The following is a 124,476-nucleotide window of genomic DNA, read 5'->3' on the forward strand; positions in this document are numbered from 1 at the left end:
TTCTTATGATCAATAAACTGCCAGAAATTCAAGTTAAAGCTGCTAAAAACAACTTTATTTGTGACTGCAGTTCTACATTTGTTATTTATGCCTTAATTCGTTTGTGGTTTTGCCATTAAATAAAGTAAAAACTGCAATAAATTTGTCTTTTCCTGCTTATTTAAGGGATTAACATCTTCAAACAAAAACTTTTAAGTAAGACATGAATTCTTAAAATGCTGGAAGAGACACAAACTGCCACGTTAGCTAAAGAAAAGTGTTCAGTTTTTTATAAAATGCCAGCAAAAACGAAAAAAAACATGTTTTCCTCAATAAAAATGTAAAAGAAGGACTAAAAATACTTTTAAAAAGCTCAGATTTCAGCCTGTGAATCTTCTTGTAATCAAACTGCCAGAAATTCAAGTAAAAGCTGCTAAAAACTACTTTATCTAATGCTAATGCTAGGCTATGCTAGGCTATGCTAGACTACGATGCTAATATCAAGTAAAATTCCAATCTTCAAATCATTTTGGATCATTCTTAAGTAATTTCTAGACAAATTTTGACTCATGGTGGACAGTTTGAAATTAAATTTCTGAAATTAGGAAAAATTCATCATCTTTCTGAACAATTTTAGGTCATTTTCAGCAAATTTTGAGTAATTTTAGACAAATTTTGAGTCATAGGAACGTTTTTGTCATTTTGGTTAATATTTTTCCAAATAATTCTGCAACACTGGGTTAGCTAGCTAAGCTAGGGGGTTGGAATGCTAATACCAAGTAAAGTCATGACCTTCAAATCATTTGGGATCATTCATGCTAATTGGTGACAAATTTTGACTCATTTTGGTTTGTTTAAAGTCAAACTTCTGAGATTTTGAGAAATATTGAATCTTTTTGCTAATTTCTGGCAAATTTCAAGTTTTTTTGGACAGCATTTACCAATAACTATGAGGCTTTTCAGGTAGTTTTTGACAAGATTATAACTTTGCAAACTATAAAATCACATTTTTCCATTTATAAAAAGGCTAAACACACTTTTTATCCACTTTATCAATAAAGTTTTTGACTTTAACTGGCGAAAAATCAAAAATTCAGTGATTAATTTTTCAACCAACAAACTAAAACTGAATAAAATGATGCAATTATATAAAGAAAGAACAGTTTTTTACTATTAAACCAACCATTTGTGAAGAACATTACAAAAAAACAAGGTAAAGCTACAGCTACCAACACATAGGATGCTTTTTAGTTGATTTTTAAATGCATAAGCTAAGTGAAATATCAAATATGTCCAGTTATAAAAAGAATAAGCAGACTTTCTAATTATCAATCAAGTTTTTGACTTTAACTGGCGACAAACCAAGAATTGAGTCATTAATCTTCAAAGAACAACTAAATAAAAAGTTAAAAAAATCTCCAGTGCTATGAAATAAAAGCTCAGTGAAAGTGCAGCTGATTGATTCTGGTCTGATCAGGAGACCAGCAGGTGAATTCACTTGACTGATTTTCTATTAAAAACACTGAAATTAAGCAGTTTTACAGACACTTTACTGAAAGCAGCTCTGAGTGGTTGCATTATAGTTCATTTTGGTTGATCTTTTCAACAGAAATCGACCTAAAAACACCAACCAGAAGCTTGTTTTCACCTTTTTTCTGACACAAAGCAGAGAATAAAGCAGGTCAAACCTGGACGCACCCAGAAGAGGAAGTTGAAGGCAAACATCAGGTATTTGATGCACTGGAGGCCTCCCATGACTGTGTTTGTGTAGAAAACGTCCTGTGGAGCTGCAGCAGTAAAAGTGTGGAGGAAAACCAAAGGAGGATCTTTAAAAGCGACCACACCCAACAGAGAATCACCTGGAGGGGAGGAGCTGCAGGAAGCTACGAGCAGCTGGACGTCATTTACTGCTGCTGGCTTATAATCACAGCAAAACGTGGAAATTATCGAGCTGCAGCCGTAAAAAAGCAAATATTCTGATCAATAGTTCATTGGTTTCAGTGGTTTTAATATAAAAAGTGCAAATTCTCTGATTTTAGCATCTTAACTGTGAATATTTTGTTTTTTTTCCATTTATTCATCATTTTCTGACCAAATCTCTCTGTAATGAATCCATTTGAGTCATTTTATTGAAAGAAATGTAAATTCTCTGATGTGTAAATTCTCAAATATGAATATTTTCTGGTTTCTTTCCTCCTCTATGACAGTAAACTGAATATCTCTGGACAAAACAAGACGTTGAAAGAAACACTGATTAGCAGTTTTGACCATTTTTTCACCAGTACCTGACATCTTTTTTGATTTTGAACTATTTTCACTAAGTGATAAAGTGATGAATAGATTCATCGCTTTGAGTGTTTTTAACATAAAAGGTGCAATTTTTGTGATTGTGGCAATATAAATGTGAATAATTTCTGTTTTCTTCCTGGTTTTTCGTCATTTTCTGACCAAATATCTCTTGAATTTTTTAAAAAAGAAAATTCCTTTAAAAGAAGAAAATAAATTCTCTGATTTTAGCTTCTTAACTGTGAATATATTCTGGTTTATATATTCTGGTTTATATATACTAAGTGATGAAGTGATTAATATTTGGTTATATTCTGATATCGGTTCACCAATTTGAATTTTTTTTAGTACAAAAAGAGCAAAATTCTGTGATTTTAGCTTCTGAAATGTGAATATTTTCTGATTTCTTCCTGGTTTTTCATAATTTTCTGACCAAATATCTATTGAATTAATCAGTTAAAGTAATGAGTCATTTAAGTAATAGAAGTGAGTGTAAAATCTCTGATCTTTGCTTCTTGAATGTGAATATTTTCTGGTTTATTTCCTCCTTTATGACATAAAAACTGAGTATGTTTGGGTTGAGCACAAAACAAGACATTTGAGGAAACTGATCAACATTTTTCAACATTTTTTCACCATTTACTGACATTTTTTTGATGTTGAACTATTTTTACTAAGTGATAGAGTGATAAATAGATTAACAGATTGATCAGTCTGAGTATTTTTCATATAAAAGGTGCAATTTTTGTGATTTTGGCTTCTTAAATGTGAATAATTTCTGTTTTCTTTGTGGTTTTTCATTATTTTCTGACCCAGTATGTCTTTAATTAATCCATTTGAGAAGAAGAGGGGATTTAAAAGGAAGAATAACGGAATAAGAAGGAGAAATGAAGCAGAACGACAGAACAAATGAAGCCTCTCAGGTGTTTCCATCCACTTGGGAGCTGCTGTTTGCTGAAGCAACTGGAGCTGTTTGGGTTCCCAGAGGAACCACAGAAACCAACAACACCAGCTTAGTTTCAGGCTGCTGAAGCCTCGACATGAAAGTCTCTCAGTCTGACTTCCTTTTCTGTTTGTTTTGTCGAAAAAATAACCTGTCCTGACCCCATAGTTAATCTATAATCAACAGATCTTCAACTCAATGTGGGAAAAAAACACCAAAAAGTTGAATTAATTTCATGTAACCCTGAAAACCCTTAAAACTGAACGTGCAAAACTTCCACATTTTATAGATTTTCTCATTTTCAATCTGAAATTTGTGGATTTTCTACACTGATGCAGGACTTTAACATGGGAATGAGTGAACTTGAATTGTTTTGCACTAATTTCCTACAGTAGTTGAGAGAGAATAGAGATTTCTGGTTGGTTGAACCTTTGAATTCTGACCACACAATCATTCAGACTAAATGGACATTTTTATCCCAAACAGGAAGAGGAAGCACTGATTGCACAGCATTTAATGTCCTTTAATGATGCTCAAATGACCAACAAATGCACACATTAGGCTAGTTGTTTTGCTTTTAGCTAACAATTTCATTTTGTTTATATACTATAATCCAGCTATGTGAGCTGGTTAGCCACTTTTCCCTTTTGGTTTTAATACTGTTAGCGAACAATTTCAACTGCTAGACATGTTGTTAGCTAATAATTTCCATCGGTTTATTCCTAAATTTAGCCATATTATGTTTAGATACCAATTCCAACTGTCTATTCATACTTTCAACTAACAAGTTCAACTTTTTTGTCAATTTTTAGGTTATTTCCTTATCCATACTGCTAGCTAACAATTTAAAATGTTTATGCATACTTTTAGTCAGGAATTTTACTTTTAGCTTACAATTTCTACTATAAACCCATACTTTTACATAGCTATTCTACTTTTAGCTAACAATTTCAACTGTTAATTCAAACTTTTAGCTAGCTTTTTTTGTTAGCTTTTCCCTTGCTGGTTTTGTTTCCAAACACCTTTTGAACGTTTACTTTAGAACTCATTGTTTGAAATCCACTTAAAGTGAACGCATGATTACTTCTATATTTATGTATATTCACAACATGGTGTATAGACTGTACATAGGGGAGATAAACAACAGCTTCACAAGTGCAACATCAGTTATAAGATATTTATGATTCAGTTCCAGGAAACTTCACCACATAGAGTTTCACCACAGTTATCACACTTCAGTCATGTTTCAACAGACAGTTTCACAACTTTTGGTGGGTGAAATATGTGAGAAGTCTTCATGATAAGAGGTGAAATGTTTTCAAGAACCAGAAAAAAAAATCCAGTTGCCTCTTACTGAAGCACATTGGAGAAAACAAGTGTAGAGGTGTGTAATAAACAAAACTGCAATAAAAGACTGTCAGGTTTTGGTGTATACCGTGATTTAGAAATAAGCTCCTTGAGATATTTATTGCTTTTTGAACAGCTTGTGTCACTTCCACAAAAAAAAAAAATGACCTCAGACGTGACAACATCCTTAGATTGCTGAGGAGATCAGAATTCTTCAAAAAAAATTAACCGTCATGCGGTCTGAAAATGTCTTGATAAATATCTTGTAATGTTCTGAAAAGTTCTCGAAAGCTAGTGCAGAAATGTATTAAATTCGTTTATAACAAGTCAAAGTGCATACTAAAATAATAATAAATAATAGTAAATATTTCTGTGCATCTAAATGTCTAAAATAAACACCATGAACTGCTTGTGTTGCATTTCTATGCAGAAAAAGTTTGAATCTAATCTTTATTTCTTGGTGAGTTTTCCATTTAAGGCGTTCTAACAGCATGATTGATCTATAATCTATAATTAATCAGAGGCAATGGAGAAAAGCTTATCAGTTTTTTTCAATTTAAACAGCAATATTTAATGTAATACTTCAAATTCAAGGTGTAAAAGTGTTAATTAGTTCTAAAGTTTGTATTTTGGCTCTCAGTTTCAATCTAAAATTTGTGGGTTTTCTATAATAATGCATGAAATCGACATTTAAATGCAGGATTTTAATGTGTAAAGTCCCACAGTTCAGAAAAGCAGCAGAAGTTTACAGATGTGGGATGTAACTTTTGACCTTTACTGTCTGTCAGACCTCTGAATTAATCATGCAGATGAGGAAACATCCTTCAGACCGACTCATTTATTTCGTAACACAAACTTTCCACCCATTAGTAATAAGTTGGGCTCATTGCTGCCCCTTGTAGGAGGGTTTGTGAACTACCGTCAGACCAACAAATGCTCCATTATGAAGCCAGTCTGGAAATAAACACATAAGAAAGCTTTAACCTAAGAAAAAACAGCCACAAACAACTAGTTTTCTATTGGTTAATCTACTGTCTATTTTACCCAAAAAAAAGCTATTTTAAAAGTTAATTTCATTTTGACAGACTGCATAATGCAGCACAGTACAACATGAAACCAAAAGCTTAAAAACTGTAAATCTAACATGATTGTGTTTGTACTAAACTTCTACTAACAATTAGATAAACTCCCAGCTTTACAAGAAAATAAGAATTCAACTAAAATGCTGAGAAAAACTGACGAACCAATAGTTGTCTAACTGTGTATAGCCCCGCCCCCTCGCTGCTTCCAGTTGAACCAATCAGAATGAGCCGCTGCCTCAACTTCCACCAGGTTTATTTACTTTCTAGAGCTACTCCTTTTAACTTTATACTGCCAACGTGACCAGAATGTGATGAAAAACAGCCCCAGATGGACCACAGAGTAACACAAAACAACCACAAATGGAAGCAAAATGACCACAACAACAAAAACAATGCACATAAAATAATAAAACAACCAGAGAATTACACAAATTCACCAAAAAGTGATTAAAAATGGCCATCAATTAGCACCAAATAATTGGCAAGAGACACAAAATACTGCTTCTGCTAATCTCAAAATGTCAAAACAACCAGAATGATGAGAAAACATCTCATAAAAACAGGCACTAATGGGAGCAAAACGATGATTAAGTGACAAAAAAAACACACAAAAAAAAACCCCAGATAATTATACAAATTAACCAAGAAATGATTATAAATGACCATTAAGTATCACAAAATAACCACAATGTGACACAAAATGTTCTGTTGGCTGTAAGAGTGAACACGAGTCTTCATGCAAACTCAGCATCTTCTCTGTTAAAAATGACCACTTACTGCAAAAAATGTACAAATTTAACAAAACGTGAGACAAAATTACCATTAGGTCATACATAATTAACAAAATGACCACAAAGTGAAAATAAATGCTGATTCTGCTAAACCTTAAAATGTCAAAATAACCAGAATGTGATGAAAAACAGTCCCAGAATGACCATAAAATGACAGACAAAAACCCCAAAAAATGACCATAAAATGCTAAAACAACCAGAAAACTATAGAAATTAACGAAATGACCATTAAGTAGCACAAAATGCTGCTTCTGCTAACTCTAAAACGTCTCTAAAAGTTGATCAAATGTTCGGCTGTTGGCTGTTAGAGTGAACACAAGAGTATTCATGCACTGCCAGCATTTAAAGGAACTGAACACTCTGGATTAGTGTTATTATTGATGGGAATGTCTCGACAACAGTAACCACATTAGCCGCACAACCTGCTAATGCTAAGGATTTTCCCAACATTAGCTTTGACGGTCTGCCAACATGAGGGACATTTAGAGATGATGGAAACTTTAATACCAATAAACAAGGCCTGGGTGGTGCAAAAATAACCAGAATATGAAGAAAAACAGCCATAGAATGACCAGAAAGTGACATAAAACAACCAAAAAATGCCCATATAATGAAAAAACAACCAGACAATTATACAAATTAAAAAAGTGATTAAAAATGACCAAGAAGTAGCACAAAAGGACGACGAAGCGATAGAAAATGCTTCTTCTGCTAACTCTAAAATGGCTCTAAAAGTTCACCAAATTTTCTGCTGTTGGCTGTTAGAGTGAACCCAAGAGTCTTCATGCACTGACAGCATCTGAGGAACTGAAAACCCAGTGGATTATTTCTATTGTTGATGGTAATATCCCAGCTAATGTGGCTAATGCTAGCTCTAATGGTTTGTCCACAACTTTAAACCAGTAAATCAAGGCTCCGTGTGTTTTCCTGTTAGCATCTGTTAGCTTCTCTCCTCCTCTCTGTGCTCATTAATTGGTATTTAATAACAGCTGAACTCAAAATAAAATTGTTCTCATTTACAGATTTCACATTTCTGTTGTCTGACAGCAAAACGAGGATGAAAGAGTAACTGAAACTCAGAAATTCAGAGCTAAAATATTGCTTTTATAACATCGTCTAAGTTAAAAACAACAGTGTTAAGAATTTTGAGATATTAACATGTAAAATGATCCTCAGATAGAAAATTTGTTTTTTAAAAAAAAAAAAAAGTTAATTTACATTCATGTCAGCTGTCGTGGTTTTTCTCTGCGCTCTCAATCACAGATGCAGAGAGAGTCTTCTTCCTGAAGTGGGCGGGGCCAGTAGCAGCTCAATGATATATAATGCTACAGACACTCAAACAGCTTGTTTAGAACAAAACTAATTAAACAGTCATGAAGAAATGAATCACATTTGGAGTATTTCGAGCTGAAAAATAGAAAAACATGTTCTGGGGTAAAGTGTTTGTTGAATGTTTACTCGCTTGGACAATTATTATAGACAGATTTATTCTTTTATAAAATATTCTCTCAGTTTTAGGAGTCTGTTCTGTATTTTTTAAAGCAATTTTGTACCAAAGTTACAATAAATCAACACTAAATTTGATTTTACGGCTTAATTTAACACGTATTAGATGAAAAATATAAGTTTCCAACATGTATGTGCTCCTAAAACTACAAAAAAAAACTCTCAGCAATGCATGATGGGAAGTCTGCTAAATGTTAATTTCTTTACAAAAAAACTTAATTTATTAAGGTAAGTGAATTCTCAGCAGAATGTCATTTAAGTTTTAGCATGATCTGAGAGTAAAATCGACGCATTTTAAGTAGAATTAACTTGAAATTAGCAAAAATTCAACAGTTATGATAATTAATTTTTTTTACTCATCTAATAAATGTCACACAGCTTATTTACATTCCTGCATATATTTGCGCTACTTATTAGAATTTTTATATTTCTGTATATTTTTCATACACTTTCTGTACATTTTCCTTGTTTTGAATATATAGTTATGCCCAGTATGTTATTTGTATATAATGAGCGATTTCATTTTACATTGTATAATGACAATAAAACCGATTCTGAGAAAAAGATGAGTTGATTTCACTAAATTCCTGCAACTTTTTTTTTTACAGTGTATCAACAGAAAATCCACCAAACTAGAAAAAAAAAAAACACCTGTTAGTTCATGACGTATACAATAATTCTACTTAGAAATAAGTACTGAGTGAATTATTTACATTTCTATATTATATAAAGGAGCAAATACTGCATGGGTTAGCAAACTGCACATTATTTGATAAAATAAAGAAATAAAACCCTCTTTTTAAAACGTTCTGATAAATATATTTCAACATTTCCTTCAACTAAACCAGTTTTTGTAGGCAACCAATGAAGGGCTTCACGAACCAAACTCCATGCGAAAATCTTCAAATTTAACATTTCTTTCATTTGTAGCCGCAGTATATTAAATTAAAAAATGATTTGAGTATATATTTAAATAAAAGCACATTTGGTCTTAAATTCGGCGCATATTTAAAGGGTTTTGTTCAATCTTAACAGAGACAACTATTTTTCTTAAAAGTTAAAATTGTAGGATATTGAAGGAAATAAATTGTTATTTCTATCTTACTTTTAATTTTATTGTTAAACATACAGATTATATATAAAAGACACAAACATTAGCACATATTTATACGTAAGTATTAAATTCTCAGACTCACCCAGAAGACGAAATTGAAGATGAACAGGGCGTATTTGACGCAGAGCTCCCAGCTGGTTAGAGCCGTCATCCCTGCCGAGTGTTTTTAGCCTGTTAGTGGGAATAAAAGTGTGAAATTATTCCGTTTGATTCAGCTGAAAGACGCTGGTTCGGCTCGGACCTGTCGCCGCTGTTCGGTTCTGTTCGGCTTTGTTCGGTCGGTTCCGTCAGAGTTCGGAGGACGAGGAGCGTCAGTGAGCTGCTACTGGGAGGAAACAGAGCAACGACACCCACAGAAAGACAGATTTATACCCTTCATCCACTCTTTTTGCTTTCTGTCCCGTTTCTTTGTCTTTTGTTTGGACTTTTGTTCTTTTTTTACAGTTAAACACGCAGCAATTGATTAAGATAAATGTCTAAATTATTGACTGCTAATGTGCAAAACTACAGAACCAGAAAAATCTAATTAGATAAACTAAAAAACAAACAAAAAAAAACTATTTCTTCTGTGTTCTAGATGCATATTAATTAAAAAACTGAATGTGGTAAGAAAGAATATCCATACATGTACACTTGCATTCTAAATTTTATATAAAATCACCCAAAATATCGGTACTCATTATGCAGAAATAATTAATTATTACATCTTGATCATTTTAATGTTGCAGCTAGTAAATGTACAGCAAATTTAATTTACTTTATATGCTGCTGAATAGTTTGTGAGTTTTCCCCAGGAATCTTATTTTATCCTATAATTAAGCATTACAGTTAATTAACACACTCTTCTTGGAGCTACTTGCTAAGGAATGCTAACTGCTAGTGTGGTAATGCTAGTAACAAACCTACAAAGGTTAGCTGCTAGCCTAGCAAGTTTTTTTTTTTTTGCTAGTGTGGCGATGCTTGTCCCTAACCTAAGAACACTAGTAGCCATGGGATACCAGTTGCTAGCCTTAGAGTGCTAGTCAGTACCCAAAAGAGGCTACTTGCTAGTCTAGGGATGCTAGTATGTTACCTAGGGACACTACTAGCCAAGGGATACCAGTTGCTAGCCTTACAGTGCTAGTCAGTGGCCAAAAGAGGCTACTTGCTAATGTGGTGGTGCTTGTAACTAACCTACAAATGTTAGCTGCTTGCCAAGGAAGGTTTTTTTGGTATTGTGGTGATGCTAGTAAGTAACCTAGGGATACTACTAGCCAAGGCATAGCAATTGCTAGCCTTAGAGTGCAAGTCAGTAGCCTAGAAAGGTTACGTGCTAATGTGGTGATGTTAGTAAGTAACCTAGGAATGCTAGTCACTGGCCTAGGGATGCTTTTTGCTAGTCTGGGGATATGCTAGTAACTAACTGAGGGACACTACTAGACGAGGAATACCAGTTGCTACCCTTACAGTGCTAGTCAGTAGCCTAGAGAGGCTAGTTGCTAATATGGTGGTCCTAGGAAGCAGCGTAGTAATGCTAGTCACCAAATTTAATTACATGAAAAACACATTATTTATAAATTAGTTTAGTTGGAGGCTGTTTACATTTTTAGATGTTGTAGTTTAATTATCAGCCTTCAAAATGCCACGAAGGTTGACACCAACCGATGCCAGTTTGAGTGTCATGAGGCCATAATCTCCATCTCTCTGCTGGAAATGTGACTGTTTTCTTCTTCTTCTGTAGAACAAAGACGGCAGTGTAAGCCGTCAGCCCACCGCTGATGTTTGCAGCTGCACACAAACACACTGATGATGATGATGATGATGAAGGAGTACAGTTGACCCAGCTGACCACAGCCACAGAAATAAAACACCATCAGCCTGAGTAAAAACTGTGATTTATTACTCATTTTTACTCCATTAACAGCTTTAATTCATTCACAAACTGACATTTTGTATTAAAAACACAGAAAAACTGAATAAATTATGATGTTTTGTAATAAATTAGTCAATTAATCTACATAAATGCCAAATATCTCATAGTTTGAGCCTCCTAAATAAAATAATTTGCTGCTTTTCCGGTGAAATATTGCCATAATTATAATCGTTTTCAGAATTTTAAGGTTGAAGTAGGTATTTCTGATGACAGTTGTCACAGTTTTCTCGCTAAGTACTTCACAAATAGAGATTTTGCATTAAAACACACACAAAAAGCTTATAAAATCTGCTTTTGGTCAGATAAGTCAATTATCTACTAGTTAATTAAGAACATAATTGATTGCCATAAAAATTGCCATTTCCTTTGAATTATTGCAATAATTTAAATTATTTTTAGTAATTTTGAGGTAGGTAATTCTGACTGAATTTCAGACACTCTTTTAAACTTTTAAAAATAAAAAAATAATTAAACAAGGAATTCTTCATAATAATATGAAAAATAAGCTTTAGTTTCAATCCAAAACAGCACTAATATGCTAATAGTGTATTTTTTTCACAAAAAAGTACATTTTTCCTGAATTTAACTACATTCTTTTAGTTAAATTACATTTATATTCATGTTATTTGTCACCAAAAAGTCACTTTTTACCATTTCAGTTATTGGAAACCACCAGTGTTTAATGGTGTAAAAGTAAATAAGTAAATAAAAATGTTGTTAGAGGTTAAAAATACCAGGCGTGGAGGTGGACACAGCTTCATTAGACCTGAAAGACGTTATTAACTGCCTTAATGGGAGTGAAAGCATCAATATTAGAGCTTAAAACACCGTTATTGGAGCTGAAAACACCATAATTACAGCTGAAAACAGCACAGTTAGGGCATAAAACACCATAGTTAGGGTTTAAGACACTGTTAATAGAACTTAAAACACTATTATTGGAGCTGAAAACATCCGTGAAAGAACTAAATACACCATTTTAGAGCCTACAACACCATTATGAGAGCTGAAAACAGCCTTAATAGGACTGGAAACAAGATCATTTAGAGCTGAAAAGACCAATATTAGGGCTTTAAACAGTATTATCAGAGCTAAAGCACCTTTATTAGAGTTGGAAATACCAATAGTAGAGATTAAAACACCAGTGTTAAAGCTTAATACACCATTACTGGAGCTGAAAGCTGAAAGTAGAGCTTTAAACATCAATATTAGAGCTGAAAACACTATTATTAGAGCTTTAAACACCATCATTGGACCTGTAAACCCCATCATTACAGCTGAAAACACCAGTATTAGAGCTTTAAACACCAATAGCAGAGCTAAAAACACACTAGTTAAAGCTACAATCTTTAGTTAAATTTCATGTATATTCATGTTATTTGCTCTTAAAAATATGTCTGCATTAACTGTAGCGTGTCATTTCATGTGTGATCTGTAATTATGTCATTTTTATTATAATTTTTTTCTTTAAAACAAGTCAAGTAGTCCTTTTCAAACCCCAGTTTAAGGGACAGGTTGAAGCATTTCACCTCAGATACGATGAATGTCGTCGACTGTACTCAGATAAATATTTATTTCTTGTTCTTTACTAGTTTTTTTCCAAACCTAAAATTAACAACCAGCAGCTTCAGATTCGTTGGCTCGTCCTCAGTGTTCCTTCAGTGTCTCGGTTTTCTGCTAACCGCCGCATAAAAGACTGAGTTTGTTTGTCTAAAAACCACAGAAACAAAACTGCCTTCATGTCCGTCGCGGCCACAAAGATCCCGTTCAAAGCTGCAAACGCCTCGACTCCAGTTTCAGGAAGGTCAGAGAAGGATGGAGGACACAGAAAGTCACATTTTCTGCATTTTTCTTGGTTTAACTCCAGGATTACTCCAGAATATGAGCAAAAATTATACAAATTATACATAAATCTGGAGTTAAACCAAGAAAAATATGAGCAAATATTCATAATTTTGTTCTTAGAAGTGTGTGAATATCTTCAGTGAGGTGGAAAAACTGCAGGTAAAATGTATTTATGTGATAAATTTACTGAGAACTGAATTTATATTAAGATAGTCTGAAGTCTACTGACACCTACTGGTCAGATTGATGAACTACAACAACACTCAGAAATCTCAGTTAACCACAAAAACATTTAGTTATCTATTAAAACTGGACTCTCACACATGTGCATTGATTTTAATTTTTAATTTTTACAATTTTACTATAATTATAATTATTATCTACATCAATATAAAGGGATATCCACTACAGGAGGCCTGTAATACTGGATTAAGTGCATTAAATGTCAAAAAAATGTGAAATATTTGCACAATTTTTCGATAATGTCTCACAATTTCCATTTTTTATGATCAGCAGACAAAAAACACACATTTTTAATTTACTACTCCACTAAACTAGCAAATATTTATATTTAGGAGGCTGAAAAAGTTGAATTTTTGCATTTTTTTCCTTTAAAAAGTAAAGTGAAATGAATAATTATAAGAATTGATATTTTTTAAATCAAATTTTTAACTAACTTTAAAGTTATTTCTCTACTGGAAACCACTTTGATTTCATGGTTGTTGTTTTAAATGTGCCAGATAAATGACAGGGACTTGACTTATTATTTATATATTGATAATAATAAAAGTTTTATCAGGTTTATTGCTACATTTTTAGCATTTTTATTTTTTTGCATGCAGTAATGTCAAATTATTTTACTGTTTACATATGAACTGTCTTGTTACCAGCTCTGTAAATGAAGTTTACTCATTTATAGTAATTAATTATTATTATTATTATTAGAGCAAGAGTAAACTAACTATTAGTAATTATTTGATCTTTATTATAGTTTTATAGGATATATTTTTTAGTTTTCAATGACATTTATTTTCTGGGTTAATAATGGAGGTCAAAGGTGAGGAAAACAAAACAACAAAACAAACCAACAGTTAATTAATTAGTAGTAAATTGCACATTTTTGTTTTTGATTTTAACTTCTTATAACACACATTTAACTGAGTTTAATAATTAGCAGTAGCAATAACTGTATTCAGCAGAGCCAAGTTGTTTTATAATTAAACCGCGTTGTTTTAGCTGTATTTACATGTACAAACCCTGCTGTAAAAATGAATTTTGATTAATAATAATATTAAGAAAATTAAATAATAATTGAGGTTGGAGGTGAGGAAACAACAATCAACTAATTAGCAGTAAATAGCTAAATTCTATTAATAATATTAATTTCATATGGTTTATTATTGCTTTTTGTCTTCTTATCAGCTTGTAAAGCACTTTTAATTGAGTCTACTAATTAGCAGTAAATATTATATTATTATATTCTTATTTTCATTGGGTTTATTATTAGTTTTTTCATTGTCTATTTACTTTTCAGTCGTGTGAAGTTGTTTATAATTAAGCTGTCATATTTTAACTAGATTTACGTGTACAAAACCTGCTGTAAAACTAAAGTTTGATTAATAACAATTTAACTAAAATTACATTAGAATAATGGAGGTCAAAGGGGACCAATAAAAACTTTGTAGGAAACTAATCCGCCCATGCGCAGTGGGCATTAGCTGTTTTTTAAATTATGAAATAACGGTTTATCTTCCAGCCAATCAGCGGCATCCTGCTCCACTCCGCGGTCCAATCAGAGAGCAGTATTCTCGAACGGAGCCCGGCAGCGTCACTTCACCTGCTTCAGTCTCCGGGACGGTACCAGAACCCCTCACCTGTCCGCTACTCTCTCAGCGTCACCTGTAACGGATGGACACCGGCAGCGGGTCGGCCGGTTCTGCTCAGACCGGAGGTTAACGGCCCCGGAGGTTCAGACCGGCTCTCCATCATGGCTCGGACCGGCGCCGGGACGCTGCTCTGCCGCCGGAACGTCCGGCTGGACTCGTTCCTGAAGCGGAACACGGAGCGGGCCGTGTACGAGCGGATCCGGGCCTACGAACCGTGCGTGGTTCGGTCCGACACCGTCAACAAGGTGTACATGCACGTGGTGCTGAGCGACGAGCGCGTCTACCTGACCGAATACCCTCCGCGCGCGCTCACTGCCGCCGTGAGCTTCGGGCGCGTGCGCGACATCGATCTGGTGAGTTTAAAGTCACTTTTAACCGTTTCTGTGATTGGATTCCACCAGAGTTTAACGGTGTTTTTAAAATAATATTAAAAAGAAACCGTTATTAGAGGTTAAAAATACCAGGAGTGGAGATGGAAACAGCTTCATTAGACCTGAAAGACGTTATTAGAGCTGAAAACTGACTTAATAGGAGTGAAAACACTAATATTAGAGCTGAAAACACCAATATTAGAGCTGAAAACACCATAGAGCTTAAAACACCAATATTAGAGCTTAAAACACCATAGTTCGAGCTTAAAACACCATCATTAGAACTTAAAACGCCAATATTAGAGCTTAAAACACCAATATTAGAGCTTAAAACACCAATATTAGAGCTTAGAGCACCATCATTAGAGCTTAAAACGCCAATATTAGAGATTAAAATGCCAATATTAGAGCTTAAAACACCATAGTTCGAGCTTAAAACACCATCATTAGAACTTAAAACGCCAATATTAGAGCTTAAAACGCCAATATTAGAGCTTAAAACACCAATATTAGAGCTTAGAGCACCGTCATTAGAGCTTAAAACGCCAATATTAGAGATTAAAATGCCAATATTAGAGCTTAAAACACCATCAATAGAGCTTAAAATGCCAATATTAGAGCTTAAAACACCAATATTAGAGCTTAAAACACCATAGAGCTTAAAACACCATCATTAGAGCTTAAAACACCATAGTTCGAGCTTAAAACACCAATATTAGATCTTAAAACACCATCATTAGAGCTGAAAACACCAATATTAGAGCTGAAAACACCATCATTAGAGCTTAAAACACCAATATCAGCTGAAAACGCCAATATTAGAGCTGAAAACACGAATATTAGAGCTTAAAACACCATCATTAGAGGTTAAAACACCATAGTTAGAGCTTAAAACACTATAGTTCGAGCTTAAAACACCAATATTAGAGCTTAAAACACCATATTTAGAACGTAAAACACCATAGTTAGAGCGTAAAACACAGTTGAGAGAGCTAAAAACAGTTATTGGAGCTGAAAAAATCATTAGTAGAGCTAAAAATACCATTTTAGAGCCAAGAATACCATTGTTAGAGCTTAAAACAGCATTAATAGGAGTGAAAACACTATTACAAGTGGTGAAAACACCAATAGTAGGGCTGTAAACACTATAGTAGGGGCTTAAGACACTGTCGAAAGACGTAAAAACAGTTATCGGAGCTGGAAATATCCTCGGTAGATATAAATGCACCATTTTAGAGCCTAGAACACCATAAAACACAGATAGTAGATCTATAAACACAAATGGTAGAAATTATAACACCATTATTAGAGCTTGAAACACCACCATTAGAGCTTAGAACACCACCATTCGAGCTTAAAACACCATCATTACAACTGAAAACACCAGTAGTAGAGCTAAAACACTGTTATCAGAGTTTATAACAACATAGTTAGGGCTTAAGACAATGTTAATAGAGCTTGAAACACTGTTATTGGAGCTGAAAACAATTTTTAAGCCTAAAACACCATTATTAGAGCTGAAATCACGAATAGTTGAGCTTTAAACACCATTATTAGAGCTAAAAACACTTAACTGAGGTGAAAACACCATTATTAAAGCTGAAAAACAATATTAGAGGTGAAAAAAAAACATTAGTAGACCTGAAGAATTGCTATTTGAGCCAAAAACATCATTATTCGAGCTGAAAACACTGGTGTTAGAGTTGAATACACCATTATTAGAGATTAAAACTGTATTGTTAGAGCTCAAAATGCAACTAAGATCTGAAAACACTATTATTAGAGCTGAAAACACTGTCATTACATTTAAAAACAGCATCATAAGATCTGAAAACACTGTCATTAGAGGAGATATTACTGTTATTAGAGCATTTTCTGTTAAAGTTTGTTTTGAAACAAGTTATAAAGACTTTTATTTTTGAGTATTTTAGTAAATTAATCTATATGCTGACTGTAAATAAACAGGACAAAACTGTTAATAAGATGTGGGCATAATAATTCATAGTCAGTTAGCATTTTGGGGATTTTTCAAAACGCATTTTGTTTTAATGAATTAAACACAGAGTTCAACTATTTACTGTTTACTTCACTGATCTGCTTAATGTCAACAGTCAACCTGCCAAAGCTCAACACTGCAGAGAAATTAAAAGCTGGTCAGCTGATTAGTAAGCCGTTATCCTCAGATTATATTTAACTGGACGACCCAGTGTGGTGCAGCGAAGGCTTAAAAAAGCCTCAGAGCTAAATAATACAGTTCAGCACCACATAACCTGCAGTATCCAAACAGAAGAGCCTCCAACTGGTGTTACGTCTCGTTATGTCACAGGTTTAACTGTAATCCTGCATTAAACTGCTGACCTCCCCAGCAGGTAAATTCTGCTGGATTCTCCCTCGATGAAACAGAAACCGACTCACTGATTAAATAACGACAGGACGGAAACATCAGGGACACAGGAGCCGACAGAAATGCTGTATTTCCACCTGGTTGTTCATCAGTTAAGCTTTGGATTAAAGGAGAAAATTTGTGCTCTTAATATTCACATAATGATAGCAGCAGAAAACATGCATTCATTCGGATTTGCTTTGGAAGATTTCATGAAAATTGGGTTAAAATTTGAGCCACATTTAAATGGAACCTTGTTTAAGCCATGCCGTTATTCCTCAAATACAGAATTAATTGTATAAGAAACGAGATGAAGTGTAAATTAACCGTAGAGTGAAAAACTGTTGAACTTTAATTCAAAAGAAATCAGAAAGTGTCTCAGTATATATATACACATAAAAAATACTTCATATATTAGGTATATATTATTAAGGTAGATATTTAACAGTAGTGCACACCTCATGAAAATAGGAATATTCTTAGTAAGTTTCTTCATGTTAGCGGTGAAAACATCATAATTAGAGCTCAAAATACCATTAATGGATCTGAAAACACCATTATTAGAGCTTAAAACACCATTATGAGAGGTGAAAATCCCACTATTAGAGCTTAAAACTGTAATATTAGAGCTCAAAATACCATTAATAGATCTGTAAACACCATTATTAGAGCTTAAAACACCATTATTAGAGGTGGAAATCCCACTATTAGAGCTTAAAACTGTAATATTAGAGCTCAAAATACATTTAATAGATCTGTAAACACCATTATTAGAGCTTAAAACACCATTATGAGAGGTGAAAATCCCACTATTAGAGCTTAAAACTGTAATATTAGAGCTCAAAATACATTTAATAGATCTGTAAACACCATTATTAGAGCTTAAAACACCATTATTAGAGGTGGAAATCCCACTATTAGAGCTTAAAACTGTAATATTAGAGCTCAAAATACCATTAATAGATCTGTAAACACCATTATTAGAGCTTAAAACACCATTATTAGAGGTGGAAATCCCACTATTAGAGCTTAAAACTGTAATATTAGAGCTCAAAATACCATTAATAGATCTGTAAACACCATTATTAGAGCTTAAAACACCATTATGAGAGGTGAAAATCCCACTATTAGAGCTTAAAACTGTAATATTAGAGCTCAAAATACATTTAATAGATCTGTAAACACCATTATTAGAGCTTAAAACACCATTATTAGAGGTGGAAATCCCACTATTAGAGCTTAAAACTGTAATATTAGAGCTCAAAATACCATTAACAGATCAGAAAACACCACTAGTGGAGCGTAAAACACCACTGTTACAGGTGAAAACAGCATTCCTAAAGTTGAAAATACGTTATTAGTAGGGCTGGGGCTTTAATGCATTAATTTTGATTACAATGACATATTACAATGTCAAAAAATATTGCAAATAAAATGTTGTGAAGCTGAAAGTAACATCTTCAAATGTGTGTGTTGAAAGTGAATTTCTCTTTTTGGTATGAGAACCAAACTGTAGCTCTACGGATCTTCAGATGTCTTCTTTTTTCACCAAAATGTATTAAAAAGCAAAAGTATTTAATGAAGTATGGCAAAAACACAGCAAATCTGCAGACATTTGTATATTTTTCACAATTTTTTCTTGGAAAAATACTGAATGAATTTCAAAATACTTGATTTGTTGAATAGCTCATTACTTTTCTGTTAATCAGCTAGTCGTATTTTATAATAATAAAAATACTTGTGTAGTGCTTTTCAAACTAGGCAAAAATGCAAGATAGATAAAATGGGAAAAGGAGCATAGAGAAAAAGGTTGTATATAGTGTTGAAAAAATGTGTCTTCATTGATTTCTTGAAAATGTAAACAATTCTCTGATGCATTTATTTACTTTTAATATTTATTTTTGCATTATTAATGTTCTTCTTTAACCAGAATCAGTCTCATCTCCTTTTTCTCTCTCTGAAAGGTAAACGACCTCCCAGATTTCCTCACTGGTAAAGATCGTGAACGTTGTCAACATATACGAATCGTCTACGTCGCTGAAAAGCCGGCAGCGAAGGTACGCGATTGGCTAAGGAAAGGCAAGGGGGAGGGGCTTCCTCCCGTGGCCCCGCCCTCTCGCAGAGCCAGCTACTGCCCGACGACAAACACCTTAGAAGGTAAAATGTTTTTACGCGTGGGTTTAACTTACTTAAAGCAGATGCAAAAGAAAAGTTAGCGTAAAAGTTAGCATAAAAATTTGTGTGAAAGTTAGTGTAAAAGTTAGCTTAAAAATTAGCATGAAAGTTAGTGTAAAAATTAGAGTGAAAATGTAAAAGTTAGTGTGAAAGTTAGTGTAAAAGTTAGTGTAAAAATTACTGTGAAAGTTAGTGTAAAAGTTACCGTAAAAATTAGCGTTAAAGTTAGTGTAAAAGTTAGTGTAAAAATTAGCATGAAAGTTAGCACAATAGTTAGTGTGTAAGTTAGCGTAAAAATTAGCGCAAAAGTTAGCTCGATAGTTAGTGTAAAAATTAGCATAAAAGTTAGTGCGAAAATTAGCATAAAAATTAGTGTAACAGTTAGTTTAAAAGTTAGCGCAAAAATTAGTGCAAAAGTTGGCATAAAAGTTAGCGTTTGATGTCAAGAAGATGCAGTTTTTCTTTCTACAATAATGAAAAAAAAATCTAATTAAAATGTGAAAAGGGAAACAGAAATATCATATATGATATATTAGTGTAAAAGTTAGCGCGAAAGTTAGTGTAAAACTTAGTGCAAAACTTAGCACAAACGTTAGCGTAAAAGTTAGCGTCTGATGCCAATAAGATGCAGTTTTTCTTTCTATAGAAATGAAAAAAATGAAATTACAAAGTGAAAAGTGAAACAGAAATATCAGCTAAATGTGCAGCCCATTTCAGTTTACTGTTGTTTTGCTCTCGTAGCGTCGTTCAGCACCTGTTTTCAGAATCAGTTTGTCAGAAACTAGGGGAATACAGGCTAATACTTTTGTAATATCTGTGCTATTGTGTGTTTTTTTAATATAAAATCTGAATCTGGGAGGTTTGCTGTGATTCCATGAAAGAATACAGCATTCAAAAAATAATCAGTTAACTTATTTCACCTGCTGAGTTTAGTCAGGATATAAATCGGTGATCTGATCCTGGTTAAAGACAACAGAGATCTTGTATTTCCTTAATTATTTTTCCTAATATCTTTACCTGTAATTCTAACCATCATGTGTTTCTGCTTCCCCCTCAGGAATTCCAGCAGAAAGGTAAGAACATGTAAACCAATGCTTCTATCGCTTACCTGAACCTAAACTTAATCTAAAGCTAAATCTGAACCAAACTCAACCTTATTCTAACCTGAAACCGAGTCTTCACCCTAAACTTTAATAATTTACGTCGTGGAAACCTGATGTTTGAGTGTGAACAGCTTCACTCCGGCGTCTGTTAGATGATCTACCTGTGTAGAAGCTGAGACGAGCCGTGGTTGGTCTCACTTTAAAGGAATAAGCCACCAAAAATCTCAGCTTGTTTCTGCACAAAACACAAAGAACAAAGACCTACGTTTGTATTTGTACCTGGGATGCTCACAGCGACTAACTTACCTGTCAGTTAACGTTTAAAAGGTCAATTTAGACGAAGAAGTCAGAAAATGCTGGTTGTGCTTCTCCCCTTAGTTGAGATAATAATGAGCTCCACTACTTGTGTTGATCTGTAGCCTTTTTATTGATGTGTAGCTGCTGGTATTAGTCGGTCCTCCAGGTTTAAAAGGAGGTTTTCAGTCGAATGAAACTTTATGTGTCTGAGTTTGTTGGAGAGCGTCAGGGAGACAGACAAACTGTAAAACCTTTACAAGCTTCAGCAGAGTTAAAGTTCAGCAGCTGAGAGTTTCTGTGTGTGGAGGACTTTTAGATGACTGACAGATTAATCTCACTGTCTGTTGTTGATACGTGTTAAAAGAAAGCTGCTGCCTGAGTGTATAATGACCCTGATCAGTGTCTCAGGTAGCTAATTATTTATTTAGCTGCTGCTCTTGAACACTGAGTGGCGCCGATGTAGCTTTAAACCAATATCTTCACTGCAGAAATTAACTCCTAAGGCAGATGTATGCACAGAATACACTGAAAATATGTTTAATTATGGTTTAATTTAATCTATCTGTTGTTTTTTCTGCAAAATGGTAGAAAATGTTGTCCAGAAAGCACACTTCTGACTTGTTTTGTTTGGATTTATTCAGTTTACAATCATAAATGGGAAAAAAACTGAATATTTTAATATTTACAAAACTGGAAACAAAACATTTCTGGTTGTTTTGCTCGATTAGCAGAATTGTTTATCCGTTAATGAGCAGCTAGTCCACATTTTTTTCTAGCTCTACTTGTAATCATGGTTTGATTTAATTTACACTGATGTAAAAAATGTTTACATCATTCTCTAAATTAGTTTAACCAATGTACATATATCTGCATGAACCATTTATTATAAACATTTTAATGTCAATGTGCATCTTATTTTTCTGGATTTCAGTTTATATATAGATTTAATTTTTTTTTTATATATATTTTTGTATATACTTCCATAAAATGATATATTAATATTATTTTCCACTTTCACAGAGTTAGATGTTTGACCAACATCAGTCCTGAGCATAATTACTACATATCCATTCATTTTCAGGATTTTAACTCTTTAAATTCCAGTTTGTTTACATCAGGGGTGCCAAACATGCGGCCCATGGGCCAAAACCGGCCCTCCAGAGGGTCCAATCCGGCCCTCAAAGTGTAAAAATTACAGAGAAGACATTAATTGCAAATTGTAAATTTATAAAACTATAAATTCAAAATAATTTCTAGACCATGACAAGTTGTTTTGGTCATAAAGTAAAATACTAGATTACTCATTGTTTTGTCATACTGTGTCTCATTTTTGTAATAATTTGTCTTGTTTTTGTTTTTTGTCTGACCTTTGTTGTTTGTCTTGTGTTTTTGTTATTTTGTTTATTGTTTTTGTCGGTTTGTGTTTCCTTTTTGTCCCCCTTGAATTTTTTTTTCTTATTTTTGCCATTTTCTGTTTTGCCTTTGTCATTTTTGGTCTCATTTGTGCCATTTGTCTAATTTTTTGTCTCTTTTTTGTCTTGTTTTGTCTCATTTTTTGTCATTTTGTTTCTTGTTTTTGTCATTTTGCATCTCATTTTTGTAATATTGTGTCTTGTTTTTTGTCTTCTTTTGTCTTTTGCCATTTTGATCATAAAGTAAAATACTATAATATTCAATTCCAGACACCTGTGACTAAATGTTTTGTTCCTTTTTAATATTGTAATGTGTTGTAATGTGTAAATGTAAACTGAGGCATAATGTTGTTGAAATTGAACTTATTTTTCTTAAGAAGTTTCAGGTTGCTTGTGATGTTTTGTAAAAATATACTTCATTAAATGTGAACATTTTCAGAACTTACTTTTTTGCTCTAAAACAAAGGAAACATTTGGAGTTGTGGTTATTGATTATAGGTTATTATGCTCTGATTTTGGTCCTGGTCCTGATTGTTTCCCCTGAACTAAAATGAGTTTGACACCCCTGGTTTACATGACGCCACAACAAAATATTTATTTTCTATATAATAAGTGCTAAGTTAAAAATTCTTTATTGACAAACAGTGTGGAATATATCAATGATGAGCAACAACACTGAGTCTGACGCATTATTACTTTTTGCGCAGCGTCATATTTACAAAAAAAATAAAAACTCACTCTTGAAGCTCTGAAGGATAACAATACATTTTAAAAAACTGCCATAAAAATATTCTTCATTAACATAAAATTTTTATGTTCACAGATTTAAAAAAAAAAATCCAGATCATAAGAACTTAATATTAATTTATGTTCAGGATTTGAAGCCTTTAAATGCCAAATTGTTCACATGATGTCAAAAATAAGAATTATTTTCCATATAATAGGCGATAAGAGATTTTTTTTTTGAATAATCGCAGTCAGAGATATGTGAAATATTAGCCAGAATGAAGAGTGACTCAAGGTGTTCTAATGTCAGAATGACCTGAAACCAGGTGATTTTATCTACTTGGAACCAGAGACACACTGACAAACACGTCCTAACTTAAATTACAGAGAAGAACAGTGAACATTTCATTTATTCCTCCTGTGGTGCTAATCCAGCTCACACGGGGCTTTTTATGTCACACAAACTTGGATATAAATGACATTTGCAGGTGAAATGTACAGATATTCATGTTTTGGTTTGTTGACAGCATCTTTCATTCTTTTCTGTGTCAGACAGTGTGTTGACTGAACAGATTTACCGTCGCCTGGTTATGACAGCGTGCCGTAAAAACCGATGTGTGTGATGTAAACAGCAGAAACTGTAAACGTCGTCTCACGCTTATCAGCTTTCACCGCCGGGACATCATTAAACACACATTTCTACCCCTGCAAAAAACAAAACAAAAAAAACAGCAAGCACTGCATGTTGCTGTGCATAAACGACCAGCCGCTGGTTCTATTTATAGGCGGCAACGTTTGTGATAAATGGAGCAAAAAGAAGGAGGAAAAAGTTCACCATTTGGTTGAGATGGTGGATGGAAAGATTGTCCTTTCCAAACCAGCTTTCTACACCTGTGATGAGTATTTGTCTGATTGCAGATTTGTAAGTTTTAATGTCCCCAATGAAGTTATTTAATCCCAAGTCATTTAATATTTAATGTCTGCTGATATCGAGCCCCTACTATTCTCCTCGATAACACACATTTAAAGTAAATTAAAGTTATTACATTCAATCCAAGTATATTATTGACAACTGAGCAGCTCTACAATGCATCAAGAAAAAAAAAACTTTTCTGCATCCAAGTTGGTCCTTAATGTTCTGTAGGTGGTCAGGAACCAGGTAGAATACTGTCTGAAAAGTAGTATTAGAGGGTAAATGTAGCGTTAGAGGGTAAATGTAGCGTTACAGGGTAAATGTAGCATTAGAGGGTAAATGTAGCGTTAGAGGGTAAACGTAGCGTTAGAGGGTAAACATAGCATTAGAGGGTAAATGTAGCGTTAGAGGGTAAATGTAGCGTTAGAGGGTAAACGTAGCGTTAGAGGGTAAACATAGCATTAGAGGGTAAACGTAGCGTTAGAGGGTAAACATAGCATTAGAGGGTAAATATAGCGTTAGAGGGTAAATGTAGTGTTAGAGGGTAAATGTAGCGTTAGAGGGTAAATGTAGGGTTAGAGGGTAAATGTAGGGTTAGAGGGTAAATGTAGCGTTAGAGGGTAAACGTAGCGTTAGAGGGTAAACGTAGCATTAGAGGGTAAACGTAGTGTTAGAGGGTAAACGTAGCATTAGAGGGTAAATATAGCGTTAGAGGGTAAATGTAGTGTTAGAGGGTAAATGTAGTGTTAGATGGTAGGATGAACTGAGGCTCCAACAGATGTAGAAAACTTGTTTTCTCTACATGATGTCAGTAATGTGTTGTAGATCAGCTGTAGTACCTGGTTGTTCCACCAGGTGGAGCCTCTTACTGTTTAATACTGTAGAGACCAGAGGAGGTGTCACTCGGACTACAGGAAGTTCATGTTGGCAAGCAGAGAGCATTGTGGGGGGATTAGCGAACAACGGGCACCATGACAAAGACTTACGTAACACCTAATGACTTCAAATAGTTTATGTCTTGTGGTCCAACAGGTCAGTGTTCCGTCAACCTGGTAACCTATAAAACTGTAGGCATCACTCAGACGTCAGGTAGTTTATGCTGGCTAGCAGAGACCATTATGGGAGTTTAACTGGCAACCGGCACCATGACAAAGACTTCTGTAACACCTAATGACCTCCAACCAGAGCTTACGTATATGTGTTGTAATCCAACAGGTCAACGTTCCTACAATCTTGTGACATATTTAACCGGAGGAAGTCAGAGCATTGTGGGGCTTAAGCTAGCAATGGGCACCATGGCAAAGATTTCTGTGGCGCTTAATGACCTCCGACCAGAGCTTATGAGTGTAACACAAACTAGGATCCACTGGTACAGCATTTCTATAACCTTTATAGATAGTGCCATGTGTCACATTGCTCATTTTGTGTTATTGATTGCTCTATTATTAATTGATATGCTGAAAAATTTGCATCCTTACCATTGTGCCGCATACCCTTCCTTTATGACACTTGCGTGACAACAAACAAAGAGCCGGGTTCAGGGTTGTGCCAATACCAAAATTTAAAAATGCCTTGATTGGTCCCGATCCTGATCTCAGAGTTCGGGTCAGGACTTTCCTAGTTGGTGTTAGTTTTTCTATTATCATTAACGGAAAGGAAACACAGCTGTTCCCTCATCAAACAGTAAAACTTGATATCTCCATCTCTTTTTGTTGTTTCCATCAGGACCAACAGTCAGTGGAAAGAAGATCTGTTCCCCCAAATAAAGCCGAGCCGTTCTGCTTCCTGTCCGGACCCAGAGACTCTGGGCCTCCCGAGGCTTCCTCACCCTCCCAGCCAGCCTCCCCCCAACTCATCCACATCACCCCCGTCACCTTCAGAGCAAAACCTGAAGACCGTCACCAATGGTCAGGTATGGACGGGTAGTATCAAGGGTGCTGTTTAACTACTCCGAGTAGCTGAAATACCTCAAAAGTACCAACATCACAGTGAGTTTTTTATGAAACTTTCAGCAAATTCTAGCTATGAGTAATTGATAAATAGTTTTACTGATTCAAGGCTCTGAAATGTGAGAATATTGGATTTTCTTGGACCTGAAAGACGTTAAATGTGATATTTTGGAATTCTGGATTTGACTGAGATTTTGTTTGCCATTTTCTAAAGTTTCTGGATCAAATCTTTAACTGAAGTTGCTTTAAAAAGTGACATTAGTCAGTTCTAGTTGCAGAGAAATGCCATGAAAGCACCAAAAACTTCAGGTTTAAAGAAGCAGATGCAGTTTTGTCTCATTATATATGCGCACGTTTGCATGAATGTACAACAGCCTAAGCTAGAAAGCCAAGCCAAGGATTTTTATGACTTTCTTTTTGCACATGTAGGTCCAAATGAACGTATTTGTTGTTTTCTTGTTGAATACAGAATGGATGTTATCCTTCACAATAAATTCGAGATCAAGAATCAAACTGTCAGTGCAGGTACAGGGGGTCCTCGGTTTACAGTGTCCTCGACCTACAGAGTTTCGTCATCACGTCGGAACTGGTTATGTGGAACTAGTTGGCGAGCGGAGCAGACAATGTCATCACGAGGCACTATAAGACAGCTTTGTTTACATTCGCCAGTTGTACGACTCCTTGGACCTGATACACAGGGGACGCGTGGAAGAGCTTGAGTTCCGACTTAGGGCGAAAATCAACTTACATCACGCCGTAGGAATGAAATTCCGACTCGAGTACCCCCTGTATTTTTATCTGGTTGTCTGACTAAGTCAATGTCAAACTAAAGCTTGTTGGGTTTATTTTTGCTGCTCTTTGCAGCAACAGATTGTTTCCAAAGGAAGATTGGATGTTTGGATCATGTTGTATTTAGTAGCTACAGATGTTTAGATCCTACCCGGTCCAGAGGATGCTGACCCGTCCTGTGCTGCTCCAGGTGTCCAGGAGGTTCGGTTCGGTTATGTCCAGACTTCTGAGGCGAGACTGTGTGAGCAGCGACGAGGAGAAGGAGGCGGAGCTTCACCTGTATGCCGTGTCGCAGACATCCAGACTTTACCTTCACCTGCAGAGCGCCTGGAACAGCTTCCTCATCGTGAGTCATGGCAACGGTTCTCGACCTAAAACTGGTTCTGAGGTTCTTTTAGCTCAAGCAGCTGCTGCTTCAGTCAAAACAGACGTTAAAATGTTTCAGTAATTTAGACTGAAACTGAGTTTTATATACCAGCAATGTTAAATAAATACATAAACAATTGAAAAAACTCCTGATAAAAATACTGATAACTAAATGGAATATTTCATTAAATAGATTTTTATTTTGAAAAGAAGAGTTTACAAAGGACTATTTTTATTTTAAAAAAAAGAATATATAAGTTTAAATGTGCAAATTAGATACTACATTTCTGAAAGAAAAATTCTAGATGGATTTTGCAACAGAAATCAAGTTGATAAAAAAACAGCAGTGAAATAAATTCTTGTTAAAATCTGCCGACATGTTAGAGTAGAAGGTTTTAACAGAAGGGATTTTGTGTTTCTGTCACTCCATAAAGCAGGAAAAGAATCCATTTCGTAATTTTTTGGGCAACAGAGAATGAATAAGATCAAATATCAGGCTTTGGATACACAGAAAATATTTCTGTCTCTTTGAAGCGTACTGATCACATGTTCTCTCTTGGTGGTCGCTGGTTGGCTTCCATTGTTTTCTTACATGTGGATGTTTTTTGGTTCAGAGGTCGACTCTGCTGTTAGATCCTCTCTACAGAAGGAGGTGCAGCGCTTTATCCGACTCTGCTGCTCCGGCAATCAGGTAACAAACTGCTGTAACTCTGTACAGACGTTTTAATGCCATTCATCAGTTTACACGCTAAAACTACTGAGCTGAATTTCATGACAAAATGGGTAAAAATATGGAGCCCTGGCAAGCAAAGAGCCCATTACATTTCAGTGCAGATCCAGATCGCTTTATGTAAAGCTGTGAGATGACGTTTGGGTTTTTTCTTTTATGATCCAATAGACTTTGCTGTTAGTTTTCTGTCTATCCAGAGAAAATAAACATGACAGGAGAAATATTCTACAGGTTGTCTTTGGTTATTTTTAGAAGTCTGCATCATTGTATTCGCGTCCAGGTGCAGAAACTGGAGAAACCTGGAGCGTTCTGGTACTGCACCAATTGCTGTCTATTAGCTGTAGCATGCTAATGGAGTTAGCATTAAAAGCCAAAGATGCTGCAGGATTTTTCTGAACATTGTACGATGTGCAAACCCAAACTAAACACCTGAATTGACCTTCTTGTGTTTGTGATTTCTCACACTGTACAGGCGAATCCAAACTTCTTAAGTGACAACTGCAATAAAGTTTATTCCAGAAAGACAGCTGAACATTTTTATTGAATTAACTTTACTATTGAAAGGTTTGGAAGCAGAGTGGTCTGACCCACTTTCTGTAGTTTTTGAGAAAAATGGGTTCAAAGTTTTGTGTTCTCAAGAATAATCTAACATTCGAAGCGAAACTAACCCTATATTTGGGTTGAGGGTTAGACCACTCTGCTTCTAACCCCCTCATTTATGCTTTATTATTGATAGCTACACAAAGAATTATGGCCAATGAGACACTTAAATTGCAAAAATATTCTACTGTCTTGAAAATCCTGAACACACTGTACATGTCTGCATGGATTCCTCTATAAAGGGTCTACACTGTACTGAGTTGTATCACGGCAGGTTCACCTTTAAGTACGTTATATCTGAGCCCTATTGATGGGGTTTTAAATAAAGTTTGTGTTTGTGCAGCTGGGAGCGAACGGCTCACCTGTTCGGTCAGCTGAGCTCGGAGCTGCTGCAGGACGGCATCAGTGTGGAGAGTTTGTATCTGCTGCTGCAGGAGCTGAGAACCGCTGGCCACCGCAATGTAACGCTGAGGAGACTCTTCTGGAAGGTGAGAAGGTCACTGTTAGAACCACAACAGATCATTCAAAGATGTGCAGTAACTTAACCAAAGAGGTGAAGAACAGAAGCACTGAGTGGGTCTCAGGTGTGTTGTTGTGGGTATATGTACTTCCTGTTGGGTGAAGATCTTCTGCTTTTGTGTTTCAGTCTGGAGAGGTTTGTGTTTTCCTGGTTCAGACTCTGGAGGATTGTCTTCACGGCTGTCAGAGTCTCAGTGGGTCTTATACAGCAGATCAGCTACTGTAAGCTTGACTGTGTGTGTGTTAATGTTGTGTTAATGTTGTGTTAACGTTGTGTTAATGTTAACGTTGTTAATGTGGCTACATACGATGAACCTGTTTAAGTCATAACGTGAAGACTTGACTTCCTTCTACAGATTAAAAGCCCTCAACATAAATTTTAGGGTGAAGACTTAGTTCAAGGTTTTGGTTCCGGTTTGGTTAAAGTTAGGTTGAGATTATTTTTAGGTTAGGTTAAGGTTAGGTTAAAATTAGTTTATAGCTGGGTTCAAGTTAGATTATGGTTAGTTTTGGGTTAGGTTAAAGTTAGGTTAAGATTTGGTTAAAATTAGGTTAAAGTTAGGCTAAAGTTAGGTTAAGGTTAGACTAAAGTTAGGTTATGGTTAGGTTAAAGTTATGTTAAGGTTAGGTTAAAGTTACGTTAAGGTTAGCCTAAAGTTACGTTAAGGTTAGGTTAAAGTTACATTAAGGTTAAGTTAAAGTTAAGTAAGGTTAAGTTAAAGTTAGGTTCAGGTTAGTGTCTTTACTGTCATTAAATTATTCAGTTGAGAATTCAGTTATTATTCAGTTGCTTTAAGAAAAAAAGTCTTTGCCAAAGTTCTTTGGCTTGATTTTTCTTGATTTGTTTGTAGAAACATTATCATCTATTTTTGATCTAAAAATGTGCAAACCTTTACATTTTGTAGATTAAACCATCAGGTGCAACATTTTTGCTTGAAAAACCGCTTCAAAGATTAGTTAGGAATCAGAAGTAATTCCTGATTTTCCCTGTTGCTGCTTCATGTTAGTCCGTTTTCTGCTGTATATCCAGGTCAGTTAGTAGTTTCTGGTATGAATGAGCAGCAGGTTCATGGTTTTCACCTGCAGTTTGGTTTGTTTAGCTGATGTGTCGACTGTAAACTAATATCCAGCTGTTTGTGTTCAGACTGAGCACTGTGATCGTCCAGACGCTCGCCATCATGTTCAGAGAGATGGAGGTGGAAGCTGCCAGAATCAACCTGCTGTCTGCCAAAAAGTAAACTCCACACCTATCTGCCTCTTTAAATGCAGCATTATCTGTCTTTTCTGTCAAATTAAAACGTTTATTTTGCCTGCATTCGTACATTTTGGCAAAATTAGCTTCATTACCAGTAGCCGAAATACCCGCTCCTGTTGGTATTGTGTCCATGGATGTAGAGAAAACCATCACTGGGTTAGTTTCATACTAAAGAAAACTAAAAATATTAATATTCTCAGGCAACTTAGGTGTCTTTATTTAAGATTTCTTAGCAGGTCTATGGATGTTTATTTGCAACGCGGGCTAAAGCGTCAGAACTGTCTTTTTTAGCATATATTTGTTTACATGTCATAAAGAATTTGCTTCAACTTTATGGATCTGCTGGTTTATTTCTGTTTAATATGGTTAAAATGACATGTTACGGGAGGGGTCACAGAACCCAGGTGCAGGGACAGATAGTGGCAGACAGGTGGTCAAAGGGAAAATGGGTCTTTATTTAAACAAAACAGGAACTAAACCAATACAACAGAAGGAAAGCCGACCAGGGGGGCAAACTAAACCAAATCTATACTAAAAGAAGTCACACTACAAAACCTACAAAACCTACAGCTAATCTACAAAAACCAAACAGCGATAAACTGAAACAGGCAACGAAACAGAGTACTTACAAAATCTGGGAAGCTAAGCTACAGGAGCAAGGTAGGTAGATAAGGAACAAAAACAGGGACTGGCAGGAATCCGAGGGGAAGAAGACTAGAGTCCATGGAGCTGAAGCAGTCAGGGGGTAAGCAGGGCTTGGTGGGGAGAACATAATCCAAGGGGGGAAATGGAGTCCATGAGGAAACAGAGTTTCAGTGGGGATGTGAATCTATGGTCCAACAGGGAGCCAATGACAGAGCTGGCTTCAATACTGGGAGGTGGAATTGCAAACAGGTGACTGGTGTGAGTTAATTATGAGAGCTGATTCTCATTGCAGCAGTCAGACTGCAGGCAGGTGGAAGATTCAGGGAGCAGAGAAACAAAGGAGAGAGGAAGACAGAGGGAGCCAGAAGTACAAGACAAGGAGAGAGATGACATGGGATGAGTGAGGGAGAGAATAGGGAGAGACAGATGACAGACAGGAAAAAGGAGGGAGAAGGAGAAAGAAGGGCAGGGGCTGGAGCAGGATCATAAAAGTACATCAAGTCTATATTTGTTTAGGTGAGGTTTTGTCACACGGAAAATATGTCACTATGGAAATGTATTGGCATTTTTGAATTTAGCTGTTTTTGAAGTACTTTTTCTAGGTATTTTATTTAGTTTTACAAATTTCACAAGTTTTTATTCCATTTTCTATTTTGCTTATGTTTTAGCACATTTTTTTCCCAAGTATGTTTATTGTTTTCTTTGTTATACATACACAAAAACAAACAACAAGCAAACATTGACCCAATATTAAACATAAATTACTAAGAATAATTTAAAATGACAAATGACAAACATTTGCCATTTCAAAACACAAATGCTCTTTTAATAATAGTTGAGACTTCAAGTCCCGAATAAGTTAGATAAAGTTCCCAAGTCTTCAAAAAGGCATCATCTTTGTGGTGTAATCGACATGTCAGATAGTCAAGCGAGATATAGCTGAGAACAGTCTTCTGCCATTGTACCCTAGAAGGAATACGGTCTGAGATCCAATTGACAAGCAAGCATTTTCCAGCACAGAAAATAAGCATTTGATATAGTTTCTTATGATATTTGTTGGTGATAACAGGGTCAATTAACCCAAGCAAAAAAAACATAGGGTTACATGTCAAATCAGCTGTAAATATTTTATCCATTTCCAATCCAATCATATGCCAGAAATGTTGTACTTTTGAGCAGGACCAGAAGCAGTGTGTGAGGATACCTGTCTCAACTTTACACTTCAAGCACACTGGGGAGGAGTCAGGCCTAAATTTGTGGCGTCTGTAAGGAGAAATGTGATGAAGAATCATGAGCTGAGTCGCTTTGACTCGGTTACAAACACATAATATTTTCACATTACTCCAGACATTTTTCCAGTCATTTTCAGTAATTTCACAGTTAAGTTCCTTTTCCCACAATTCTTTCAAGTGCAAAGTGTCGACTAAACAATAACCTTTTAGGATGTTATAGAATGTTTTAATTGAGCAAACACATTTGGATATAAAAATTTGTCTCTCAATATCCGATATGTCCTGAAGTACCAAGTTTGCAGTGTCCCTCCTAATAAAATCCCTCACTTGTAAATACTGATAAAAATCTCTCCTTGGGATATTATATTTTTCAGTTAACTGAGTAAAAGACATAACAGTACATCCCTCCAACAAGTCCTGTAGTTTAGATAAGCCCTGTTGTGCCCAATTATGAAATCTAATATCTTTCATACCAGGTATAAACTCTGGATTATGCCATATTGGCGTAAACACAGTCACATTTAACCTTCCTTCAAGTTTCCTTAAAGTACGCCATGCCATAGCTGTAGCAAGGGTAATAGGGTTGGAGCATGAGAGATTTAGAGATCTAATTTTTTGAAGCACATATTTTTGTTTTTGTTTGTGGTTTGAGAACATCTGCAGTATTTTGGTTAAAACTTAATTTGATAATGTTCAGCAGACATGGTAAGAATAATGAAAATAACCACATGAGAAGGAAATGGACCGTACGTACTTTTACAGAGTATGTTTACTTTTCTTTACTTGTGATGAAAAAACATGTTTAGGTAAATACTCGTTAATTTTCTCTGCTGTAACTTGGTCTTTCTTCCTTCAGAGGAGCTTTGGCCTCCCAAATGCTGCTGGCCTTGATTTGCGATCCAGAGCTACAAACACAAAGCCGACGATCACCGATCGACTCTGAGGTGAGCTGCTCTCTGCGGACATCAACAGAATATGATAAAAAATAAATAAAATCTGTTTATCATGTATTTAATTATCATCTGTCTTTTAGCTTCAGGCCTTACTCGCCGAGTATCTGGACGCCGCCTGTTCTCTGCTGTTTGAGCTGCTACTTTTAGGCCATGATGTGAGTTCTTAGAAGATACAGGTATAGAGAAAACAATGTTCATATGGCGACTTCTGGGAACAGAATGTGTCCAAAGATTAACTTTAAAGAAAGATTGTGGAATATTTTGAGAGAAAAGACTTCAGAAAGAGCCAACAAACCGTGAACCAAAGACCTAATATTCCTTCTGGGGACGTAGGATCATCAATGTTCAATGATGTCTGAATGGAGAGTTTGGGCAAAGAACGTAAATAATAATCTCCAAGTCACCAAATATGCAGTGTTCCACAGCTGACAGAAACAAGAACGAAGTAAACTGTACAGCCAGCATTTTATGGCAGTCATACAGTTGGTGCAGCCAAACCAAAGAAAAGCTTGATCAAATGAAATGCTACCTACATTCCAACCAATCGATTGGTCGCAGGAAACAAAAAACGCATATAATCTGTAGACAAACTGCACCTGCTAGCACCGTCTTCCCACCCGTCGGACGATCCAAATATTCGGCCCATCCCTCCGACTCCGTTCCCGGTTTGACATAGTTCTACTTAGTTCGGCGTTGACTGAGTAAAAGTTAAGTTAAATAAGTTAGACCCAGCGGTGTCCACTGCTTGGTGAAGTTTAAATTTTGTTAAAACATCGGGGGTTTGGTTTTTGTCCTGCAGTCAAAGAACTGTTGATCAAGTAACAGCACATATTGTCAGAGTACTTCACCAGATGAGAACATACCAACCAACCTGGAGATGACAGAAAGAGATAAACAGAAATGTTAGATAACGCTCGACACTAAACTCGAAATCTAAACCTGGAACTAGAGAAACAGAATGCCATGAAATTCTAAATAGTCTATGCAAATACAAAATACTAATTAGCGAAGCAACTACAGGAACTCGACTCAAACTGAACAACTAGAAACAAACTGATGCTCCAACTGGGGATCTTAACCGTGGCTGAGGTCTTGGTCGTGGACAGGGGAAGACGGCTTGAGGAACCCAGGGCGTGTGGTTGGAGAGACTGCAGCGACAAGGAGATATGGATGGATGCCAGAGAGTTTTCTGTTCAGGTGAGTTGATCCTAGATGGCGGGCTGTGGAATGGAGGACACAACTCTGCAGTGGACTGGAGATGACCAATGTCGGAACCAGGCGGAACAAAAACAGGAGCAGGTGGATCCAGTGCTGGAATAGAGGGAGAAGACAACCAAGATTACCAGAGATTTGAGTGAGACAGTTCTGAGACTGGAATGACTTGCAATGAGCTGTTTACTGGCTGGCATCATAATCCAACACTGAGAGGTGAGTGGCGTCAGGTTATATTGCTGTGAGAGTGGAGTCTGATTGGCTGCTCTCCACCTGCTCCTGCCAGTTGATGATGATTACAGATTGAAGACACCTGTCGCTGCAGTCTCGACCGCACACACCTGGAGAGAGAGAAAGGGAAGGAGGCACTATCTGGGCCCAGCAGCCACAGGCCTGGCAGTGTCTCACCGTAAATGTAATTCTTCCACTTCCAAGTTTACTTATGGAGTACCTCAAAGCTCTGTCCTTGGACCTTTACTGTATTATGTACTTCAGAAAAGTTCCACTTTCCTTTTTTAATGCCAGATCTATTTCCTATTTGATAGCAAAATCAGTTGGACAGATTTTAAAAACTGGTTCTTTCAAGTCGCTCTGAAGTTAAACTCATCAGATGTCATTTGTCACTCTTAGGTTTTTCTCTCTCCCTACATTAGACTTACACTAACTAGCTGTTGCAAAACTATTAACAGTCCCCATAACTGTAGTTTTAGCATCCCTACACTGCTTACCTGTATGTTTCAGAAATCCTTCAGTTTGTTCTCTGGTAGTAACTCCTTGACTGTGGTGAAAATAAGAGTTTTGGGAAACTGCTGGGCTTTTCCCACAACTTTCTGATGTTTTATACACCAAATAATCTAATTAAAATTGAAGGTAATAATCAGTAGCAGCCTGTTGACTGTTTATTTTTTGAAAACTAATTAGATGTACTTCTACTTGTATATTTTTCAGACCAACAGGTATTCTCCTGTTGACAACCATCTGTCAGTCGGCTGGATGCTCAGAGTCCTGCAGCCTCATCCTCACCTGGTAAACATCGCCTCACACGTTTGTCTTCAGTCTGTTTTTCTACTATTATAATAAAGCACACTGACCTGTATCTGCCCCTGCAGGTGTCCTTCATTGGTTACCAGGCCCAGCAGGTGCTGCTGGTTCTGTCCGACCTGCAGGAGTCGGTTCTGAGTCCCGTTCAGTCGGTCCTGCTGTTCCAGCGCTGTCGCCTCCTGCTGGCCTGTCTGCAGTACAACAACCAGCTGGCTCAGCACCTGCGCTCCAACTTCGGAGAGGAGTTCAGGTTTGTTCTGCTGATTCTCTGCTTCGATATTCAGAGTCAGTCAGTAAATCTGATGGACTCATAAACCTCTCAGACAGACAATAAATCAGTCAGCAATGACCTACAAAGACCGAACTAACTACGTAGTTGGTCAAAAGTGGCTTAAAAACTTCTGCTCTTCAATATAAATGTGTCAACAGTATATTAAATGAGTAGTAACTACACAATGGAGAAATACTGCTAATTTACACAGCTACATCCCTAGCAAGACCACTAAAGTTAGAGAAAGAACAGTTAACTACACAGCTACAGACAGAGCAAAACAGCTAACTACACAACTAAAGTCATATATAAACAGCTAACTACACAGCAAAAGACAGCTAACTAAACAACTAAAATCAGCTAAAACCACAGAAAATCTAACTACACAGCTAAAGTTCTAACTACACAGCTAAAGTCACTTTAGTCATGTACTTAACATGACTAAAGTCAGAAAAAACAACTAACTATATACACAACTAGAACAGCAGACCTCCACTATATGACAATGTTAACGTCTGAAAATAACAAGGGTTTCAGTTGGCATCTGACAGTTTCATCATTCCAGGTACTCTGTGAAGCCGTCGTGTGCTGAGGAGAAGCTGCCGCCTCAATACCCGATCAGCCGACCGACTCTGCGACTGGTGGAAAGTATTCTGAATCGTATGCTGCTCAGATGATCGAACGCGAACGTGCTCTTATGACTTTATCCCATGCTGGAGGATGGAGGACTTGGAGAGTGTGCCTTTACTAAAGTCGGAACTCAAGGCTGAAGGATACTCTACTGAAAGTTCCTGTATTCTCCTTTACTGACTCTCAAGACAGATAATATTCAATCTACAATACCAACACTGTGCTGCAAGACTGTCACCCATTACAACCAGCAGAACACCGTATCACCAGCTCATGCTGACATCCCAGGTTTCACACTACTGTACTGTAGATAGATGTTAAATATATTGTATGTCTGATATTTTAAGCTGTAAAGTGTGCAAAGACTCTGCAGGTGATGTGCACTCTAAATAAAGCAAAGTTGTATGAAGGACGTTTGTTTTTACTGAGACAGGAAATTAGCTAGCTGTGTAGTTAGCTGTTTTTCTGACTAAAGCTGTTTTTCTGTCTTTAGCTGTGTAGTTAACTGTTCTTCTCTAATCTCTGCTGCATAGTTAGCTATATTTAGCTGTGAACATAGCTCTCCCTAGCTATGTAGTTAGTTTCTCTGTGGTTTCTGTTATGTAGTTAGCTTTTATCTCTGACTTTAGCTGCATGGTTAGCTGTTGTTGTTATTTAGCTACTTTAATAGTCGGCTTGGAGGCTTGCACAATTGGTCGAATCTTTATATTCCACGTGAACACACTACTCCCCTGATGAAATTACAAAACTGACATCATAAAAACTGTCCCCTACTTACGGACACAAAAAGTATAATGTAAACCTTTTAATACGTAAATTAATCTGGGAAATAGTGCGACTTCTTTAATCCCAATATACTTCTACAGGAAGCCGGTGTTGTACTTTGCAAGTACACAAGTACATTAAATTACCATGAGTTTAATTGACCAAAATAACCAGAGTTTGCCGATACGTGTTGCAAGTATTAAATACAGTCAACAATTAACATAGTTCTACTTTCAGTCACAGCTAATCTGATGAAATAAAGGGTTTCAGCAGATATCAACCAAACTGAATGCTTTTTAATGCCATTTTAATGCTATACTGTAAAAATTTTAATGCCATGACCGTGAACTCAACAAATTACACAGGTTTGGGGTTTTTTTTGTAAAAGATGATTTTCATATGAAAACTGTCCCTACATTACACTATTTCTGAATCCAGAAATCACCCCTGACCACCAACGGGCTGCAGTCATTCTTCACATAATCCACGTTTTCTGGCCATTTTTGCTGGAATTTGCGTTTCCCCATTTCCCAGTTCTCCTCTATCTCAGTGGTTCTCAACTGGTCTGGGCCTGGGACCCACCATAAAACTGAAATGACAAGTCGTGACCCAAACAATATTTCTCCAAAAATCAACAATTTATTGATTGAGCGTTCGAAGACAAAACTTTTAAACCTGAACTCAAGTACTTCACAACAACTCAAAATCAAGCAGCAATACTAATTCAAGTACTGAGGACTTTGAAACAAGTAGAACAATAGCCTCAAGTAGTTCTCAGGATATATAAAAGTGCATTTTTTTCTACAAAAAAAGTGCAATTCAACAAAACCAGTAGCTTCTCATAATACTGCACAAGTCTGCAACATTGCTGTTGTAGCTGGAGAAACTATGTATAGAAATATGTGCAAAAGAGTCCAAAACATGAAAACTGATGAAGTGCATTCAACAAATTATTAAAGTGAAGAAATGCTTAATGTTCTGATCAATCTCAAAATGTAAACACAATAAAACATTTTTCAAAGGGCTTAACTATATTTGAAAGCCAATATTTGGGGAAAAAAATAGTGTGCAATATTGAAAGAAAAGTGTGTTTTTAAGCACTTACAAATAAACAAAAGTCACAAGTCACGATAAAAGTACTGCAGAACTACATGAAGTTCTAATGGCTTAGCTGAGGATGCTTTTTGGCCTTTACAAGAGTCTCAAAATCTGGCTGTATGCATGATAAAGCAACTCTGAGGTCATGCTCAATGTTCAGTTTATTTCGGTATTTTGTTTTCAGCTGAACAAGAGCTGAGAAGCCACATTCACAGAGGTATGTGGTGCTGAATGGTAGGAGGATTTTTACAGCTCGACTAGCAATGGAGGGATACTCTCTCATCACATCGTTGCACCAGAACTGGGAAAGGCTTACCTCTGTGAATTTCTTTCTGAGAGTGCGGTCACATGATAGCTCCACCAGCTGACATTCATCGCTGCTAGGCAACGTGATGCTTTCCATGTTTATTCCAAACGGGTCGCGCACCCAGTCGTCCTCGGGTTGTTTATCGGGAAAGTAGTCGCTAAACCGCTCGAAAAGTTTATTCAGATGCGTGCTTTTGGACTCCTTTGTCTTCGATGTAGGAAAATCCATATTTAATGTACTCGCTGTCGTACTTGCGTTTAGCCATGCTGCTGTTGCTATGAAAACATGCAGTTTCTTCTACAGTAATACGAGTGTCCTCACCGGTCGCTGCTGACACGACGACCCCCTGCGGGTGCGGAGGGGAACTACAATGACTCGCCACTAAATTGGATTATCTTTATTTTTCTCTCTTTTTAGAAAAAGGCTCGCGACCCACCAAAAACGGCCCCGCGACCCACTTTTGGGTCGCGACCCACCAGTTGAGAAACACTGCTCTATCTGATCCAGCCTGCCAGCCACTTCAACCCTCCTGCTGTCTTCATTTACAGGCACCAAAAAATATTGTTTCCTTGTCTGAAAGAAATCCAAAAATGCAGCAAAACCTTTAGGAAGAAAATTCCAATAATCCCTTAAAAGTTTCTCTTAAAAGTTTTATTTAAAAAAAAAAAATCCTCCAAATTTGGCAAGAAAATTCTTGTAAATATTTTCAAAAAATTAGTAAAAATATTCCCAAAAAAATCCTAAAAATATCTAAAGTGATTACATATGCATCAGTAAAATTTCTAATATTGTTTTTAAGAACATTCACAAAAAAATCAACCAAAATCCAGCAAAATTCGCTGGATTTTGGTAGATTTTTTGTGAATGTTCTTAAAGAAACATTTTTAACATTTCTTTTTTTCCCACCAAAAAATGTTCAAAATGTTGAAAATGTGGACATCAGAAGTTTCACTGTGAAAAATATTTTTTTCCATATTTTCAAACTTTAAAAAGGATCAATTTGACCCGCAGGACGACACGAGGGTTAAAAACATGCAGTTTCTGGCAACTGTACCCAACCAGCTGGAACAATTATCGCAGTGCTTCGGCATGTTTAAGCAGATGCACATATCTGACTAATCGCAGTCTATAATTATATATTATTATATCATTATTATCAAATATTTTCTTGAAAACTGCAGAAAGAATTTTTAATGCCACTGAGAATCAAATTTAATGATTTTTAATGCCATTTAAGGCCTTAATTTTTGCAAAATCAACTTAATGACTATTAAAACTTTTTAATGCCCTGCAGAAACCCTGAAATAATGTTTACAAATTGTGAACAGACATCCAATACTAGAAATAATACTTTTATTTAGATACATTACACCACAGACTAGTTTTTCATCAGAGTCGACATGCTAAAGTAGATTCATGGTAAATTATAATAGAAAGCTTATGGAGTTAATCCTTTCTGAAACAGATCAATATAGCTTGTCACTGCTAAGTATCAATATTGATCGATCAACCCGTTAGCAGTGTTAGCGCTGAAACATGGCACGTATCTTGAATTCTGAGGGTAATTCAAACAGATTTGGATCTGTGTTGCTAATGGATGACGCTAACAAGTCGAATCACATTTTTAGAGCAAAAGTTTATAGTATGAAGTCATCACTAACATTTTAAGCTGCATGTTTGCGTAAATGCAAATTAACGATGTTCATGACCTCTTTCTGTTTTAAGAACCTTCTGAAGGCTCTGCTTTACTGTCAGGCTAATGATCGCTAGCTAGCTGAATACAGAAGCTAACACTGTGTATATTGGGGGCATATTCTTCTCTGTCGCTGAATTTTAAAGAGTTTGAGAAAACATTATGACGCCGTGATCGAAGTGTCAAATGAGAAAACATTTAGGCAGCCAAAAAAGGAGGTGACATTGTGAGAAGAAACTCATAATTTTCAAGATTAAAGACGTAAATTCACCAAAGAAAAAATGAATATTGCTTCAGGTTTGAGTGGTATTTTGACAAGAAAATTATACAAATTCATAAAGAAACTAAATTCAATACTTATTGAGATTAAAGTGAAAACTTGACAAGAAAACCCCAAAAAGTCTACACAGAAAAATGTAACAAGTTGAATCAACGTCACCAAACCACAGATGCAGACAGTTGATTTTTTAACTCATGAATTTGTGAGTTTTCTTTGATTAAAGGAACATATTTACAACAGAAAACCTCACAAATTCTCTAGAATATAGTGATGTATTTACAAGAAAAAACTCACTAGTTTATGATGAAGAAAAACTTGTGATTACCGTCATAACTGCTGAAAAAACATATTTTAAAGCGAATCTCAGCAAATTGCAAGAACAACGTGGTTTCCTTTGCAGGATTTGGATTAAAATTGAGTTTTTTTTCTTGCAAATTTATGACTTTATAATCTCAGGGAATACTTATGTTTATGTAGTACATTAGGGAGTATTTGCTTATGAATTTATCATGTTAAGTTACCCTGTGCTCAGTATTTCTTTTTATAATTTTGTACCTGCATTGACCATCCAGTGACTGAAACATTGGCAGCCTTCTGCTTTACTAACACTGTTTAAAAAGAAAAAGCTTTCTTAATTTGTTTTTTTTTTTAAAAGCCTCATTTGTTGTAAAATGTCTTCCAAATAGAAGCATGGCTACAATTACAAACATTTAAGGTCCAAGTTAACAGTTGGCATCGTCACATTTTCCTTCCTGTACCAGATTTGTGGTGGTCATGTGATCGTTCAAAGTTTGGCGTTGAGGCTGCAGCACAGATGCTGCTGCAGAAAACTCAAGATCTTCCTCCAGGAATCCTCCTGAGCGTCCGAGTGAGGTTTGGTCTGACCTCCCCACAGTATCATCGCTGCAACACACATGGTGACATTTAACAGAGGATTATTCCTTCAGTCTGCATCTAAAACCATTAATTATCAACAGCCAACATCAACACAGTTAAAGTACTTCAGCAGTTGCATCCACCAATCAGACAGAACATTCTGACCACTGACAGGTGAAGAGAATAACATTGATCATCTCTCCATCATGGCACCTGTTAGTGGGTTGGATATATTAGGCAGCAAGTGAACATTTTGTCTTCAAAATTGATGTTAGAAGCACGAAAAATGTTCAAGCGTAAGGAATTGAGTGAGTTTGACAGGACGACTGGGTCAGAGCATCTCTAAACTGCAGCTCTTGTGGGGTGTTCCTGGTCTGCTGTGGTCAGGATCTATCAAAAGTGGTCCAAGGAAGGAACAGTGGTGAACCAGAGACAGGGTCATGTTCAGCCAAGACTCACTGATGCACTGTGGAGAAGAAGGCTGGCCAATGAGATCGATCCAACAAACCAGCTACTGTTGCTCAAACTGCTGAAGACGTTCATGCTGGTTCTGATAGAAAGGTGTCAGAAAACACAGGTCATCAGTTTGTTGTGTATGGACCTGCAGACCAGTCAGGGTGTCCATGCTAACCCCTGTGCACCGCCCAAAGACCAACAATGAGCATCAGAACTGGACTACGGAGCAATGGAAGAAGGTGACCTAGTCTGTTGAATCACATTTCCTTGTGCAAAAAGGAAAAACCTTCTCAAAAATGACTCCAGACTTATCCTAAATGACTTAAAAATTGTCCAAAATGGTAAGGATGATTCTGAATGACTCAGAAATGATCCTCAATGACTAAAAAAAACAGGATTGTACCAAACATTTTGTGTCAAATTTTAGTGGTAAGAATGATCCAAAAAAGACTCGACATGTCTAAAATGGCTCAGCACATTTAAAATGGCAAAAATGCTCAACATCGACTGAAATTGTGTCCAAAATGACTATAAATCCTCCACACTGAAACAACAAAGGATGAGAATCCGTCGGGTCAGGAGTGACTCAAGATGTTAACGATGGCAAAACTTTCTAGGAGACCTTATTATTGCATTACAGGTGTTTGATAAATGATGTCACAAACCCCCTCCTCTGTTTAGGGATGGCTGTTCCAGTTTGACATAAATGGCTTCCTTCACTCCTCTCAAACCATCTGTCCTCTCTGTCCAAAATGTAGACATTACCGTGGTCAAAGGAACGTCCTTTATCCTCCAGATGCAGGTGGACTGCTGAGGTATTCCCTGATGGCTGTGGCCTCCTACAGCAGGATGATGCACCATGCCACAAAGCAAAAATGGTTCAGGAATAGTTTGAGGAGCACAACAACCAGTTTGAGGTGTTGATTTGGCCTCTAGATTCCCCAGATCTCAATCCAATTCAGCATCTGTGGGATGTGCTGGACAAATAAGTCCGATCCATGGAGGCTCCACCTCACAACTTCCAGGAATTTAAGGACCTGCTGCTGACATCTTGGTCCAGATACCACAGCACAGCTTCAGGGGTCTAGTGGAGTCCATGCCTCGACGGGTCAGGGACCAACACAATACCAAGCAAGTGGTCAGAATGTTCTACATGATCAGTGTAAGTGACTCTTCACTGAAAAGTTCTTAAACTCTGGTTGGAATAAACATTTTACATCTGCATGTCACAGCTGAGAAGGTACTGATTAATAAAACACATGATGGTCTGTCGCTGCCCACACGGTGGAGTTGTTGGTACCACATTTCAATATGTAGAGCACATAATCGATTTCACTTTTTATATGGGTCAGACCAAAATCATTATTTGGAAGGCCATTTGGAAGGCTGAAATGTGCTATACAAATAACCATTAGCGCCACCTGCAGGTGAACTTGCACCACATTATACAGATTTACTTGGTGACCCAACTGGACGACACGTTCAAACGTTAAGGCAGGTTATGTGTCTGGAGTCACAACTACAGCAGCGTTTGTAATAAATTCCAAAGGGACTGAGGATGGTGCCTTGCATGAGGAGTCATTGGTGAATAGCAGGATAAGCATCCAATTGGTGAATATCGTACTAAGGTGTGTAGAAGAGAGTATGAAACTACAGAAACATCAATGGCCTTCATCAGTCTCTTCACAGGAAAACACCTAAATGTACAAGTTGTTCAGTTAGTCTAATATTCCATAATCAACACTCATGTTCACTCACCTTTCCTTTTATTGGTAGTCACAAATGTACTTGCCCTGAAATGAGGTGAGAAAGGCGGTTCGATCAGATGTCCGGAGTCAGGATAGTCCAGTCTGCTCAGCAGGTGGTCGTTCCCGGCTGCACGCATCGTCTGAGTTATCTGAAGGTCAAATCAGAATAAAGCTCAAACTGAGTCTATGTCTTTGGTGCTGCATGTGAACATAGAGGTGAAATTTTGACACCCAGTAGGTTTGCTATATGACAAAAATAGGCTACTGGTATGCTGTTTAGACTCACGTAGCGGCTAATGTTATCTTGTTACTAGGGCTGCAACAACGAATCGATAAAATCGACATTAATCGATTATTAAAAGCGTTGGCAACGAATTTCATTATCAATTCGTTGTGTCGCGCGATTCATGCATCACTCACCATGTCGTGGAGCGTCTACTTCACCTGCAGAGCTTTGTCAATGCTGGCTGACTGAAATAAAGTTTGTTTTTTTTAAATAACGAAATTTCAACCAAACATGACCGACACGGAGAAAACAGTCAGACCAAAGTCCTCAAAAGTGTGGCAGCATTTCACGCTTCACAAAACAAAAAACACGCATAACATGCAAGCTTTACAAAAGTGACATGATGTACGGGAGCACCACGATGATGATGCAGCACCTGAAACGGAAACACGTTGGAGTCTCTGATGAGGATGAAGGAGCTCAAGAGCAGGTAAGTCACTACATTATCCTACGTTTGTTCTGTTTTACAGTGAGGAAACGTAACGTTAGTCTCTCTGGTAGCTCTCCTGATGCTAGTGTTTGTTTGCTGATTAATGACAGTGATAGGACACGTGTGTGTGTGTGTGTGTGTGTGTGTGTGTGTGTGTGTGTGTGTGTGTGTGTGTGTGTGTGTGTGTGTGTGTGTGTGTGTGTGTGTGTGTGTGTGTGTGTGTGTGCGTACTTTGTGTTTTGCTCTTTGGACTACTTACATGCCTTAACCTAATACTGCAAATAAAACAAGATAATTACTGAGTTGCTGTAAATTGTGCTATAATACATTCTCAAACTATACTATCTTTCTCATTTCATGAACAGCAAACAATGACAGGCTTCATGATGAGCAAGACATCATGTCAACCACAGCAAGCATCTGTCCTGACTGAGAGCATCCTCAACATGATGCTCACTGACATGAGGCCTGTGTCGATGGTTGAAGACGAAGGCTTCGCTACAATGATCTTATTTGCTCTGTCAGTCCAAATCTTCTCTTTCTGAATAAAGCGGCGGAAATTAAAAACGTGTTTTTTTAAATCCGATTAATTGAAGAAAAAAAAAATCGGCCGATTAATCGATTATTAAAATAATCGGCCGATTAATCGATTATTAAAATAATCGTTAGTTGCAGCCCTACTTGTTACGAGTGGCTAACAGCTTGTTTTGACTAATAGTATACAGTGGAAAATTGCCCACTCCGGTGCCTTTTCCTTCAGCCGACCGTTAGATCCCTTGTTTTTGCCCAGCACTGCTGCAGCACCGTCAGTGCAGGATGCAGCAAGATCCTCGTAGAGCAAATTGTTTGATTACAAATACGAGTCCAGAGCCACAAAAATATCTTGGTCTGTTGTTGTTGTGGCTAGATTGGTAGACATAAAAATGTCTTGTTTCAAATCATCACCGTCAATATGTTGCACATAAACTATGAGCACAGATTCGTCTGACACTTTGTCATTTCATCCAACTGAATGGCAAAGGGAATATTCCGAAGCTTTTCGTGCAGCTGATATTGACAATCTCCAGCCATTTTATCAATTCTGTCCTTTTTAGCCTCAGCAATTAAAAGCAAACATTCAAATGATGCCTCTGTGGCTCTGAGTAAATTGCTGCCTGCTTTTTCAAATGCTTTTCTAATGTCTCTGGATCTTTTTGACAGCACCAACTGCTTCTTCCTCAGAAAAAAGTCCTCACCTTCATCCGTAGCGTCCGAGTGTTTTGTTTCGTGATGTCGCCATAATTTGCTTGGCTTGGGGTTAGGGTTAGCACCACAAATAACACATCTTGGTCAAATTCTGTCTTGTTCTTGAATAAAACCAAATGTAAGGTAACTGAGTTATAGCCGGAGTTTCTTTTTATGTTTTTCAGACATAGTTTCCGTCAGTAATTTTTGAACTGCACACAATACTAAATCAGGATCAGCTAGCGAGCCAACCTGAAGAAAGCGTGGACAGAGGCTGAGAGGTCAAGGAGGCGAGGCCATCGAAGTAGCAAAGGATTTTTGAGGAAAGACCAAATAAATATGTTTTAAAAATGTTTTATAGGTAGACTTGTGATGACACAGTAAGTCTGTTACTCTGATTTTATCTAGAATGTGAAAATCTAATTTGTATAAACTCACAGCCTCAGAGCAGAAAAAGCTTTGTGCACCCCTCTGATCTCTGGCGCCCCCCTGTGGGGGGAGCGGACCCCAGATTGGGAACCACTGGTTAGGCTAACACAGCAACTACGTCATCTTTATTTTGGCTAACACAGGAGATAACATTATCTTTTTAGGTTAACATTGCAGGTAACGTTGTAATTGTTGGCTAACATTATCTTGTTTAAGTTAAAACGGCAAGTAACATTATCTTCTCTGTGTTAAAATTTAGCCTAATGTTGTCTTGTTTTGGTTACAATCTCAGCTAATGTTATTTTGTTCAGGCTATCAAAGCCGTAAACATTGTTTTGTTTAGGCTAACACTGTGGCTAACATCTTTTTCGGTCAAAATTGCAGCTAACATTATATCGTTTAAGCCAACACGGCAACTATTGTCATCTTGGAAGCGTAAATTCAATATTCTGTTGCCTTTGTGTTGAATACAGTGTTGAGAACTGTGCACTTTTGATAAAATTGACATCAAGACACATATGTCTGAGTGTGTGTTTAGTGAGCTCACATCTTCAGCCGTCTCGAATGAAGGCCAGTTCTGATCATCACAGCCGGAGACCAGCAACAGTGGAGACGTTACTTTTTCCATCTACCACAAAGAAAACATGACTTAAAACATGCCAAAAATACAAACACCAAAATAAACTGAGGTTGATGAGAGTCAGACTGGCTCTGCAGATATCTGATCATAAATGAAAGCATTGGAAACATTGATGCTGATAACAAGCTGTCATTCAAGGCCAATATCAAACTCTACTTACGTTTACTTTCCTTAACGAGCCAGACAGAAGCCCCAGACCTACATCCTTCCACCTCTCAAGGTTGTTCTCATCCACAGGTATGTTGCCAGAAAGTCTGCCGTCACAGGTATTTGTTCATGTTACCAAGACTGTGAAACTCCATGTTGAGTGTTCATGTTACTGAAAGTACCTACGAGGTAATTTCTTCAAAGGACCCTGAGAGAACCCTGTCGCTTGGATAAATGGCGAAGCAGCTGATGCAAACAGTACAACGAGGCTGAAACACAAGAATTAATCAGGTATTTTGGTCATTTGATAGTACATGTGTTGTCTTTAGGTTAGGTCGCTGACACTTGGAGTTGTTTAACCCCTCGACGCCTATTGTCACAAATTTGCATCATACCACTTTCATTCAGACTGCAGCCGAGATAGCATATCCATTCCCCCAATGCCGGCTTGTGCATATTCAATACGTACCTTGGAACCTTTTGCAAGCACTGGTTTCTCGTAGGACCAGTCGGAGTGGGACCTAATTATATCTGTTATTATTATCATATATCTGTTCTATGTGTAATAGACAAATTAACAATCTCCACTTATCATAGCATCAGCTGGAAAGCAAAAACACACAAAAGTATTTTTTAAATTTAGTTGTAAATAAATTCAGGTGTCAAGGAGTTAAAATTACACAGCAGCTTTAAATAAGCATTCAAATGGCAGTTAGCATTTAAACACTACAAGATGATCGAGCTGAAGGTACTTTGCTTCACTACCTTGACAACAGTGCTGTCGGCTGCTAAGTAGAGCGCCGGAAGCGAGCCGAGGCAAAGCCCAACAACTCCAACTCTGTCTGCAATCACTTGAGGATGGTCCTTGATGAAATTAAATGCAGTCTGTGCAGAGATAAACACCACAGAATTAATAGTATTAACAGAAAAACAGGTCTTCTGCAAGTTCTAAAAGACACGATACATCTAATTTAGCTTTAGTAATATAGATTAAAAATTAATGATATTTAATCGTGATTAATGAAAATTAATCCACAGCAACTCTGTGATTAATCTGATTAAAATTTGTAATTGTTTAAAAAAAATAAATACCAGTAAAATGAAGATCTTTGGGGTTGTGGACAAAACAAGACATTTGTCATCTTGGACTTCAGGAAACACTGATCAATAATTACCACATTTCTTCAGCTTTTTTTAGACAAATAATTAATTAATTAATCAAGAAAACAATGGAAAGATTAATTGACAATAAAAACTATAATCACTCGCACCTCCAGTTGTATTTGTTCCGAACAGTCACGCTTAGTTAAAGGACAACAGTCAAAGGCTACATTTTCGTCCAAATTTACGGTGAATTTAAACCAAGAAAGTACAGTAAGAAATATGCATTTTAGTGCACATTTCCATCCACTGCCAATGTGTGGAAATTGGAGTTAATCCAGATAAAAAGTAGGGAACACAGAACAAGCGGATGCACCAAGCTGAAAGAGCTCCAGTCCAACTTCTAATGTGAAAGTATGCTAAATATTTTTCATTCATTTATTTGATTTACTTCCCATGTGAGACAGTATGATAAAGGCAAAATGAGTTAAGGTTGGCCCGAATAGCATTTTCTGTGCTCCGGATATTCAGCCCTGATTAATGACGAATATCCGAATATTCGGTTTGGTTCGTAACGTCCGACAGTGGGTAGGGGGGGGCGGGTACGGGGGAACAAGCCGAATATTTAAATCAGTTGGGATCGTAACGTCCGACAGGGTGACACAAGAATTGAGTCGAATGTCGATCGTGTGACATTGTCTGACGGGGGTGGGGGGTTATATTCAAAATGAATATTGTGATACCACCGTCACGACTGAATATTCAGATATTCGGATATTCTGGTCCAGCCCTAAAAAAAATATGAATAAAAACCAAATCCAAAACCTAATATATTGTCTGAAAGCGAGTGAGATGAAGTTAAACTTTGGTCCATATTTAGATAACATCACTCATATGCACTACGGTTCAAAAGTTTGGGGTCTCTTAGAAATGTCGTTATTTTTGAAAGAAACAAAGTTTTTTCAATGAAGATAACATTATATGAATCAGAAATCCAGTCTAGACATTGTTAATGTGGTAAATGACTATTCTAGCTGGAAACAGCTGATTTTTAATGGAATATCTCCATAGGGGTACAGAGGAACATTTCCAGCAACCATCACTCCTGTGTTCTAATGCTACATTGTGTTAGCTAATGGTGTTGAAAGGCTCATTGATGATTAGAAAACCCTTGTGCAGTTATGTTAGCACATGGATAAAAGTGGGAGTTTTTATTTGAAATTATGAAATTGTCTGGGTGACCCCAAACTTTTGAACTGTAGTTTTCATTAAATCATGATTCTGATTATTATCATTTTCTAACTGATTGATCTGGTAACAGCTGCATATCGTACCAATAACAATGAAACGCCTCATACCTGAATGTCTGACCTCCACAGATAATAAAAGTCACACAAACCTCAACATAGGTGAATACTGGCTGGCCGCAACTCAGGTAGTCCAGGGACATCGTAGCGAAACCGTGAGACGCCAACAAGGCAGAGCGATACTCCACCAGCCCTCCACCACCTCCCCAAAGGTCCAGAATCCCGGGGAAGGGTCCTGGACCTGACCAGAGGAGAAACAGTAAACCATTTTAATAGTAACAAACATTGACCACGACAAAATTTAGTTTATTGAACCAATAAAGTAAAACAACACCAAGTGATTGTCTACAGAGAAACAGAGGGTGCATTTGCAGAGTGAAGCAGCTCCCATTAATTAGCAGGGCTGTGTTTGTTTGGAAGGTGAGTTAGCAGATGTTGCTAAAGTTGTAATAAACACCGCAGTCTTCCACAAGCATGCCTAGTTTCTGTGTTACATAGAAGACACCCCAATAATTGTCTTGTTGGTGAACTTATTTTGCCGACAGGCTAAGGCTATTGTTAAGAGGCTGGCTGTGCCTCTTAGCCCGTGGCTAACGCTATCTGGAGCTCTGGAGATGGTACCTAGAGGGATAAACTCCTTATAGTTCCCAATATTAGATATAAACATCGGCCCTGAAAAGAACATATTGTTCGATCACTAGTACTAAAGAGGTACAAACTTTCTTGAATACCAATGACTGATATCAACATTGGCCCTCCAAAAACACATCAGATGATCTCTGGCGCTACAGACAATGACCGGGGGTATAAACTTTCCTAATTACCAATAATTGATATCGACATTGGTTTGCTCGATGCCTAGTGCTAATAAACAGTACCTGGAGGTAAAAACAGAGTCCCGAGCAGTCCCTTCTCTTGGACATCGATCCTCTTGACACCTGGAGCCATGTACCATCTCTCTACCAGCACCGAGGCCAGAGGAGCTCCATCCCTGAAGCCTTCATGTCCACTGTGGACCGAGATGTTGACCAACATGGGGCTGCACATGTTCAACTTTCTTAACCTGACCAGTGAAACGAAGACCGAACCATCAACAGTAGCAAAAATGCCAGCAAAACTTAGCTATCCTCAGCATGTATTTGTTGGCATTTTGTCAGACTTGTGTATCTTTGTCTCATGTCCATCATTCTGGTGCCCCCTAGTGGTGGCTTTTATCATTACAAGCTGCTGTTTTTTTATTGTTGTTGTCAAATGGTGGTTTTATCACATGTCAAAACAAATTCCCCTGTGTGGACAAATCTTCATCTGGACTTGTTCCTAGGGTCCAAAGACCATCTCTATAACATTTTATGGACTTTGATCGAATAGTTGATGGATTTCAAGATGGTCATGTGTCAAAGTTGCATCACCTGAGGCCTTTGTGGCTGCCTGGGACAGGACACATGCTCCACAACAAACCCATTGGCTCTTTTCCAGTGTATGTGCCTCCAACACTCTGATCTTTTGATACTGCAAAGAAACAACAAACACAATATCCATCAGGCAAGTGAGCAGTAAAGTCAAAGGTAGACAGAAAGCATCTGACTCCTCAATGCACAGTAGAATCTACACCCAGTAAATCATAAAGACAACAGGAAAACATGCTTTCAGAAACTTTTGGTATTTATTTTATCATGAGCAGAAATCTGTCCTTTACAAAAGTACACTAAACATTTGGTTTCCAACATCTCTTAAGGGAAGTGTCGGGCTTTTTAGCTGCTGAAGACCAACGACCTCACTAAGAACTGCTTACAAGCTTTCTTCATGTTACTAGGCTGCAACTTTGTTGTACGTTATGAGTAGTAATCCAATATTTTCTCTGTTTTAGCTCTGTTTTTTTTAAACCCACCGTTGACGGTTCCTCTGTGGTCGCTTGTGTAGAACCCGAAGGCCTCCCAGTAGTGATCATTGTCAGAGTGGTGGAGGGAGCGAACGGTCACCGGACGTCCTGGAGGCAGATTCTCCACTAGGACCTTGAACTTCTCGTCGACCAGACCTCGAGTCGGGAGGACAGAGACAATCGGAGGAGTCTGAGACATGACTGATGAACGTCTGTGGAGAAATGAAAACATGACGGCTGCATCAGGATGGATTCTAGGAGCTGTTCTGTCCATGATTTACAGACAGACCAGTAAATTACTGAAGTTCTGTCAGCGATTTAGTGACAAGAACAACCATGAAACATTCACAAATGGTTTCGCAGTTGTGCCAAAGAATGCAGAATTTTTTTTATGGTCAACTGAACAGCATCACAAATGTCTGTGTAGTTTCTCATTCATCCAGGTCATGGTTATCCAAAGTTGTTTAAAACAATCCAACTGGACTTTAAGAAAGTTCCTTCCCAGTGGCTCTTGAACTACTCCACAAGTGAGTAGTTCCAGAGCCACTGGGAAGTTGAAAATCACATGTTTCTTCCGTTTTTACAGTTCAAAGACAAAGTTCCTGTTACACCGGTTTAGTGTTAACAAATAAGACTCAAGGGATTAATTTAAAAAGTCTGTTTCACATCCATCAAACCATTGTTTTAGTTGCAAACAAGGAAAAGTTACAAGTTGCTCTCGAAAACCATCAACTAGTTCTTAATGCAAATAAAACTAAGTTCTGCAGAGACACTTAAAACCAACTTTCAGATGGAGGAAAGCTTCTACTGTGTGCAAAAACTGTTTGAAAGGGTGATTCCACCATTTGTTTCTGCATCTAGGAAGCATCAGAACAGAACATTAAAGTCGATTTAAATCAAAAATCACCACAATTAGACTGGTCAAATCTAGACTAGAATAACTAAAGATTCACAAAACTGTTAAAAACTCTGCTTTAGACACGTGAAACATTTATTCTATGTGCAAAGACAGGAGAAAAAAAAAAGATAATTCCACATTTTTTCTGTATTTAGACCACATTAGACCAGGTCTAGATCTAAAACCACCAAACATACACCTGCTCAGTATGGACTAAGCTAAGGAGTGCAATCCAGAGACATTTTAAAAACTCAGTTTCAGATCTGGAAAACCTTTCACTGTAGTAAAAAGAAAGAAGGGGGGTGGGGGTGTCCACTACTTTTTCTGCATTTCAACCACATTAGTCCAGATCGAGATCTAAAACCACCAAACTTAGACCTGATAAATCTGAACTAGGACAAGTCGACTCCAGACAGTTTAGAACCCACCATCAGACGCATTAAACCTTTACTTCATTAATAAAAACAGGAAAATGGGCCAATTTGCCGCTTTTGTTTTGCATCCAGACCTCATTAGACAAAAGCACTGGACTTAGTTGAATCTAGTATAATCCAGAGACACTTTAAAGTCAGTTTCAGATCCGAAAAAAAAATTATTCAAGTAAAAAAGTGGAGTTTCCACAGGTTTTTTTCTGCCTTTATACCACATTAGACCAGATCTAGATCTAAAACCACCAAACTTAGACCTGATAAACCTGGACTAGACTAACAGACAAGAGACAGGTAAAAACTATGTTTAATATGCATAAGAAACTTTATTCTATGTGCAAAACAGAATGAAAAGGTGATTTTTATGGGTATTTTTCTGCAACTGGACCACATTTTACTCAATCTAGATCAAAACCCACCAAATTTAGACCAGTTCAATCTGGATTAGGTTAACATGTGAACTCTAGAGACAGTTTAAAACCAACTTTCAGATTAATAAAAACCTGAAAATGTCGGATTTCACTGCTGCATCTGCATTTAGACCACATTAGACCAGCTGGTTCCAGTTCTAGTTCGGACGTGGTACGGACACAGGATCAGTGATCAGAGGTTGACTATTGTTTGCTAACCAGTTAGCCGCTGCTAAGCTAACAAGCTATGAAACGTCTGATAAAACCTGAGAAAAGCAGCAGCAATATTTCATTAGAAGACCTGTATTCAAAACCTCCCACGTTGTTACACAATGGCCCATTAATCATATTACTGAACTATATTTTAATCATTTAAATTTCCCTTGAAGAACCAATAAACTGTTTAACATTATCATTAATACGAGTCTAAAACTGATTCAAATGATCAAATTAACACAATAAAGTAAAGAATACTGGTAATGTGCAGCTATTTTTCTAATTTCAAGGAAAAATGCTGATTGTCTTGTGATTTTCCAGCTTTGCAGATGTGGAAATTCAATGCATTCATTTTGTAAACACAGATTTCTTTGGTGGTTTTTAGTTGTTGCTCAAATAAAACAAGGCGTTTAGCACTGATGGAAATTAATACAGGTATTTTTTATAACATTTTCTAACATTGTATGGACAAAGCAATAATTAATCAATTAATGGAGAAAATGGTTTTAAATTACAAATGCTATCAACAACATTTCTTGTTCATTTATTTAGCTGTCGGCTTTGGATGATGAGGTCCAGTTACCAGGATCACTACTCTGCAGCTCCTCCTCTCAACACATCAAATCAACTAAGATCTGATTAGACTGTGCAGACATCAACATGATCAATATGTTATCTTTCGGTATTTATATCTTTTAAGTATTTTTTAAAATTTTATTTGTACATAGTGTGCCTTTTTCTATTTTTTATATATAGCTGGGAGTCACCAGTAGTAATTTCGCTGTGTGGAAACACAATGACAATAAAGATTCTTGATTCTTGATATCTGGTTGTGAATTTACCAGAGGATGCTTATAATCATGCTGATGTGGCCACAGACTCTACAGTATTTTAGTGACTCAATAAATGCCTAAGTTGTTTGATATTTTTTAATCCTTTTATAGCTTTTAATAAACATTTATTTAATAGCCAATATGTAATCAATAAATGGCTTTTGACTATCTATAGAAAAACTCACTCAGAACTCTGATATGTTAACAGGACTAAATAAATAACTCAATAAATACATGCACACACACATAAATAAGTTAATACATTCATTGTTAAGATTTAGATTTAGATTAAAAAATGTAGAGAATTTCTTTGTCCATTATTCTGCATTCAGTTGTTTATGTTTTTGCAGAATCCAGTATTGCTCACTGGCTGCTCGTTACATTTCATTAGTATGGTTTCACTGTTTAAAATGATGCCACTTCTGTTTAGGCAGAACCTGTGATCATAAAACAATACAAAATTTTTAGTTCTGTATTAATAAAGCACTTAAAGCTTTAAGTATGGCTAAGTGCTTTTTTCAAAATTAAATATATCACTCCTTGGATGGTAGTGACCCAGAGTTCAGTAAAGGTTTTCCTGCAGCTTGAAAGACAGCTAGTGTTGATAAAACTGGGCTTGTAGCATATTGTCTGCCTCACAATGATGGAAAGAGGCATCGTTTTATGTTTAGACAACATTTATCTAATGAGTTACTGATGCTGGGAGTCTGAATCTGTGAATATCTTTCCAACTTTACTGAACTGTGGCCCCGAGGAGGCGTGGTGAGGGTCCTTTATCTCCATGTCTGAAAGGTGACAACCCTAGTGGACTCCAGACACTTCAGAACCCACCAAAGCTCTCCTTCACTAACATAAACAGTAAATGTGTCAGTTTACCAGCTTCTTGTATCTCCAGCAGGTTCTAATGACGAGCAGCTGATCCCAGAACTTTCCGAGCTCCGGTAACGCCTCTACCGGGACCGTCGGTCGGTCTCCGGTGTCGTTTCCGTTCGAGTCTCCGCCTCCTCCTGACATGCGCGCTCCTCAGTCAACCGGGGGCGCGCTTTGTGGAGGCTGTGTGCGCGTGCGAGGCTTCTCAGTGAAGCTCAGTGAAGCTGACCCTCCACCCACATAGAAAATCCAAGCAAACAGTCTGAATGGTTCGCGCTTCGTTTCTGGTTTGTGCTGTTAATATTTTAGTTTGTGCTGCTGTAGTTTCTGAGATGTTAAAGATGATTTTTAGGTCATTCAGAGGTCATCATCATCCTCCCAGCTTCCTCCACAATGAACCACACTGCTCTACTTCTTTAGTGCTGCGTTTGTGCTGGATTGTGCTGTTAATATTTTAGTTTGTGCTGCTATACTTTCTGAGATATTACACATTTTTGAGTAAAGGTAATTGAATTGTTTTTTCAAGATGCTTGTTGATTCGCTGTGAAAGGCTGCTGTTTTGTGTAGTTTTTAATGGGGCGTATAGAATGTTCTTAATGCTGTTCATTTTTCAATAAAGGTTTCAAAAAAATGCACATGCTCCTAAATAAACCTTGAAGATCACATTAAACCAGATTTAAATTAAAAAATGACTGAACTTAGATGTCTTAAATCTCATATAATTAACAAGTACAATCCATAGACAGTTTAAAAGTAAGTTTTAGATGAATTAAACCTTCTACTACGTGGAAAAACAGGACAAAGTGGAGATTTCATGTTTTTTCCCTGCATTTATACCACATTAGACCAGATCTAAATAAAAAATGACTTAAACATGTTAAATCTGATCTAGTTAACAAATAAACTAGGAGGCAGTTTAAAACACTAGTTTCAGATCAATCAATTAATCAAACTTTATTTATAGAGCATTTTTCATCCAGTTAAAATGCAACACAAAGTGCTTTACAACATTTAAAATTATTGAGGAGACATAAAACTGCTGAAAATAAACATGAGAAGATTACAAAGAGACCGAAATAAATACAAAATGGCACAAAACAACTGCAAAGAGACACAAAACAACTCTAAAAAACACTAAAGCAGTGTTTGCAGTCTTTGCTGCAGTTGCACAGTTTATGTTCTCCACACAATTACTGACAGCACGTTTGAGCTTTAGTAATAAAACATGTTTTAACTTTGGACAGACCATAATCTCACTGTTTACTGGACACTTTGTTGTTTATTCCAAATAAAAGTTGTTGAACTGATCTGAGCTCTTTTATTGTGTTTTCTGTGATTCGTGTTTTCTTTAGGGTTCTAGTTGTGTAGATTCCTTCTGCTATTGTGTTTTTATCGTCTCTGTGTGAACCTGTTTGCTTCCTATCCACTCGTTATCCATCATTTTATGTTTTTATTCATCGCCGCCACATCTTTCATTCGCATAACATTAGTCAGTGGATTTTATCCGGACGGTTGAAGCCTCGATGTCTTTCTGTTAAATCAGCAGCTCTGATGGTATCCGAGATGGAAAACCATTAAAATGATTCCGTTCCATCAGCCACCTGCACATTTAGTCTGAAAACTTTCATAGCTTCCATCTCAGACAACCCAGCGTTTAAAGAAGTATCTGTGATTATACAGAGAATGAAAAGACAACACTTAAATACTTATTTCTGCCAGTCCATTATCTTAGCTGAATATTTTACTTAGATCCTTTTAAATTATTCATCTGTTCAGGACCATTACACTCGATCATTTCCATACTTTTAACTTTTATTTCAATTGCTTATCTAACTGTGATTTGAAAACTATTTTACTATTTATCTAGTTTATGTTTAGCTAACTATTCCTATGGTTACCTAGGCTAGCGTATTTGAGCTATTTTACTATTTATCCATTAATCAACTTTTCATTACTTTACAGAAGCCATTTATTTATACTACTTGCTGCTTTATTTATCAATTTTTAACAACGTCCATTTATGAGTTACTTAACCTGTGCAGCTAATTCAGTATCTGTTATTCTATTTAGTATTTTCCCCAAATATTCTGGAAATTTCAGATGTATTTCCTGACCACCATGTTGGGAATAACCCCTGTGCACCTTTAAGTTTAAACCCTGACTGAACTGATGGTGGAGATTCTAAATAAAGTGACAGAACAGACCTTTTAGCGCCCACTCAGGATGCAGACGACCCCAAACATTTGGTTTAATCTCATCATGTGGGATCTTTCCACTGCTGTTTGTAGTTAGTGTCAGATAAACTTCATATCGCAGATCGTAATCTGATGATGGGGCTGGATTTTCCTCTGGTTGATCACTAATGTGATTAACATTAACTGCTGCTGCTGCTGGTGTTTCCCCTTCGGTGATGTTTGTACTGTTTCTACAGCCAACTTTATCGTGTTACAGCAGGAAACTACAGATATCACAAATATCTAAATGCAGTCTTATTTTATTGGATGTATTGCATCTTGCTGCATCAGTCTGAGATGGAGAAAGACAACATTTGATGTAACAAAAACAACAATTTTAGTAGGATGTTAGTGTGATTAAAAATTGCTAACTGTACAAAACACAAACAAGTTGTCATGCTAACATGCTCACAGTGCTATCATGTTGTTTTCTGGCAGATGTACGGTTAACTCGTTTGCTTTGCTAGCATGTGAAAATTTATAGAATGGCGTCAAACACAAGTTTATTATTATGCTAACATGCTCACAATGACAACCGCTAATGTTTCTGCTTTGTACATGTATTCCTAACTATGTTTGCGCTTTTAATTTAGCATATTAGCATGCTAACATTTGCTACACAACACTAAACAAAAACTTGCTATTATGCTAACATGCTCACAATGACAATCGCTAATGTTTCTGCTTTACAAGTGTATTGTTAACTATGTTCGCTGTTTTAATTTAGCACATTAGCATGCTAAAGTTTGCTACACAACACTAAACAAAAAGTTGCTGTTATGCTAACATGTTCACAGCGACAATCACTAATGTTTCTGCTTTACAAGTGTATTGTTAACTATGTTTCCTGGAATGCAGTAACATATTAGCATAAACAAACTAGCTAGCATGCTAGCAGTGAGCACGTGTTGCTGTTTAGCAGATGTAATATTACCTAGCCATTTTAGCAGCATATTAGCAGCTGTGATGTTTGCCATGTTTGCCCTTTTTGGTTAGCACATTAGCATGCTAAAATTGCTAATTAGTACAAAACACATACAAGTTATCATATCAGCATGCCTATAGTGACAATGCTAACATTTTGCTACTTAGCAGGTTCACTATTTGCTATTTTTGGCATTTATATTCAGCATATTACCACAATGCTAACATTTGCTAATTAACACAAAAAGAAACTAAGCATAATGCTTACAATGAGCATGTGTTTGCAATTTCAGCAGCACATAGGTATGCTAGTATTTGCTAAATAGCAACAAACACAAACAAGCACCAATGGCAACATGCTCACGCTGACAATGCTAATGTGTTTCTCTTCTTGTTTAGCATACAATCATGCAAAAATTGGCATTTAGTGCGAACCACTAACAAATTACCATCATGTCATGATTATGCTAAGACATGGCTGTTTAGCAGGTATTATGGTTACTACATCATTTTAAGTTGGCATGCTAAAATTGCTAATTAGCACAAAACACACACAGATTATCACGCTGACATGCTCATGTTAACAATGCTAGCATGTTGGCGCTCAGCAGGTGGAATCTTTGTTATATTTGCCATTTTTGTTTAGCTTGTTAGCATGCTAAGATTTGCTAATTGGCAAATTAGCTTCTTTTTTTCCAAATCAAATGTTTTAAACTTGTTTTTAAAGATGTTTTAGGATAGCAGCTAGTGCTACTGGAAGAAACTCTACTCAGACGCAAACTTATGCAGCTTTTTCAAACACTGAACCTCCTTCATTGTATCATGGAAGTTAAACGTTTCATGTTTTAGAGGTTCAGTGTTGAGTTTCTCTGTGATTTAACTGTCGTGTCGTCCTGTGGGTCTAAATTCACCTGTTTTAAAGTTTGAAAATGTGGGGGAAAAAAATAAAAATTCACAGTGAAAACTTCCACATTTTCAACATTTTTGGGAACATTTTTTGGTGGAAAAACAGAAATGTTAAAAAAAAAGTTTCTTTAAGAACATTCAGAAAAATCATTTTTCTGAATGTTCTTAAAGAAAATATTAGTAGTTTTACTGATATATATATGTAATCACTTCAGATGGCACGAGGGTAAAATGCGCCATTGGTTATGTTTCCAAGGTGTCGTGTCAAACAGAAAAAAAATCCCTCAGTTATTGGATTTTAACCTCCTTAATATTTCACTTTAAGTGCAGCTTCTGTCCAGGTGAAGCGGGTTATCAGTGGTGATGCTCGGGTCGGGTTACTGAGGGTGGATTAGAGACGGCCAGTAAAGAGACAGTTTTATGGACTATAACGACCCCGAGGCAAGTTTTACATGAAGATTTACATCACAGACACACTTCTAATTATAGCCAATGTGCAAAAATACAAAGGGTGCAGGCAGAGTTCATGGTTCAGAGCTGGCTTTACAAAATGGACCTGGAATTATTTTATATTTACTTTTTTAGCTTAGCATATTCCCATTTAGCACAAAACGCACAGTGAGACCATATCTCACAATGACTATGCTAACATGTAGCTATTTAGCAGATTTACTGTTTCATTTCAGGACATTAGCATGCTAGAATTGTTAATTAATTATGTTAGCATGCTAACAATGCCTACATTAAGCAGTTTAGAGGGTATAATATTTATAATGTATTAGCACACAACACAAACAAGGTGCTAAGCCACATCTAACAATGGCTATGCTAACATGAAGCTATTTCGCAGATGTATGGTTTTAATTTAGTATAGTAGCATACTAGTATTGCTTATTAATAAGGTTAGCATGCTAACATTGACAATGCAAGCATGATACTGTTCAGAAGGAGTAATGTTTATGTTTAGCCTTAGCTGTAATGTATTAACATCTGAAAATTTTTTTCCCTTAAAAGTTTTGTTTTTTAAAATAAAATCCCCAAATTTGGCAAGAAATAAAAATTTTTAAAAATTAAAAATATAAATATTTTCAAGAAATGAATAAAAATCTTCAAAAAAATCTTAAAAATATCTAAAGTGATTCCATATATATCAGGAAAACTTCGAATATTTTAAGAACATTCACATAAAAATCAACCAAAATCCAGCAAAATTTGTGGGATTTTGGTTGAAATCTATGTGAATGTTCTTAAGAAACATTTTTTTTAGCATTTATTTTTTTTGCACCAAAAACTGTTCAAAAATTTCCCAAAAATGTTAATGTTATTTTTTTCCACATTATCAAACTTTAAAATGGGTTAATTTTGACCCGCAGGACGACACGAGGGTGAAGGAAATATTACGAGTATGTGTCATGAAATGTTTAAATTCTCTGTAAACCAGAAGAAAATCACCTGTTGTTTGGCTCTTCGTCTTCATCTTCCTCCTGTTTTCTGATGAAACAAACAACAACAAACACATTTTATTTTGAAGCCAGAAGCTCTCCAAATGTCACGGTTGTTCAGATGACTCACCTCCACTGCTAATGATCCCTGGGTTCAGGGAGGAGTTTTCCTTTAACGGAACTCCGTCGGGACAAACAGCATTCATGTAATTCAGTGGAATCTACAAACGGCAGAGTATTCATATTTCATGCTGCTTTCTTTTGAGCTTCAGGGAATCAGAAATTTATTCTTCAGATAGAATCGTGACTAACAAGTCTTTGTACAGATTAAAGAACACGATCAGTTGTGGTCAGAACAGAAAGGCTGAAGCAAAGAGATTATTAGAACTAAGGACGGACGACTGGAACAACCTGGAACCTGACGGATGCAAAACAAACACAAAGAAATGTTTGATGACAAAAGGTGCACAAATCACAAAGAGACACAAAGCAGCTGTTAAGAGATGTAAGTGGACCTCAAACAAGACAAATAAGTACAAAAAGACAAAAATGATAACAAAGGAAGTAAAAAACAAATACAGAAGAGGGAAAAAAACGAGCACAAAGACGTACAAATTAGTATAAACAAACACAAAGCGATTACAAAGAGACACAAAATAAACACCAAGAGACACAAAACTACAAAAGACAAAAGAAAACAGCCAGAAAGAGACATAAAACAACTACAAGAGACACAAAATGATTACAGAGACACAAAATGTCTACACAGAGACACAAAATGACTACTAAGAGACACAAAATGACTACTAAGAGACACAAAAGAACTATAAAGAGATGCAAAATGATGACAAAGAGACACAAAATGACTCCAAAGCCACACAAAACACCTACAAAGAGACACAAAATGTCTACAGAGACACAAAATGACTCCAAAGAGACACAAAACAACTATAAACAGACACAAAATTTCTACAAAGAGACACAAAATGATTCCAAAGAGACACAAAATGTCTACAAAGAGACACAAAATGATGACAGAGACACAAAGTGACTGCTGCTACTTTTGTTTATCGCACAAACTCCTCATTACAGTTTGAAGCCACTAAAACATAAATTCTAGATTGTATGTCAGAAATCCAACATCCTGTGAACACACAGCTCAGAAAACTTCCAGCCTCGGTTGGAGCCTTAATGTGGTTTTGACGAGGACTTCCTGTGGAGCGCTTTAACAGCCAGAAGAAGAATGCTAAAGAATGTTGAAGGTTAAAAAAAGAGGCAGAACGAGGAAGTGATTTGGGGTTTTCAGAGACGGACTGAATGTAAATGAAGGAAATGGAGGTCGGAGTGATATATGGTGAGATAGAGGCCTTTAAAATCCTGAACACAGGACGAGACTCCACCCGACTCTTTAATAACGATCCTTTTAAAGACTTCAACAGCAAACTTCCCTCCAGACGTCCTGCAGTCGCTCGTTGATAAACGACTGGAACTGGGTCTGGATTTAAATTCCTTCAGAGCAGACGCAAAGTTCTGGAAGATAAAGTCCTTCTTACTGTTGTAGCTGCAGTATTTCATCACAGTCAGTTAGTATTAGCAGAAAACACAAGCTAGTTAGCATGCTAGCAGTGATAGTGCTAACAGGGGACATTTTTACCATGTCTGCCATTTTAGTTTAACATATTAGTGTGTTAGCATCAATAATTAGCACAAAACGCAAATTTAGAATCATATTTTCGATATTTGGCTTCTTAGTATCATTTTGCCATGCTATGTTTGCTAATTAGCACGAAACAAAAACAGTATGGTAAATCTCACAGTATCTATGCTATCATGATGTTGTTAAGCTACTATTGCAGCTGCAGTAGTTCCAATTAGTCAGTATTAGCATAAAACACAAGCTAGTTATAATGCTAGCAGTGATAGCGCTAACATGATGCTGCTTAGCAGGTACAATTTTTACCTTGTTTGCTATTTTAGTTTGTCATATTAGCATGATAGCAGTACTAATTAGCATAAAATTTTTAAAAAGCTACCATTGAATATATCACACTGACACTCTGCCACATGGCTGTTTAGCAGGTGTTATATTTTTAGTATTTAGCTTTTTATTAGCATATTATCATGCTGTTTTTGCTAATTAGCACAGAAAAACAAGCTATCATGGTATATCTCACTGTATGCTAACATGACATTGTTAAGCAAGTGCAATGTTTGCTATTTTTGTTTCAAATATTAGCATATTAACGCTGATTATAAACACAAAAGAGTAGGAAGTTATGATGCTAACAATAAAAATGCTACAAAGATGCTGTTTAGATGTAATCTTTACCATGTTTTGCCTTTTATCTAGACTTACTAGAATGTACACATTTGCTATTTAGCACAAAACATGACTTATGATGCTAAAAGTCACAATGCTAACATGATACTGGACCGTCACATTAAAGAGCTAGTAGGACTGCCTGACTGCATGAACAAAATCCTAAACAAAACCTGAAATATTAAGCATGGTAGTTTGCTGCTTCTTCTTGTTCCTTTTATGAAGAAAATGGTAACACAGAGAATGCACAAGGATGGACTTAGCTAAAATCTGCAGTGACTTCTACCGTCATCCTACATCAGGTAAATAAAACTCCTCAAAACATGAGATTTGTTTTTGCTTTGTTTACAGTGTTATTTACCACATAAATCCATGCGTTGCTTTGTGTTGACGAATTCAGTTTTGTTGACACCAAAGAAAAAGCTTTGAAGTAGCACGAAAAAGTTGTGATAAAACTAAAGATGTTCCAATCAGGTTTTTTGCTCCTGTGCTGATCTGAGTCATTTAATAGTCAGAATACACCAATAGCAAGACCCAGTCCGGTACCATTTTCAAAGATAGTACACACCTTAAGTATTGTAGATGAGCTGTAGTACATGGTTGTTCCACCAGATGGAGCCTCCTACTGTTTAATACTGTAGCGACTAAGACTACAGGAAGTTCTTTGGTGGCAAGCAGAGAGCATTGCAGGGATATAGCTCGTAAAGGGGCACCATGACAAAGACTTCTATGACACCTAATGACCTCCGATCAGAGCTTACGTGTATTTGTTGCGATCAAACAGTTCAGTGCTTCTATAATCCAGTCATACAGTTATAACTGGAAGCAGTCAATCAGACTACAGGAGTTTTTTGTTACCAGGCAGAGAGCATTGTGGGAGTTTAGCCGGTAAAGGGGCACCATGACAAAGACTTATGTGATGATTAATGACCTCCAATTAGAGCTTACTTACATGTTTTGTGATCTAACAGCTTCAACAATCCAGTCAGATATTTACAACCGGAGGTGGTGAATTAGATTACCAGCAGTTCTTGTTACCAAACAGAGGGCATTGTGGGGGTTTAGCTGGTAAAGGGGCACAATGACAAAGACTTCTGTGATGATTAATGACCTCTGGCCAGAGTTAATGTGTTTGAAAAGAACAGGAATCGACTAGATCAGTAACAGAGCAGCTTTTATGGCTCATTTTGCATTTTTATTAACTAAACTTATTAACTGTGTTTCAGCAGATGTAAACAAATATCTTGATTGGCTTTGATTCTCATCTCCGAGATCGGATCAGGACATCTTTTCTTAAAATTATATTTAAGTACAGAATTTGTGTAAATGTTCTGAAGACATTAATTAGACGAATAATAGAACTTGGCAGGATTGTCGGAGGTTTCACCGACAACATAGTGAAGATAAACGACTGCTGAGACGTACGACGATCTGCTCGTTCTGTTTTCACTGAGAACCTGAACATTTGCTTTCACAGCCTTAACTCCTATAACACCCTCAGGAAGCCTCCAGACTCGGAGCTGCTTCGGGTTTTAGGGGGTCGAGGCCGACGGGGGTCTCTGGAGTCGAATTACTTCAGCATTTCTGGCATTTCTGCCTCCATTCAGCTGTTTCACGTCAACTCCTGACTTATGCAAGTAGCCCTGAGGTTTCCTTCTGAGGTGTTTTTTTTCCTGTTTGCATTCACACCAAAGAAACCAGATAGAAAACCAGGAGGGTTGAGTGAAGGTCAAACCAGGGCGACGTGAACATGACGAACTTAAGGCTGTAGGGGGATTTAAAGTCAGCAAAGGAAGGAAACTACAGCTGCTTTCATCAGGGTTCAGTTCGACCTTCAGGCTCTCAGTTTTCCTGTAAAGAACTAATCAGAATTCACATGACGAACTGTGTGATACTTAGACGCGTTTTTGTATTTGATATAATGCTGCTCCTGTTTAAAGTGGAGGATGCTTACGCCGAGCATCTCCCAGCTAAAAGCTCCTCAGGTTAATAATTCCATTTATTTCCAGACGTATTCAGGCATAAACTCATTTAGATTTCATGCACCTGCAGCATCGCCATCCTCATGCAACATTCACAACATTTAGCTCTTGTTAAACCAAATTATGCATGATTTTGTCACAGCATTCCACTTAGTTTTTTAAATTTTACTAGTAGACAAATGCCCGTTTTGTTTAGAAACCACAGCTCTCAGAGAACCTCTTTAATGCAGATGTAATTGACAGTGATAAGGTGTCTCTGCTGGTGATTATTTCTAATACAGAACGATAGTAAGATAAGATTAGCAAACAGAGGGAGGGACAAAAACAGATATTCATGTGTATTTTTACCTGTAAACTGCTTTTCAGTTCCATGGTTTTAACACTTGGTCAAATAGACGTTTAAAAAAAAAGCAGAACAGGCAAGAAGTGATTCTAAATTTGATCTGATTTGTGATCCTTAAAGCGACTGTAATGTACCTTATGTGGTCTTTTATAGTGAATTTCAGCTCATTCTTTAGCATCTTGACTGTAATTTTACTGTTTTTCTTCGCTATTACTGCTCAAATGGTGTCGTTTTCAGATTAAAAGCATAATATAGTTTAGCACTGAGCAACTAAAAAACTAAATGATACCTTTAAGAGTCAGTGGAGACCAAAAAAAGAGCAAAAGAAAGTGAATATTGGTGTTGAATACATCAGACGGACAAAAACACAATTTGAAATGAACAATTATTGGACTTTGTGCAAACTGTGTTAGCATAAGGATGCTAATAACCCCATGCTAATATGTCAACACTGGGAATGCTAACATGGTGATGGTAAGAAGGTATAAAATGTATTATGCACATCATTTTGTTTTAGCCCTAGATTGTATATAAAGACAGACGAACCCTCCATGGTGGGTTCAGAAATCCTTAACAGCTTTTTTAAAATTTCAGCATCGCAGCTCCGACCGTCACTATCTTGGCGGCACCTGACTTCTATGCTAAAACCAATGCTAACTTTTGCTAATTCAAAGTGGCAGGTATTTCCAGCGAGGAGGCAGGCTGATCCATGTCGCAGAGAGCATCGTCTTTAGTTAGTAAAGGGGTAAAGAGGCACCATGGCAAAGATTTCTGTGATGATTAATGACCTCCAACAAGAGCCCATGCTTATCTAAATACAGAACTTGCGTGAATGTTCTGCAGATAATAATTAAACAAATACTAAAACTTGGCAGGAATAAAGAGGATTGTGTCGACAAGCAGAAAACATTGTAGGGCTTTAGTTAGTAAAGGGGAACCATGACAAAGACTTATGCGATTATTAATGATCTCCAAACAGAGCCCATGTATTAAAAACAAGCTGGAATGGATTAGATCAGTAATGGAGTGGCTTTCATGGCCCATTTTTACATTTTTATTAACTAAACTTATGAAATAACTGTGCTACAGCAGGATGTGAACAAATGTCTCGATTGGCCTTGATGCTCGTCTCTAAGATCAGATCAGGACATCTGTTCTTAAAACTGTATTTTAGTTCATGTAAACATTCTGGAGATATTACTTAGATGAACATTAAAACTTGGCAGGAATAAAAATGTTATTGTGTCAGCAAGCAGTTATTAGCAACCACAAAACAGTCGGACATCCCAAGAAACATCTTTTATCTTCCTTTACATGTGCAGCATATATTAGAACAATACATAGAAGACAGAATACGTTACATTGACAAAACATCTTTACAGACACCAGTACAGACTCTAATTTTTAAAAAAAATCAACAATATTTCAAAACATCTATATTTATAAGGTTGAAGTTACTTATACTGAACAAAGTGCACTTTTAATTACCATTAACGTACATCAAATATAGCATTTTTAAAATCACATTAATATAACACGATTATGACTGAAAATATTTACAGCTTTAAACATAAAACTTACAAACAAAAATAACAACACTGTGCTGTGGATACAGGAGAGACTCTGATGAGTTTAATTTTACAGTTTGAGCTCCGCAAACGTAAATGTTTGTTGGGTTTTTTTGTCTTCTACATCAGTAAACTGAATATGTTATGAATATGTAAACTTTTTTACTATTTTTTTTTAACATTTATTGACTAAAAAAAAATAATCAATACTAAAGCAAGTACCTTTCAAAGTGTAGTGACAGAATTACAATGCATCTTTAGCAGGTCTCTGCAGCGCCCCCTGCTGTGTGGACGCCGGCATCGACAGTTTGTTTACAACCAAAACTATTATATGAAGACAGCTCTCAAAATTATGAACAGATTATAAGCTACAAATACGTGAAATCAGAGTGTTTTAAGTGCTGCTGTAGTTTCATAATTGTTTTTTTTCTTTACTTATGATTAAGTGCACAAAAACATTTACTATCACAGAAACAAGAAAACACATCACCTGAAAATGTGCCGATAAAATGTTGAATTTGATTTAATGCCCTATATATTCATGCAGATAAATTGATTAATTTATGCGTCTACATTTAACGGTACGAGTATTTTCTTTAGCTTCACCCATTAGCCATGGTTCGGTGATGTGCAGAGGTTGATTAAGCTTTAAATAAATAAAAAATTTAAATATATACAGTCATGAACAAAGCTGCTGACACTAAAGAGTCACCAGCTGTAGTCAATCTTTTACGAGAAGTTAAGAGGTCACAAAGCTAAGAAAATTTGACTAACACAACTTTTTACAAAACTGATAATTCAAGTTGTTGTATGTATATTTTTGTCATATTTCCAGAAGACCTTCAATAAATCTACAAAAGAAGCAAAACGTATGACAAAGAATCAAAATCTGGAATTGTAAGAGTCACTCTTTACATGTGTATGTAAATTTTAGTTCACGACTGTATATATTTGGATAGTTTGACGTGTGCTGGACACAAAAAGAAACAACAAAACCTGTAAACCAGAGTTCTGTTTACTGGTCAGACAAAAAAAAAAATTACAGTTGCAGTTATTGTTTTGTCCATTAGGGGGAGCAGCAACCTACAACAATAATCTCATAGATACAAAATGCAGACAAATTATCACTTTATAGCATTTAACAGGATCACTGGCTAGATTTAATTTTATTTTTTTAAAGGATTAAAGCACCCCATTTAGCGTGAGGAGGTTGGGGTGGATGGTGGGCGTATCGAACGATGGAAATAAATCCAATTTTTATCTTAATCTTAAAGCCAGACAAGACAATGTGCAAGTTTTGTTTATATTTTTGTTCCGTGTACAATAAAAACATGAAGCACCAATGACTGTTTTCTCCATTCGGTAGTCTGTTCCAAGTTGCTTACGAACGCTGACTGGAGGCTTCCAGATTTTAGCCAATCAGATGAAAGTAGGCTTCTTCACTGCAAAAACTCAAAATCTTACCAAGTCTATTTGTCTTATTTTTAGTCAAAATGTCTCACCCCACTTGATTTAAGATAAATTCACTTAACAAGAGACATTTCAGCAGATGGAGGGACTTGTTTTAAGACAATGCATCTTAAATATCTTGTTAAGTCAAACAATCTTGAAATTATCTTGTTTTGAGTTGAATTTTACAAGAAAACTCAAAATAAGTTTAACCCTGTCGTGTCGTCCTGCAGGTCAAACTGACCCGTTTTAAAGTTTGAAAATGTGGGAAAAAAAAATATATTTTCACAGTGAAACTTCTGATGTCCACATTTTCAAAAATTTTGGGAAATCTTTGAACATTTTTTTGGTAGAAAACAAGAAATGTTAAAAATGTTTCTTAAGAACATTCACGTAAAAAATCAACCAAAATCCAGCGAATTTCACAGGATTTTGGGTGATTTTTATGTGAATGTTCTTAAAGAAAATATTAGAAGTTTTACTGATATATATGGAATCACTTTAGATATTTTTAAGATTTTTTGGAAGATTTGTACTCATTTTTTGAAAATATTTAAAAGAATTTTCTTGCCAAATTTGAGGGATTTTTTTTTTTTAATAAAACTGTTAAGGGAAACTTTTAAGGAATTATTGGAATTTTCTTCCCAAAGGGTCTGCAAATTTTCAGAAATTTGGGGAATTTTTTGGCAGAATTTTTGGATTTTTTTTCAGACAAAGAAATTATATTTTTTGGTGCTTGTAAATGAAGACAGCAGGAGGGTTAATATATCTCAAATTAGGAGGTTACATGAAAGCAAAAATCTATTTTTGAGTGAAAAACTGCTATTTTTTTTTTTTTAAGCACGTCTGGCTTATTTTAAGACACCTAAGCTTGACAATCCTGGTAAAACAGAGCTTAAAATAAGTTTTCCCAGCTAATTTTAAGATCTCAATATTCTAAATATCATATCTTATTTCAAGAAGTCCTACCAAGCCATTTTTCACTTGTTCTATTGGCAGATTTTTTCACTTATTTCAAGGTAAAACTTCCTTCAAATAAGTTTTTTTTTTTTCTTGTTTTGAGAGGGGCATTTTTTCCAGTGTAGGAAGGGGGGCTTTAAAGACACAGGAGCGAAAACTGCTCAGAAACTGCATAAAGGGCCGGTTTAAGATAAATCAGGATATTTTTTCAACTGTGAATCACGCAAAGCTCCTCTAGTGGTGTCTCAGGATAAAAATACAAATATGGAAATAAACTTAACAGGTCCTTTTTGATAAGAAGAATCCAGAATAACAGCAGATTTATCCTCAATTCTCAAAATTTAAGCTTGTAAACTCACTTTAGACATTAAAATTGATACCAGCTCTTCAAGCAAATACACAGAATTATGTATTTGAAGCATTCATATTATTCATACCTACCTGTACTTTATTGTCTCTGTGAAGTGTCTGTTTTTACTCCTGTGGTTCAGGAAACAACCCCCTAACACCAGAGTATAGTACATAAAAACAGAAACTGGCTTATGAAAGCCAGACGCTGACATTCAGACATTTTTCTTAATATTTTTGTAACAGCTTAAGGTACTGGTTTTGTTTTGATGCTGTCTGACCCTCAAAGTTTCCACCGTGTCAGCCTCAGGAGCTAATAAATCTTGTTTTTCCTGTGAGCCCAACAACAAACACTGCCATGAAGGAAACCTTTCCACTCTGGATCAGACCAAAGAAAACAAAGTGTTGGTGTGGCCCTCACATGAGATCATACCTTACTCCATCCTGTTTTCAGATGTTCGCTCCAATGACCAGAAATGTTGGAGGTGAGAAGGAGGCCTTTACCCCCAATAAACAAATCTACCATCAAGCACGGTGGTGGCAGTATCATGTCTCGTACGCAGTTCCGTGTTCTAACAAGGCAAGGATCCCAAACACACATCAAAAATGGCAAAGAAATGGTTGAATCAGGCTAGGACTAAGGTTTCAGATTGGTTTCCCCAGTGTCCTGACTTAAACTGGATCAAGGAAATGTGGACTGATGAAAGAACAAGACATTTTTCTTAATATCTAAAGGTAATGGATTTGTTTTGACGCCATCTGACCCCAAACTCTTCATCTTGTCAGTTAATAAATCAATTTTTCGTATGAAACCGACACTGAAGCTTGCCATGAAGTAAATCTTTCCACTCAGTGTATGTGTGTGACCCTCAGATGAGATCATACCTTCCTTGGACCAGTCTTCAGATGTTGTCAGGAGGCAGGTGTTGCCTGCAGACAGTTTTTGGGATTTGGATTTTGGTCTCTGAAGGGTTCTGAAAGCCTCGGACCCTGAAGGCGGGACAGCAGCGTCGTCCGCCGGATGCTGCTGTCCGAATCCTGGTAGTGGAACTTGTTTCTGAGCCTTTGGCAGCAGGGCAGGCTGCCGGCGAAGTCCGACAGCAGGTGGCCACTGAAGATCATGTATATCCAGGGATTGCAGCAACTGTTGAGGCTAGCCAGCAGCGCAGTCAGCGTCACCGTCGTGTTCTCAGAGTCTGCAGGCAAACAGAGAGGAAGATTTACGAAGATTCGAGATGTCAACAACTAATGCGAGATGTTTGAGTCAAACAGTTCTCTCCAGCAGCCCCAGTCTGAGGAATCAGGGGGTTTAATGTACATTCTGCACTTTTACATCGAGGGTTTAATTCAGCGCCAGAAATAAGCTACTGACAGATAGTCCTCCGAGCTGCAGGTAGAAAAATTAATATTATGTTCTTTATGAATTTCTCCACACAATTAATCATAAAAGGCAAATATACACTTTTTAAAATGTTTTTACTAAAGCTCAGATGTGTGTCATCCATTTGGGTGATTTTCTGTGATGCAGGTGACGATATGAATTTTATTTCACAGCTTCAAAGTCTGTAAAAACCTCCCAGCTGTTCATCCACCTGAAGAATTTCATTACAGCTTTTCACTCCGACTTCCACCGACTCAGGAGGCTTTCAGCACCAGCTGGGAATAAATGTACAGACGGACATTGAAGGATCCGACCTTTTTATGATCTAAAAACCTGCCAGAAAACTACCAGCAGCAGCTTAAATCCTTAAGATTGAAAAGAACAGCTCAGCTTCTTTGTGTGGTGAGAAAAAAATCTGCAGCGGTTTCTCAGGAAGAATCTCTGAACTAAAATTCACAGAAATTCAGCAAAATAATAGAAAAAAAAGGAAAAATTTAAACTGCAAACTGCAGTTGAGGAATTTTAAATCCTTTAATTAAAAAATATTAAAGCTTAAAAGTGAAAACATGCTTGTGGATAATATTTTTATTGTGCTTTTTACATTTCTCTCTTTTGTTTAGCAAAGCATTTTTTATTTATATATAATTTACATTTTTATTCAGGTTAAATGATTTTCCATAACATTTTCAGATATAATATATATATTTTTAATAAGGAAACATTATTTTAAAAAATAAATAATTAATGTAGTCGTTTAATATTTCTTTGATATTTTTTAACTTTTAGGCTTTTGTATTTTAATCATGTATTTAAACTTTATGGAGGTTGATTTTGTTCATTTCAGGTTTCAAAATGTTGCTTCAATATTTCCCTTTTCCATTTGTTACATTTTTTCAAATTAATTTTTAAAAACTTTTTTGCATTTCTCCTTTTCCTTTCGGCAAAGCATTTTAAATATATATATAATTTACATTTTTATTCAGGGCAAAATTATGCTCCATTATCTTTTTACTCACAATCTTTTTTTAATTAGTAAAAAATTATATTTGAAAAAATAGCAATAATTCAAGCAGTTGTTCAATATTTCTCAGATATTTTTTCATTTTCGTATTTAAACTCTTTTTAATTAAAGTTTATGGAGGTTGATTTTGTTCATTTCAGGTTTCAAAATGCTGCTTCAATATTTCCCTTTTCCATCTTTTTTTAAAGTAGATGTTAACTTTGAAAAACAGGCCAAAACTGTAGAATAATGTCCACATCAAAAATGTCTGTTTTTACAAATAATTACATATTCGTACACACGTGATCACGAAATTAGACGCTTTACTATATTTTATGTATTTCTAAAAATAAACATCTTATAGATATTTACAGTATTCCGGTTTTCATGTTTTCCACTTTTTTTCTGGCACACTTGATTTTCACCGTTTTTTGTTTGTTTATTTCTGTCAAACTAAGACCAAGAGAGCCTCTGGAGAGGTTTTACGCACAAGAAGCTGCGTTTTAGGAGCCAGAAGTCAGAGATAAGAGTCTGAGCCTCACCGTGCCAGGAGAACGTCTCGTCCCACACCGACCACATCTGCACGGTGAAGAACGGCGCCCAGCAGACCACGTAGGCCACCACGATCACGAAGGTCATCTTGACGGTGCGCAGCTTGGCTCTGGAGATGGTGCCCACGCTGCTCACCGAGTTCCTGCCCAGGATCCCCGCCCTGCTGCTCTCCGCCGCCGCGCTCTTCCTCCGGGTTTTGTACTTGAGGTTCCTCCAGATCGTCCTGCAGATCAACCCGTAGCAGAACACGAGCACGGCCACGGGCACGAGGAAGATCCCGGCCGTGATCCAGGTGATGTATGCGCGCAGCCCCCACGGCTCCAGGAAGTGGCCCCAGCAGTCGTAGACGGCGGATCCCGGCTGGACCTCGCTGAGGGAGAAGATGAAGTACTGCGGGCTGCTGAGCACCAGGCTGACCGCCCACGTGGAGCCGATCATCAGGTAGGCGCGCTGCGTGGGCTGCTGGAGGGTCTGCAGAGGGTGGCAGATGGCGATGTAGCGGTCCACGGTCATCATCACCATCATGTAGGTGGAGGCGAACATCCCCAGGACCTGCAGGTGCTTCACGATGCGGCACAGGAAGTCCGGGCCGTAGAAGCGGAAGGTGATCTCCCAGCAGAGCTGCGGCAGCACCTGGAAGAAGGCCACCACCAGGTCGGCCAGGCTCAGGTGCTTCATGAACAGGTGCATCCGGGACGGCTTCCGGCGGGTCCGGTACATGGCCAGCAGCACGCTCAGGTTCCCCAGCACCGCCGCCAGGAACGCCACGCTCAGCACAGTGATCTCCAGCTTCGCCACCTCCTCGTTGCGCCCGAACGGGTCGGTGTCGTTGCTGCTCCCGGTGAGGTTCCCGGTGGAGGCTCCGGTCTCCGGCTGAGTGAAGTTGAGCCTCTCGGTGCAGTTGTGGCCGGTGATGTTGTAGAAACTCTCCGAGGAGGAGCGCATGTTGGTGGGTTTTACGCACCGCGGCGCCTCCCGGTCTGTGCGTAAAACCGGCGGAGACGGTGTTCGTCCAGCCGGCCAAATGTTTCCACATGAACGAGACGAGCTCAGTCAGAAACGGGTCAAAAATCACAAACAACGGAATAAAGCCTCGTCGTTTTTCCCTCCATGGTGCTCAGTGACTCCAGATCTGCGCTGCAGCAGCTTCATCCGCTTTTAAAGTCCAGACACACGAACACCAACCAGCACACACTCAGTCCAGCCTCCCAGCCAATAAACACTGGAGATAAAGAACAGCCTGCAGGAGGAATCTGTCCTGAGTGTGTGGTCAGATAACCATCTACAGAAACCAAAATATATCCCTCGTTTTATTTTAGAAAAACAAAGGGATTATGGAGGATAATTCTGAACGGAATAAAAGTTTTTACTCATAAAGGAAAAATGTCAAATTTAAAACAATAAATAGAAAAAAAAAACTACGAGACATTAAGACTGAAAAATCTCAAACAGATAAAACACCTAAAACAAGGACTAGTGCCAGGGACCCAAAATGTCCACAAAAAGACTCAAAAAAAAACTTAAAAAGACCTAAATCATTCAGAAAGACTCCAACAATTACTACAGACAGAAGTCCTAAAGACTTCAAACTTCCACAAAGACTCCAAAAACAACAAAAAGACACCACAGACGAACACAAAAACACTCAAAATGTCTACAAACATGCTCAAAATGGCCAGAAAAAGACAGAAAATGACCTATTAAGGATTTCAAATATCCATAAATACACTAAAACTGAGCACAAGGCCACACAACACCTTCACAAAAACACTCAAAATGTCCACAAAATTGCCAAAAGTTACTAGAAATCGATACAGCACAAGTTTTATGCAGACACAGACACCAAAAAGGACTACAAGAGACTCAGATCTACCTAAAACAACTTCAAACATCCATAAAGACACTAAAAATGACCACACAGACACACAACACACACAAAAAGACTGAACATTTCCACAAAGACACTAAAGAGGAATCCATAGCCTCAAAATGTCTGCAAAGAAACTCAAAATGTCCACAAAAGACTGAAAACTACCTCAAAAAGATTTCAAATATCCATAAATACACTAAAACTGACCACAAGGAAACACAATATGTCCACAGAAAGACTCAAAACGTCCACAAAGACACTAAAAACGAATCCATAGATTCACAATGTTCACAAAGAAATTTTACACAAAAATCCTAGAAACGACAAAAAGACACTACAGAAGTATACAAAAAAGCTCAAAATGTCTGCAAAGACACTCAAAATGTCCTCAAAACGACTGAAAATGGCCCCCTAAAAAATCTAATTTCTATGAATACAAAAAAAATGACCACAAGGACACACAACACCTCCACAAAAACATTCAAAATGTCGACAAGGTCACCAAAAACTATTACAAATAGACACAACATCACAACATGTTGACAAAGAGTGTTAATGTAGACAAAGACACTGAAAAGGACTACAAAAGACTCAAATCTACCTAAAAAAAACTTCAAACTTCCATAAAGACACTAAAAAAGACTACAAAGACACACAACATGTCCACAAAAAGACTCAAAACTTCTACAAAGACAGTGCAGATGAATCTGTAGACTCAAAATGTCTAAAGACACTCAAAATGTCCACAAAAAGACTCAAAAAAACCTTAAAAAGACCTAAATCATTCAGAAAGACTCCAACAATTACTACAGACAGAAGTCCTAAAGACTTCAAACTTCCACAAAGACTCCAAAAACAACAAAAAGACACCACAGACGAACACAAAAACACTCAAAATGTCTACAAAGATGCTCAAAATGGCCAGAAAAAGACAGAAAATGACCTATTAAGGATTTCAAATATCCATAAATACACTAAAACTGAGCACAGGGCCACACAACACCTTCACAAAAACACTCAAAATGTCCACAAAATTGCCAAAAGTTACTAGAAATCGATACAGCACAAGTTTTATGCAGACACAGACACCAAAAAGGACTACAAGAGACTCAGATCTACCTAAAACAACTTCAAACATCCATAAAGACACTAAAAATGACCACACAGACACACAACACACACAAAAAGACTCAAAACAAATCCATATACTCAAAATGTCTACAGAGACACTCAGAATGTCCACAAAAAGACTGAAAATTACCTCAAAAAGATTTCAAGCGTCCATAATTCCACGAAAACTGAACAAGGACACACAGCACCTCCACAATAACACTCAAAATGTCCACAAAGTCACCAAAAGTTATTACAAATGCCTGCAAGGACTTTCAATGTACAGACACTAAAAAGGACCAAAAAAGGCTCAAAATTACCCCAAAAAGACTTGAAACATCCATAAAGACACTAAAAATGAACAGAAAATGATTGAAAACTTCTACAAAGACACCAAGCATGAATCCATAGACTCAAAATGTCTGCTAAGAAACTCAAAATGTACACAAAAACCCTAAAAATGATAGTAAGACATGACAGACGAATACAAAACAACTCAAAATGTCTGCAAAGACTGAAAATTATGTCAAAAAGATTTCAAACATCCTTGAAGGCATTAAAACTGACCACAACGGCACACAACACCTCCACAAAAACACTCAAAATATCCACAAAGTCACACAACAGTCCATAAAAAGGCTCAGATCTTTCACAAAGAATCTAAAGACGAACCCAAAGACTTAAAATTTTCATACATATACTCATAATGATCACAGAAAGACTCAGAAAAACAACAAGACACTTCGGACAAATCACAAAAGATTCAAAAAGGTTCAAAAAGAGACTCAAAATGTCAACACAGAGACTAAAAATGACCACACAGACGCACAACACACCTACAAAAAGACTGAACATTTCCACAAAGACACTAAAGAGGAATCCATAGCCTCAAAATGTCTGCAAAGAAACTCAAAATGTCCACAAAAGACTGAAAACTACCTCAAAAAGATTTCAAATATCCATAAATACACTAAAACTGACCACAAGGAAACACAATATGTCCACAGAAAGACTCAAAACGTCCACAAAGACACTAAAAACGAATCCATAGATTCACAATGTTCACAAAGAAATTTTACACAAAAATCCTAGAAACGACAAAAAGACACTACAGAAGTATACAAAAAAGCTCAAAATGTCTGCAAAGACACTCAAAATGTCCTCAAAACGACTGAAAATGGCCCCCTAAAAAATCTAATTTCTATGAATACAAAAAAAATGACCACAAGGACACACAACACCTCCACAAAAACATTCAAAATGTCGACAAGGTCACCAAAAACTATTACAAATAGACACAACATCACAACATGTTGACAAAGAGTGTTAATGTAGACAAAGACACTGAAAAGGACTACAAAAGACTCAAATCTACCTAAAAAAAACTTCAAACTTCCATAAAGACACTAAAAAAGACTACAAAGACACACAACATGTCCACAAAAAGACTCAAAACTTCTACAAAGACAGTGCAGATGAATCTGTAGACTCAAAATGTCTAAAGACACTCAAAATATCCACAAAAAGACTTAAAAGTGCCTCAAAAAGATTTTAAAAATCCATAAATACACAAAAAAGACCACCAAGACACATGACACATCCACAAAAAAGCCAAACCTTTCACAAAGACTCTAAAGACAAATCCATAGACCCAAAATTTACAGAAAGACACTAAAAATGACAAAAAGACACCTACAGACAATTCCAAAAAACTCAAAATGTCCATAAAAAGACTGAAAGTTACCTCAAAAAGATTTCAGACATCCATGAATAGACAAAAACTGAGCACAAGGACACGCAACATCTCCACAAAAACACTCAAAATGTCCACAAAGTCAATAGAAATTGTAGCAAATAAACACATGTCGGCAAAGAGTTTCAATTTACACAGACACTAAAAATGACCAAAAAAAAAAATGCTCAGAATGACCACAAAAAGACCTCAAACATACACATAGCCCCTAAAAATGACCACAAAGAAACCAAAAGTTATTGCAAATGGACACAACACGTCCACAAAGAGTTTCAATGTCCGCAAATACACTTAAAATGACTACTAAAACCTCAAATTTACCAAAAACAACTTCAAACATCCATAAAGACACTAAACATGACCACAAAGACATACAACACGTCCACAAAAAAACTCAAAATGTCCACACAGACACACAACACATCTACAAAAAGATCCAAATCTTTCACAAAGACTCTAAAGACGAACCCAAAGACTTCAAATGTTCATACATGAACTCAGAATGATCACAGAAAGACACTTTGGACAAATCCAAAAGGGTTCAAAAAGAGACTCCAAATGTCCACAAAGACGCTAAAAACGACCACAAAAAGAGTCAAAGAAAGTCCAGAAAGACTCTAGATGTGATGGTAACATAACAATTTATTAAGCATTAAATATATAAATACACTTGAACCTTTAGGAAAGTTAAGTTTCATTGTTTTTACTGCTGTCAGTCAGTGCTGCTTCCTTCTTCATTACAGCATTATCTTTACTTTAAAAGTCAGAAAACCTCAAGGTGACGTCTTTAAATGTCCTAACTTATCAGAAAAACAGCAGTGAACCTTCACATCTGAACTCTTTGCATTTCTGGGTTTGATTATCTGAGTAATTAACTAATAATTTCTGCTCTAACTGGAACCACAACTGGAATTCCTGCCGTTTTTCCCAACTGATCCGACTTCGACACGCAGCGTTTGTTAATGTGTTTATGTCCAGATGACTCGATAACCTCAGAGTTTGTTCAGCGCTGAGCGACAAAACAAACGGAAAAGTCCTGCAGACACAAACATGAACTTGAAGCTCCACTCAAACCTCGATAAATGACCGAATTCTGCCAGAAAAACAACCTGAACTCAATCTAAAGCTCAGACTCTAGTCTTTGTTTTAAAACAGATCTCTGAGTGTTAAATCAGGTTTTACTGTGCTGGAAGGTGGTAAATACCTCAAAATAGTATGTATACTCTGAATGCTAATCTGATGGATGATTGATCAGCTGATCAGTGTATTACTGATAAAACTGAACTAAATGTAAATCAAAAGGACGCCTCCCTGGATGACCGTTTAAAGAAAACACTGCTGGCATCTGAAGTATGTGAAAGTAGAGATATGATAAGAGATTGATCAGCTGACTGGTGTTTTCCACATAAAGACACTGTAAACAGACTCTTAAAGGCACATTTTGTTCCAAAGAGCAGAATTCTACCTAAGAAATAAATTAACGGAACAACAAATGCTGCTTTAGCTTAAGTGTTTCAATCCTGATCATGATCAAGATGTTTCACCATGCCGAATGTATCTCCAACTCCTCCTCTGTTCACTGTTTCTGAGCCATGCTGCATTTAGTTTAAGGTTGGATTTCCATCTCAGTCTAAAATTGTTCATAAGAACAACTCAAAACTTCTCCAAAATAACTTGAAATGTGTCCAAAGTCCTATAAAATTGTCCAAATTGACTAAAAATCTGTTTGAAGTACCAAAAAAAAATATTTTTTTTGAGTCTCTACAGACAATTTGTATCAGTTCCATCTTTTTGTTTGTATTCTGTGGCTCTTTGTTGCCCTTTTGTGTTGAAATATGTTGTTTTTTTGCTCAGTATTAGGAAGCATGAGTTCCTTATACATGTTTATTTTCCTCTTTATTTTATTTAGTCTGTTAAAAGGACTTTAAGTTAACAGAATTCAGAATTTGTCACCTGTCAGCTTCTTCCTTGCGGCGGCCATCTTGTCCTGGTGGTTGAACAGGAAACAGCCTCCAGAGCTGCTCTTTCATTGGTTCATTGAGTGGGCGGGACCTCACATCTGATTGGATAATAGATGTGTCCTGATTGGCCAATTTAAACTGGAAAGACGTACATATAAACAGGAGAGAAGCTTTTTAGTGATGGCTGATCGAGGCTTTGTTGAAGCTTCGACACTTCATTCAAAACATGGTTCATTACTCGAGGCCTCAATGACACACAGTGCTCGAGTAGGACATCTAGTGGTCAATAATATGAAGTGCAATCAAGACGTGGTCGTTGGTTCATGGATTGTTTTGGATTTGATTCGCCATGCACACATTCCTGTTTGACTACACTAGATGATTGTATGGGTTGTAGTGGACACAAAAATAATATTACTAGTAATAATAATGACAATAACTATTGAAGAGCACGTTTCTTATTTCCCATGTTTGTCTGTATCCCTATATACTCTTTGCTTATATTCTGTGTTATGAAACATTTAAACGGTGCTGATACGTTCATGAGATGCTCTACAAATACAGACTGATGTCATTTTCACATGGTGCTGGTGCAAATAAAGATTTTATGGATTATTATGGATTTTGGCAAAGTATGTCTTGGGGTTTATTGGTAAAGAGGTCAGTAAAGAGGGTGTGCTTATGTAACTGGTTATGAGCTTTTATTGAGAAATAATTTATCAACAGTTTTGGGACCACTGTTCCCTCTAAGCTGCGCGCCATACTTTTTTTTTTTTTTTTGTGCATTTATCATCTATTTTTTTTTTTTTTTTGCCATTTTCGAGTTTTTTTAACTTGAGTCTCGACTCGACCGTTTTTCTCAGGAGGTTGGACTTCAGCCTTTGTGCTGGAGGGTTGAACCCTCAGTTCCAAGACTTTCAAAGCCTCCAGACCTCCCGAGTCCTCAGGACCTGAGCTTTCACACAGTCTGAGGGATGAAATATTCTAAGTCCCACAGTAGTTCTCTGTTAGATTGAACCTTCAGACAGTCCAAGGACTGATATCTTCTAAGTTCCTGAGTACTTCTCTGTTAGTTTGAACCTTCACACAGTCTGTTAATGTTTCGATTAAATCTTTAAGGTTTTTCTTTTTAAATGTTTTACCACCTTTTAATGTTTAATTTTCTTTTTAAATACTTCATTGTATTTTCAGTGTAATTCCTATTTGAACTTTTATTGTCTTTAAGATATAATTTTCTAATTAAACATTTAATTTTTTAATTAAATGTTTAATTAGCAACATTTAATCTTAATTTAATTTTTTAATTAAATGTTTTGTCTTTTTATTGGATAGGTGTAGTGAGAGACAGACAGAAAACAGGGGAGAAGAGTCGGGGGAAGACTTGCAGCAAAGGGCTGCTAGCGGGACTCGAACCCGGGACGCTGCATCAGAGACCAGCCCTGTACATGAGTCACCCGCTTAACCCGTTGAGCTATATGGGCACCCATGTTCTGTCTTCTTAAGGGTTTAATAATCTGATTAAATGTTTTGCATTTTTAAAAATGTTTGACATTCTTCTTGTTCAATTGTATTTTTTTAAATGTTTAATGATGGAAAATACTTTATCTGTAATTTCTAATATTTGTATTATAAAAATTTTGTTTAATTTCATAATGACATGTAATGTATGTTGTTGAATTATCTCATTCAATATTTTTGTCTGTTTAATAGAGTTAAACATTAAATTACATTAAATTATATTAAACAGACAAAATATTGAATGAGATAATTCAACAACATACATTACATGTCATTATGAAATTAAACAAAATTTTTATAATACAAATATTAGAAATTACAGATAAAGTATTTTCCATCATTAAACATTTAAAAAAATACAATTGAACAAGAAGAATGTCAAACATTTTTAAAAATGCAAAACATTTAATCAGATTATTAAACCCTTAAGAAGACAAAACATTTAATTAAAAAATTAAATGTTTAATTAGAAAATTACATCATAAAGACAATAAAACTTCAAATAGGAATTAAACAGAAAATACAATGAAGCATTTAAAAAGAAAAATAAACATTAAAAGGTGGTATATTTACATATAATTTAATTGTATTTAATGTTTAACTCTATTAAACAGACAAAATATTGAATTAGATAGTTCAACAACATACATGTCATTATGAAATTAAACAAAATTTTTAAAATACAAATATTAAAAATTACAGATAAAATATTTTCCATCATTAAACATTTAAAAAATACAATTAAACAAGAATATTAAACATTTAAAAAGATGCAAAACATTTAATTAGATTATTAAACCTTTAAAAAGACAAAACATTTAATTAAAAAATTAAATGTTTAATTAGAAAATTACATCTTAAATTTCTTAAATCTTTTTAACAATAAAATTTTTTAAAAGTTTTATTGTATTATTTTTTTTTGTTTGATTTAATTGCTTTTTGTTATGTAGTTTATTTCTTTAATCTTCTTTTTCTGTCAAGATTTTAACCCCAACCTTAAAAATGAAATAAACCCTTAAATCACAATGAAAATACTTCTGTTGTCACAATCATGAGTTAGTCAATTATTCAGTTTATCAATTCAACTTTATTTGTTTAGTACCTTTTACACAGATGACAAAAATAAACAAGCAAAGAGAAAAAACTATGATTAAAACTCAAAAACATAAAAAAATTTAAAAAAAAAAAACATTTAACATGGTAATAAAATATGTTGTGTTCAGGGGATGGAGGGAGTTTATTGAAGTCTTCTTGGGCTCACATGGGAAATCATTTAAAATATAAACTTGATATTCAGTCTAAGGAAACTGCAGAGCGACAGAAGAACCAACAATATCTCCTGTTTTCTCCTTTAATGTCGACTCTTCTTGTGCTTTCAGACCAAAAAACTACAGATTCTTCACAACCTGCTCAAACTCTTGGTACAGGACCTCACCACACGGGTCAAGAAGGTTTCTGTCTCATTTCTACTCTGAAGCTCACCTTCTCCTGCTCAAACTGCTGACAAATGTTTCTGCTGCTCTAAAGTCTGGTCTCCAGAACTTCCTAAAAACTCTCAAAGTCTCTTCTGCTGCAGGTTGCTTTGTAGAACTGTTCCAGAAAACCTCACTAAACCACATGGAGGAGCCTCAAGATAGTCGTCCAAATGAAACCATACAAAAACCAAACTAGCACAACCCAAACGCTAAAGTCTCCTGCAGCCTACCAGAGAAGCTCTGAGAACAGAGAATCAGGACAGGAACTCTTACCTTCTGGACAACCAACGCTGGTTCACAAACAAGAATACAGAATGTGTCTGACCAAAAACCTCTAAAGACTCACTACAGCCAAGATAAAGACACAACTCAGCTGCACCAAATCCACTAATCACTGCACACATTAGTACCATGTGCTAACTGTGGCTAAAGAACCACATTTACCAAGACAACTATCCAGTACAAAGCCCTAAAACACACCAAGAAACACATTAAAGATGATTTTACTGCTGGAAGCTGCAAGCCAACGCCTAAAGAACTAAAGCAATGGAACCAAACCCAGTTCAGTGGTGAAGAGAAACAGAGGAAATGTTTGTCTGCAGCTAAACAAAGCAGGAAGACACTGAGCTGCTCAGGTGTTCCTGATAACACCTAGCAGCCACCTGGACAGCCAATAGGAACACAGCTTCCTGGAAGTCCAGAGGGCGGGGTTAGTGAAGGAAATTTAGTTTAAAGTTGAAGCAGAAAGTTAACAAAGAAAGTTGAAAACCACCTTCTGATACCTGAAATCTCTGAGTTTTCACACAAAGAACACCTGAACATGTCAAACTGGTTCCATAGTAGAACCCTCATTGTAAAAATGTCATAGTATGGTGTGTTGCTCAAAAACCATTATGACCCGGCTGTCAGGGGACAAACATGTAAGAAACATGAGAACAGAGAGAACCCAACCAGTAGGTCACAGTTTATCATCATCTAATCATCTCCTGAAGTCCATATGGTGAGAGACATCAGTATCTGGTTGTTAATTTACCAGAGGATGCTTAGAATCATGCTGATGTGGTCTGTACTCTACAGTATTTTAGTGACTCAATAAATGCCTAAGTTGTTTTTTTGTTTTTTTTAATGCTTTTTAGTTTTTAATAAACATTTAAGAGCCTATATGTAATCAATAAATGGCCTTTGCCTATCTTAAGAAAAACTCACTCAGAACTCTGATATGTTAACAGTACTAAATAAATCAATAAATACATGCATACACACAAAAATAAGTTAATACATTAACTGTGTTAAGATAAGATTTACATTTTTAAAAAAAGTTGTTTATGTTTTTGCAGAATCCAGTATTGCTCACTGGTTGGTCATTACATTTTATTAGTTTGATTTCACTGTTTAAAATGACGCCACCTCTTTTCAGACAGAACCTGTGATAATAAAACAATACAAAATTTTTAGTTCTGTGTTAATAAAGCACTTAAAGCTTTAAGTATGGCTAAATGCTTTTTTCAAAATTAAATATATCACTCCTTAGGTGGTAGTGGCCCCAAGTTCAGTAAAGTTGGAAAGATATTCACAGATTCAGACTTCCAGCATCAATAACTCATTAGATATAGGTTGTCAAAACATAAACGGTGCCTCTTTCCCATTGTTGCAAGGCAGACAATGTGCTACAAGCCCAGTTTTATCAAAAGTAGCTGTCTTTCAAGCTACAGGAATAACATTGGTGTCTATGGAGTGAACAGGGTCCGTCTGCAATTTGCAAAACCACTGCAACAGTAAAGAGAGACAAATATTCAATAACTTCACTCTTATACATTGTAGTGTCACTAAAATCACTGCAGCCTTCAACTGGCTCCTGTTGACAAAGTGTTTTAACAGAAATGTAAATGCTGTAATTTGATTCTTTTAATGAACCATGTAACTTGAATGGATGTGATGCTGGTGTGACCACAGTGCACACGTCTGATGTTGCTCACAGTGGTCCAAGGGACGCTCAGGGAGTTTGTGTGTTTGCTCACACTCAGGAAAAATTACAGGGAACATTGTTTGGGACTCAAGCAGTTCCTTCTTTTACTCACTATCTCCCCAGCCTTAGAAAAAAAAACCTGTTCACACGGCACAGATGAGGCTGAGGTACACAGGAAATGTTTGGCTCCATTGTACAAGTTTGGGTAAACGGTTTTGTGGGTTGCCCAGTAAGCCAGTGGGTCTGCCGTTCTTTCTACAATTGCATTCGCTGTGGCGCTTTGCATTTGCCAGGCTCTACTTGCATCTTTGTCTAATAGGCTCCACAGTTGAACTGAAAAATATTGAAGATCATCATCATCATCACCAGAAATGTCAGTCATTCCCTATTCAGAAGAGAAAAAGAATACCTGTGGAAGGTGCTGCTGGTGGTGGAGGACGAGGCTGTGGTGGTGCTTGTGACGTAGATGACTGCTGCTTGGTATTCTTTATGTTAATTGTTGTGCATTCTGTTATTAAACGTTCTTTCACACTGGCTGCCACTCTGATTGGTGAATCCAAAAGTTTTGAACTGCAGAGCCACAAGTGTAGCAACAGTCAGTGAACTGTTCTTTTCTTTGGTTTGTAGTCTGTCAGCTAAGCACCTGACAAGGTTCTGTGCCAGGTGTTGTAGCATGGGGGTGGTGAGTTGGGAATATATATATATATATATACATATATATATATATATATATATATATATATATATATATATATATATATATATATATATATATATATATATATATATATATATATATACATATAATCTATCTATCTATTCTCTACGAAATACGAAATCTGACATACTACTAACTCTCAAAGCAAAAACAACAGCAAAGAAACCAATCTATTCTGCGAAAAACAATTCAAATGAACAACACTATATAGGGATCTCCTATCCCGGAACACTCGATCCCGCTGAGTGATTCACATAACAAACCGAACCAATCAGGTGATTCGAAGCAGTTGAGTGCTTCAAACGTCACTGAAGTGAGTCAAACTTCACGAGTCACGTGACCAAACCACGCCTCGGCACAGTGGCTCGATACGTTTGCTTCATGAGCTACAGCGCATGTGTCGAAGCCTCGGGTATCAGAGGACCATCACTAAAGCTTTTTGTGTGTTCCTGAAGGCAGCACCTCAAAGTGTTCGATGCAAGTCGTGAAAATTTTCTTGTGAGTTTTTCTTTTTCTTACTTTTGAAGATTTGTTGTTTGTTTAAAAACTGCAAATAAACAGATTCTGATTTTCATTTGTTTTTCCCAGCGTGATTGTCATCCACATGCATCACAAATCTGCTTACATGCTTCCAGCAGTCACTTCTGTCCATCAGTTGTGGTTTTTTTTCAGCTCTTTCTGGTCTTTATTTGTCTGCTTCTTTTCAGTCTTGTGCTAATTTTATTTATATTTTGTAGTCCGTTCCATCTTTCTGTTGGTATTTTGTGGTTCTTTATAGTCCTTTTGAGTCATTATGTGTCCTTTGTTGTCAGTTCTGTCCATCAGTTGTGTTTTTTTACAGATCTTTAGGTCCCTTTCATCTCTTTAGAGTCTCTTTTTAGTCTTTTTGTTTTTATTCACGTTCATTTTGTGTCTAGTTTTTGGTCGATTCCATCTTTTTTGTAGGTATTTTGTTGCTCTTTATAGTTCTTTTGGGTCATGATGTGTTTTTTTGTTGCGTTTCTTGAGTCTATCTCTTGTTCTGCTTGTTCTGAGTGTCTGAAGTGTGCTGTTTTGCGTCTGTACATCAATAGTTTGTGTCTTTCTTTTTGTCTGGTTGCAGTGGTTGTATGTCCATCAGTTTGCATGTTTGTTGTCTTGTTGCTCTTTGTAGTTGTTTAAGTCATTTTGTGTCATTGTTTTAGTTCTTCCCATCCATCCATTGTGATGTTTTTGAATCTCTGTGTGTTTTAACTTTTGTGTTGTCATTTTTGCATTTCTTTTTAGTCAGTCCTAATTTTTAATAGTTGGTGTGAATCTCTATTTTAAAAGGTTTGTCTTTTTCAGCTGTTTTGTGTCTTTGCTGTCATTTTGTGCAGTCATTTTGCAGCTATTTCAGTTTATTTGATATGTTTTTAGTCAGTTCTGGTCATCTATTTTGTTTTTTTTCCAGCTGTTTTTGTCTCTTAAGTCTTTTTGTTTCTTTTTGTGTTTATTGTGGGTCTATGTTTCCGTCGCTTCCATCTTTTTCCACCAATTTTCTGTCTCTGCGTTCATTCAACCAACATGTTCTACCTCGTTTATTTAATCTGCTTTAAATGTGTAAACTCAACATTTTATTTGGTTTTTATGGGAAATGGTTTTAGAATTGAAGCCAAAAAACTGTCCAGCACAGAACTTCTCATGAGACAAGATGTTTTCCCATTTACATTTTCTGTCTTTCAACATAAAGCTGCTGAATTTGCTGATTAACTCAATGAACACACTGCAAAAACCCAAAATCTTACCAAGTCTATTTGTCTTATTTTTAGTCAAAATGTCTCATCCCACAATATTTTCACAGTGAAACTTCTGATGTCCACATTTTCAACATTTTTGGGAAATCTTTGAACATTTTTTGGTGGAAAAAATTTTTTTAAAATGTTTCTTAAGAACATTCACATAAAAACCAAAATCCAGTGAAATTCGCTGGATTTTAGTTGATTTTCTTTGAGAATGTTGTTAAAGAAAATATTAGAAGTTTTACTTATATGTATGTAATCACTTTAGATATTTTTAGGATGTTTTTGGAAGATTTTTAGTCATTTTTAAAAAATATTTACAAGAATTTTCTTGTCAAATTTGGCGTATTCTTACTTTTTAAAATGTATCTATTTTTTTTAATTTTAAGGGAAACTTTTAAAGAATTATTGGAATTTCTTCCTGAAGGTTTTGTAAATTTAAAGTTCGAAAATGTGAAAAAAAATATCACTTTTGATCTTTTTAGGATTTTTTTTGGGAAGATTTTTACTCATTTTTTGAAAATATTTACAAGAATTTTCTTGCCAAATTTGGGGAATTTTTTAAAATCAAATTTTTAAGGGAAATTTTTAAGGAATTATTAGAATTTTTTCCTGAAGCTTTTGCAAATTTAAAGTTTAAAATAGAGGTTACATGAAAGCAAAAATCTATTTTTGAGTGAAAAACTGCTTTTTTTCTTTTTTTTTTTTTTAAGCATATCTGGCTTATTTTAAAACACCTAAGCTTGACAATCCTGGTAAAATAGAGCTTAAAATAAGTTTTCTCAGCTAATTTTAAGATCTCAATATTCTAAATATCACATCTTATTTCAAGAAATCTCACCATTTTCACTTGTTCTACTGGCAGATTTTTTCACTTATTTCAAGGTAAAAGTTCCTTGAAATAAGTAGTTTTTTTCTTGTTTTGGAAGGGGCATTTTTCCAGTGCAAACCACAGGAAGAGTCTAAAAGTGTGGTTTCCTGTACATTTTTTTTCTTTTTTTGTCCGAGAATAAGTGGGACAGATAAAATTTGAGACTTTGCATCCTCCTCCGACTTCCCACCATCCTCCGACTCTGTAGTGCAGCAGCCGTAAGTTCGGCCACTCGCTGCCTTAAAAGGCCACGACTCTGTATCTTAATGTTCAATCTATATGCAAAGAGCGCGAGTGGAAAGCAGGACGTGGAAGTGTTTCATGTCACAGCGGAGACGCTTACATAACGTGTTGGGCTTAAACAATGGTGGCTAACGCTGCTGCTGTCAGGGCTTACAGATTTATTACGCTGCGACTATGAAAGCTGTCAGACTCGCATAAAAATGAAACACAACCCAAGCTGGTCTGCAAACTGATAACATCTCAGATATCTGTGGGAAAAAGCACATGTTGGATGTGTTAGTTACACACAAGTGCACTTATTTACAGTTTTTTTTAAATGTCAAAGTTGCAAAAATGCAGCTTTTTTCACTTGTTTTAGGTCGATTCTGTTCTTTAAACACTACATTTAAATTTTCAAGCAAAAATAAATGAAACACACAAAACATATAAAGGATCAACAATATTTCAAACAGTTTCTTGGTGTTTTGTTTAATTTTCATGGACATTTTGATGTTTTGCGAATGCTTGATTCATATTTTGTCTCTTTTTTGTTGGTTCCATCCGTCCTTACCAGCCTTTTTGCACCATTTTGCTTCTTTTTGAGTTAAATGTTTCTTTTATTTTTTGGTTTGTGCCTCGTTTCAGTTGGTTTAATGCTTTTGTAGTTGGTTTGCACCGACTTCTTGTCATTCTGCGTCACTTTGTAGTCATTTTGTTGTTGTTTACCTAATGTAAGAGCTTCTGTTTACGTTGTTTTTGGCTCAGAGTGGTTTTGCAGTTAGTTTTTTTCAATTTTTTTGGTATTTTGCGGTGTGTTTGCGATGATTTTACATCTGTTAGTCTTCATTTTTTGTCTCCTTTGGCATCTTTGTTGTCCTTTTGTGGCCCTTTATTGTTGTTTTGACTAATTTACGTCTGTTTTTAGTTGGCTCAGTCCATCTATTGTGGTCTTTTTGCATGTCTTTGTGATAATTTTCCATTTTTATGTCGGTTTACATGTCGTTGTAGTAATTTTCATCTCTTTGTAATCATTTTGTGTCCATTCATTGTGGTTTTGCAACTGTTTTTGATCATTATTTTAGTATTTTGTTGTTTGTGGTGATTTTACATCTGTTTGTCATCATTCTGAGTCTTTTTTTAGTTAGTTTGGTGTTTTTGTGATTAGTTCGCATCTTTCTTATCCTTTTGTGACTCTTTTGTGCCCATTTTTAGTCAATTCAGTCCATCTATTGTGATCATTTTATATGTCTTCATGGTCCCTTTTGTGTCATTTTGTATGTCAGAGTGATAATTTTTGGTTTTTATGTCAGTTTACGTGTCTTTGTAGTCATTTTGTCCCTGTTCTTAGTGGTTTTGCAACTATTTTTGTTTATTTTTTCGTATTTTGTTGTTTGTTTGTGGTGATTTTACATCTGTTTGTCCTAATTGTGTGTCTCTGTTGCACCAGTTCAGTGTTTTTGTGGTCAATTCGCATCTTTGGTGTCATTTTGTGTCTTTTTATAGTTGGTTCTGTCCTTCCATTGTGGCCAGTTTGCATATATTTGTGACATTTCTTCTTTTTTATATTGGTTTGCATCATTTTGTGTGTTTTAAGTTGGTTTCGGCCATCCTTCATGAACATTTTACGTCTCGTTGTGCAAATTTTTTCTAACTTTTGTTGGTTTACGTCTCTTTTCAGTTGGTTCTGTGCTTTTGCAGTCAGTATCCATGTCCTTACTGTCATTTTTTGTATCTCTGTGGTCATTCCATCTTTGTTCATAGTGGTTTTCCATTTGTTTTTCTTAATTTTTTGGTATTTTGCTGTCTGTTTTTACACCTATTTTTCTTGATTTTGTGTCTTCTGTAATTGCTTTGGTGTTTTTATGCATCTTTTTTGTATCTCGTTGTTTTTAGCTGTTTTTTGAGTCTGTCCATCTATTGCGTCTGTTTCTGGTGGTAATTTTTCTTTTTTGGTGCTTTGCATCTCTTTGTTTTCCTTTTGTATGTGTTTGTGGTAATATTTTAGTATCTTGTAGTCTGTTTGAACTGGTTTTATAAGTATTTTTCTTTATTTTGTCTCTCACTTTTGTTGATTCTGTCTTTTAATGGCATTTTTCAGTTCTGTTTTGTCTGTTTGCAGTGGTTCTAAATGTATTTCTATTTATTTTGAGTGTTTTATTTAAGGAGTTTGGTCTTTTGTGGTCATTTATGCTCTTTGTGGTTATTTGACTGACCTACTAAACTGTAAATATTCCTGACAGACCTCAGACCAGGCGAGCTCTGACCCTGTGGGCCTCGGCTCTGTTGGCGGCTCAGTAATGAGGCCAAGTAACAAAAACAGTAAAAGCTAAATATTTTCCTTCTATAGTGGTTCTGAGCCGCCTGATAACAGCAGGAACTGTTGGAACTGCTTTCATTTCTTGACATAAAACATTTTTACTCCCATTTCGAAAACAGATTTCATAGCATGTGGAATGCTGCTTCATATTTTAGCCTCCGCATTACGACAGGATTCAGACGTTAAAGAGCATTTTATATGGTGTATTATAGCTGTGGCTGCGATCAAACCAGCTGGTCTCTATTACCTGCAAATACCTGTAAAATATCTGTTTGTAAGTCATTTACATAACTTTATATATAACCTGTAAGTCTGCAGTAATGGAGATTATTTCCATACATCAGTTCTTCATTTCACTGAATTGTATTTATACATAATATTTTTTTTTAATCAAACTAGAATTAAGAAACTTTGATTATGAATTTTTTAATATTTTTTTTACAGGCACTGGACTTCACATCTCTAAATGTATCAAACTGTGCAGGTTTTATATTGACATTAAAATTGAGAAAGTTCTGTCTTCAGCAGCCCATGATAAAGAGACTCACAGTGTCTACAAAGAGACTGAAAACATGACAAAAAGATTCAAAAGGACCACAAAACACCCAAAGCATCCATAAGGAGCCTTAAAATATAAAACAAACTCAGACTAGCAATGTCTACAAAGATGCACAAAAAGCCAACAGAAAGACTCTAAGGTGACCACAAAGAGACACACATATATAGATCCACACAAAAAAACTCAGAATATCTACAAAAAGACTCTAAATGTCTACAGAGACATTGAAAAATGGCCACAAGACCCAAACAAACACAAAGAAACTCAGAATTACCATAAAAAGACTTAAAATGTCCACCAAGACACTTAAACACGACAAAAAGGTGACCAAAACTTAACGAAGCCAACCATAATGGGAAAATTAAATAAATTTTTACTGACAAAAGCTAAAATTAGTAAAATTTGAGAGACTAATGGCAACAAACTGAGATATCTCCAACTTTTCATGGCTACTCTGCTGTCTTCAGCTCTTTTCTATCGAGAGAATATGAACGAACATGATATCTATGAGAAGCTTTATGAGTCATATCTGTCCAACACTTTATCTCCTCCACCGTCCTCCTGCAGCTAAATCCTCTACATTCACTCATTGATCTCTACAGGTGGTGAGGCCTTAAACATCATTAGTTTGGGAGGTTTTTTTTTATCCTGAAAACATCTTGTGGGTTTTTCTGAGCCAGAAGCATCAGAATCTGTTCCAGGTGGATCATTGGTGTTGATCTACAGCCCTGTTAAGACTCACAGATGTGGATTTCCTGAACTGAGCCTGGAAATAAATCCCACTTATTGCCCCTTTGGGTTCAGTTCTTACTGTACTTTAATTAACTATACATTATCCCAGTCAGTCTCCTGGGCGATTATCTCCGCAGGCTGCCCAGTTCAATACACTGTGATTCATTACTAAATCAACAGCAGGGCTTTGGGGGGAATGTGAGGGGCTGGAGAGGAAACACAGCAGAGACAGTGAGGATATGAAGTGAGAAGCCACTTATTCCAACACTGGAAGACTTCACTGAAGTTAAAGTGGTGAGGAAAGCTTCTTTATTGCTTCTGAGTTCAGTATAAAACAAATAACGGGAATAGTTGCTTTGTTTGTTACTAGACTGTAAGTAAAGCCTTCAGTTATTTATATTCTTCAAATTAAAGTTTACTGACATTCACACATTGATAAATAAATGTGATCTGATGTGACCTGGACATATGCATTCATTATAAAAGAGTTTGATCAAGTGACATATGCAAAATGAAAGAATACCACAAAAAGATTCCACAAGGAAAAACAAAAATGGCAAAAAGACTCAAAATATCCCATAAAAACACTCAAAAAGACCACGAAATGAACAAAAAACGACCTTAAAGCGATGAATAGTGACCCCAAATAGAATCACAAACAACAAAATAAGTAAACTCCACCACAGAGTGACTCATAATCCCAGATTCAAAAAGACACAAAAACAACTTAAAACAACTACAAAGAAATTCAAAATAATCACAAAGAGATTCAAAATTAACACTAAAAGACACTAAAGATGACCACAATATGACTCACTGTGTTCAAAAAGACTAAAAATGACTATAAAATGTCTCAAAAACAATAAAAACACTCGGAAAAAACTGAAATAGATTCCAAACACCCATGAAATGACTCAGAATTACCACAAAGACACTAAGAATGACCACATAGACACAAATATTCAGAATAGGACTCAAAACGTCAAAACGTCTACAAAGATATCGTTTCGAACACACAACAAAAAGACTTGAAACAATCACAAAATGACTTCAAATGTCTAAAAGAGATTCAAAAACTGACAAAACACTTGAAACAACCATAAAATATCTCAAAATAACCATGAAAAGATAAAAATATCCACAAGACCCAAAACAACTGCAGATTCAAAATTACCATAAAAATGCTTAAAATGTCAATAAAAACAATTACAATGTCAACAGCGAGAGTCAAAAACACAACAAAAGGACTGGAAATTACCATAAAAAGACTAATAAAATCCACAAAGAAACTTCAAACTCCAAAAAGAGACTCATGATGTCTGCAAGGACACTCAAAACATGGCCGAACAACCACAAAGAGATTCAAAATGACAACAAAAAGACTTAAAATGTCAACAAAAACACTAACAATGCCTACAAAGACATTCATAAAAATGCCAAGACTCAAAATGACCGCAAAAAGACTCAAAATGACCACAAAAAGACTCAAAATGACCACAAAAAGATCTGAACTCTCCACAAAGAGACTCAAAACAACCACAAAGACTAAAAAACAACTATAAAAAGACACCAATACCCACAGAAAGACTCAAAATGACCACAAAACACACTAAAGATCTACAAAAAAACCCTCTAAATGTCTACAAAGACTCTTGAATGTCCACAGAGACTGAAAACATTATGAAGACACATCTACAAAGAGTGAAAACATGTTAAAAAGGCATCAAAACAATGAAAAAAAGACTCAAACACCCTCAAAGGAACCTAAAAAACTGCCAGAAGATATACTCCACCAAAAATATACCCAAAACCACCACAAAAAGGGTTTATGGAGCCTTCAGTTAAGACTTATAACCAACTAGAAGAAAAGAAAAACCCTCCAAAGTGCATCTAGCAAAGACATCATACATACAACATATAAGCCCTTAATGGAACCTCAAAGTGAAATAAACGTTAACTGTTGTTCTTCTCATATTTAATGGAGCTCCATCAGTCAGACAAATGAAGTGTAAAACTAAACCTCGAGCTGAAACGAACAAAGAGCAGGTATCGTCTGTAAACTCCAAACAAAGACATTAAAGTATCTGAGCATCGCCTGATGCTGCGTCTAAACTCTTTTTAATGTCTTTTTGCTGCAGGATTCGTCATCACAGCTGATCGATGAAAGACTTAGTGAGAAAAGTCATCAGAAACAATTAGCGTCTCTGAGTTTGAGTGATTTCAGCCACAGAGATCTTCCCAGTGGAGAGCAGAGAGTTATTAATGTGCACTGATGGCATCTGAAACTATAAAGAGCTATTTAGAAAAGTGAGCTCACACCATTGTTCTCATCTCAATCCTTCAGATTAAACCCTGGATTTAAAGCTGCCTCTTAAAACCAACAGATGCTTAAACTGAAAGAACGATTCACACTGTGGATGGAAGATTCTTCACACTGCTCTTCAGTTTAGCACATTTTGTGAGATTTAATTAGAGCTTTTAGAAAACTAACCTTTTTTTATGTAAATGTAAATGATACTCATTAATTATGAGAATGTTCTGATGAGGTTAAAATTCAGCTGAAACATTCACAGGATGTTTGGAAGATGTTGTTTGGGCCACAGATTGACAGATGACATAAAAATTGACTAACAAATATCCACAAAAAAAAACTCAAAAAAAGAGACTCAGAAATGGTCAAAAGACCCAAAACTACAACACACATTTATAATTATAGCAAAATGGCTTATAATGTCAAAAGAAAGACCCATAACATCTACAAAGTGACTTAAAACATCAAAAAGAGACTCTTAACGACTACTAACAGACTTAAAACACGACAAAAAGACTCAAAGCAACCATAAAGAAGCTTGAAACATCCACAAAGAGACTCAAAACATCCACAAAGAGATGCAAAACATTCCCAAAGAGACTTAGAACATCTGCAAAGAAACTTAAAACATCAAAAAGAGACTCACAATGTCTACAAAAAACAAAACATTCAAAACAACCCCAATACAGACTCAAAACATTTAGAAAGTGGCTTAAAAAACAAAAAGACCCAAAACAACCACAGAGATTCAAAATGACCACAAAAAGACCTCAAATGTCAACAAAAACACTAACAATGTCTACAGAGAGACTTAAAACATCCACAAAGACACTCAAAACTTCCACAAAGAGACACAAAACTTCCACAAAGAGACTCAAAACATCCTCAAAGAGACTCAAAACATCCTCAAAGAGATGTAAAACATCCACAAAGAGACTTAAAACACGTCAACAAAGATGTAAAACATCCACAAATACAAAAAAAGACTACATTACTGACACACTGAGATTGTTTGGTTCACATTTTTCTTTGTGTTTGGTGAAATAAATGTGTTTTTGTAGCCTCCACCTTATGCTGTTTCCCTGTTTGTTGCCGTCTTGTCGACTCAACAGAATCTAATTTGTCTCATTTTCTCCCATTCTTACTAATCTTCAGCATTTTGAGTATTTTGCAGGATTTTGTTGCTGCAACAGTAAAAACCTCCTCAGTGTTCGGTTCCACAAGGACTCGTGATATTTAGGAAACACAGACTTCGGAAATGTCCTTGTTTAAGATTGAATCATGCGTCTGTGTTTGTGTGCAAACATGAGAGACCTCGACCGACTCGTCTTCCCCTGTCCGTCTCAATCAAACGTCCCCCCAGGAACAGTGTAAAAACATGATCCCTGCTCACAGAAACATAAATACATGCTGAGGGTCATTAAAACTGGTCTGACACGTGTAAGCAGGCAGCTGTAAAGTTAATTAGGTTTCATTAAAAGCACTTTTATCTGACTTTCACATCATTCTACCTAAAACAACAAGAAAGTTAACATGCCAAAGGACACTATTAAGCATACTGACCCTGAATTGCCTGGATTTTTTTAAAACTACTGATCAGAATGTTTCTCCTTGAGGTAGGAGATTGTTAATTTATCTCATTTTACATGTGTTTTCAGTATTTTTATAATAAAATGTGCCTATTTTCTGTTCCTTTAAAACATAAAAACATCTTTGATTACTTATTTTGAATTTGAATCAATCGTTTTTTACTGACAAAAGTATAAATTTTTGTATTTTGATGCTACATTTTACATCTACTAACCTAAAATTTCACTCTATATGTAACACAAAGATCCACAAAAGCACCTTTATTAGTACCTATGAAAAGCTGCAACTCTATTTTCCAAATACATTTTATTATTATCTTTTTATTGTATACAAAAAGCGACAACACATCACCTATTTAATGAACAAAATGAGAATGTTAATATGCTAAAAGACACTTTAAGCATACTCACACTACATAAATTGGACTTTTTTTTAAATTATTGACCATTTTTTTAAATCAGTAAATGTATAAAATGTTTCTTCTTGAGATAGAAGAATGTTAATTTATCACATTTTAAATGCTAAATATATTTTTAAAACTGGTTTTGAGGATATTTATATTAAAATTGGCCTATTTTCTGGTCTTTTAAAAGATAAAACACCATTTATTACTTATTTTGAATTTGAATAAATCTATTTTTATTGACATATTCTCAATTTTTGTAATTTCATGCTACATTTTACTCCTACAAATGAAAATTTCAGTCTATATGCAACACAAAGCTCCACAAAAGTGTCTTTTTTTACCATCTATGACAACCTGTAATTTTATTTTCCAATTAAGTCTGTTGATTTTGTTCAGTTGACATGTATTTATAGACTTAATTTGCCTCTATGTTCTTTTCTGATGCTGTTGGACTATATAAATATGCACAGCACATCACCGTTTTACCGTTTATAATGAAATTGATGAATATGCTGTAGGACACTCTCAAGCATACTGACCCTGAAGCCTCCTGGTCCGAACATGAAAACATCTTAATGTGCTGAATAAACACTTCAATGTTCAGGGAATAGAAGGGGTTGTAATGAGTTTTTAGTGTTGGTATTAATGTTCAATAAAATGTGTAGATACAAGGACATGTTTAAACATTTTTAATCTGCTTCTTCCTCCAGATGTGATCCAATGCACACTGATAATACGACAGCCATGCAACACATTTTCTTTTTGTTAAATCTGGTTAAGTTAGTTTAGAAAATCGAAAAAAAAAAACACATTCTGAATTCCTTATAAAACATTAGTATTGAAGAGCCTGTGGGACATCTGCATTACAGAATTATACTGTAGCTGGAATTGACCAAATATGGCTCATGCATGGTGGTGGAAGCATCATGATATGAAGCATGGTGGTGGCAGCATCATGGTGTGAAGCACGGTGGTGGCAGCATTGTGATGTGAAGCATGGTGATGGCGGCATCATGACATGAAGCATGGTGGTGGTAGTATCAAGACATGAAGCATGGTGGTGGCAGCATCATGGTGTGAAGCACGGTGGTGGCAGCATCATGATGTGAAGCATGGTGATGGCAGCATCATGACATGAAGCATGGTGGTGGCAGCATTGTGATGTGAAGCACGGTGGTGGCAGCATCATGATGTGAAGCATGGTGGTGGCAGCATCATGATGTGAAGCACGGTGGTGGCAGCATCATGGTGTGAAGCACAGTGGTGGCAGCATCATGATGTGAAGCATGGTGGTGGCAGCATCATGATGTGAAGCATGGTGGTGGCAGCATCATGATGTGAAGCATGGTGGTGGCAGCATCATGATGTGAAGCACGGTGGTGGCAGCATCATGGTGTGAAGCACAGTGGTGGCAGCATCATGATGTGAAGCATGGTGGTGGCAGCATCATGATATGAAGCAAGGCAGTGGCAGAATCATAACGTGAAGAATAGTGGTGGCAGCATTCTATTCTGTTTGCCTTTATAATGAGGAAATGAAATATTTTGTATTAAAAAATTGTCATATTTTACAAATATCTCACCAATTGGGGAGAGATGTGAAAATCTGAATTTCCCCTCATGGGATTAATAAGGGATAATAAAAAAAAATAAATTTTTTAAAAGTGTTGTGCCCAAACAAGGGTCCGTTCTTGTGTACAGGCTTTGAGTCATTGTGATCAAAAACAAATCCATAATTTCATGTTTGTTTTTCATACAAAGTGGGATGTGATGTCAGAACTGTGCCGGAGACGATGCAGACATGGAAGAGTGAAATTATGCTGTTTGTTTTGATACGCAGCAGACCGATGCTATGAAAACGTTGCTGTTAACTGTAAAGGACTGATGTAAATTTAGCTGCAGCTGGACCCTAAGAGTCAATGAATTTGCAGAAGCTAAAGTTAAGAGTAGTTTAAAGGTCAGATTGAGCTCAGTGTCAGTTTAGAGAAAACAAAAACTGGGCTAATCTGCCTGTTTTATGACCCAGTTAGAATAAATACATAAATAAACAGCCAGTTGTTTCAGGCCAAAAGGCTCATCAGCCCACCCAGTCTGCCAGATGACCAGTCCAGCTCTGATTTTAACCCTTTTATTCTTTTATCTCTCTTATAGTCCTGGAGGTGGCAAGGGTGCCAGAAAAAAACATGTTAGAATACAATGACGGTCAAAAACAGGAAAAATTGTGAAAATAAAAGCAAATATCTGTAAAATAATGTTTATTTAATTACAGTAAAACTGTATGCTTGTTTGTAAAAGTCTAAATTATTGTTTGTAAAATATTCAGATTTTAGTATCATGATGTGAAGCACGGAGGTGGCAGCATCATGATGTGAAACACGGTGGTTGCAGCATCATGATGTGAAGCACGGTGGTGGCAGCATCATGATGTGAAGCATGGTGGTGGCAGCATCATGATGTGAAGCACGGTGGTGGCAGCATCATGATGTGAAGCACGGTGGTGGCAGCATCATGATGTGAAGCACGGTGGTGGCAGCATCATGATGTGAAGCACGGTGGAGGAAGCATCATGATGTGAAGCACGGTGGTGGCAGCATCATGATGTGAAGCACGGTGGTGGCAGCATCATGATGTGAAGCACGGTGGTGGCAGCATCATGATGTGAAGCACGGTGGTGGCAGCATCATGATGTGAAGCACGGTGGTGGCAGCATCATGATGTGAAGCACGGTGGTGGCAGCATCATGATGTGAAACACGGTGGTTGCAGCATCATGATGTGAAGCACGGTGGTGGCAGCATCATGATGTGAAGCACGGTGGTGGCAGCATCATGATGTGAAGCACGGTGGTGGCAGCATCATGATGTGAAGCACGGTGGTGGCAGCATCATGATGTGAAGCACGGTGGTGGCAGCATCATGATGTGAAGCACGGTGGTGGCAGCATCATGGTGTGAAGCACGGTGGTGGCAGCATCATGATCTAAAGCATGGTGGTGGCAGCATCATGATGTGAAGCACGGTGGTGGCAGCATCATGATGTGAAGCACGGTGGTGGCAGCATCATGATGTGAAGCACGGTGGTGGCAGCATCATGATGTGAAGCACGGTGGTGGCAGCATCATGATGTGAATAAACTGTAATTTTTGTTAAACATTGCAAACGATCGACTATCTGTTCGTAAAAAATACAGATTTCTGATTTAGAAATTTTGAGATTTCTGATGTGGAAACTATTTACAATTTTAGGTCATTTTTTTAATATAGTTAACATCTAAATTAGTATTTTTTTTGCGTGGTTTTACAAACAATTGTCTGTAATGTAACAAAACCGGTTGAAATCTATAAAACAACAGTAATTTTTTTACAGTGTAGCTGACTGTTTCTACTTCTCTACGTGTTTTCTATATTTGATCTGCCGTTAGAGCTGCTGAATACGCTTTCTCTACATTATATTCTGGTTTATGTTCCAGATTAGCTGAGTTACTCCACATCTCCTCCCCTGCTGTATAATTAGTTGGTTGTTAATTGCCTTAACGTTGGCGTGTGGATGTTGTGTTTGTGTTTTCCACATTAGATGGGCCTCATTAGGTTTCCATAATTAAACCAGGAGGTTAACGAGTCAGTTGCGGCTGCTATGCCTGTCATTTACTTCACCCGCTATCTTTGGGAGCAACGTGACCGTTGGAGGGAACAGAGAGTCCTGAAGGCACTAAAGGACGTTAGACACGTGCAGTTGTCCGTGTTGAAAAGTCCGATAAGAGGTTCGTCTGATCAGCTGTTCCACGGTGGAACTGTCCAAACTGATCTGATCCCGATTCTAATCCGCCGTCCAGGTCGACTGAATGATTTAACCGATTAGAAGCAGCCGGCTGATGGGCCAGAAACATGTTCTGAGGTGTCGTCTGGGTCGAGTCTGGGTCAATAAACGGACAGTTTAGATGTTCTGTGGGAACAGTAACACGACCAGACCGGCAAAAACACAAAACCAACACAAACAAACACCTCAGACATCTGTCACTGTTCAGTTCAGTCTGGTTCTCTTTGTTTTTAGGACCTTTTTATGTCTCCAGTAAAGTGTCCTTTAATAGGTAGTTTTATTGGTAATTTTATTGGTAGTTTTATTGGTAGTTTTATTTGCAGTTTTATTAGGTAATTTTGTTTGTAGTTTTATTGGTAGTTTTGTTGGGTGGCTTAATTATGTAGTTTTATTAGGTAGTTCTATTGGTAGTTCTATTGGTAGTTTTATTAGGTAGTTCTATTGGTAGTTTTATTAGGTAGTTCTATTGGTAATTTTATTGGGTTGCTTTGTTGGTAGTTTTATCAGGTAGTTTTGTCGGTAGTTTTATTGGGTAGTTTCATTGGTAGTTTTATCAGGTAGTTTTATTGTTAGTTTTATTAGGTAGTTCTGTTGGTAATTTTATTGGGTTGCTTTGTTGGTAGTTTTATCAGGTAGTTTTGTCGGTAGTTTTATTGGGTAGTTTCATTGGTAGTTTTATCAGGTAGTTTTATTGTTAGTTTTATTAGGTAGTTCTGTTGGTAGGTTTGTTGGGTAGCTTTATCATGTAGTTTTATTGGTAGTTTTGCATGTCATTGTGGCCATTTTGTGTGTTTACATCTGATTTCAGTCATTTTTGTGGTTGTTTCGTGTCTCTTTGGTGTCACTGCATATTTTTGAGGTATTTTTGGAAAGATTTATGTTTGTGGATGATTATTTTGCACCATTTTGGCAATATTAGACATTTTTGTGTCTATTTGTGGTTGTTTTGTGTCTCATTTGGACATTTCACATCTATTTTTTTATTATCAGTTTATTTAAAAAGGAACCATGTACAATATTAAACATAAATGTTTCGATTTGATGTATTGCACCAGAGTTAGCTTTAAGCTAATTTCCATCTGCAGTCCCTTGACATCTAATCTTTGTTGTTTTGGTCTTATTTTTATAATTTTTTGTAATTTTGTTTCTTCTTCTTTAGTCATGTTGCATCCCCCACATGGTCCAAACTAGAAGTTTTGCCTCTCATTTTGTCAATTTTGTGTGTTTTTGTGATTGTTACTTGCCTTTGTTTTGGTCATTTAGCATTCTATTTTTGTTGTCATTATGACCATTTTGTGTCTCTGTTGTCTTTATCTTTTTATGATGATTCTGTGCCTCATTTAAGTTTTATGTCTATACTTGTTTCATGTTTTTGTTGTCATTTTTGTGTCTTTTATGACTTTTTGTGCTTGTTTTGTGTCTGTTTGTCATTAATCTGCATGCTTTTGTGTTATGTTCTGTCTTGGACCTTTCTTTCAGTCTTTGTACACCTGATTTTGGTTGTCTGTTCTGTTTCTGTGTATTTGTTATCATTCTGCATCTACCCTTCTGTGATCACTTTTGTCATTTTTTTGTGCCTTTTTCTTGTCATTGTGTGCTCTTTTTTTCACTTTGATTATTTTGGGACTCATTTTGGTCGCTGTGTCTTTTTGAGATAATTTTCAGTCTCTTTTTGTTTTATCTACAAATTTTTGCAGTTTTTTCTGTCTCCTGGTGACCATTTTGCATCTCATTTTGACCGTTCTGTCTCTTTGTGTTCGTGTCTCTCATTTGGTTGTTTTGTCGTCATTTTGTGTGTGTGAGTGTCTTTTTGTGTTTCATTTTGGTCTTCTGGGTGTCTCCCTGGGGTATTTTCCAGAGGAAGACCAGGACCTCAGGACCTTCTGGGCCTCTTGACATTTGCCCGTCCAGTAATCCATCAGTCTTTGTGTCTATACTGGTTTGTCCACCTGTCGGTTCCTTTCTATTCCAGCTTCATTTGTTTAGTCCATGAAAACAAAGTTAAAACCCAATGAACGGTCGTGTGGAGGCCGATAATGAGGCGAGGTTCATTAACACACTGATATTAGATTCAGAGGATCCTGACTGAGGGGAAACTCTGGACCTTTAAAGGACGTTTATAATGCAGTTCAGTGAATTAGTCTGAAACTCTACTGATCCAGTGCATCAAAAACCAAGCAAACAATGGTCGTTTTGTGTCTAACTTTGGTTTTTGGCAACTTTCTGGTCAGTGACATCCGTTCTTTGTCCTTTTTGGTCATTTTCTGTTTTATTTTGGATTTATCTGTCTTTTATAGTCATTCTATATCTTTTTGTTTCTCACTTTGATTGTTCTGAATCTGTTTGTGGTTGTTTTGCAATTTGTTTAAGTTCTTTTGGGTCTTTTTGTGGTTGTTTTGTGTCTCTATGGTCTTTCTGGTTCCTTATGTGGTCATTTTCCATCTAGTGTTTGGTGGTTTTGTGCATCTGTGTTGTCATTTCGTGCATTCTTATAATTGTTTTGCATTTTCTTTTGGATATTTTGAGTGTTGTGGTTGTTTTGTGTCTCTATGGTCTTTTTGTTTCCCCATGTGGTCGCTTTCCATCTAGTCGTTGGTGGTTTTGTGTGTCTGTTGTCATTTTGCACATTCTTGTAATTGTTTTGCATCTTATTTTGGCTATTTAGAGTCTTTTTGTGGTTGTTTTGTGTCTTTACAGTCTTTGTGTTTCCTTATGTGGTTGTTTTTCCTCTAGTGTTTGGTGGTTTTGGTGGGTTGCACGTAAATAAAATGATGTAAGTCGTGCCAGTACTAATATATTATTCAGTTTTTAGCACAAACTGTACGACCTTTGGTTAAATACAGATGCATTTGTAGTATGTGTATAATGAAGCATTTTATATTCTGCAGCGAACTTGATTAGTGTTGAAGGAAATCTGCCAGCAGAAGTCAGACTGCAGCTCCATTTAAACAGCATTCATGCCTATATGGAGCTCTGATTGGTGATTTTAACCCCAGCTGGAGTCCATGTGTGGGTGACTTCTCACCTCACCTCCAGCAATAATTACAGCCACAATTACCTGCTGTGTTTCTGTGAACTCGCCGGCTGTCCTTGGACGTTCGTTTAGCTTGTTGAGAGGCGCTTGTCCTTCAACATTTTGTATCATTCCAGTGAATAAAAATACTCTGATAGACGTAAACATGCGACATTTTATAAGAGAACCAGCAAGAACAACTACTAGACCCATTAAATACTTGAATACATGCACAGTATTCATCTTTCAAGCATGTTTTCAATCTATATTTGTGTAAATGTTGATAAAAGATGCCGGATTGTCTATTAGCAGCTCCTGTTTGGATTCTGTGCTACCGATGGAAACTTAAAAACATGTTTCTCAACTACATTCTGGACTGTTTTCTATAATTAATCGTCCAATTGTCTACTTTCTGACGGTCCTTGAAGTACTCATCTGTGACTTAAAATAATGATCACAAGCCAAAACTAGTTCAATAAATCAATCTTTTACATTTTCTAAGTTTAATCTAAGTTTCTTCTTTATTTCACTTTGAGAACATATAGTTTTGAAGTTGTATTATCATATTATATTGTAGATTTAGCTCATATAAATTTAATTTAAACTTAACTTTAAGGCTTAAAAACTTAAGTTCCTCCTAAAAAATGTAATTACTCTTAAATTGATTAATTAGTGCAATTTGCATTAATTTGAGAAAACAAGTTCAATAAACTCAAAATATTAAGTTGAATCAACTAGACAGTGATAACAGACACTCTTACTCTCCTGTTGCATTTTCTAAGTTTCTTTTTAATTTAACTTTGAGAGCTTGCAGTCTCTAAGTTAGCTTATATTATATTATAGTTTTTGTTTCTTAATTGAACTTAATTTAATGAGTTGACTGAACTCCTAACTGTTCATTCATTCAACTTATCCTTTTAAGTCAAAATATCTCAAGTTATGAGAACTCTAAAGCTGTAAAGTGGTTTAAAAAGGGACATTTTTTACTATCATTCATTTTCACCAACATTTCTCCTGCTTCTTTTAGCTAAAATCATATATTTACATTCAGTAAACTAGAAAAGATGAGTTGATTTGACTGAAGATGTTTTACAGTGAGGGTAAATGTCACACTAATCACAGTTTCATAAGATCCTATTTTTGCATGTGAAGCTTAAATGTTCTTCACGAAGACGATTTTCCACTTCCTGTTTTCTTTTTCATGTACACATACTTTAAGACTAATAATAATTGGATAATTAAATTACGATGCCATGATTGCACCAAAGGAGAAGTTTAATAATTCATCCTGCAGGGATCATGAATGTCTGAAAACACTCGGAGCAGGAATTTTAATCCTTCTGTCAGATGTATATTATGGCAGCTCTGACAGAAAAAAGGGTTTATTTTGATGACCTGATTTTAAAGGAAACCTGTGAGATTATTTCACCCAAACATGCTCCAGCTAACCCAGTTTAATTCTCGCAGTGGGAATAACAGGAATGTGGGAGAATCGCTGTTTGTTTTCCAGGAGCGTGGCAGCGACGGAGGAGGAGTCGTTTATCCTGAACTAATTCCACTTTAACGCAGTGAAGAAAAGCAGAATTTCACAGCAAATACCAGCAGCAGACGTCGAACACGACCCTGAGGAGATAAAACAAGCTGCATGTTCACCACTAAGGGCATCAACTGCAACTTTAATGGAGGTTTTATCTGTTTTATCTGCTCCCAGTGACAAATTATAGATATTACATATATATTTATAGAGAATTATGTGTTGTTATGTTCTTCTGTATGTAAATATTCTTCATTACACATTTAAAAGCCAAAACAACACAATCTAATGTAGAATTAAAAATAAAAAGCTGTATATTAATGGAAAATTACCAGATTTTTATGAGATGCTTGTTTTTCATGATTGCATTTTTCTTTTTTTTTTTGGCAAAGCAGCTGCTGGAATGTTTGTTTTTTAAATTATCTTAAATTAATTATTCTTAACTGTAATTTGTGATGCATAAACTGCTGAAATATAATAATAATAATAATAATAATAATAATAATAATAATAATAATAATAACGATAACGATAACAATAATAATAATAATAATAATAATAATAATAATAATAATAATAATAACAACAACAATGATAATAATAATAATAATAATAACAATAATAATAATAATAATTATTGTTATTATTATTATTTTTTTTTTTTTTTTTTTTTAATTATTATTATTATTATTATTACTAGGCCCATTTAAAGGTGATAACGTGCCAAAGTTTCCCAGAAACCTGTACAGTTTTCACCGTGTAATGAGCGCATCGAGCGGTAATTTGACAGCTTTTCAACAGATATGAAAGAGTTTCTTCTGTTCTGATGTTTTTCCTGCCTGAGGTTCAGTGTTGAACCTTTTTACTCTTCGACTTTAAAGGTCTTTGAGGTTTGCAAAAACCCGATTACTGTGACTGATCGCTCAGCTCTTCTCCTTAACGAGCCGCTCGGCTGGTTCACCATAAATCTTTTCATTTCACCAACATTCCTCCTGCTTCTTTTCTTGTTTTTATTGTGTTTGTGGCACAGAAACCAGTGCAACAGAGAAGGTAATTGGTGTCTCTTTTAGGCCTTTTGTGCATCTTTACAGACCTTTCTGTAGACATTTTGTATTTCTTTTTAGACAGCCTACAAGAGACAAGATGTCTACAAAGAGACACAAAATGTCCAAAAAGAGACACTAAACACCTACAAAGAGACACAAAATGTCCAAAAAGAGACACTAAACACCTACAAAGAGACACAAATGTCCAAAAAAAGAGACACTAAACACCTACAAAGAGACAAAAAATTTCCAAAAAGAGACACCAAACACCCACAAAGAGACACAAAATGTCCAAAAAGAGACACCAAACACCTACAAAGACACTAAATACTTACAAAGAGATGTAAAATGACGAAAAACATCTATAAAAAGACACAAAATGTCCAAAAAGAGACACTAAAAACCTACAAAGAGGCATAAAATGTCCAAAAAGAGACACTAAACACCTACAAGGAGACACAAAATGTCCAAAAAGAGACACTAAACACCTACAAAGAGACACAAAATGTCCGAAGAGACACTGAACACCTACAAAGAGACTCATTTTCTAGATTTAAAGATATTTGTGTTTGATTTTGCAAACCTCTGAATGTATCTGCTCAGTTAGATCTCTGCGCATCAGTGTGATTTTCTTTCTTTTTTATTATTAAGTTTTTATTAACATATTTAATCCATCAGTCTAATCCATTAGACGCCGTATCCACAAATGACTCCAAAAACAATTTTGCCCCTCTTGCGAAAACAGGAAACGACTTCCAATAAGTCAAAAAAGTGAGTCAATAAGTCACTGCTGGTTCCATCAGAAGAGTCAGAATCTGTGTCAGTTCCAGTTTCTCATGTAGAGAAAAACTCTCATGTGGCCTCTGGGATCAGCGAACATCAGTAAATCTGAGCGTACTGTCTAACAGGGAGGCGAACGTCTTTAAAGTTCGGTGTCTTTAAACCACATTTGTTTTGTGTGTTTCACTAACATGAGAACAAACACGAAGGTGGAAACGCTGCTAAACTCTGGTTCGGTTTAATTAGAGCGTGAAGACTTTAAACCGAAGACTGAGAGACTCGGACATCTAATGAACAGGATGTGACCCCTGAAGCCTCCCGATGGTCCAGATGTAAACATCCCATACCATGGTTCTGGTTTTCATATCATGGACACACAACATAAACACATCACCAGCAAAGACGCACAACAAAAACATGAAAAGAAGTAGGCCACGGCGCCGAGACACCATGGGAAAATGTCTTCTAGAAGTGGACTAAAAATTTATAAAGAGACAAAACATGTCAACCAAAAGACGCTAAATGTCTAGACAGAAATATGAAGTGTCTAAAAAGATGCAAACAATTTGTAAATAGAGGCAAATTGTCTATGAATGGACACAAAATGCTTAAAAATAGACACAAAAGTCTTAAAACAGACAACAGGTTTACAAAGACACATAAATTGTCTACAAAGAGACACAGTGTCTTAAAAGATCTGCAAAACGGGTATGAAGAAACAGAGACACTTAATGACCACAAATAAACAAAGAATGACCACAAAGAGACACAAAATGCTCACAAAGACACACAAATGGCCACAAACAGACAAAAAATGGCCACAAAGAGACACAAGATGACCACAAAGAGACAAAAAATGGCCACAAAGAGACAAAAAATGGCCACAGAGACAGAAAATTACCACAAAGAGACACAAAATGGCCACAAAGAGACACAACATGACTACAAAGAGACAAAAATGACTACAAAGAGACACAACATGGCTCTCTGTGTCTCCTTGTAGTTGTTTTGTGTCACTTGTTGGGCAGGTTGTGTTTGTTTTGTGTTGTTTGGGGACTCTTTCACACTTTGGGTATCATTTGTCATCATTTTGACTTTTTGCTCTTATTTGTGGTTTTTTCTCTAATTGTAGTCTCACTGTAGTCATTTTGCTTCTTGTTCTTCATCTTACAGCAACAATATTTGTCTTTTTGTCATCATTTAATGCGTCTATCGTGTCTCTCTGTAGCTCTGTAAGTTGTTTGTGTCTCCTTGCTGTTGTTTTCTGTCTGATTACAATCACTTCACGTCTCTTTCTCGTTAATATTCTGCAGGTGAGCTCTCAGGTGCTGCTTCAGTTGAATCTCAGAGTTTATTTCCTGAAGTCTGACTCCAGTTTAAAGCGTCCCGACTCTCAGCACTGTGTGAAATATTATTCCTGTCATGTCTTCTTGAAGCAGAATCATCCCGTTGCTCTCGTTTAAATAGCTTCCAAACTAAAACAAACACTGTCGCACGGATTTGGTTCGCAGAAACTGAAAGACGCTGATTGTGATCGGCAGTAAATATGTGATCAGGACGTCCAAACGTCTCGCTGAGCTCTGCGACAGTAATTTATTCATTTATTCCCATAAATTCTGTCCTGACAGGATGAACTAATGGGTTTAAACTGCATCCAGCTGGAGGAGGATCAACTGACAGAGTAAAGTTGTGTTTTGGTTGTTTGTGATGCATCTTCTCGGCTCCCCACTCTACAGAACTCATCAGAGCCGGAAAAACACAACATGAGATGATTCTACACACAACAAATAATCAGAAACACCCACACAGACTCCTCTGTTCTCATTTTTTCTCCTTTTGTTCATTATTTCCTGATTTCACGTGATATTATATCCAGAATTTAAGAAAACAGGGAATATGTGGAAAAGAAAAGCAGTTTCAAATTGTTCAACATTTTTAAAATCCCTAATATATATATGTTTTCTTTCAAATAATACCAAATATCTGTAAAATAATCATATTTTTTACTCAATTAATTACAGTAAAACTAGCAGAATTTACAGTCACATTCTGTTAATATTTGTGTGATTTTACTGGCTATTAATCTAAGAAAATTGGTAACATTTATCTATGTTATTAGACATAATTTTCCTTTAAATAATAGCAAAAATCTGTAAAATAAATACATAAAATAAATAAATAAATACAGAAATAAATGTCTAAATTTAGTAAAATGGGATATGTAATATGTTATTTGCAGTTTTTGTCTGTTTTTTTTTAGGGTTAATATGTAATTTAATAAGTTTTTTTCTGTGATTTTCCACAGTATTGTCTGTAATTTAACAAAGCAGGGAATATCTATAAAAAAAATGTAGAAGTCTGAAAATTACTTAGCATTTTTCAGTTCTCAATATACCGAATTTTTCTTTCAAATATCTGTCAAATAATATTATTTTGCTTATTTTGTTTTAAATACTGTAAAAATGTATATTGAACATATTTTAATAATTTATATTAAAGTTTTTTTCTTATTTAAATACAGCAAAATAGTGTTATTTTCAAGCTAAACACTTTTTTTGAACAATTTGCACTTAATTTAAAGATTTTTTTTGTTTTATTACTTGTAAAGTCACAGAAAAAAACATTAATCTCTATATTAATCATAAAAACAGGCTAAAACTGAAAATAACGTCTAATATTTTTCTATAAATGATAAAAAATGAGAGAAATATTATTATTCACAGATATTTGTCATTATTTGAAAGCAAAGTCATGTACATTAAGGGATAAAAATGGTAAATGATGTTTAATTTTTAATGTAGTGACAAATATATGGATATTTTTATATATATCTGTAAAATAACTACATTTTTGCTGATTTAAATAAGGTAAAAATACAGTAAATCTACAATCACATTTAGTAAAAGAATAATTTATTGTTTATAAATATACAGCTTTTTGATGTGGATGTTATTTACAGTTTTGGCCGCATTCTTTACAGTTAAAACAACAAAACAGTTTTACTGTGACTTTACGAGTAACAAAACATGGATTATCTGTAAATTAAATTGTTGCAAATTGTTCATAAAGGGTTTATAAAATATTTAGATATTTATTAAATATTTATTAATTGTTTTTGTAGATTTACATACAGTAGAATAATGTCATTTGAAAGCCAAATTGCATTAAATATATATGTGTGTGTGTGTGTGTGTGTGTGTGTGTGTGTGTGTGTGTGTGTGTGTGTGTATAAAACAACAATTAACACCTTTTTTCTGTGATTTTATTAGTTTCAAATGTGTAGAGAATCACTATTAAAAATACAGTAATTGGATCAGAAAATTACAGTGAAAAATGATAAATTATTCTTTTGCAACACTTGGCTTTAAAATTAGACTATTTTTATGTATTTAAATCAGGGAAAATTACATTATAGAATCCTAAAACGCTTTTATATCTTGATCTTTAAAAAAATATTTTCAACTGTAATTTTTTGAACAATTTGCTGAATTTATAGATTTTCCCTGTTTTGATTTTACTAGTTTCTAACACAATGGGAAAATCTGTAAAATAACGATAATTGTTTTTTTAAAAAACAGGTAAAAGGGTTTGAAAAATATCAGTGGAATAGAAAAAAAAATCTGCAAGAATTTCAAGAGTATGAATGAATTTTTGGTAAAAATGCAAAGAAAAAAACACGTAAACAGTTTAACTTTTACTGTTGGGTATAAACTAGCTGATTTTCTGTCCGTAGTGGTGATAAACGGCTCTAAGTGAGCATCAGGATAAAAACCTGCAGTGACTGATAAGACACTAAACCTCCGCCGGCTGCCGGCCATCAACCCGTCAGCTGCTGTTTATGTTCTGATCTGATGTTTGCTGGAGCTGCAATAATCTCCCACGGCTGTTTGTGCAGCGAAACACCAGGAATTATAGACACAAACAACGGCTACACAACGAAGAAATGTAGAAAATATGAGCAGAGAAACACAGATGAAGCTGATCTGAGTCATCGATTCGAGTTCAACCTAAAAGAAGCAGCTTAAATTAAATATAAATATTTGATATCCTGCAAAGAGATGCTTAGCTTAGCTTAGCTTAGCTTAGCTTAGCTTAGCACAAAGAAAACCATCAATCCTCTGAAGCCTGAAGTTTAAAAGGCCTGTTATTAAAAAATATCACGCAAATTACAGCATTTATCAGAGCCAGAAACTGCGAGACTCAGTAGATACTGAACTTTCAGACGGTCCCTGAACTACTCATCTGCTGCCTGCTTTTCAGTTTTAAAAAAGAACCAAATCTAAGCTTAGTTTTGGTGAATTTTGGTAACCAAAATATCACCGTGTGTCATAGAAAGACGGATTTGACTTTCTGTGCTTTAAGGGAAAAATTTACCAAATCTGAGCTTAAAATTGTGGTTTTTGGTCAGATTCTGAATTTTATTCTTCATCTTGTCTAAAAAAAAAAAAAACAATGTACCAGAGTCTGTAAAGCAAAAAAAAAAAAAGAATACCTAAAAAACAAAAAAAGAGAGTCATGAGAATGCAAGAAGACATTCCACCTTAAAAGCTGTCGAACGTTTCAGCGTCACAGTGAATCAAACTGTTTAGTTCTTTAGTTTGTACATTAAACAAGCAACAAAGCAACACATCCCTTCATTGTTTAGGACAGCTTGAAGGTCAATAATGATATTTTAAGTCTTTATTTCTGCCTTTATTTCATCATTCATCACTTTAAAGGCTTCAGTCCGTCAGAGTTTGGCTCTAAAGTCGAGTTGCAACACATTTGTTGACAAAAACATCTTTATTAGTCTGTTGGAAAACAACACACTGAAACCCTACGGACAGAACATCTCAGATGAGAGCTTTAAACTTGTTTTTGCCTAATAAAATGAGTTGCAACATGCAGAAATTATTCATAAAGTCAGTTTAATATTTCATCGTGTTGTCAGTTGAAGTATGAAAACCTGCCAGTGAGATTCCATTTATTGACTGCATGTGTCTCTGCTTCAGATATGAGGATCAGTAACGGCAAACAAACAAAAAAATCTTTAAAATCAAAACAAAAAACAGGCGTCTGAAGCTTCAGACCTTGACACTAGATAAAGATCTGAACCATGCAGACTAGAAGGTGAAGAAATAGTTCAAAAGGACATTTATCTGAGACCGAAACTGTAAAAATAGAAAAAAATCTGAATATTTTCTAGTTTTCAACGGCCCTCGAACTCATCATGAGGTTTTCTCTGGGAAAATAAAGTAATTTACACCCGGAAATTGGGACTTTTGATCAAAAATAACTTTATTCTACATGACTAATTTTAAAAAAATAGCAAAAATACGACCAACAGCTCAGAATAATGAATTATCTGTACAGTTCATGCACAGATTAGAGTGAAAAACTGTTTTTAGAGTAGTAAATTATTTATGATGTGTGGAGTCATATTTTTTTCAGTGATGTTAACAACCTGTAGATATGTGGAAAATGTTGACTTTTTCAATATTTATAAAAGGAGTTGTCAAAGAAATTCAACTTTTTGGTGATGAGTTCTTTCTCCTTCTTCTGTTTCCACAGAGGTGCAGGACTTTTATTATACATAAAATAATATAAATACAGGCATGAAAATGAGCCAACAGTGAGGAAAAATGAGACAGAAGCAAATAAGATCTAAACTGTTTGGGGTTCAGAAGGTTAAAGATCTCACTTTCCACTATTTGGTGGCAATATTAGTAATTAAAAGTATGTTTTTAAACCTTTTGTCTCATTTTTTGTGTAGAAATTTCACCACAGTTTAGAACACTGTGAATGCAAAAACTCAGCTAATTCCATCAGTGGATTATTGGCTCAATCACCATCATGTTGCCATAATTTGGTGAACTGAATAGGCCTTTATTTAAATGAAAATCCTTGAAGTTTCTACAGTAAAGCAGATTTTTCTCCCATTAATGTGTCTCTAAGGCTAACTTTAAACTCTTCACCTCCATCTCTCTGCCTCATTTATCCCTCCTAAAACTGGAATTAATTTCCCCCTCACTTCTTGTTATACTACTTTTAACCCTCAAAAAATTATTTGGGATAATTAAAATTACCAAACAGCTTTGACTTAAGCTCATAACTATGGTGGTTTATTATAAATCTTGTGTTGAATCGATAAATAATAAACATTTCCTGCTAACTTACTGGTAAAAAAAGGCTAAATATCCATTTAACGTCCACTTTATAAGCTCACCAGGTCCCAGGTGTTTGGTTCCAGGTGTGTTTCCTACCGCTGCTCCGGTCTCTGCACCTAAAGGAACATGTTTTAGTGATGTTAAGACCAGAAAAAAGGTTAAAGTTGAAGAATAAAATGTCATCTGATGCTAATTAACTGATGCTAACATGATGGAGGCTACATTCCGAGCTAATCACCTGCTGATATCACTTTAAACTAGTGATGTTAGGAGGTGTGCTGAGGCTTCGAAGCGTGTGTTGAGTAATGGAGGGGGCGTGTCCACGAAGCGCGTATCGAGGCTTTCTTCATTTAGGGGAGGAGCCAAAAATGATGACGTTTGAAGCCTCGCAAGCCGGTCGTACCGCGTGACTGGTTCAGGAAGTGGTTCGCAGGTTTGACGTGCAATTCAAAATATAAGGTGCAGTGAAACGCAATGGATTCCTGGTTCACATTTGTTGGATTTTTACCTGCTGTATCTTTGCATTCAATCGGTTTGAGATTCTGTTTTTATAGAACCAGCCAGAAAGAGAAGATTCTCTCCTGTCTGGGAACACTTTGACCTGATTTCTCCTTATAAAGTAGGCACATAACAACTGAAGTGTAATATGTATAACTGTGACAACACCACACACCGCTTGTTCTAATTTTTTTTTTCTGGTATTTTAAAAGGTGAAGTGTCTGTTGTGTTCCAAGGAGCTAGAGAAATATTGTCCAAAAAAGAAGCTGCCTGAATCCCAGCAATATGGAAAAATTTATATTTTTGAATAAAAACAAATAAAATGTTGCCCCTACTTTTGTTTTACAGGTTGTCACTAGTACCACACGCACAGTCACAAAACAACAAGGAGCAAAAGTACAATACATTTTATTTATATAGCCCTTATTACAATTAAAAGCATCTAAGCCCTTTACAGAAAGCCAGAACCTGACATCAATCAAGCTACAAATCTCAAATCTCTCCCCAATTTGTTTCCATTTCCCCCTCTGTTCCTGCTATCAGGAAAAGCAGACACTATATTAAGTATATTACTTGTTTATTGGCATTATCATTTAAGCACAATTCACAGCTTCACATAGCAAAGCTAGTGTCATTATAGGCACTCTGCCTGTTTTACTTTTATTTGTCCAGTTGATGGCGCAGTAGAGCAAATGAAGCACCATGAAGCTTTGATCCATGAGTGAACCAGTTGGATGGAAAACCTCAATGCTTCATGAAGCTTCATCTCGCCATCACTGCTTTAAACATCTAAAACCGTTAGCTCAGCTCAGCTTTCTGTGGAAATAAGTTAGTTAGCAGTCGTTTCCTTCAGTTTGTTTATTTTTTTTTGTGCGATTTAAGCGAAATAAATGACTATATCGGAGCACATTAGCTCCGCTAGCTTCTGATAGTCCTAGCGCAGAGGCGGACTGAACCATTTTGGGCTTTTGTAAAGGGGTAGCAGAGTCATCAGAGAGGCGCCGTTATTCTTTCTGGACACAACATTAAGTTTCTTTGCTGGTTTATTCAGCCATTTTTAGTGTTGTGGTTTGACACTACTTTGAGAAATAAATAAATAAATAGGCAAACAGAAACAAACTTTTCATTACTGGCTTCTTCGTGGCCCTCCCCCCATTTTGGGCTATGGATAGTCAGTTCCAGATTGATTCCAAACTACTGTTAATTAATTTCTGGGCCACATTTCTCAGTTTAAAGTAAATAACTGCTCATATAAACAACACAGAAACATGGTTAATGGCTTAAACTCAAGAAAATACAGGCACCTTTAGATTTATATGCATAAATCACATTATTTGTTTATCAGCTTGAAAAGACAAGCCATTAAATACACCATTTTATGTAAAAATTGAAAAAAGACATGCCATTTGATTGTTTTAAAGCGATTTCTCTAAAGTAGTGATTTAAATTTTGCATTGCCTGGTAACCACACTTGTGTAAATGTGCTACCTAATAGTACCAAGACAGTTGCAGAAACAAGCAAGTCTGACATTTTGTCTTTATGGTTTGTTTTAAAATGTTTAAAATTCATCATAAAACTGCCGTAACAACAGTAGTGAATACATACTTCTGTTCCAGGAGGTTAACGTCTCTGCTCACCAAACAGACTGAAAACTAAAAAATGACTCATGCAAAAATCAGTTTTCTGTGGAAAGCTGCAGGGAGTTGATGCAAATTTCTGCCTACTAAACTCTGTTTCCCTGAGTTTATACAACAAAAGGCAAAGCTGGCAAAATTAGCATAACATCTAGAGCCACAAGAGACACATTAATGGAAATTAATAAACACGCTTGAAATAACAGAATTCTCCTTTACAGTGAAGAATCAGAAAATAGGAGCCAAACACAAAGAGCAGGTTGTGACAAAAACAAATTATAATCAAATTAATCCAGCAAAAAAAATCCAAATGGAGAAAAACTGAGTGAGTAAACAGAAGGGAAACAAACAAAAATAAATAAATAATACAAACCAGAAGCAGACAAGGAGAATCACTCAAACAGGAAGAACTGACAAAGGACTATTTATACACCAAGAAACAGGTGAAACTAATCTGTGATCGAAAAAGGAGGAAAAAAATCAAACGGAGACACACAAGGATAGAGATCTTTTCAAAATAAAACAGGAAGAAACCTGAACAAAGCCCAAGACCATGACAATCTTTTGATTTTAAATAAATGTTTATTCAGTTGAGATAATATGGAATATTTAATGAGCCAACAACCCACTGAAGAAATGATATTTTACAGTGTTACCACCTGTGGGGATATTTCTGCACAAAACTGGGAAATTAGGTTCATAAACCTCATTATTTTTGCCACAAATAAAATGAAAACCAAGATCTTCCAGATTAATCCTCCAAAGTCCAGTTTCTGAATGTGTTTTTTTTTTTGTTGCTCCTGCCACATTTTTCTTCATTATAAAGTCATTTTTCACTTCAATATAAAATCCTGCATGAAGAAGGAGAGAGAATTTAAACATGTTTTCTGTGCTGCAACAGTTAAAATGTCAGAAATTGTATATAGAAAAAAAGAAAAAATGAAAGTTGGAAAATTGATAATAGCTGAAATCTACATTTGCTAAATTTTTCCAACAGTCCACAGTTATTTAACTGTTGATCATAAATGAATCAGTCATAGTTTCTCAATTGCAATAAGAAATGCAGAATTTTTAGTTTTTTACAGAATCTATTTAGTATAAATCGTTTATTTTTGAATATTTTTTTAAATTAAAGACTACATTTAGCCTCTAATGCTACATTTGTCCTCATTTTAATAACTTTCATGTACTTAAATCGTGTATTATCCAGGAAAATGTCATCAGATTGCATGGGACTCATATTGGCAGATACTAATAAATAAATGACTCATGACTGGTTGCTGTACAAGCTGGACGATGCATTCACAGGTGATGTCTTTTCAGGATTTCTAATATTGCTGCTTGGTTACTTTGCAGGAATGAGGTCAAACCAGCTGACACATTCTGTACATATCGCTTCCACCTGGCTATCAGATTTCCATACATTCCTGCCGTCAGACTCCTCCATAAATGGGAAAAGGACGACCGGAGGAAAGAGACACGATTCGGACTCATAAACAGAAAAACCAAACAGCCGTGATTCCTTTCTGCTCCTCTAAATACAGCTGAAGCCAAACGGAGATACCCCAGCCTCTCTGTCAACACATTCCACTCACATCAGGAGGAAACTCTGCTTCCAATTAGACGAATAAAACAAGCAGGATTTAAAGGAGCTTCAGCTGAGAAAGGAAAACACCATGAGATTCTCTGAAAACACTCACTTTGTAGTAATTTACAGTCATCAGATGTGAGGATCCAGCAGCTGTTTTCTTTCTCAGGTTTGTTCACGGTGGAAACCTGCAGGAACTCGTTTCTTAAAGGCATCCGAACCCCAAAACGGCAAATTATCTTTCAATAAAATCACTCAGAAACTGTAAAAACAGAAGAAAAAGTTTGACTTTTATCTTCCTGACGGTTATTGAACTAATTGTTGTTGATGTTAATGATGTTAATCTTTTTATTCTACGTGTCTCATTTAAAAAATATCCAAAAATTATATGATTAGTGCTACACAGATTCTGTAAAAAACTACAAATTCTGCATTTCTTAGTGTAACTGAGAAACCACAATTGATTCATTTGTGAGCAACAGTCAAGTGACAAAAATTCTGAGTTTTCAGCTGAACAAGTTTAAAAACCAATTATAATTCACTAAATTCAAGTTTATTGAAGCAAATTAAAGGTTAAAAAAGTGAAAAGTGGAATATGTTTTTAAAAAATCACCAACATTCCATCATTTGTAGTGAAGATAAATTTTAAAAACGTAAAAAATCCATGGATTTGCAGCTTTCTGACAGACCTTGAACTACTCATCTGTGACCTGCTGTTTCCAGTAGAAAACTTAATGAAATCTAAGCCTTAAATTGTGATCTTTTTAAATTTATTTTTTGGTCAAAAATTACTTTTTTCTACATATGTCATTTAAACTTTTGTCAAAATGAACACGTCTTCTGGAACCACACTCTGTAAAACCCAAGCAGGAACTGTAGAAACAGAAATAATTGTTATATTTTTATCTTTCTGACAGTTATTGAACTAAGAATAATAGTCTGATGGTAAAATTAATCAAATCTAACCTGAAAATGTTTAGCAAAGTCTATTCAACATGTCTCATTTAAAACTTATCCAAAAATGAACCATTTGCACTAAACAGATTCTGTAAAAAACAAAAAAATCTGTATGTTTTATCACAGCTGAGAAACTATGACTGATTTATTTGTGAGCAACAGTCAAGTGACAAAAAATTCAGTTTTCAGCTGAGTAATAGGTTTAGAAACTAACTTTAATTCACTAAAACCAAGTTTATTGATTCAAACTGAGCTTCAAAAAAGTGTAATTTAAAAAAAAAAAAAATCACCAACATTACACTGTTTGACACAGATAGAAACTATAAAAACATGAAAAATCTGTGAATTTGCAGCTTTCTGAGAGACCTTGAACTATTCATCTCGTGGTAAAACTTTAATCATGCTAATTAATATGATATTTAGAATATAGAGATCTTAAAATTAGCTGGGAAAACTGATTTCAAGCTATATTTTACCAGGATTATCAAGCTTAGGTGTCTTAAAATAAGCCAGATGTGCTTAAAAAAAAGCAGTTTTCACTCAAAAATAGATTTTTGCTTTCATGTAACCTCCTAATTTGAGATATATTAACCCTCCTGTTGTCTTCATTTACAGGCACCAAAAAATATTGTTTCCTTGTCTGAAAAAAATCCCAAAAATTCAGCAAAAAAATTCCCCAAATTTCTGAAAATTTGCAAAACTTTCAGGAAGAAAATTCCAATAATTCCTTAAAGGTTTCTCTTAAAAGTTTTATTTTAAAAAAATCCCCCAAATTGGGCAAGAAAATTCTTGTAAATATTTTCCAAAAATGAGTAAAAATCTTCCCAAAAAATCCTAAAAATATCTAAAGTGCTAAAACTTTTAATATTTTCTTTAAGAACATTCACATAAAAATCAACCAAAATCCAGTGAAATTCGCTGGATTTTGGTTGATTTTTTTGTGAATGTTCTTAAGAAACATTTTTAACATTATTTTCCACCAAAAAATGTTCAAAAATATCCCAAAAATGTTGAAAATGTTGACATCAGAAGTTTCACTGTGAAAATATTTATCTTTTCCACATTTTCAAACTTTAAAACGGGTCAGTTTGACCTGCAGGACGACACGAGGGTTAAACTTATTTTGAGTTTTCTTGTAAAATTCAACTCAAAACAAGATAATTTCAAGATTGTTTGACTTAACAAGATATTTCAGATGCATTGTCTTAAAACAAGTCCCTCCATCTGCTGAAATGTCTCTTGTTAAGTGAATTTATCTTAAATCAAGTGGGATGAGACATTTTGACTAAAAATAAGACAAATAGACTTGGTAAGATTTAGAGTTTTTGCAGTTTGAAGAGATTCTTGTGCACTTCAACAAACCTAACGATGTTTTCTTCACAAATAATCTGAATAAACTGATGGTGGCTCTGAGCTCTGACTGAACCGATGCTATAATTACGTCCAGAAAACATTTTGAAGGATCTTTTCAGCAAACAGAAAGTGAGTTGGCGGATTTAAAACCACCAACCTTCAGTCTCTGCGGCCTCTTCGACGTCCTTGCTGCTGTAACTTTGTGCTTCTCAGCCTCGTTGTGGCTCACATGTAGGCGTCGGAGGAGAAAACAAAGTGTCTCGTGATTTTTGGTGTTTTCTCTGCAGACTGTCGACGAGGTCACCTGGAGTCAAAAGGCTTCCAGAGAGCGATGGTCGGACCGAGTCGGAGGTCGAGTTAAGCAGCTTAGTGAGGTAATAATCAGGAACCTGGGAAACTTCAGCAGCTCTGAGACGATGAAGGACGACACTTTAATCACCCTGAGCTCCAGTCAATTCTGGTTGGAGCTAAAGATACTGTAAAAATGATGAGTTTGAAACCTCATTCAGACTGAATTTATGACTTTAACTTAATCTGCACTGATCAGTTCAGGTCCAGAAGGTGGATTCTGCTTTTTAAAATGACAAATCTGCAGCAGAAACTCCAAAGAAAAGATCCAGTTACAGTTAATAACATAGTTCCTGCATCAAATAGTATATATAAACAATATAGTATGTATAAACAAGTAGTTTCTCTTTATTGCTTTTTTCAGCTCATTTTTGCATGAAAAGCTGTTTTCTGATGAGACCTGTTGACCTGTTTATGAAGTAAAGTCCTGAGAAGATCCTGCAACCCGTCTTTGATGTAGAGCAGCAGATAAACTGAGTTATAGATGTTATACGAAGTTATGAAACCATCACATTTTTACATCAGGAGTCGTCTAAAGTAGCTAAAGAGGAACATATGTTACAGTAGGAACATTTTTAGCCTTTATTTGTACATTAATCACAATAATAACCTCTTTTAAATAAAAACTTGTGAACTATACTGCAAAAACTTTAAATCTGACCAAGTCTATTTGTCCTATTTTTAGTCAAAATGTCTCATCCCACTTGATTTAAGATAAATTCACTTAACAAGAGACATTTCAGCAGATGGAGGGACTTGTTTTAAGACGATGCATCTTAAATATCTTGTTAAGTCAAACAATCTTGAAATTATCTTGGTTTGAGTTGAATTTTACAAGAAAACTCAAAATAAGTTTAACCCTCGTGTCGTCCTGCAGGTCAAACTGACCTGTTTTAAGGTTTGAAAATGTGGAAAAGATAAATATTTTCACAGTGAAACTTCTGATGTCCATATTTTCAACATTTTTGGGAAATCTGTGAACATTTTTTGGTGGAAAAAAAGAAAAGTTAAAAATGTTTCTTAAGAACATTCACATAAAAATCAACCAAAGTCCAGTGAATTTTACTGGATTTTGGTTGATTTTTATGTGAATGTTCTTAAGGAAAATATTAGAACTTTTACTGATATATATTTTATCACTTTAGATATTTTTAGGATTTTTTTTTGGAAGATTTTTACTAATTTTTCGAAAATATTTACCAGTATTTTCTTGCCAAATTTGGGGGATTTTTAAAAAATAAAACTTTTAAGGAATTATTGGAAGTTTCTTCCTGAAGGTTTTGCAAATTTTCAGAAATTTGGGGAACTTTTTTGCTGATTTCTGGGATTTCTTTTCAGATAAGGAAACAATATCTTTTGGTACCCATAAATGAGGACAACAGGAGGGTTAATACGTCTCAAATTAGGAGGTTACATGAAAACAAAAATCTATTTTTGAGTGAAAACTGCTTCTTTTTTTTTTTTTTTAGAATGTCTGGCTTATTTTAAAGACACCTAAGCTTGACAATCCTGGTAAAATAGAGTTTAAAACCAGTTTTCCCAGCTAAATTTAAGATCTCAGGATTATAAATATCACATCTTATTTCAAGAAATCTTACCAAGACATTTTTCACTTGTTCTACTGACAGATTTTTTCACTTATTTCAAGGTAAAAGTTCCTTGAAATCATTTTTTTCCCTGTTTTTCTTGTTTCATTGTTTCCAGTGGAAGTGTTAAACCTGCAGACAGTCAGATCTGTGATTTAACTCTGGAGACGATCAGTGAAGCTGAAGGCGGTCAAACAGAAAAAACAGAAAGTTTTAAAGTGTCCTTGTGGGCTGCAAACATAATGAGACCCTGACCGTCTATTTCAGGCTGCAGACTCTGTTTTCTGTCCTGCAGAGATAAGACTGAAAACAGGAAACTATACAGCAAACACAGCCATTAGGTCTGTGCTCCTTAATGGAGTCAGAGCCTTATAAATCCCGTACGTTATTACCTCAGAGGGCCGATAGCATCGACAGCGCTGCTTAGAGGAGGAACCGTTCGGACTCATGAAAGGAATGTTTCAACGTTTGGCCAGAAATCTTATCAGAGGTGGAGCCAGCAGGGCGTCAGAACCTGCTGGAGTCGGTGGACACTTAAATCATTTAGGTGGTTTCTGATTTTAGAAACCATAAAGAGAAGCAAAAATACCAAAAAATGAAATAAAACACATGGAAAATGAACAGAAAAAATACAAAAATCTCAGAGATTTCAAATGGAAAAGGTGTAAAACAATCACAAAGAGACATAAAAAAGCACAATAAACTGCCAAATGACTAAAAAAAAGCACAAAACAACTGGAAAGAAACAAAAACAATCACTAAGACATAGAAAGGGATCCCATAAAAGAAGCAAAACAGCCTCAAAAAGCTGCAAAATGACTTAAAATTGACACAAAACAACTGCAGAGACATTAAAAAAAAAAACACAAAACAACCGGAAAGAAACAAAAATGATCACAGACATAGAAAAGGATCCCATAAAAAAATGCAAAACAGCCACAAAAAGCTGCAAAATGACCAAAAAGTGACCACAAAAAGTACAAAAATCACAGAAATATAAAACAATCACAAATAGAAGCAAAAAAAAACCCACGAAGGAATGTAAAAACCACAAAACGGAGCAAAATTAGCACAAAAAGGCCAAAAAATCTTAGAGATGTAAAACAAAAAGATGCAAAACAATCACAAAAACAGACAAAATAACCACAAAGAGATGCAAAAATGACTAAATATTGACACAAAACAACCACAGAGACATTAAAAAAAATCAACAAAATAATCAAAAGGTAACAAAAACAACCACAAAGAGATGCAAAAACCACAAAAAGTTGCAAAATTAGCACAAAGAGGCCAAAAATCTCAGACATACAACAACAAAGACACACAAAAACCCACAAAATGCTGCTAAATGACTAAAATTGAGACAAAACAACCAGAAAGAAACAAAAATGACTAAAGACATGCCGAACAAGTAAAAAAGAAAAGATGAAAACTGCCACAGAGACACAAAATCACCAAAAAACAAAAACAAAATGACCACAAAGTGAACAAAATTACAGAGACATAAAACAATAACAAAAAGAAGCAAAACAATCAAAAAGAAAAGGGGAAAAATGCACCAAACAACCACAAATGGACACAAAATGACCACAAAGAGACAGAAAACAGCCACTAAGACAAAAAAAATCACAATGCACTGATCAACAACAAATACACACAAAACAACCACAAAAGGACACAAAAATAAAACTAAGAGACAGAAAACTAGACAAAGACATCAAAACAATCACAACAACACACAGATTACCAACAAAAACACAAAACAACACCAAAAACCCAAAACACTTACCAGCAAATCAACCACAAAGACACAAACAAGGCCTCAAAGACGCCATAAATACACAAACAGATGCAAACCAACCACAAAATAACACAAAACCACTGTAAAAAACATAAAACAACCAGAAAGACATGGAAAAACACCACAATGATACAATAAATGCACACAAATATAAAAAAAAACACAACAGGAACCAACGTATCTGCACAGAAACCAAACTGAATGACTTTTAGTTTCCTAAAGAGGTTGAATTATTAAATATTTAACAAGAAAACACTGAAGAACTGTTCTGTTAGAGGTCATCGTTGTGTTGTTGTTGTCGTATTTTACTAGAACATATTTGTTATTGTATATATCAGTAAAACTTCTAATATTTTCTTTAAGAACATTCACATAAAAATCAACCAAAACCCAGTGAATTTTGGTTGATTTTGGTTGATTTTTTTTTTTTTTTTTGTTGAATGTTCTTGAAGAAACCTTTTTTTTTTTTTACATTTTTTTCCACAAAATATTTCCCAAATTTCTGAAAGTTTGCAAATCTTCAGGAAGAAAACTCCAATAATTCCTTAAAAGTTTTATTTGTTTAAAAAAAATCCCCCAAATTTGGCAAGAAACTTCTTGTAAATTTTTTCAAAAAATGAGTAAAAATCTTCCAAAAAAATCCTAAAAATATCTAAAGTGATTCCATATATATCAGTAAAACTTCTAATATTGTCTTTAAGAACATTCACATAAAAATCAACCAAAATCCAGCGAATTTTGGTTGATTTTGGTTGGCTTTTATGTGAATGTTAAAGAGTTTTTATTATTATTATTTTTTTTACATTTCTTTTTTTTTCCACCAAAAAATTCCCCAAAATGTTGAAAATGTGGACATAAAAATGTATTTTTTCCACATTTTCAAACTTTAAAATGGGTCAATTTGACCCGCAGGACGACATGAGGGTAAAATAATCAACAACTGAGCTGCACAATGAACAGCTGTGGACGTTGACTCGCCTTAAAACGCTAAAGAATGACAGTTATTAGTGCTAAAACAACAGAAATGTGACAGGAAACAGGGTTTGGCAGCTGGTTTCAGCGAAGCTTTTCCTGCAGCGCCCCCTGCTGTCTGGATGCAGCTTCTACAGTTGGTCTGAATCTCATGATGATGTCATGAAAATGTAGGATTCAAACTTCAACTGAGCAGCTGAAAAAACTTACAAGATCTCATATGTTATTGTTTGTGGGTGTTTTTTTGCAGTTTTGTATCTTTTTGCGGTTATAATTTTGAGATCTCAAGATTCTAAATATCAAATCTTATTTCAAGAAATCTTACCAAGACATTTTTCATTTGTTCTATTGGCAGATTTTTTACTTATTTCAAGATAAAAGTTCCTTGAAATAAGTTTTTTCCCTTGTTTTGAGAGGGACATTTTCTTCCAGTGCAGTTTGAGCGTTTTTTTTTTTTTTATGAAGGTTAGACAATAAATCATGACTGAAAATTCAAAATGCATGCAGCAGATATGACTAGAAGAACATGTTTTAAAGGAAAAGCTGCCCGTAAATGAAGACAGCAGGAGGGTTAAAGTTATTTTGAGTTTTCTTGTAAAATTCAATTGAAAACAAGATAATTTCAAGATTGTAACAAGATATGTAAGATGCATTGTCTTAAAACAAGTCCCTCCATCTGCTGAAATGTCTCTTGTTAAGTGAATTTATCTTAAATCAAGTGGGATGAGACGAGGATGAGAGAGTATTGACTAAAAATAAGACAGACTTGGTAAGATGTGGAGTTTTTGCAGGGCACATGGAGCCATGATGTAAATACAGAACATTGGTCCTAAGTTGACTTTCTACTGCTGGGGGTGAATTTTCAGTGTCGTCTTTCTAAACTTCTTGTTTTCAGTGAGCCTCAGATGAAGTCACTTCTCTTCTATTCTATTATTTAGTTCTGGGTTTCGTGTCTTTTTTTATATTTGTCCAGCAGATGGAGACAAACAGCCACAAACCTGAACCGAACATCCACAAAGATTCTGTGAACTTTGGTTCTGAAAGCGTCCTGAGACACTTTCACCTGCAGTTGGCGCTATTTAAACAAAACTGAAGTGAACTGATTCCGATAGTTGCTGCTCTTTGTGCTAGTTTTGTGTGTTTTTGTAGTTATTTTGTGTAGTTTTGCAGCTGTTTTGTGTCTTTTATGTGCTTTTTTTATATCTTACTGTGATTTCTTTTGTGGTTGTTTTGGATTATTTGTGGTCATTTTGTGCGTGTTTAATGTCATTTTCAATCTTTTTGTTGCTGTTTTGTGTTTTTTTTGTGTCTTTTCAAACTTTTTGCAGCTGTTTGTGTGTTTTTGTCATTGATTTGTGTCTTTTGTAGTTGTTTTATGTAAATTTGCAGCTGTTTTGTGTCTTTTTGTAGCTGGCATTTGCCTTTTTGTATTTTTTTGTGTCGTTGGAATTTTTTGCGACTATTGTTTTAGTTTTTTGTTTTTTTGGATGATTCTTGCTTCTTTGGGGTTATTTTGCATCTTTTTTGTGGTTATTTTGTGCCCTTTTTTGGCTGATTTGTGCATTTTTGCGATTTTTTTGGTAGTTTTGTTGGGTTTTTTGTTTTTTTTGGAGCTATCTGATGTCTCTTTGTGGTTGTTTGGGTTTTTTGCAGCTATTTTGTCCTTTTGTGGCAGATTTTAGCCTCTTTGACATCAGCTGACAGCAGCTTTGCATCTTTTAGTGGCTGTTTAATGTTTGTGTGTTTTTCTTTTTGGCATTTTTCTTTTCAGCTTTGCACGTTTTGCATTATTTATATCTTTCAGCGGTGGTTTTGTGTGTCTGTGACAGCATTTTGCATATTTTTGCAGCTGTTTTGTGTCTTTTTGAGATAGTTTTGTGTGGTTTTGTCACTGTTTTGTTTTGTAGTGGATGCTTTGTGTCTTTTTGTGTCTGTTGAATGTTTATTTCTTGGGTTTTGCATCAGTTTGTCATGTAAAAGTGTCTTTTTGTGGTTGACTTTGTGTCTTATTGCATTTATACAAATTTTTATGGTTTCTTTTGTAAGTTTCTGTGGCTGTTTCACATCTTTTAGTTGTTTTGTGTCTCTTTGTGGCCATTTCATATCTTTTTGGTGCCTTTTGCATCTTTTTACAGCTGTTTTTTTTGTTTTTGTGGCTATTTTGTATTTTTGTGATTATTTTGTGTGAAGTTCTTGTGTCTGTTTGTGGACATTTTATATCTTATATAAATGTTTAGTTTCTTTTTGTGGTTGTTTTCTGCATTTTTTGAGCTGT

At 35.9% G+C, this 124,476-nt stretch overlaps 4 protein-coding genes across 7 annotated transcripts in view; 1 reads left to right on the forward strand and 3 right to left on the reverse strand.

Moving 5' to 3' along the window:
* The window catches only part of LOC111578677 (CD9 antigen), a 23,428-nt gene extending 14,024 nt beyond the window's left edge, over positions 1-9,404 (reverse strand). The window contains exons 1-2 of one of the 3 annotated variants that reach the window (XM_023285592.3): positions 9,290-9,404; positions 9,131-9,219 (exon numbers count right to left, since the gene is read on the reverse strand). In XM_023285592.3, coding sequence (XP_023141360.1) covers positions 9,131-9,199 — 69 coding nt within the window. In that variant the 5' untranslated portion in view covers positions 9,200-9,219; positions 9,290-9,404. Of the gene's footprint in view, positions 1-1,677; positions 1,835-9,130 lie in introns of those variants that run through there. The other 2 variants (XM_035955223.2, XM_023285593.3) reach the window with 2 other exon arrangements.
* Positions 9,405-14,617: 5,213 nt separating this feature from the next.
* Positions 14,618-36,672, forward strand: c21h12orf56 (chromosome 21 C12orf56 homolog). The gene is made up of 14 exons (XM_055006802.1): positions 14,618-15,044; positions 19,410-19,602; positions 20,678-20,693; positions 25,797-25,983; positions 27,000-27,155; positions 27,790-27,866; positions 28,849-28,993; positions 29,152-29,246; positions 30,169-30,258; positions 33,013-33,100; positions 33,190-33,264; positions 35,270-35,347; positions 35,431-35,612; positions 36,199-36,672. Exons 1-14 carry the CDS (start codon positions 14,793-14,795, stop codon positions 36,308-36,310), a joined length of 1,746 nt encoding a protein of 581 aa, XP_054862777.1. The 5' UTR covers positions 14,618-14,792; the 3' UTR covers positions 36,311-36,672.
* A 3,097-nt stretch (positions 36,673-39,769) lies between these two features.
* LOC111582907 (peroxisomal succinyl-coenzyme A thioesterase-like) lies at positions 39,770-54,713 on the reverse strand. 2 transcript variants are annotated; one of them, XM_023291777.3, is made up of 11 exons: positions 54,591-54,713; positions 50,939-51,141; positions 50,460-50,559; positions 49,929-50,113; positions 49,143-49,291; positions 47,408-47,527; positions 46,829-46,911; positions 46,656-46,749; positions 46,403-46,483; positions 43,497-43,635; positions 39,770-41,309 (listed from the first exon to the last, which is right to left on the reverse strand). In XM_023291777.3, the coding sequence occupies exons 2-11, from the start codon at positions 51,126-51,128 to the stop codon at positions 41,191-41,193; spliced, it is 1,260 nt and encodes a 419-aa protein (XP_023147545.2). In that variant the 5' UTR covers positions 51,129-51,141; positions 54,591-54,713; the 3' UTR covers positions 39,770-41,190. The 2 variants fall into 2 exon arrangements, with proteins under 2 accessions (XP_023147545.2, XP_023147546.1); XM_023291778.2 differs by having other exon boundaries at positions 41,171-41,309; positions 43,531-43,635.
* Positions 54,714-66,019: 11,306 nt separating this feature from the next.
* Positions 66,020-73,100, reverse strand: LOC111582910 (arg8-vasotocin receptor-like). The gene is made up of 2 exons (XM_023291781.3): positions 71,984-73,100; positions 66,020-70,256 (listed from the first exon to the last, which is right to left on the reverse strand). The coding sequence occupies exons 1-2, from the start codon at positions 72,936-72,938 to the stop codon at positions 69,973-69,975; spliced, it is 1,239 nt and encodes a 412-aa protein (XP_023147549.1). The 5' UTR covers positions 72,939-73,100; the 3' UTR covers positions 66,020-69,972.
* Positions 73,101-124,476: the final 51,376 nt, after the last annotated feature.

Source organism: Amphiprion ocellaris, chromosome 21 (genome assembly GCF_022539595.1).
Source record: "Amphiprion ocellaris isolate individual 3 ecotype Okinawa chromosome 21, ASM2253959v1, whole genome shotgun sequence".
In the NCBI taxonomy this organism is placed as follows: domain Eukaryota; kingdom Metazoa; phylum Chordata; class Actinopteri; family Pomacentridae; genus Amphiprion; species Amphiprion ocellaris.

Excerpts from the sequence above, each read along its gene's own strand:
- LOC111582907 (XM_023291777.3), bottom strand. The coding sequence starts at position 51,128 with ATGTCTCAGACTCCTCCGATTGTCTCTGTCCTCCCGACTCGAGGTCTG. Across the intron at positions 46,912-47,407 it reads CCGACAGCACTGTTGTCAAG|CCTCGTTGTACTGTTTGCAT; the intron begins GTAGTGAAGCAA and ends CTTGTGTTTCAG. Across the intron at positions 43,636-46,402 it reads CATTCGAGACGGCTGAAGAT|ATAACTCAGACGATGCGTGC; the intron begins GTGAGCTCACTA and ends TTTGACCTTCAG.
- LOC111582910 (XM_023291781.3), bottom strand. The coding sequence starts at position 72,938 with ATGCGCTCCTCCTCGGAGAGTTTCTACAACATCACCGGCCACAACTGC. Across the intron at positions 70,257-71,983 it reads CGAGACGTTCTCCTGGCACG|ACTCTGAGAACACGACGGTG; the intron begins GTGAGGCTCAGA and ends GTTTGCCTGCAG.
- c21h12orf56 (XM_055006802.1), top strand. The coding sequence starts at position 14,793 with ATGGCTCGGACCGGCGCCGGGACGCTGCTCTGCCGCCGGAACGTCCGG. Across the intron at positions 15,045-19,409 it reads GCGTGCGCGACATCGATCTG|GTAAACGACCTCCCAGATTT; the intron begins GTGAGTTTAAAG and ends TCTCTCTGAAAG. Across the intron at positions 35,348-35,430 it reads TGCAGCCTCATCCTCACCTG|GTGTCCTTCATTGGTTACCA; the intron begins GTAAACATCGCC and ends CTGCCCCTGCAG.